At 46.0% G+C, this 144,179-nt stretch overlaps 1 protein-coding gene across 1 annotated transcript; it reads right to left on the bottom strand.

The window, feature by feature from the left end:
- Positions 1-20,371: 20,371 nt before the first annotated feature.
- On the bottom strand, positions 20,372-89,421 carry NTF3 (neurotrophin 3). The gene is made up of 2 exons (XM_037068329.1): positions 89,177-89,421; positions 20,372-21,481 (listed from the first exon to the last, which is right to left on the bottom strand). Exons 1-2 carry the CDS (start codon positions 89,192-89,194, stop codon positions 20,687-20,689), a joined length of 813 nt encoding a protein of 270 aa, XP_036924224.1. The 5' UTR covers positions 89,195-89,421; the 3' UTR covers positions 20,372-20,686.
- Positions 89,422-144,179: the final 54,758 nt, after the last annotated feature.

Consider the following 144,179-nt stretch of genomic DNA (forward strand, 5'->3'; position numbering starts at 1 on the left):
GTTTCCTCATTGGTAAGATGGAAATGACTAGAGTGCCCCTTAGGCGGGGAGGCGGGAAGGCATGATTTGAAGAAGGAAAAACAAACGCTTGTTTGTTCTGTTTTAATAGAGAAGCCGTGGGATTGAATTCACACCTTCTGAATTCTAAGAGTCATGTTTGAGCTATACTATAGACTTGCACATTCACTTAATGATTTCTTTACAAAGTGAAACATTTAGAAATATTAGGAAAATTAATGTGAACCAGCCATTTGCTCTGCAAACACTTAGTGCGCCATTAGGAAGAGCAAGGGACCATTCAAAGTGCCAGGTATATGGTGGCTCACAAGACAGCCGAGACCTCAGTGCTCAGCCCTCACATTCAGCAACCTACGTAATATGATATAGGATGGCGGTCAGCAGGGTGAAAGGATGGAGAATGAAGGACATTGCGGAGGAGGGTGGAGTGGTGGTGATGGTGGGTATTCCGGCTCTGGTGGTTATTTTAGCTCTGGTGGTCAAGCAAGTTCTTTCTGCAGTTAGGATTTGGGTAGAGATTGAAATGTCATGAGGACGTGATCCAGGAGAAGATCCAGGTCAGAAGGGTCACAGGCCGAGGGAATAGCAAGTGCAAAGGCCCCGAGGTAGGAACGTTTGGTGGATTTAAAGAAAAGCAATATCACCCATTTAACTTGAGCAGCGTTAGCAAGGGAGAAACCGTGGGGAGACGTGACTCAAGAGGTGGCGAGGGCCAGGTCATTGGAGGCCTGCTGGGCCGTAATGACAGGTTTGGATGCTAGTGGAAGTATGACAGAAAGCCTCTGGAGGGTGGTGAGCTGAGGAGTAATCTAACCCGACTCAGGTTTGAACCAGATATTTCTGCCCACTGGTTACAAAAGAATGTAGGGGAGAAGGATGGAAGCAGGAAGAGCAGTTATGAGATTTCTGCAAAAGGCCAGAGGAGAGGTGTGGGTCACGAGAGCTAGGATGAGGGGGTGGAGGTTGTAAGAATCGCTTGGATTCTGTATATATGGTCACGGTAGAGTTAGAGAAATTGCAAAGGATCAGATATAGTTAAAATAATAGGTTTCATCTATAAATATAGAGAGTTTTGTTTCATTTCTAACTGGTGCCCCTCTCCTTATTTGTGGCCTGAGCAATGAGGTCCACGGAGGTGATCCACAGTGGAGGATAAAGCTGTGGGAGACAGGTGTGGGGAGAGGGTTGGAGACCGGTTTGCCTTTGAATGTCCATAGTACTTGCCAAGAAAAACTCACTTTGAGTGAAATTTGAAGAACTGTGACCTCATAAGTAATATACATACCTTTTAAACTATTGATCATTGATTATTCTGGCTTTATCTCCAGACTTGGAGAAGAAAGAACTGAATTGGAACCTAATCGTACATTGGCATATGGTCCTGGTACTTTTCTGCCTCTTTGGGATTATGAGCTAGTAAGTTCCTCGAGGGCAGGGGCTCCACCTTACTTAGCTTTGCCACCTCCTGGGTTTAGCCCAGTGCCTGCCTGCTTTACTACAGACTTCCGACAAGTGTTAACTGGACGCACGAGGGAAACGGAATGCTTGCCCAAGAAAGCAGAGTCAGTTCTCAGTGCAGTGATGGGCATGGACTTACGTGCCTTAGAGATCCTGCTTCCTACTGAGTGCCAGCAACATCACGGAGGCCCTACTGCAGCACCCCCTGGGCCTGTACGCCCACGGGGATCCCTTCCCAACCACAAAAGTGCCGGTACCCGCACTGGACTCCCACTTCGCCCGAGAGCTCACGCCACTGAGCTGCAGGTGGAGTGTGTGCTCCTCCACACGATGTGTGTAATCTGTTCTGTTGTTCAAAGGGCTGATTTGGGGGATCACAATGTCAGATGCCAGGGCTGGCCCGAGTAGCTGTGCTTTATGCCACCCAGTGTTTAAGGGACCCTGAACAAACATAATTACATCCTGTAGGCAGTTACCTGTGTGCCCTGATGTATACCTACAGAGGGGAAGTTGTATTTTTAAGAATTAAATTAAGCACTGTGCAGGCAGAAAGTGCAGGCCAAGTGCAAGGCTGCTCCAGAGCACAAACCAGGGGCAGCTGAGATGCCACTGAGGCGGTGGGAGGGAGAGCCAGAGAGTGTCATTGCTAATGCTACAGAGCAAACCGCCCTAACACAACCACTTACCATTGCCCACGAGTCTGGGGGTCAGTCGCATGGCTCCACCGATCTGAGCCAAGCTTGACCGATGTTAGCTGGGCAGTGATGACTGGTCTTCTGGTCTTGGCTGGGGCTCGCGTGTGTGTCTGGTGTGCAGTTGGCTGTTGGTTAGTCTAGAACAGCCGCGGCTGGGCTGGCTGGCAGTGTCCCATGCGCCGCATCCTCCAACAGGCCAGCCTAGACCTACCTTTATGGCAACTACAGGGCTCCAAGAAGGAGAATGGAATGGTGCAAGGCCTTCTGAAACCCGGGCTCCAAATGTACACACTGATAATTTTAGTGCGTCCTTTGGACCAAAACAGCCAAGGAGCCAGTCTAAATTTTGGGAGGAGGAAGGAAGGCTCCACCTCTTGATGAGAGGAGTGTGAACTCACAGGGCAAAGCACTCAGACTCAGGGTAGGGCGGAGAGCTGGGGCTGTTTTCACACCCAGTCTACCCTGGGGAGCAACTCAGCTTCTCCTGTCCTGTCCAGTGAGGTCCTTATGATATGTTGCAGCGGTACATTACAAAAGAAGGACAGTCCTGGGGACAAGCAGGCAGGGGTCTGGGCTCTGGAAGGAAACTCTGCTTCCTGTAATTACCGGGTCACAAGGCCTCTCAGCACAGGGGCAGCCCCCCTTTCTGGATGGGCGGTGTATGGGCTTCGGAAGCTCAAAGCCTTCCAGATGAACCCTGGACCTCAACCAGCAGCATCTCCCCCCTTCACAGAAAACGGAGGCCCAGAGAAGGGCAGTGACTTGATCAAGGTCCAACAGCTACTACTGGCTGCAGGAGAATCTGGAGATGTTTGGAGGAACGAAGAGTGTCTTTCTTCTTGATTTTTAAAATGTAAAATCACAACCTCTTCCCAAGTGAGGGAGGAGGTCCAACTCATTCGATCATAGCAGGATAGGGATGGACGGAGTGCCCAGGGCGGCCAGGGAAGGCGTCCTCAGGGAAATGACCTCTAAAGTTGCCATCTGAAAGACAAGAAGGAGATGGCCAAGCGGAAATCCAAGGAAAGAGCATTCCAGGTGGACAGGCCAGCTAGGGCAAAAACCTCCGTAAGGAAACACAGGAGGGGGAGGTCCTGTCTGCTGCAGAGCCTCACCTGTCTCCTCTGACACAAAGCAGGTTTTGCTCTCCAAACAGAATTTTTAAAAAATTTCCTATTGGTACAGACTCTGCTAGAATTAGGTTAGAAACCATTTGCTTGGCTGACAGGGGAATAAACACATAGCCCTTGTGTCTCGATGGCCTTTAGCGGAGCCAGCGCCCTGGTGTGTGGGGCAAGAATGATTTGAGCCCTGGAACCGCATCCGATTTCTCCCCAACCCCAGTAACAAGATCTCAGATGCTTGACAAGCGGGCCTTCTCCCCGCTTCCCGAGCCGGTCCTGCCTCCTGGAATTCTTGGGCAGAACAGCTGCACTGGGGGCTCAGTTTTCAATGAAACAATAAAATACTCCTGCGTTTCCCTAAGAGGATGGCATTTATGACTGGGGTGGGCCAGCTTCCCTGCACAGACAGCCCCTCCCCGATTCCCAGGCTCACTAGCCCAGACGCTCACATGTCCCACAGCTTGTCCTTAAGCCTCTGGGAACAGCAGCATGGGTGCCTCAGAGGTCCTGGCCCAGAGGACGCTGGGGAGGGGGTGGGAAAGACCCACATATCCAGTGAACAGAAGGACCTTTGCCAAGAAGTACAAAACGCACTTGCATGTCCCAGGTCAACCACCAGGGCGCCCTACCTGGCACCGCACCTTCTCCCAGAAACCTGCCACCCGCACACACACACAGCTGCTTGGGGAGACTGTCTGCTCCAGGACAGGAAAGCCCTCCCTGGCTCTGAGAGGAGAGCCGGTGTGGCCCACATGCCTCCAGCACCCCTCCCCAACTCCCTGGTTCTGCCCTGGGCTCGTCTTTAATGGAGCAAGAAGTCTTTGACTTGCGTAAATTTCCCTTGTGCTCAGTGTGCAGGTTGGGACACTGTGCACTGATCTCCAGGATTTCCTTCCAAGTGCCAGACTGGAACTTCCATGCCCAGGGGGCGAAACCTTCCAAGCTTCCACGTGGGGCACAGCACGCCAGCTAACATTTCAGTGTCAGCCCGTCCCGCTCTGCCCCAGGCACAGAGTTAGGGCAGTTATTTTACACATTTCATTGAGTTTTGTCTTTATGGCATTTTAAAAAGAAGACAGTGGGGAGCAGGGCTAGAAAGCATGAGTCTCATAAACATAAACATAAACATAAACATAAACATAAACATAATACAGATGAGGTCAGTGTCGTGAGCATGCCCAAGGAGAGCAAAGGCACCACCAGCGGCCGCTCACCAGAACTCAGCGGACTGAGGGCTGCAATGGAGACCAGACACATTTCTGCCCTTGGCCCTTTACCCAGAATGCCCTCCCTGGACTGCCACGTGGTTCACTCCCTCACCAACTTTCCAAGTCAGCGCTCGAAGCTCGGCATAGCGGTGGGGCTCCCCTGACACTTCTGCTTCCAGGCGCAACCCCCACTACCCCCTTCACCTGCATCCTTGGTCCTCCTGACTCTGTTCTGCTTTGTCTCCCCCTCTCCCCATAGTGCTCATCACCATCTCCCAGACTGCCTGGTGTTCTTTATTGTCTGTCTCCCGGCATTGTGAGGCCATCAACTCCATGGCAGATATATCCCAAAACGCCTAGACTGGTAGGGAGGATGCCATCTTGTTTTTCAACATTAATATTACCATCAGTGAATGCTGAATTGTAAAAAAAATAAATTAAGAAATATGTTCAAAATATGGGTAGTACATGACAAAAATTGCTCCCAAAAGGTGAGAAACAGCAATTATGATATTGCTATTTCTTTTAGATCCCTGGGAAAACACCCCTATGCCATGTGAGCCTATGATTGTGCTTTTTAAATATTTTATTTTACCACACAATTTTGGAAACATACTATGCATGACAGACAGTAGGGGCTGGCTCTTGAACAAGCTAATCCCAGAGTTAGAGCAGATTCAGGTTCAAGGCAGGAGAGTGAAATCGGGAAAGGCCATGGGGAGAAGCAGCATGACCTGCACTGCTCATGGTTGATGTTCAGCACACACTAGGTCAGGTCTGACAGCAGGCCTTCGTCGGAGTCTGGCCTGGGAGCTGCAGCCTGAGCCTGCCAGGGAGCCTTACCAGGTGCTTGCTGGTTGGCCTCTGCGGCAGGAACAGCCACCTGTGCCCTCAGCCTGGAAGGAGCTGAAGCCCGAGTCTCCCCAGCAGGGCCCCTCTCCCTGCCCCCCTGTCATCTCATAGAAAATGAGAGACAAGACACAGAGGAGCAGAGGGTGCCGCTTCGGATTCCATTGGAGCCTTGAGGAAAGGGGATCAGAGGATCCCCCAGAGCAAGCGCAGGACCTGTGTGCCCCAGCAGCTTCCCCGATGCCCCAGATTATCCCCTTATAACATTAACTGTCCTGCAGTGAGCCCTTGTGACGGATTCAGTCCTGTGCTAAGTGCTTCACCTGCGGTGCAACTCACTGCTCACTGTAACCTCTGTACTCTGTCCGTAGGGGCACTTCCTTCCATGAGAAAAGGCGGGGTCAGAGGGGTGACTTTGCCCCGGGTAAGGTTAGCATGCTAGTATAGTTCATGGCAGGGTCCCACTCTCTGGCTGCAGACCCCACATTCTGAACCACTGTGAGGGCCACACAGGAGACAGGCCACACTGGGACCCTGCGAGTCCTCTCACCTACCTCTGGCAATTCTTTGACCCCAAAGGAATGCAGAGGTTCAGTGTGGAATGGATAACAAAACACAACGCTTTAAGACTGCTGAAAAAGAAAAACATAAACCTTACACACAAAACCAGAGAAAATCTTATTTGGGTATACCGGATGAATAGAGTAGGCAATGCCCTCAAAGGCGAATTTATTTTGGGTTCAGAAAATTGTTTCTCTTTCTTGACACACAAACACAGACAATGTGCGTAATTTCCTCCGAACTTCACAGACCTTAGCTGCAGCCTGAGACTGTGGGTCTGAGGATGTGCGCTGCGGCTGGCGCGAGGGTGGAGGCTGGAAGTGTGTGTTCATTTAGTTCCGAGCCCCAGCCTCCAACCTTGACCAGGGCTGGTTCACTGGGCAGCTAACGCAGCTTCAGCTTCAGCTCCCCCACCTGCTCCGGCCCCTTCCACAGGCTGCGAGGGGCCCTAGCAACATATTCTTACATAATGTGGTTTTTAAAATTTTGTGAAAGTAAGATTTAAAGTTATTTTGATATAAAAAATTATAACCAAAAAATCTCAGATCATACTAAAGTATAAATTCATCGAGAGAGAGAGATAAATTTCCAATAGAAATGATACATTTCCAATAGAAGTAATGAATAGGCTCTTGGATTGTTACATAATCCAATTAAAGTAAAGGGATGAATTATATGTTCACGTTGGAAGAATAACGTCCCTTTTTTTTGCTGATTCAACATAAACTGTTATAATGGATAAAGATAACATAACCTACAAGTGTGAATGATGATGACGGATTAGTTAATGAGAGCTGGCAATTCCAAGAGCATTTAAGATTAATCACTGCATTAAAACAGATGAAAATGTCCTGACTTTTTTCAGCTGATATTTAAAAGAAACTTCCCAGAGGTTTTCCTAAATTTGATAACAATTCTGAAAACATACTTGACATTACCAAGATTAAGTGAACCTGAAAAAACTTTACTGAAACATCAATGCTAAAAAACAAAACTTGATTCATTCTGTTACAAGAGAAACTAAATAATCTTCTTATTCTTTCTATAGAAAAAATATAATCTTATTATCAGACATGAAGAATATGCAGACCAAAAATATGGGAAATAAAGTATTGTAGAGGTGTGCCAGGCAGTAAATTAAAGTATTAGTATTAGGTTTTGTACATTTTCTGGTTGTTTATGGTGCCTGTCAGCTTTTAACGTTTATAATTTGTTGTGATTTATTTTTCTTAAGTACCTGTTTAAGTTTGCTAGGGCCGCCCTGACTGAGCGCTGTAGGCTGGCGGTTTGAGCAACAGGACTTTGCCATCTCAGTCCTGGAGGCTGGAAGTCTGAGAGCAGAGTGTTGGCTGGGGTGGCTTCTTCGAAGGGCTGTGAGGAACAAACCCTGCCCCAGGCTTCGAGCGTGACTTGTAGATGGCTGTCTGCTCCCTGTGCCTCCCCACAGTTGGTCCTCCGATGTCCCCCCGTGTATCTGTATCCAAACCTCGTCTTCTTATGAGGACACCAGTCAGATTGAATTCAGAACCACCGTAATGACCTCATTGGCACTTAATCACCTCTTTAAGGACCCTGTCTACAAACAGTCACAACTTGAGGCACTGGGCATTAGGACTTCAACACTTGAATGCAGGGGCACAATTCAGCCCCTAGTGGTACCCTTTCTTGTATTGTGTTTTTAAAGAGGGTTTCAGGTTTTTTTATCTTTAAGTTTTAAGCACCAAAAATCTGGACCTAAGCCTACAGGTATCTTCTCTGTTCTTCAGAAGCACCTCTTCTGAAGTTCATAACCAGCAGCACACAGGATGTCTTTCCAACTTGACAAGCATTATTGAGGAACTACTGTGTGCCACGCACAGCTGGCACTGGGGCTCGACAAGGATGGCCACAGGTGCTTCTCCGATAACCGGGAGGGGGAAGGGGAGTGCTTGGAGGGGAAGCCCCGGTCCTCTGGAGCCCAGAGCAGATGCGAGGTGGGCTCTGAGGGTGTGCTGGTTTGGAAGTCACGTGGGGCCCTGAGTGTAGAGCTCTGTGCTTGGCATTTCATGTTTTGCTGTCACCATTTTGAAATTCTTAACTACTTACGGAACAAGCGACCTGTGTCTGCCTTTTGCGCCAGAGCCCCAGCATTCTGTAGCCAGTCCCAGGGAGGGGAGAAGAGACGCAGCTTCTGGTTATGGTCAGGGTAACGCTAATGGCTGACTAGGGCTTGCTCTTCAGGAAAAGCGGAGGATAAATGCTCCAGGAGGGAACGTGTCTCGTGTGTTGAGACACGTGGACAAGAGTCAGGGAGCATGGAGTGTGTCATCTAGAGCTCTGTCCCCCCACATGAGTTGGATGACACAAATTCCACACGGAGAACATGTTGAGGGTTGATTTCTGAAGCCGGAGCCCGTGGGCCTGAGCGCCAGCACCACGCTCACCAACCGTGACTGCGGCTGAGTTACCGACTGCACCTGGGCTCTAGCATCCCCGTCTGTCAAAGAGCCAAGAAGGTGTGCACGGGCCACCCCTCATCTGGCACCGCTTCCAAGTCAGAGCAGGAGAGACTGTTGCGTGTGATGAAGGCTGTTGCCAGGGGAGGAGGAGGAAGGGTGGGGGTGGGCACGGGCGAGGCAGGCCTGAGAAACCGGGAGCGGACCAGTGGGGCCATTCTCAGTGTCGGTGAGAGGGGAGAATAGCCGCACTGCCAGCAACTCCAAATGCCCGGCCAGGAAGCGTGGACTCCAGTCAGTGGAGACCCCCAAAAGCATCTGGGTGGGACCTAATGAAAGTGGTATTTGATGAAAATTCCTGGGAATGTTCTCAATCAGCTCCTCCCAAACACCAGATCGGGAAAGGAAAAGCCACCTCTACTGCAGGGATTCTTCGGGATGAGAGGGTCCCTGCCTTGTGAGTTCAGCAATGCAAAGGAATTGATGGGGTAGCAGGAAGCCTGTGCTCCTAAAGCCACCAGAACTGTGCTCTGTCTTCCTACCCACCCCAAGGAACTGTAGCCTTGCTGACCCTGGGGTGAAAAGGGACATGTGGGTCAGTAGCCTGGAACAGGGCCTGTGAGTTCAAGAGGCCGGGCTCAGCTGCAACACCCACCCCGAGGAGGCTGGTTCCAGTGGGCTGGTAGACACACTAACACGAAGCAGGGTTTGTGTCAAAAGTTCGGGAAGAAGTTTGACAGGATAAGGGGGAGGGGAAGCAACGTGGACAGTTGCTTATCCCAGGACTGAGATCTAGCATCTAGCCTTCCAGCTGTAGGAGACCAAAAGGGGCAGTGACCAGAGCTGACTCTCCCACCAAGCCAAGGAGACCAGGGAATGCACAGAGTGAGGCTGAGTGATGGGTCAAACTCAGATGAGGAGACGAAGTGGCCCCACCACAGCCTGACTCTTGCGTCTACCTTCTCCAAACCTGGCTTGCCTTCTGCCAGGATGCCCCCACCCCCAGGGTTTTCCCTTTAACATGACTTTGAGCACATCCATCCTCCAGAGAGAAGTCAATAGATCATGCTGGTCTACTGCATGGGGGCTGATAGATGGCTGGCCACCTCTGCTCATCTGACTCTAGGCAGGCCCAGGACTGCACAGATACAATAGAGCAGGAATAGCAACTGGTCTAGAGGGTGAAGCTCAGAGCCCTTTTATCCAAGATAAAGACACTTGGGTAACCTAGCTCTTGAAGGGCATCTCCTAGTTAACTCCCATAGGACACAGGCTCCCCCTTTCCTGCAGGATGAAGTCCAGGCTCCAAGGTCCAGGTCATGGAGGCCCATTGTGCCTGGTCCTTGCTGACCTCACTCTTATGTCCCAATATCATAAACCTATGTGTTGGCTGCAGGCAAAGAATCCCTTTCGTGTGCCCTACTGACAGTCTGTCATGAAAGCTCTTGGAACATTGAACAATGCATCACAGTTGTCTGGAGAGGTCGACCCGCACTGCGTCACAGTTGTCTGGGTCTCTCTCTCCAGGAGATTATGCTGTGGTCTGTGGTCTGACACAGAGGCAGCGCAGAGGGAGGAGGGAGTGGATGTGGCCCAGAGACCCTTGACTCATCTGAGTCACGCAGAGGGACCAGGGTCCTAGAGTTCACATCCACTGCTCTCGATGGCCACACCGGGCTCTTGGTCATCTACACTGCATCTCTCTTACCTCTCGATCAGTCAAAAGGACCAGGACGGGGCAGTGCCAAACCCAGGAGTAGAGGCAGGCCTGAGTCCTGGGGAAGCCACTCTCTGCTAGAGCACAAGGAAGAGGAAGGGCAGAGGTACAATGAAACCCACGGGAACTAGGAATGCTCTGCTGGTCCTGTCCTAATGGCAATGTGATTTTGGAGCCTGGGGTGTTTTTATAAGAGTATTAGAAAGCTACCAGGTTTGGTGAAGACTTAAAAGTGAAAAGCACTAGACAAACTGACCTGGGCTACAGGGTGAGGCATTTGGGCAAGAAAAAGAAGCACGTCCCTGTACGTGAGGGTGGCAATGAGGAGCAGAATACTGGGTGTCTGTGCAGGGCAGCCTGCTGAGCAGCTAGGTTTCCTTCTTGGGGGCCTGCAGGCACTGGTCCTATCTCTCAGGTGGGTGAGTCAATGTTACTGAGAGCTTCCTGGATGCCAAGCGTGCTGCCAGACGGCTCTGGGTTTGCCTTCCCTCCAGACAACATCCCTGTGAAGTAAGCAGAGTGGACAGCAGGCTGGAAGAAGGTACAGCTGGACCCATTGTTAAAATACAAAATGACTACAGTACCAGTTGGGAATAACTGCTGTTCCAAGGCCCCCAAGGGATCTCCCACTGCCCTTGCCCTTCCCTGGGGTCTGCAGGAATTCCCTGTTCTCCGACACGCAAAGAAAGCCCAGGGGAGGCCCTGGGACCCTGCTCTAGCCTAGTGATCCACAGTGTGGCCTGTGCCAGCTACAGAACATTTCGCTGTCACCTGAGAAGTAGGTCTTATCATCATCTCCATATTATAGGAAACTTGAGACTGAATGAAATCATGGAAATTGCCCGAGGTCACATGGAAATCTCACATGAATGGTGAGTTTAGGGGTCCAGCCTACAGCTCCTGGACTTGGGTCACCAACCAGAAGGACAGTCCCTGGAGGGTCTGACAAATGCAGACTTAACATTCCATGTGCAGAATTCCAGGTCTGAGACACCAGAAGCACTTGTTGGCAGGGCAGATGCTGGGCTGATATCAGGTGGCCCAGCTGAAGTGTCTAAACCTCTCAAGTCTTACAATACTGTAGTTTGGTCAAGAAGGTGCCTATTAAGGCAGTCCCAGCTCTGCCCTACAAGGTCAAGGCTGTAGGACCTTCACTGGCTTACTGGGTTGGGGTTGCAAGCGGTTCTAACAGCCTTTTCTGTGGCTTCTCAGAGGCCATGCAGGTTGCCTTTCCTGTATCCTCTCAAAGTTCTCACCCCTGCTATTCATTCTTAAGGTAGGATGGGTGGCTTGTAATTAGGAATATTTTCATAGCTGCTTTCCAGGAAGGAAAACTGGGGGCTGCGGAGTACAAATGACTACAGTCCCAAGAAAAGTTATGATGATGGGACCCCAGGCGAAGTCTTCTTGAAGCATTCCTTAGATTACAATTCCCTTGGGCACCAGAATCAGAAACAGCTCCCTACCCTCTCCTGCCATCCCTGGCTGGAGACCTGCCAGCAGGAGCCAGAGGTGCAGGAATTCAGAGGGAGTGGCCCTGCCCACCACCTGCCCCCCAAGCCAGGCCTTTCTGCATCTGGAGGGGGACCAGAGGGTGCACCCTGACAGCAGGAGGGAGTGACTGAGTCTTGTTGCTCTGGAATGGAACAGGTCTGACAGGATAAAAGTTCTTCAGAGGGAGGGAAGGTTGAAGAAAACCCGATGGGGAAAAGCAGCACTGTGCATAATGCCTGTCTCTGTTACAGGGAAAATGGGTGCCTGAGGTCTTGGATACGAAGCTTCACCTAGAGCTGAAGAATGATGAGATGACTCANAGATTACAATTCCCTTGGGCACCAGAATCAGAAACAGCTCCCTACCCTCTCCTGCCATCCCTGGCTGGAGACCTGCCGGCAGGAGCCAGAGGTGCAGGAATTCAGAGGGAGTGGCCCTGCCCACCGCCTGCCCCCCAAGCCAGGCCTTTCTGCATCTGGAGGGGGACCAGAGGGTGCACCCTGACAGCAGGAGGGAGTGACTGAGTCTTGTTGCTCTGGAATGGAACAGGTCTGACAGGATAAAAGTTCTTCAGAGGGAGGGAAGGTTGAAGAAAACCCGATGGGGAAAAGCAGCACTGTGCATAATGCCTGTCTCTGTTACAGGGAAAATGGGTGCCTGAGGTCTCGGATACGAAGCTTCACCCGGAGCTGAAGAATGATGAGATGACTCATACACTGGGTCTTGGTCACACTTCGACTGCCAAAACTTGACTTTTGACATTTGGTTAAAGAGCCTATGCTTTAATTAGGGCCATTGTATGCTCAGATGTATGAAAAAGTGTGTGGCTTCCCTTGGGCATACTGACGTTTCATGTCTTGAATTTCGTGGCAGCAAGCATTTTAATCACTGGGAAGATACAGTAAATAACACCACCCTCACCCCACCCCAGCTGCTCGCTATTCATTCGCTAACCTTTTACTGTTTTGTATTTCTTTTTAGTGGTTACCACTACCTGAAATTATCTTAAAGATGTATTTTCTTACTTATTTTTCTGTCACACCCTCTAGATGGGAAGCTCCACTAAAGGTATGAGGCTCCCTTGCCCATTTGTCATACTAATCCCAGCCTGGGAAGAGAGCTGGCGCACAGTGGGGCTCTACAGGAACCTGCTGAGTGAATGCGTGTTCGGATGGAGAACCACTGCTCACGAATCCTGACGTTCTTAATCTGAGAAGGGTAAACATAGCCCTGGTTCACTACTTTGTGTTTTGTTTCCATTTGCTCACATTTAAAAGTCGTTTTCTTCCCTTTTGAGTCTTCTTCCCAACAATTAACCAAGGGAAAAATGGAGTCTTAAATCTTTGGACTGAAAAGAACATTATTTTTCTATATTGTGGAGCTTCTTGCCTCCAAAACATATTCCTTTAACTGATGATAGGCATACAGTTTGGACTAAACCAACATGACAGCTGCTCAAGGAGATCACAGCCAAATGGAACAGCAAAGCCAACAAGGTATTACCCATATAACCATATAGCTATCGTTGCAGTTGTGTTGTGCAATAAGAAATAAAATGACAGATGTTACGAGAGTTTACAAAGGTGAGAAGCCTAGACCCTAATGAACTCAGGAGGAGGTGTTAGGAGAGTTCTCTCCAAGGAAAAGGAATTGACAAATTGGGATCTGAAGACTGAGCAGGAGTGAGTGAGAAGGGAGTTCGAGGACAAAGGAAGAGCATTCAAGGCAGAAGGAGTGACATGTTTAACTTCTGGGGCAGAAGGTTCTGTGGGTCCTTCCAGAATTTTCCTAAGAGAAAGGAATCTTTTATTTTCCTGATTGACCTAGAGGCTTTCAAAGAGCGAAGTTAACAACTGAGAAAGGGCCTCACCCTGAAAACAGAATCTCAGTAAATCCTTTTTTGATGAGAATCTTCAGATTTCGGCTTCCCAACATGTGACATTTTCCCTTAAAATGGAATGTGAATTGTCTCTGACAGCATCTGACCACTAAGGCACGCCTCTACGGAGTGACATGGGTCTGAAGAAGCCCTGGGCCTCGGCATATACATTTCCTTCTCTCGGTTCATCTTCAAGTGCTTTGTCCAGTGTCCAAAGTGCTGAAGAGTCGTGGGAGGAATAGGTCTTCTGCAGCGGAAGCCTGACCACAGACCCCTGCAGAGGAGTCCAGATTCTACCTCCTGATCTGCTCACGAGCTTTCACCCATTTTGGCTTCAATGAGACCTATTTATAAACAAAAGGCTTATCTGTGCTGGATTATTTGTAAGTAATTGAGTTGTTCTTTCATAATGTCAAGCATACATCTATCTCAATCGCTAACTGCCTATTGGGTATCTCTACTTTGATGTCCCATGGACACCTCCAACTCATTATCTATCATTCCCGCCTTCAGACCCACTTGCCTTGCTGTTCTGTCAAATATGATTTAGAACAATTATGCCTTAAGAATGTTGTGGTCATCTTCCTTAATGCCTCCCTCTCTCACCTTCCACATCTACCTGTTCACCAAGTCTTGCTGATCCCATGTCAAAGCTTCTCTAATCTGACATTTCTCCCTTCTTCCACTGCCTTCCCCCTAATCTTGGCCCTCCATGGTGTTATTGAACCCTGATTGTCCAGCTAGCACCCCACCAGTCTGTCTCCAGTCCACCCATCAGTTATAATGCCACCAAAATTATCTCCTTTAAAAAATAACTGAAAAAACCCTAATTGATTCCTCATTGCTTAATAAACCAGTGACTCTCAAACTGAGCAGCAGCATCACCTGGGAACCAGTTAGAAATGTGGGTCCTCGGGCTCCTCTGAGACCTAACGAGTCAGAAACTCGGAAGCTGGGGCCCAGCAGTCAGGTGATCCTGATGCTAAAGTTGAGGGTACTCAGGTAATCAAATATGAACCTCGTAGCCTTTCACACATGGCCTTTAATTACTTGGATCCAACTTCTCTCTCTACTTTCCCACATTCATGAAACTCTTGTTATCCCCAAACATTTACTTCCCTCTATGTCAGACCCTTCACCTTCATGCATTTTTGTAGATTGTTCTTCTGTCTGAAATATCCTTCCCCTCATTCTTACACCTCCCCAAGAGCCATCCTAGAGGTCCTCTCCTCAGTGAAGTCTTCCATGATTGTGCAAAGCAACATTTCATTGCTCTTTGTCGGGAATCCCACAGCCCTCCTGTTAGCAGTCTAGTTATGGCTGCCGTATCTGTATGTTTGGCTTTCATGTAGAGAATGGATTTCTATAAATTAATTAGAGCTGTGTTAAAATAGAGCCAGCTCCTTGTGAGGAGGGGCTTGTGGAGAGGGTATGGAAATCACCGAGGCTGCTGTAAGACGCTCTATCTTAAAGTCCTGCCTTTTCTCTTCACTGCCCTTCCCAGCGGGTTAACATCTACCATGTTGAGGCCACACAGTTGAGCAGGATGTCTGATGTCTAGTAGGCATTTAACAATTTTTTTAAAAATGTACTGAGTAAATAAAAGATTTCTGTCTTGTAAGGGAAGATGAAAGGTTCTGTCCAAATTTGAAGCTCTTGTCTTAGAAGAGGCCCAAGGTTCATGACGGCAGTGCTGATCGTCATACATAAAGATAAGCTACAGCCACCCTCTCCCAGGACAGTGGTCGTGAAGTTGCTGGGGTTGCGGGGATGGAGGGTTTGGGTAGGAGGCCCAGTCCTTCTCCCCAACCTCTGAGAACCCCAGTGGCAGTGAGCTGCTGTACTGATGAGCTGAAACCTCCCTCACGGGGGACAGCTATTGGCAATCCTGCTGTATGGACACTGTAATATCTCCTGTGTGCCAAGGGCATGCCACCCTCCTCACTCCCCTCGCCCCACTGGAATTCTGCAGTCAAGGCCTCGGAAGTACTCAGCATCTTCTCCATCCTTGTCTTACTTACCCAGCTGACAGCATGTCTTTCCACAGGACACAGACCTCCAGGGCTCCTCTCTGGCAGCTCACCCTCACCCACTTTATGAGCTTGGGCAAGATACTTAACCATATGTCCTCAAGTGCACAAAATAGTTAAAACTACCAGGACGGACATGGTGCCTTACATGGAGTTTGCAGCCGGTGAATGACAACCATTACTATTATTTATTCTTTGGTCTGACTTATCTCCCACCCCTAAACCCACACTGGCTTCCACTGGCTTCCAGTGCTTTCCTACCAAATCAAAAGATCCACAAGTTTACTTCCCTCTGTTTGGGCTGGTGGAGTTGGCCTGCTGCCTTTTCTGTCTGCAAATCCTCAACTCAGACCAGCCTGTTTTCTAGCCCCAAGAATGTTCATTTTCCATATGTTCCCCAGCTGGCTACTCACTCTGCCTCCTAAGGGTTAAACTTGTATTCCGGAACATTCTCTTCAAGCATTACCTTCCCTTTAAAAACTTCAATGCATTAATGGTTAAGATATCAAAGCAACTACACACATACACGGACACAGGTGCATGCAAAGAACACACACATACACATGTGCAAACACGCACATGCCCACCCACCTCCATACACTTCCATGTGAAAAGCCATCTAACTCATTAGGCTGTTTCACAATTTCCCAATAAACTTTTATGCTTTCTTGCCCCCGAGACGTCTCTAATTGAACGGGCAAGGCCACTGCTGAACTCTGCAGCAAATCAACTCAGCCAAACTTGTCCGCTACTGGAAAAGACTTGACACCTTTGGGCTCTTGCCTTCTCTGCCTCCTTGCTCCTCCCTACTGCAGGCACATCCGCGTTTGCTTCATTAGCCTTCCATGTGTTGTAATCAAATACAGGCCCAGGACAGAAGGCAACAAATCGACGGTCCTTCAGAGAGCTTCGACCTGCTCTGTGGTTCTTCTCTTCCAGGCTGGGCTGACCTCCATCTGGAACCAACTGAAATCCCAGGGTTTGCAGTCACCACAGACGCACTTGCATTCAGGTCACTGTGAAACGCATGTGCCTTTTGAGAAGTCCACTGGCCCACTGTAACCTGAGAAGGCATACATGAGGACTTTGGATCTCCTTAGATTTGGAGGTGGGGAATTTGAGGAAAAAGGTCAGGCTGAAGAAGGTTCCAGTGAGATAATCAGTCTTCCGAGTCTGTGGCAATTCCTGGGTCTGTGGAACTGAGCATGTTCAAGGCCCTCTGGCCAGGGTTATTAGGGCTGAGGGCGGTAGGCAGTTGTCTGTTCTCCAGGTTTCAGAATATGCTCTCTGAGGCTGAGCGAGCTGGAGCTCTGTGAGGTAAAGCTGGGCCTCGCCGATGGCCTGGCATTGTTGGCTTTGCACACCCAGGGCCATGAGACCTTGAAGCCTGGGGGATGCATCTTCCTGGTGAAGCCAGACAAACCTCCAGGGAGTCATAAATGGACTACACAGATTCCATGCTCAAGTGCATGTTCAAAGGTGATAAAATACATGCAGATGGTTTCTCTAAGCCTCAATGGAGGGTTTTTGCATCAAGTAAACGAAGTAAAAAACATACATAAACACACACACCCAGGAAAGGGACCCAGCAAAGAAATCCTCGAAGACACCAACCCCCAAACCACCAGCCCGGAGAAAGCATTGTTGGACACGAGTGGGAGGGAGGCAGTGGGGGCGGGGCAGGGGGCGGGGGGGAGAATGAGAACAAGAAGAACAAAGCTATCTTGTAAATTTGCAAGGAGGAACGAAACACACACTCTCTCTCTTCAGAAGGTCAGGTAGGTTGCTAGCAGTTTTCTGAACAGAGTTAGCAATCCTCCCCTCGTGTGTAAACTGAGAAGGATTCAAGGCCCACCAGTGAGACTGGGCCACAGGCACTGAGCAGATGCTACCTGAGGGCTGCCTCCCATGGGGTAGATGCTGGCTACGCTTTCACTGTGTACCCGAGAAATTCCTACCAGAATTCCAGAATGAGGGCACCTGAAAACCCCACAAAATCTAGTCATCGTCATCAGCATCATGATGTCACACTCAGGGGTTTCCTACGTGTTGGGAACTGGGTGTTTTCATTACACTGCAGGGCCATCTCAGGAAGTAAGCACCACCTTCATTCTATAGACAAGGAAGCAGAGGCTCAGAAAGGTCAAGTAACTTGCTCAAGTTCACACAGCTCACAAATAGGGGAACCTTAGAGGTGAATAAGAGGGCAGAGGGAAGCCTCCACCAGTGGCAGACAGAGCACGGCATTCACTAAGGAGGTGGGGACTGTTCGGTCTGCAGTGGGATCTCATGATGCAGAGAGCTCCTGTCAGGACAGGTGAGTTATCCAGGAATGTCCAAGCAATAAGGGAAGATGGAGGAGAGTGTGGAGTTTCCAGGAGCTAGACACCAACCCTCCAAGGCCCTCCTATCGCAAAGATGAGTTTGATTTTCAACCTATCACAATGGCAAATGTACACACTGGATAAAAGTAAGCCTGCTATGAACCTTCAAGAAGGCTCTGTCCCAGGCCCATAAGCCTAACGTGTTGACTTAGGCAGTGTGTGAATGCCTTCTAATGCTAATGAAGTAACGGAAATGGACCCGGATACCGCTTCATTGCTCTGCGGCCCAGCATGGGGGAAGCAGAGCTGTCACAGGGCCTGAAGCCTGGAGATCCTCCCAGGAAGGTTTTCTCTCCTCCCCATGTTCATTTTCTCCTCGGAGCCGCACCTGCCCTGCAGGCATGCCATTCCAGACCCACTCTGGACACGGGGGCAAATGCCTTCCATTCGAGGCAGGGCCCAGGACTCAGTCCTGCTGTTTAGGGACTGTGGCTTTCCGGGCTGGGGTCTGGGGCCTCTGTTACCTCAGCCCATCTCCGCAGGCAGCCAGAGCCTCTAGACCAGCCCTCTACTCTTTCGAAATAGAGGTTCCAGAAGAGGAATAGAAGTTCCAGTCTGAGATCTGGGCTTGGGTCAAGCACAAGTCTTCTACTACCCTATCAGTGGGTTTGCTGTAGGCTCGTGAAACGACTCCACGCAGAGAACCATGCTTTTCATTTCTCTAGGATTTTAATGTGCATTCTGAAATGCAACATGCCACGCAGTGGGGGATAGGGAGAGACTAGTGAGGGGGAAGCGAGACTGCATCAACATTCAAACAGGGATTTAAACCTTTGCTTGCTACTTACCTGCTCAGCAGGTAAGTTAAGTTCCCAACCCCAAGTTTCCCCACCTGTTAACTGGAGATGACCGTGACTACCTCAAAGGACCTGTGAGCACTGATGGCGGATGTGTGTGGAAGTGCCTAGCACACGGAGGGCATGGAGTAAATTCCTCATTTCCTACCCTCCTCTAGGCACCTAGAATCAAGTGCAGGGGAACGATGCTCTTCACCAATCACTGCTACTTGCTGAGCCCGTTTCAAAGACTCATGGCACATAGAGGACACACCTCCCACTGCGTGTTTTAGCGAGGTCCTGGAGCACGGGCTGATCCGGACAGAGAGAGCCCACCTGCGCCTTGAAGGCAGGGCAGTCCAGGGAAGGCCCAGGACAGGATGGCAGGGCAGGGATGGTGGCTTCCGCAGTGGGATGGGGGCACCCTGCATCCGTGGCAAGATGGGAGATGAGAATCCTTAGGTTCCAACCTCGAGAGCTTGGGGGACCACTAGTGTCCTCCTCAGGCCTGCCATGGCAGGACAGGTGTGGCCAGCTGCACAGGGACCCCTTGGCTGCTGTGACTCCTTCCAAGACCCAGTAGGCACTAGAGAGATTCCTTCCATTTGAAATTTTACACTGCAAAGTGATGAATCAACCGAGAACAACAGAGACACACAGCAGCTGAGAAGGAAAAGCTTTCATGGAAGGACATTCGCTGACAGACAGCAGGCTGCCCTGCACACCGAGGAACACTTGTCAGAGAGTGGTACAGACGAAACTCAAAAGAGGGCGGAGCTAGACTGTCAAGAACCTTATACATGATTATTAAAAAATTCCAAACCTGATGCTCTCAAAATTGGCATAAATTATCTTCCTGAATTTACTTGCATTGCAGGTTAATGTGCTTAAAACTTTTGTGCTGAATAGTTGTTTGATAAAACATATTAAAAAAACACGATACAGAGACATACAATAGCTGAGAAAGAAAAGGAGGTGGGGGGGAAGGGACGGTCACTCTTGAATCCCTACCCTGTGCCAGAAGTCTACGGGGGTTATTTAGCTGAGTCTCCAGGACAGCCCCGTGAGGGAGGCAGAATCCCATCTGTCTTTCTGACCCTGGGTGACGCGGGCTCAGGGCGGCTTCCCAGCCATGCTCCAAGTCACAAGGGAGTAGCTGGAATTTGAACCCAGGCCTGACGGCAAAGTGGGAGCTGTTTCTAATTCCTCCTGCAGCTCTAGGAGGCGCCGCCAGAGGAGGCGCCAAAGGCGCTCCAAACAGTAAATCCTCTCTTGCGTGTGGACTATTCACAAGCCATTTCAGTCTGCTTCTGGGTAACCATAAAATTATTCTGTTACAAATAGTTAAAAATTTTTCCCTATGTATCTAAAGGATGAAAACCACTTACAAAAACAAAACCAACACCAAAACCAAAAAAAGAAAAAAAAATCCAACCCTTCAACAACCCCAAACAACAAATGTGCTGAAAAGAAACTTCCAAAACTAAAATTGCCAGGTTCGCTGTAATTGTTCCAGGACATACCACTGGGGTGAATCATCACTCTGATTGGCCAAGCTGACAGCCGAGAAAGGAAGAGCAAGTTCTTGACAGTGAACTTGTGGCCAGAATTGAGAGTTGGGTTCAAAGCTACTGGGTATCCTTTTCTATGGAGGTGATAAGCGTTTTTAATTAATCAAACATGAAGTATACAGGGGCAGGGGGGGCAGATATTACTGTGTCTACACACAACTCTGACATCATCTGATTTTAACAAGTTTACTAAAACGACAGTCATGGCCTTGACAATCAATACTGAATGCCAAATACTGGTGTACACAGATTTTACAGAGCGGCTCCTGAGAGCTGGGTCACAGAGTAAGGTTTAACAGATGGGAGAGGCCTGAGGGAAGGCAAGCACACTGATTTTATTGAGAAAAAAGCTTATATACTGTAGGGTTGCTGAAGTTTAATAAATAAAGGTCAACTTATAATATATAAAAACAATATAAACATTTATATGCTACATGCATATCATATAATTTAAAGTAATAATTTATATATGGGGAGAGATGCCAACTCATGTTCTTCCGATCTTCCTCGACAAGGCACACACACAGGAGGTGTCTATCCGTATCCACCGCCAGCCCACGAGTTTATTGTTTTCCGACGTCAGTGCTCGAACGTAGGTTTGGGACGTTTTGCACTGCGAGTTCCAGTGTTTATCGTCAATCCCCCTGCACCCGTTTTTGACAGGCCTGGCTTCTTTACATCTCGTCTCATAAAAGTATTGTTTGACGGGGGAGTTGCCGGTTTTGATCTCCCCCAGCACCGTGACCTGGTGTCCCCGAATGTCGATGGCCGATGACTTGTCGGTCACCCACAGACTCTCGCTGTCACACACGGAGTACTCCCCTCGGTGACTCTTGTGCTCCGCGTACCTCTTCCGCCGAGATGTTCTGTTCGCCACCACGGGGTTGCCCACGTAATCCTCCATGAGGTACGAGGGAGGGGGCTCCAAGGGGGTGCTGTCACTCAACAGGACCCGGGGTGAGCTGTAGCGTCTCTGTGGCCGCAGCAGTTCTGTGTCCACTGCGATCACCGGCTGGAATTCCGACTTGGTGGGCCGGCCCTGCTCCGGCTCCCGGGGGCCCTCTCCCTCGGGCAGGGTGCTCTGGTAGTTCTCCTTAACGTCCACCATCTGCTTGGAAAGCTTGTTTTTCAAAATATCCGCCTGGATCAGCTTAATAATCAGAGAATTTAGCGAGTCTTCTGGCAAACTCCTTTGATCCATGCTGTTACCTTGGATGCCACGGAGATAAGCGAGAAATATCACATAAAACAAGATGGACATCACCTTGTTCACCTGTAAGATCTGAAAAGGAAACACAGGTGTTACTAGCAGGTGGTGGTAGCTGATGTCATTCTGGGACCAGCTACCCGAGGTCAAGTGTCCCTGTGTGGGTGAGAGAGAGCAGGGTGTCACCACCATTCTAGGTGAGCAAACAGAACTCTGACGTCCAGAGTCAGAGCTTGTCTGTCTCTGTCCTCGGCCCTGGGAACTGCTGCCTTCGTGCCACTCTCCTGAATCTCTAGGGCGCCTTTCCCTCCTAGACGTCCAAGCCTTTAGCGCAAGTCTTTCTGCTAACACCACGGCGGTGTGATGGGGAAAGAGATGTGTGCTGTGTGTGTGTGTGTGTGTGTGTGCATGCACATGTTGTATAAGCGTAAGGGAGAGGGCAAAGCACATTTTTTAAAACAAAATATACCAAAAGCATTGGTGGAGAAAATGACAGTTCAAAAGGGTTAGGCCTCTGCCTGGGACCCACGCCACGAAGGCGGAGGCAGGGTGAGGACCGCGCTCCAGCCCTTGGCCTGCGCGGTTTCCCAGACGGACGGCACCCGCTGCACCTGCACCCGATGGCTTCTTTCTCTGCAGCCTTCTGTGGGCGCGGACCACGTCCTGCCACTTCTTTAAACATCACTGGAGCCTGAAAAAACCATATCCCCCTCCCCCTTGGCAAAGTATGAAGAAATTGAACCTGAAAATTATAAATGCATCTCTATAGCCTTTTATTGGCAGCAGCAACCTTGCAAATAACTCAAGAAACAGAGCTCTACTGTCCCCAGCTGCAGCCCCCAGGGCTCTCAAAGGAATACCCTGAGGCTGGGGGTCGGGTCGGCTGCTTCTATATTTCAACATCCGAAATGGACTCATCTCTGGCTGGGCCACACCTGGTGGAGCTGTTCTCCAACCCTTGGAAATGAACGTGTGGGGCCACTACCCCCTCTGTGAGAGGGCCTGAGCTTCAGGGTGCTCTGCCAGCTCCCCAGAGAACATGTCGCCCGAGGACACCCAACCACCGCCTGGCGACCATCTTCACAAGCAGGCGGCAGAAGACGCGGCAGCAGCAGCAGCAGCGGCAGCAGCAACCAGCTGAAATTAATGAGCCGGACTTGCCCTGAACAGCAAGTTTCCTTGCAGACTATTTTTTTGTTTGTTTGGCTTGTAAATGTTTACATTACAAAATGTTTCGTGTAGTGGTCAGACTTCTAATTCTGCTATCTCCATGTTCAATGGCATTTTAACCCATCAACACTCTCATTCTCTTGCCCTAGTGGAACCTCAACCTGGGGTTGTTCCTGTCCTTGCGGAATCAGTGGGCTATTCTCAAGATACCTTCCTTGCTGGTCTCTCACTAGAGCAAAGCCCAGATTTTAAAAGCTTGGCCCTGGAAGGAGACTGTCTTGTTAGGGTGGCTGCCAAGTCATCCCAACCTGGACCCCGTGACTCACACCACCCATTCACCCAGAGGTACCCATTCTTTCATTTCCACCACTACCATCTCGCTGGCCCCCAGGGGTATAATGTTTCCTGTTTAAACCTCTAATTAAGCCTGGGCGATAAAAACCCTTCCCTCGGTTCACCTTCAGTATTTTCAGGAAAACTTGACTAAATCCGGAAGGAAAACAAAAGGAAAATAAACAAAGGTGTCGAGGGAAACAGAGAAGCTGCCCCACTTACCCAGTACCTGTGTGCGAGCCTGCCCGCGCTAACTGGTTCCCAGGACCCGTGGGCGTAGCCTCTGCTTCCGCCCTCTCATCTGAGAAACTTCTCTCTGTCCCCAAAGGCCAGCAGCGCTGCAGGCACTTTGTTCCAATTTCCGCCTCCTGGCTCCTGGCCTGTCTCTCTGATAAGAGGACCATCCTTTTTCCATGGGAACCACTTTCTGGACAACTGACTCCCTCAAGATCGAAGCTGAGCAAAGAGGTCTAGTTTTGCTTCCCGACCCTAGAGTTTGCCCTAGGAACCGTATTGTCCTAGGAAAGTTGTTCCCACAGGATAACTCATTTCTGTCTCACTCTGCACGTAAGTGGTATTTCTTTTAATTGTGCAGCACCAACAAAATTAAAGTTGGAAAACACAAATATTGCTCGAGTGACTACCCCCTCGAGTGACTACCCCCCACTTGAGCAATACCCCCTTCGCCCACCTCCCCACTCCCAAACAGAATACAATTGCAATAAAGTAATTTGAGACTGAATGTCAATCAGAAACCAAATTTTTTAAATCCCCCCGAAACCCAGTCACTATACACCCAGAATACACAGAGTACCTGCTCATAAGGAAAGAGATCAAGTATGGTCAGTGGGGGGGAGGTCCCAGGCAGAATAAGAGTCAGTGTGCGGATTTGCAAGGTCATGACAAAGGTGAGCTGCTGGGAAGAATGATGGATGATGCCAGCGGACTGGGGATGTGTCTTTATGGCTGGTGGTCTCCCTACAGAACCAAAGAGTATTAGAAGGAAAAGAGTTTTTAATCCAACTTCATTGGATAGATGAGGAAACCCTAAATTGCAGTTTAAAGAAGAGGGGGTGACACCAGGGAAAGAGAGAGGGGTAGGCCCAATCTCCCTTTTCGCCACATTACAATTGGGCTCATACACCCTACACCCCAGCCTCATTCTCTACTCAAAAGATACTTGAATATGCTTTCCAACCCATGTTCACGTGTTGTCCCCGCCCCGCCCCTGAACACTTTCATCACCTCTCCTGTTGGCATTTTACCATTCTTCACTGCCTGGTTCAAAAACGAACTTTTCCACGAGGCTCCCGGCAGCAGCAACGGTCACTCCCTTGGCCTTTCCTGCAGCATGTTCTCCAAATGGCAGTAGTGGTGGGTATGGCAACCCTCAGGGTTTTACACGGTTTACCCACTAGACTCTCTCTTCTTCGAGGCCAGGAGCCCTTTCCTTCCTGTTTGTGCCTGTGCCTCTCCCCGGTGTCCACACCACAGAGCATACAAGGCGGAGGTGGAGGCCTGGGCACAGCGAGTCGGAGTTGGAAGCGAGGATGGCTGATGGCAGAACCAGCTACACAGTGGGCGGGGCCTCATGCAAAAATCATTGTATTTTGCTGTGTATAATGTGCACTTCTTGTCCAAATTTTTGAGGGAAAAAATAAGGATGTGAATTATACATGGGTATAATGATTATGTACCAGGGATATAAACATGGGTGCATAATGTGCCCCAAAACAGGGGTGCACCTGATACGTGGCACAATACGGGATTTAGAGGCAGGGTGGCCGCAGGAAGTGCGAGTGCACTTGCGTCAACGTGCAGAGTCTCCAGGCACGTGTTCTGAGGTCCCATTGCCCTTCACTTACAAATCACGTAATCAGAGATAAAATTCTTAGGAACTGCAACGGCCACCACAGAGCACTGCACCCTGAGTTCACTGGGTCCCTTTCTGGGTATGGGACCCTGCGCCACTGTGCTGGTGGCACACCCATGAAGCCAGCCTTGGCTACAGAAACTAAGATGTTCTGTCTCAGGGAAATAGTTTGAAAGTAAGAGTAGAAATCCATCTTTTGTTCTAGAGGGATGGGCAAAGCCCACAGAGTACTGTGGTGTCAGGTTCAGAGTGGCGGACAGTTGCTATGACTTTGGCTGTAATCTGGCAGAGAGAGCCTGGGGTTGTGGAAAATGCAAAGCCCCTCAGACGGCCCGTTTTCTTCCTCCGGGCAGTGGTGACCAAGGATGGAGGGAACTAAATAGGGCAGTGGGAGAGGTCAGGGTTGTGAGGGAGAACTGTTTTATCACTGATATTGCTACAAATTGCCAGAGTACGGTGAGCATAAAAAGCCGACTGACTTTTAGTTGGTTTCATTATTGTTTCTAAATTCTCTACGGACAATACTACTGCTTGTACCCTGGTGCACTTTCCCAGCAAGCCACACCTCGGCATGCACAGCCTCTGCAGCCCCAGGGCATTTGGTGGGTCAGAACACAGGGGTTCTGACTCTTTTAGAAGGTCCTGCCCCCTTTCAGAGTCCCAACACACAAACTTGGCACAAAGAAATCAGGCCAGCACTGGTGGGGGCTGGGTGGGACAAATGGGGAAAAAAGCTAATAATATCAAAAGCAGCTCAATGCCCCCGAGAGCAGGTCCTGCCATTTCTGGATCTGCACTGTTCATTACCACCAAACCCAAACCTCCCTGGGATGCTCTGCAACCAGCAGCGAGAGCCATCGTCTGCAGACCGCTGAGTGTTGCTGCATGATTTGCAAGGCTGCGTTAAAACCCAGCAGGCTTCCCGTGGACTCTACTAGATAATCTGCTTTCAGCTTTTTCTGTAAAGAGTAAGCCCTTGAATGTGGGTTGGAGAACTCACCAAAACACAATTTGGAAGTTGCAAGCGCCCTAGATAACCCCCTCTGTTTTACAGATAAGGAAACTGCGGTCTGGCATGGTGGTGCTACACTACAGCGGAGGGCGACGGGTGCACTCGGTTCTCCTGCTCAACAGAGTCACGGGGCTGGTGCGTGGTGCAGCTTATTCTCAGGGGCGAGCGGTGAAATCTCTGTGAAAGCACTTCGCACAGCACGTGGCACAGAGGGCTGCCCTGGAAACACTGGTGGAACACAAGCCTGAATTGTCTGTGGCAGCAGAGATGCTGCGTCCCCGCCCTCCACGCGCTCACACGAAGTGCCAGGGGACTAGGTACCTGGAGAGGGGCCGTGGAAAAGGGACTGCAGCACCAGCGTGACCTGGGCACAGCATGCCAGTGAATTTCTGGATTTAGAGGGACATCTGTGCTCCTTCTCTGGTGCTCAGTGTAGTTTATAAACAACTAGCCTACTGTGTCATCACGGTCCGCATGTCTCCTCTTTGATGATGTCTTTTTCATCCATGCGAACCTGATGCCGAGCACAGGGCTGGTCTCATTTATTGAATGAGCGCCTACTACGATCCAGGTCTACCCGAAACACTGCTTACTGGACCTCAATCTGTATAGACTTCTGCCAAGTCTGGTTTGGAAGCCAATCAACTCTGCCTTCTTTTCCCAAAGAAAATACAGGCCCTGGCTCTGAAGTAGGCCAGGGTCCCTAGGCTCTTCTTGGCTGTAATTGGAAAAAGACCTGTTAAATACCTCAGTAAAACCCCCTTCCTACACTCTCCCCAGTGCCCATTTCCCCTGCAAGGAGTTTTCCAAGATCCTGACCAACTTGCATATGCTGTTTTCCTCACTTAGAAATGCTTTCCCACATATGGTGTTTTCTCAGTCCCTGGAGCAACATTCCTACAAGGTTTCACCATCCCTCAAAATACTCAAAAGAGAGCAATTTCTGATTCCTCCTTTTTGGCTCCGTTTGCAACACACACAGAGGGTTGCGGGTATTTGAGAAGCAGATGAAGTGGAAAAGGAAGCTGGGGTGAAGAATGGCACAGGATCTGAGCCCGGAGTAGGCACCAGGTCTGCCCTGACCACGTGCGGAGAGTTGGGGCCTATATCTGCCGAGTTCCGATTTCCCTTTCCCGACACTCCCTGGCTCCTTCTGACCACACACCAAAGACCTCGCTTGTGCATACACGTGAAGTAAATTTCTAGCCTGGCCAGAGTGGAAGCACCACAAACAAAAGTGCTATGTGCCACATAGTGACGTACATCCAATCTTTAACCTTGATAACAACTCCTCTGAGACAGGTACTTCCATCTCTGATTTTGGATGGGGAAACTGAGGCGCGTGTTGGTTTAATAACTGGCTAACAAGCAGGAGAGCCACGGTCTGATCAGAGTCTGGCTTTGGAGCTGACACTCTTAACGATTATACTGTCTCTCTGTCTGTCCCTGCTCCCAAACATTCCAGAGAGTTTATTTCCAGAGGAAGCTCAAGTTCCAAGCCTGGAGCCAGGACAGCTGCCACCAGCAGGTTGAGCGTCTCTCCAAGAAGCCTCAGCTCTAAGCAGAGTTTCCAGGGATTTGAGGCCACCAACTCCCCATATTCCCTATGAAAACATCGGCCAAGAAATCAAGGAACAAAATTCAGTTACTCCTGGCCCTTCCTGGGCCTGATGCTCTCCAAGGTGAGCCCCTCTGCAGGTTGCCCGTCCCTGCAGAGGCCGTGTGTTGTAGTGGACAAAGACTGTACCTTCTCCAGCTCTGGGTTTGGTTGGCATCAGTGCTGAAAATCAGGGTGACATACAAAGATGACATAAAGACTCTAGCTTTCCTCAGGGAGCAGGTATGAGATAAAATGTGGCAACGCTTTTAAATTTGCCAAGCTTTTAATGTGCAAATTCGAGACATTTCTTGGTTTCTGGTACAGCCATGTCCTCTGGAGGCAAAGGCGTCCCCCGGCTGGGGTTAACAAGGACACCGTCCAGCTGTATCCAGACGGGCCCGCTTCTTTGGAGAATTTCTGCAGCTATGACATGGTCTCTGACGAATGCTAAGGGCTCAAAAGACCACATCCTGCCAGATAACCCTAACGTCTTGTTCAGGGAGTGGAAAAGGAGAGAGGTGGGAAAATGATAGATTCTAAAGTAGAATGACAAAAAGGAAAGGAATGCAGTGGAAATATTAAACTGAGGCCATATAAAAGACTGGCTAAGCTTGCTCCCCGTATCTTAATTGCAAAATTAATTCAAATTGGCTTTGTTCAAACACAGCTCCTGAGGTCTAAAAATTAGTCAGTGGGGCCCCGTGAAGACATCCTGACCCGGGAGAAGGTAGGGGGTGGGGAGAGACAGGTCCTAGTGGAGCCTCCCCCGGGGATTGGTCTGGTTTGGGTTAACCTCTTTATTAATGATCCGAAGCAGGAGAGAGGAAAAAGTGGCAGGTTAATTAAAATGCACGGATGACGCTCAGAGGGAAGGTGCTATGAACATCGGTGAGGACAGAACAATTACTCCCCAGCACCCAAGGGGCTTGGCAACCCGGAAATAGCATGATGAGATTCAAACTGGAAACACGAAGGTTAACTCACTGGGGACCAGATGAATCCAAAACCAACAAGGGAGGGAAGGGCTCGTAAAGGGATGAAGGCAAGGAGTGACTTGGAATTGTTACACTGAGTGAGTGGGAAATGAACTCACATGGATAAGGCCATGTGGGTTTCCCCTATAGCACACCATTCTCTTCTAAAACCCACCTCACTCATTCTCAACACACCTTTGGAGTGGCGGCAACTATCACATTCCCTCTCTTAGGAAACACACACAAAATATGTAGATAAACTGAGCTTTAGAGAAGGCACAAAATGGAGAAAGCAACATCAGAGAGCAAGTCAACACTGCCACCAGACGATGTGATGAGCACGCTCTAAATTCCCCCAGCCAAGAGGGCTGGCTGATCTAGAGGGCCGCCTCTCCGTGCTGCTTTGGGTGAGACCTCACTTGAGAACCCCCGGCCCCGGGGCAGGTCTGCGTCTACATAGAGTCAGTACAGGACAGAACAGAGGCACAGAGGCAAATGCCCAGCCTGTTCTTTAAAAATCCCTCATTCTGCATAGTTCCTCTGTTAAAACTCTTAACTCGGGGTTCTGAAACTGACTGACATACTTGGCCCAGGATCTGGAAGAAGACAGACAAGGTCTTCGGTTTTCAGGAAAAGCATATTCCAGAATGAAACAAAATGAGAGAGTCTCAGAAGGACAACTTGTCTCCCTCAGTAAGGAACTTCTAAGTTGGTCTTAGAGGCCAATAGATGGAGAATGGAGACCCCTGGATGGACAAGGAACCTATATTCCAAAACGAGCCCGATGCCCTGAGATGGAAGCTGAAAGCTGTGAGTTTTCTTTGCACGGCTGTCAGGGAGGAATCTTACGTTGTTCAAAGCATACCCTCCTCTGGCCCCAGGGCAGGGAAAGACGGAAGGTATGGCACACATCAAAACACTGTACACCAGCAGCTCCAAGAGGGAGGGAGTGCAGTAAGTGCTCGGGCTAAGGAACTCTCTGGTGTGGTCCCATCTTGGCAAAGAGATCTGAAAGGGGCTTGGTATGCTGGTCCGAGCCCCAGGGAACCCAGGTTTACTTTAACCTTCCCACACTACAAAGGCGCATTTCATGGCCAGAGGGTGGACAAGGAAGGATCTGCAGAGAAAATTCGGGTCAGTCTAGCTCCTGGCCACAGGGCATTTATCTAGTAAACAGTTTTCTTTGTTCTGGGCACTAATACACATGCCCCACTGGGCATAAAGGTGTGCATGCATGGGCTTGTGTGTGAGCTCACACGCACCCACACCACGCGCATGCCACATAGCGTACTGCATAGCTGCCGTGGATGAGGATGGGTTAGTCAGGCTAGTCCCAAATTAGCATATCATTTAATATTCTGACACATTTTGGTTTTGGTTTTATTTTCTGCATCTGGGTTAACTCCATTTTCCAAGTGTGAAAATACACAGGGAAGGCGGTTGCTTTGATTACATAGACAGTTCGGGGACCACCTTGCGTTAAACTCAGAGAGTAACTGCTCCAAGTCAACCTTTTTGTTCTTAACTTATGGCTCATGGTTGAGGTGGGTTTATGAGCCATGCATATGCATTACCTGCAACGTGCTATATAGCTGTTAGTTAATATTATTACAAGGGAGGGGCTGCTGAGAACTGATCTCTAATGATTATAATAAATGATGATGATGATGATGATGATGATGATGATGAGAAAGTATCATTCTTGTCCACCCAGCCAAGACTGAGTCTCAAATGGCAAAGTAGAGAAGGTGGCTTTATCTTGAGAGATGGAAGCTGAGGGAAATCCCAAAGCATGACTTCCCTTCACACTCTGGCTGCCTCTTCCAAACCTAGACCACAGCTGGCTTGGCAACACCCGAACCTCTGACTGTGTCTCAGCCAGAGCAGCAACAGCAAGGCCGGGATCAACCCAAACCATAACAGTCTGGCCCCAGGAGGACTTGGCCGCAGTAAGTGTGGGCAGATGGCAGCCTTTCTCCTTCAGTCTTGACAATCAGTTCCGTGGCACATACAGCCTATGCCTCCCCCTCACACCTCCTCCTGGCCCCACAGCCAACCTCCTTTCAGGAGGATGCGGGACTGGCAACAGGTTCGTGGCTGTCTCTGGTCTGAATCCCTTCTCCAGGAAACCGCCAAGGACAAGGCGTCCTTGCACACTGGGGGCGTCTCCCCTCTGCTCACCTCGGCTGCCATCATTCAGCAGAACACCCTGACAGACAGGGAAACCGAGACGAGAGAGGTGGCTGTGTGGTGACTTCCTGAGCCTCTTCTCACCCAGTTACGAAGCGATGCTGGGATGTGCAAACAGAAAGAAAACCCATCTCCCACTGAAACTGGAGTGAGTGGTAGGCACTTCATAAATGTTATGACTCCAATCCCAAACAGTCTACTGAGTCTCTTTCTGGGCAGCTGAGCGAGACTAAAAACCAACCCAAAGCTTGTCCTCTGAAAGCAGTTTTGGCACCAATACCCTGAACCCAAAGCTGCCTTTAATCACAGGCACAGTCATAATAATCGCTAGCATTTGCTGAGCCGCGCCATATGCTCGGGACTTTGCAGGACAGTTCACATGGATTATCTCGATTAATCCTCATAGATATGATTATTATTCCCACTTTGCTGCCGAGGAAACTGAGGCTCAGAGGGATTAAGTCCTTTTGTCTGAGACCACACATCGATTGAGAGGCAGAGCCAGAATGCCAACCCCTGTGTGTGCGACCGCACAGAACTTAACTTTTAACCGATACTGGGTAACACCTCCCAATCCACTCGAGAGGCTAAGGCACCTGCTACTGGCTTGCAGTGAATCAGACAGCGAGCACCACACTGGTGTGTTAATGGTCCTTTCCCTTTTTTGAGAAAGAGACATCCAAGACAGGCTCTCTGAAAGGCAGAGGACTTTCACCATCTGAGGCTGGCATCACCAAGTTATAGCAGCTGAAAAGCCTATTCCTGCAACATGGGGCTAATGGGCTCATTTACCTGTGCTTCAGTTTCCCCAACTGGAAACTACTCCTTCCCTATTTCCTTATCTGATGGTAAAGAAGACCAATCACCCAGGGATTCTTTGTGAAAATTGCTGGAATTTGGAAGGTGAGGCACATTTCTGAATCTTTGGTTTTCCACCATCTTAGTATATTTGCAGTTGACAAGGAGAAATAAAGCAACACTGACTCCTGGCACACGGCTCACTCTGCTCTAGAGCTGAAGACCAGCTCACGGGGCAGCTCTGAGCAGCTCTGTGGCTGTGGGAGAACTACGGCCCGTCTCGGGGTCTCGGTCCCTAACATAATTTCTCCTCAGGGGTGCTGCTGGTATTTAGGGAAGGACGACTCTTTGTTGTCAGGTTTTGTCCCCCACACATGAAGCCCTGGCCCCAACCTAAGTAACAATCATGTCCCCAGTCATGGTGACAGCTTCAAAAAGCACTCATACTTTTCCAAACACCATCTGAGGTGGCCTTACCCCTCCTGGTTAAGAATCACCTAACATAACACCGGTGGACGAAAGCAGTTGTTCTTAGCCACTTTTGGATCATTGACCCTTTTTAGAATGTAATAAAAGCTAAAAAAAACCTTTATCCTACAAAAAAATCTATGTGCATAGAAGAGAAAAAATTGCAAAGTAATTTCAAGGCAATTCACAGATTCCATAAAGCTTAACCCAGAGAACCACAGATCCTAGATGGAGAACTCTTTTTTTTTATCCTTTTAAACATTTACTGAGATATCCGCTCAATAACATGGATTAGGGGATACAAATGCTAGTCCTGAAATTACAATGGTTAGCAAAACAAATTTTTTAATTTTAATTATTGTTCAAGTAGTTTTCTGTCTTTTACTCCCATCCCAGCCCACCCTTCTTGAACTAAAAAGTTTCAAAGGTTCTTTCTAGCCACAGTACTCTATGCTTCACAACTGTCAGACCTGAGTCATTTCTTCACTAGATCACACGATCCTTACCATTGGTCTCATTTTCTGGTCCTCCCTGTTTCTCTGCATCCCTTTCAAGCTATGGAGCCAGACAATGTCATCCTAATCTACCAGGATTATCACATAATAGGAAATATTTGATGAGAAGGTAACCTGCCCAAAAGGAAACAATAAACTAGTGGAAGAGCCAGAACTAGAACCCAGCCCTCCAGAGGTCCAGCCCTGGACTACTCATCAGGACGCAGCACAGAGCAATATATTTAACAACAGAAGGACAGAAATCTGCCCATGAGGCTCCACTGCCATCAGGGCTTTCTCAGGGAGGGATAGGGTCCCATGTGAGACTAACCAACATGGCGTGTTTAACACCACATGTGAGAGGGCTGGAGCCCTGGCAGCCTCACCCAGCCTAAGAGGTAGCCCATGAAGGCAGCATCCTTCCTTCCTTCCTCTTATAAATATTTGTGTGGCATCAGGGCTATTACCTAGTGACATCCACATTTCTCGAGTGCTTTGGGACTTCATGCATTTTCCTTTTCATCTCTCATCCCGCCATGACTCTGGATGACTTTACCTCCAACCTGGTGGCTTTGCCATCCCTCTGGTCTCCTTGTTCTGCACCATCCTCAAAACCAGTGTGCCCCATTATCTCCATTATCTTTGAAACGTCCCTGTTTCTGAGGAGCCAGCCGCCACTACGGTTCTAGGGACGAGGAGCACTGGGCTTGGTTGCATAGTCTCTCATGAGAAGGAGCTGGAGGTGGGAGGGCTGCAGAGCAGGCACAGGACACTGGCCGGGGAGACACCCCTGGAAGCTCGAGAGAGGAGGCTGCAGCACAAACAGAGGCTCACTTGCTACATCAGAGAGCGAAAGTGGGTAAATCCATCACTCCACAATAGGGTCTAGCCAGAACATACACTGGGGCCAGATACTGTGCACAAGGACGTTGCTAATTGAAAACATGGCTGCTGATTTTTGACTTTCCTCCCATCTAGCGGTGGTGTCCATGTGCCCTTTCCTTGTGTCTGGGAGCCTTGTGGCTGTTCTGACCACAGTGTGGTGGAAGTAGGAGGGCTAGGCCGTTCTTGGAGCCCTGAGCCTCCATGCGAGTCATCTGACGGTCCTGAGGCCACCAGGCTGGAGGGGCTCCCCTGATGCTCTTCCAGCCAGCCCCACCCAGGTGCTAGTCTTGCACGTGAAGCTGGCCTGAGTGATCTGAACCAGCTCCTCAGCCAACTGAATAGCACCAGGCAGCCTCTGTCAACGCCACGCAGCACAGGAGACTCCCCCACCCCAGGTCCACCCAAGCCCCCGATGCACAAAATCATGACAAACAATGTAAATGGTTGTTGCTTTACACCACTAGTTTGGGATGGTTTGTTCTGCAGCAAGAGATAAGCAAACACCCAGAGCTGCAAATACTCCACAGGATCAGAAGTGTCATCTTTCAGGAATGGTCTGGGTCGCTTCCTGGATGAAGGATGTAATGTGGATCTCCAGGATAACTACTGGGACCTACTAGCTACCTGAGGCTGGAACTCTGAAGATCAGCAATGTCAATGACCGTGGGTGGCTCTACCTGAGGTGCTGCCATCCCAGTGGGTCTGACTGCAAAGTGGCAACCAGAGGTGTGAAGCTACCCTCCTTCAGGGTGAGTGTGAGTGTGTGTGTGTGTGAGAAGGGGGGGCAGGGTGGGGAGGAGGAAGGAGCAAGAGAGAGAGGCAGACAAGGGTTTCTTGAATAAGGGGTTTCGGCTGAGTCAAAGGCCCCTGAACAGGTGGCTTTTTTACCTGGCTAGGGAAACACAGGGGTAGGGAGAGAGAATGCCCCCTACCAAGCCACTACTACTGTAGCCTAGAGGGTGTCTACACTTAGATTCGTGTTGGAAACTGCTCTGCCTGCCACCATCCCACAGCTAGTTAAATCCTTTCATTAGGTTACATTTTCTCCCCACCCACTGGGGGAACAAACAAGACGGTGCTGCAGACGTGGCAGGCAGCCGAGGACCCCGTGCTATGAGGAAGCACAAAGAAATGAACACTCTGTTTCAAAAAGAGCTCCCTGAGCGACTCGGGGGTCCACGAAACAGACCATGATGGTATCGGTCATGTGTACCTTGTCCCCAGGGTGGCTGGTGCAATGCCCAGCAGCACTGCCATCGAAGGTGGGTGGGAGGAGGAATTCCAACCAATACACGTGCTGCTGGGAAACAGGCTGGGCTGTGTGTGTGTGTGTGTGTGTGTGTATTTCTCTATGTATGTCTGTGTGTGTGTATATGTGTGCCCTTAAGTAAGTGCATGCATGTGTATCTGTGTTGTTTGTTGGGAGAGGGAGGTGAGAAGGGGAGAAAACCCAAGGGTTAAGAGGGATCCCAAGACTAGTGCTCTCCCCTCAGCTTTCCCATTCAGCCACCGTGAGACCTTCCCTCCTCCCAAACACTAGTTTGCTCTTCTGCAAAGTGAGGGAGTCAGAGTAGATCATCCTGCGATCATTCCAGTGCTAGCTGTCTGCCTGCCCACAGGAGGTGTGAACAAGCTCTGGGCTGGATGCTTTCTCTCGGTCCCCTTGGACACAGAAAGTGAGAGATGGCTCTGGGGGTCCTCCTCATGCCCCCACCCAACACACACACACACACACACACACACACACACACACACACACCCTGTCAGCTCTGCAAATTTACAGAGTAAGGCATAAGGCTCTGGTGGCCTTCTCGGGTCCCTACGAATTGGAAACAAGTAAGGACAGGCAGGGGAGAAGCCCGGGAGATAGAAAGAGAAATTCTGGGTCAAGTTTGCATTTCTCATTATTTCTCCAACCCTTCTCAAATTCCTTTTGTTTAGAAACCTCCTTGGGTTTCTGAAGCCTACCCCTCCCCCATCCCACCCCTGAAAAACTCTAGGAGCTCCTCCAGCCTGTAACCCTTCTGGATAACACGTTCCATATGTCGGTCACTCTGCATGAAATGTTTGCACTCACTTTTCTGGTCACCTCCTCCGTGGTCTCCCCACACTGCCTCTCCCTAGAAGAGCCTACCAAGCGCCTCTCAGGCCCTCTATTCAAGAAGCCTGAGGTTGGCTCCGGTTGGAGCACCCTGTGCTTTCCCCAACCCCAGGTCAGTTCCCAGTTAGGATTCCTGCAGGTTTGCTCCCCGAGTGCCCAGAGCACTTGCCTTTTGCTCCAGCCCACCCGCCGCCACGACAGCTGTGGGGACCCTCCTTTAAGCACTGGGGCTAATTGAGCAGTGCTCTGACGGGGCTGGCCACGTTATTTGCTTAGCGTGTGTGCTTTTATAGCAGGCAACACAGCATTCTATTGTCTTCCTTCCCCACCCCAGCTTCCCCTCCTCCCCCATGGCTACCCACCACAATAAATAAAGGCTGAAGAGATTTTTCCAGTGTAACTTCCAATGTTCCTTTGGGGTTGCAAACAGATCTTTCAGCCCTCCTCGCTTGACCCCTACCTCATGTACCTCCCCTATGCACCCTGCCCCCTCTGATACAGCATTTGGCTACTGCACTTGACTCTTGGGGGGAAAAAAGAAAAAAGAAAAAAAAGAAAAAAGAAGCTGCAATGCACAGCTTCACACCGGTCTTGATGGGTTTCTACAGCTCCGGAGGGGTTGAGTTGGGTGGGCTGAAGATGACCTCAAATTGGTCAAGGGAGCCGGAGAACTGCATGCAGCTTTTCTTCCTCAAAAGCATCATTGTATTGGAGGGCTACAGGCCCCTATGGGTGCTCTGTAGAGCCACCAGAAGCCATCTTGAAACAGGAAATGAGGCAACCTTCTAACCTAACAAGTGCAGGCAGGAACAAGTGAGGAAAACGGGGGCTGGACTGAAGGCTCAAGGCTTTCCAAAACAGACACATGGGTCTCGGGCAGAGAAACACATCTGGAGACGTGGCATAATCATCAATTCTTAAAGGAAGGAAGGATGGTACATTGAGCACCAACTATATGCCAAGGACTGCAATTTAAAACTTAATCATCCTGTCCCTAGCTTTTCTGGTGGGTATAGAGTTAGGAAAATTATAAAGAGAGGGTACTGCTATTTTAAAGCTGAGAAATTTAGGGCATAAAGTTGGTGAGTGATAGGCTCACAGTTGTCAGTCATAGTTTGCGGTAAAGTTAAAACCTGACTCCCAATCCTATTTGTATCATAAGAGATAATCCTCTCTCTATTATCAAAGTCCTAAGTCCAGAGTCCAGACTATGTGCCTGTGATCTCTTATCAGGAAGTAGAGATCCTCCATCTATCTGTGAAGTTTGGGAGGTCCCTTATAGTACAAAATGCAGACAGTATTTTCCCCCCAGGCTCACCATTTCTTGGATGCACCGATTTATACAAAGGGAATAATTTCTAAAGCTAGGCCACCTCCATTGCAAGAGCATCCCATCCAGGGAGGTGGATGGGGCCTTTCACTGGCTCAAGTTCTACACCTACTTCTTTTTAAGCGTCCCCTACTCCTGTCTTCCCCCAGTATTGGCGCCATTCAGTCTAAAGATTTATTGTATTCTGGAGATCAAACAACAGGTTAAGCTAAAGTGTGTGTTCAAAGCAATCTCAACAATACCTGTATTATTAAAATGATAATAGTGAAGGAAAATATGTTGATGATGTGTTTGGGTGATGCATGGTGGCTAATGAGACAGCTGAACTAATGTAATTGGGGAGATCTGACTTCAAAAGCTTCGATTATGCTTGAAGGGCTTGGCAAGGAGCCCTGCAATTTGGTGCTAATGAGTGGATTAACATGGAGGATAAGGGGGAACCCGCAAATGTGCAGGAATGTGTCCTGACACTGTGCTGGGCACGCAGTAGAGGGGCCAACAAGGACCTGATGAATTGAAGCGGAAAAAGGTAGGAGACCTCAGGACAAGCAGTCATTTTTGGCCAACAGACCAGCTCTTCTGCCACTGGACCAATGTGCCAGGCATTGGAGCCACCGATTTCAGGGAGCTCTGTTCCAGTTTGCTGGAGAGGATGCTGCAGTGAGTTGCTAGGCGTGCAGTCCGAATGACCAGGTTAACTGGATTTTACAGACAGGACTGCAAAGGAAGGTCCTTCTAGATCTGAGGTCCTGCGATTCAGGGTAGATGTTGTGAAGGCAAAATGCTCCACCACAGGGGGGTCCATGGTGCCACGGAGGTCTGCGGGGCAGAGCAACTTCCGCCCCAATGTGGGGGAGTCAGGTGGTAGAGGGGACAGGATTGTTGCTGACTGAGCAAACTAAGGGGTCTGGAAACATACTGGGCTTGGTTCAGAAGGTGGAACTTTGATTCTGTAACATGATACATTTTATTTCCTCTTGCTGGTATTAATAATGGAGTTGTCTAATGCCACCCTAACAAAATTTATGAAGCAATGACTCACCCGAGAAAAGGAAGAAGTAATGATCTCAGTTTGTATGCTACTTATGCTTGTGAAAAGGTTGGGTACAAATCAAATTTTTGTGAATTGATTTATGTTTTAAAACACTAGGAGGGTTTGCAATATCAATCTTACTGTAAATTCCTGCAGAAAGCAGTAAATAATAAGTCTTGAATTTAAAAAATTATATATTGACTAGTTTTAGTTTAAAGCAAAGGACACCTTTAAATGCAGAGCAACTTGGCTGTAAACACATTACAATTCCACAGTGAGCACAAATCCTTTGAGATTGAAGTCTTTACCAAGGGAAAAAGATTTATTCTTTAATTAGCTCTTCAACTGTCTGGGTACCTTGTTAAAATGCATGATTCTCTATGACATTCTTCAGGAAGCTAGAAACCTAGAAGAAGGAAAGAGGCCAGAGAATTTCCCTGCAGGAAGTTCCCATTTTTCTGCTCCTATGCCCTAAACATGTCAACCTAAGTTCCCATGAAAGTCCTCTTAAAAATCCCAATAAGGAAAGGAACGGAAGGAAGACAGGGCAAGCAGAAGTCATGAACTCTGTACTTAGTGAAGGCTCAAGAATAATTATAGTATCAGTGACAATGACAGCTACGTCACTGAGCCTTTACTCCATGTCAGGAGCGGTACTAGAGAATTGTGTAATCACAATCCGATTTATTTCTATTGCATGCCCATGAGGCAGGTCTTACAGTTCATGATCCCTTATCTGAAACCCTGCCCATTACTGAATGTTACCTAACGTGCCCAATAGGTCTGGGGCAGTATCCCATGATTAGACAAGTTCATATTACCACTGCAAAGATATATTCACTTGAGTGAGATAAAGAGTATGTTAACTCAGGTCATATTCTCCAGCCAAATTGATCTGCTGTCACCTTAAGAAACAACTCTGGGTTTTGAGCTTTTCAGGGTTTGGAACTGTAAAGAAGAGACTAGAGATATGTATTGTTCTCTCTATTTCATAAAAACAAACAAACAAACAAAACTAGCTCAAGAGAAGTAGCTTGTGTGAAATCACGCCACGGCCATGGTCTTGTGAAGATTAGTAGCAGAGCTGGGATTTGAACCAAGGCATGTCTGACACTGAAACCACACTGCTGAGCACCAGGCCATGCTTGTCATGTTCCCCATCCTGGGGCCTGAGGAGATGAAAACTCTCTACTGAGGTTTTCCGAGGAAGCCAAATTAAACCGTGACTGCGTACACCCCTTTCCATGTTTAAATAGTTTTTTCCTTAAATACGTTTTTCTATAGAGATTCTTTTCCTTATTATTATAAAAGCATGTTAAGGAGCATTCTACAAATACAAAAATATGTAAAGAAATCTAGCAGCTTCCACAAATATTATTACGGAATATTTGTGCCCAGGCTTTTTTTTTTTGGAAACATGCAAAGTTTTCCATGCCCTGCATAGTTGAGATTGTTTAATATACACCTTTTTGTGACTTTCTTTCTTCATCTCATCATTTAAGCATACTATATATCTTAATCCCATCATATTAAAACTCTACATAAACAAAATGTTGATGACTACCTAATATTCCATCCCAGGAATACGCCACAGTGTACTGGATGACACTGCCTTTGCATGAAAAATTAGTATTTCCAATTCTCCACTCTCATAAATAATGCTGCAGTAAATGTCTTCATGTTCAAAGCTGAGAATTGGTACAAGCTATTCCCATGGTCCCTCGCTTCAGCCACTTTTAACCCTCTGGTCACATCTGCCTTGCAGGTCCCCACCTCAGGTCAGTGCAAACATCCATTCACTGCTGGTAGCCAGCCTGCTGGGAGCGGGGAAAACAAACACGCGTGTGCACTGCATGGTGCCAGCACGCTGATGCTGTCAGGTTCAGCTCAGCCTTGCTGTTCGAAGAGCCACAGTTTGCCACCTTCATGCTTTGAGACTCACGCCAGCTCTTCCTTTCATTCCTCACAACAGCCTTTTCAAACCTGCACTTGTCTCCTAGTCTCTTAGAACACAGAAAATCTTCCCTCCTACTTCACAGAAAAAAAAAAAAGAAAGAGTCCCTTTGGTGGGCACCTGTCACTCTCTAACACCCCCTACAAATCTACTTAAATTGAAGTGACCCGATACTTTATTACCCAAGTCAGAACATAGTTGAAAGTAAAAGGGAGCGTTATTAATCACTTGGTTGGGGTCACTGCAGCACAGCAGGTCTGACTCGGGTCAACCCGGCCGTGTGGCCACCCTGAGTAAGCCATAATCTGCTCGGAGTCACTCAGTTGTCCTTGTCACACAACCCTCTCTAACAGGATCCACACGGACAGGCTGGTCCCACTCCCTTCCATTCCCTCAGAAGCCTCAGTCCTCAGGTTTCCTCTCCTCAGTATGTAATGTCTGGCTGTTGCCAACCTTAAAAAAAGAAAGAGGAAATAGTCGTCTTTAAGGGTGACTCCCTGATCCCAGCCCAACTTCATAGAAGAGCACTGCATCCATACCTCCCCACCACAGGCAGAGTTCTCTCCTTCCCCGACCACCAGCCCCAGGGCCCTCACGACGAAGCGCTCCTGGAACACCTGAGCTCCTGGAACACCTGAGCTCCTGGAACACCTGCGCTCCTGCTGTGAAATCAGACAGACCAGATGCGTTGCTGTCCTCGCATCTCCCTCCTGCTCTGTGACAGCACTCACGCGTGGCTTCGTCCAGTGGCTACCAGTGCTTACCTTCTCACTCTCTCAGTGTTGTTTCCCAAACGCTGCCTTTCTCTTCTCACCTGTGCTTATGACTGTGCCATCTCATGCACCCTGTGTGTGAGTGGATGGCATCCATACCCACATCTCCAGCACAGACCTCAACCCTAGACTCCAAGCCCACAGATCCAACTGCCTGCCGCACATCTCCACTTGAACGTCACAGAGGCATCTCAAGGGCAATATATCCAACCCTGAGGACGCCCTCTTCCCCAGACCCCGTTCCTCCTCTGGCCTTGTGTGCTCGCTCAGGAAAGGGTGCCAGCATTGATCCGAGATCACACAACAGTCCTCTTTCTTCCCTGTCCCCATATCAAACTGATCTTTAATTCCAGTTGATCCTGACTCCTCCTATTTCTCAAAATCCATCCCTCTTTTCTCTGCAGCCCATGCTATACCTCTCTGGCCTGAATTACTTCAGTGGATTCCTCGATGGTTTCTGAGACCCCAATTTTGCCCCCTGCCCAGCCTCCCTATCATTTCTTCTCCACACTCGAATGAAATGATCTTTATAACATTAAGCCTAGCAGGGTCATTCCGCAGCTGGATAAATGTCTGTTCTTTTTTAAAACCCTAAAGATAGAGCCACGATGGCTCAGCCTGGCATGAGACCCTTCATGATCTGGTTCTTGGGCGCCATGCTTAGCAGTTCTCCTCCGACACGGTGCACGCCAGCCCCAGGGAGGGCCCTCGGTTCTGCAGACACTGCAATGTGCTCTCTCACCTCTGGGAGGATTCCCCTACTACCTCCTTTGCCAAGAACACTCCCCACCACTCCCCCTACCTGGCTGATTCCCATTTATCCATCTGATAATGCCCATGCATCATCTCCCTGAGGAAGACTTCCCTTAGCAGTTACCACCTTCTTTTACAACCATCCTTTTACTTGTTATATCCTCAGAGACAGTGAGTTCTCTGTGTTAGATGTCCCCAGCACCTAAAGCGGCACCTGGCTCACCACAGGTACTCAGTAAGAAGCTCCTATAAGTAACATCACTAGATAGAAGGGATGAACCTCTTAAGAAGTGTGACCATTTATTATTTTGTCCTGGTATAATGATTATGAGTTCTCCCTTTCAAGCTCACCCTTCTCCAAAGGCCCAAAGTGTGCATAACTGTACACTTTAGAGAAGCTCATTCGGAGCCAAGAGCAATAAAGTGGGTAGGGTGAATTGGCTGAAGATGCTTATGTGAGTCTTGGCAAAGGGACTTTCGGGATGGGCTGGGTGATGGTGGATGACCTGGGTGATCTCTCATGCAAAACTGCTTGTCAGTTAACGGCACAGGAAGACTCCAGATGCCAATGAGGAAAATAAAAATTTCAATTCCAGCAGCCCTGGCTCAGTGCCCAGAAGCAGCACAGTTTCTTCTCTTTAGGAAGGAGGGCAAGAAGGAAGGCAGGTCTCAGGTTCACAGAGAAGACACCTGCACTCAGATGAGAAGGAACTCCCCATCTTAAGATGGTCTTACACCTGTCTGCACCTGAGTCTCTCGTTCCCATACCCCACCTACTAGGAGAGCATAACGCTCCGCAAGGCTTCCTGGCCCTATAGCTCTAGCACAGGACCAGGATTAGATTGGGAGTTCCTAGACGTGAATGCTCAAGACCAGAGAACCTGCAGACCGAAGCACCCAACAGGACTCATGAAGGTGGACTAGGACTGGGCCAGAGTGTCCCTTAGCCACTGCTGGGAAGTCCAGGTCCAGGCTGGGGCGGGGCCCTGGGAGGCCCTCCTATCGGCTCAGTGGTCTCATGAAGCTCTAGGTTACTGCTGGGTTTCATTGTTCCTGAGAACATGGCTCACATATCTTCATTTTTGCAGCCTCGGTGCCTAACACAGTGCCTGGCATAACATGAGTTGTACTATTATGCATACGGATGAAAAAGAATTTACTCCCAGGAGATGTAAAAGAATCTGGGAAGAACTAGGCAGGCAAAAGGTAAAGAGAAAAAAGGCTTAACCCCCCACCGTGACAAAAAGAAGGTTCAGGTTCATGTCTTTAGCAAGACCATTTGGGGAGAAGAGGCCGCTTTTGAACTAAATAAGACAGGAACTCTGCTGGAACCCCCTCCCCCAAGAATATATACAGTGTAAGTAAGCCTCAGAGAGGATACCCTGCTGGCCCAAAGAAAAAGAAGATTTGAAAAAAATTTTGAACTTACTAATAAGTTCACTGAATCACAGCTCTGAGGGAAAATTATACATTTATGTGGAAATCAGAGGTCGCTGACCCTCTAGGACAGAGAACAGAAGACCAGACCAGTTCCTGGCAAAGGTGGTCTCTCATCCTGGCAGTTCCCATTGCCATGGCTTTCTTCCTTAGCATCACCCTCCTAAGGACCCTAGGCATGGTGGGGGTGGGGGAGGGGCAGGGAAGAGATGCAAATGAGAAAAGTGACCAGAGATGGCAGTCAAGCCAGCCTTGAGAAACTACCCAGTCGCTGGCATCACTGGAAATCAGTGCCTCCCCTCCCCCATCCCAGGCTGGCTCAAATTTGAGCAATAAAAAAAACTGACCAGAAAGAACAGAGGGTAAATCACCACTAAAGGGAAAGGCGAGGTTAATGGCAGTGGTGGGGCCCAAAATGTCATAATTCTTAACATAGAAATTGCTCTGCTGTAAGCTTTCAAATTGATCATTATAGTAGCTCAATGAGATAGGAAGACCAGTAATTACTTCACTTTTAAATTTAAGAAAACTCAATCTTGGGAAGTTTAAATGATGTGGCCAATGGCAAACAGCCAGGAAGTGACAGAGCCCCATCCTCTGGCTCTCGTTCTTTCTTCCTCCTACTCATGTATATTACAGGCCTGATCACACCTGTCCTTCCTGCCATTCCGTCCTCCCACNCAGTCAAGCCAGCCTTGAGAAACTACCCAGTTGCTGGCATCACTGGAAATCAGTGCCTCCCCTCCCCCATCCCAGGCTGGCTCAAATTTGAGCAATAAAAAAAATTGACCAGAAAGAACAGAGGGCAAATCACCACTAAAGGGAAAGGCGAGGTTAATGGCAGTGGTGGGGCCCAAAATGCCATAATTCTTAACATAGAAATTGCTCTGCTGTAAGCTTTCAAATTGATCATTATAGTAGCTCAATGAGATAGGAAGACCAGTAATTACTTCACTTTTAAATTTAAGAAAACTCAATCTTGGGAAGTTTAAATGATGTGGCCAATGGCAAACAGCCAGGAAGTGACAGAGCCCCATCCTCTGGCTCTCGTTCTTTCTTCCTCCTACTCATGTATATTACAGGCCTGATCACACCTGTCCTTCCTGCCATTCCGTCCTCCCACTCTCTCTTCACCAACACAGTCCTGGAATTCTTACCCATCCCATGAAGGGTGAGAAATTTTAAACTCTTTCTTAATAACAAGTAACAAATCAATCCCCAAACTCCTTTAGAGACAAATTATGTATGGATGGCACCCTTACCAATAGCTAAATAATACCTCTAGCCAGAGGATGCCTTCTAGAGAGGATCTCAGATACCACATCTATCAACGTGAAACTGGATGAAAATGGACAGCATGCCGGCCAGGTCCCAAGACCCCAGACTGATTTTCTGTCTCATGCATAATGCGTTCCTGCATCAGACCTGCAGGGCTTATGCCACAAACTGGGGAGTTGATACCCCCATCTTCCCCGGCCTTCCAACTATCGACAAAGACAGAAAAACTTCTAGGATACCTAAATCCCACTTTGTACCTGCCACTAAAAAGCAGAAACTTGCCACCAAGAGGTGTTTCTGCATTCCACAGAGATCCAGACATTTAACCCCAGTGAACCAATTCAAATCTGTGCAGAGATCCTCCCTCTTCCAATGCTTCTCCATGCAGAGTTCTCACTGCTCGTCACCGCTTCCCACCCAGATTCCCTTCCTTGTCTCCAAGAAGAGCTCCCTAAGAGTATGGCCACAGAGGAGATTCACATAATAAACAACAAAGACTAAGGCTGACCCTTCCAAAGGCGTCTGGGAAGGGTCCACGCCCCCGTGCATCGGTGTTTCTCCCGCTGTCTACTCCGCGACTCCTTATTACAATTCCAGTCCCATTTCTTTTCATATGTTCTTAGTGAGAAGAGAGTATTGACCTGATCGTGTTTCTGTATTTTAGTGTTACTTTATAATTCTAATATATTATTGCATTATGGGTTTCCAAACTCACCTGGTGATTCTGTGGGACAGATGAGAACACTGAGGCCCACCGAGTACAGTGACATATTTAAGGCCACTCCATGGTTGGTGAACAAGGGGAAGTATGCACCCAGGTGTCCCAGCCCCTGTGAATCACTGTTTCCAGAGTCAGTGTGCTCCATGTTAAGAGCCCACAGAACAGTCTGTAAAAACCAGAGGACTTTTTAGTGCTAGAAAAGGCCTTACAGTCAGTGATGCCATGTTTCTTAATACAGACTATACTGAGAATAAACAAACTAGTGAAAGTGTCTATTATGAGATCTAGCAATAGGGGAGAAGAGAGGAAACTAGTAATGGAGGAGAGGAATTGATGGCCATTTGTGTTGCCAGAAAGAAAAGTGGGGAAAGGAAGGAGCTCAAAACAGCTGTTGACAACATGCCCTGCTTCTGTGAATACCAGCCATTGAGAAACACACATTTTGTATTTCAAACTAATAGCCTTTATCAGAAGTCATTTGGGCTACATACTCATCTTACAATTAGTATGTTATGCAGAGAAGCTTCAAGGCCACATGGCGTGCCCAGAGTATGCATTTGGACTTTGTAGGTGAGGGAAACACTAAGTCTTCTGGTGTCACAGCTCTGCTGGGCCAGTGTGGGAGGCAGAGACCCCTCCCTGGTCCCCCTTATCCAGCCACTGCACCAGGGACCCAGGAGAAGGCAGAGCACCCTCACCCAGGACTGGAGGTAAAGAGGAGGGCACAGGCCCCTGCCCTGCAGCCAAGGGAAGATGGGTGGTGGGAAGATGTATCAACAAGAACTGCAGAAATGGTTCACTCAGGTTACAGCAGGGCCCCCGGGAGAAGGTCCCAGGAACAGGGATGTCCTCGCTTCCACCTCGGCACCAAGACCTGACACAGAATTCAGGGATCAAACTCAGGGTAAGGGGGTGTTTCCCTGCGGCAAAACTTGGGTGCCCCGTACACTGCCTCCTGGAGCCTGTGGCAGTTAACCCAACTTCCTGCTCTCAGTGGAGTTCAAAAGAGCTCTTGTCCCCATACCAGAGGAGGGGAGGAGTCCCAGCCCTATGATTCCTGTTCCCCCATGAGAACCTCTACGTCAGAGGTCTCTTTTAAAATGAACTCATGATTAAGTCACAGTGCAAAAGGAAAATGGGGTTCTTCTATTGTGCTTTTTTAAAATATAGGGAGTTTCACTAAATCAAATATACAGGTAATTAAAAAAATGAATGCCATGGATCTCAAATTACCTCAAAATTAAAGGTTAAAAATGCATGGTTCAAAGATTACTTTTATATTATTTTTGTATGCAAAAGAAACACACATCCAGCCCTGGCTGGTGTAGCTCAGTGGATTGAGCGCAGGCCTGCGAACCACACGATCATGGTTCGATTCCCAGTCAGGGCACATGCCTGGGTTGCAGGCCAGTTCCTAGTGGGGGACTCATGAGAGGCAGCCATACATTGATACTTCTCTCCTTCCCTTCCCCTCTAAAGATAAATAAATAAAATCTTTTAAAAAAAAGAAAGAAACACACATCCAGTAAGATTTGTGACTTTCAAGGAAGGTTTGGCCAGTGCTTTGACATTTTGCCTTATTGGTCAGGGTTAGTTGTAGGTCAATTATAAAATTATTATTATAAAATCCTATCCAATTCTCCGTTCTTCTGTAGCCTGTAGCTCGATGATGATATTCGTGTTTCCCCGTGATCCTGTGTACTGTGCCTCCGTCACTGCATGGCAGCGAGTGTCACTGGCCCCACCAGGTGGTGCCTCCCAATGCAGCTCCATCCTTCCCCAGGAGGCTGCACCCTCCAGTCCCTCCTGTCTCCCCTGTGACGCATGTCTAAGTTCTGTCGCTGCCCCTCCGGACCCTCCCCTTCTAGCCTGTTGTTTGGGAAAGGGGCTTGATGTCATCCTTATGCGCTGACTCCTCCACACTGTGGCTATGACTGTTGTAACGTAAATTTTCAGAATTCACAAAAAATATTTCTCTCTTAAGTGCCTGGCTCTGCACATTGAAGCCACGACTTCCTGGAATTGTCTGTTATAGATTTACAAGATCTCATGCAGCAATTCAACTGATCTCTCTGTTCCAGGTGACATGTACCCTTCCTGATGAGCTGCTGAGTGTTAACGACCCAACAGGTTAGGGAGTGGGGGCTTCACTATCACTCAGAATAGCTCCTGCCTCCTGGCTACATCCTACACCCTGGCTAAACCAGGGCAGCGTAATTATCAGGCTGTTAGGATTTAGTACGGGGTGTGTATACCATGAGCTCCCACTACTAAGCTGCCATTTCCAAGTTCATATCTATAGTGTCTTCTATGGCCTTTGTGTATCATTCCCCAGGGCCACCTCATGTCTTTTCTTCCTGTTAAAAGACAGAGCTAATAACAGGGGCAGGATGAAGGCTGACTGATGAGAAAGCACAACATGGTATTGGTGAGATGCGGGGAAGCACACCGCCTGCCTCACTCTTCATTACATGGGTGAGATTTATGATGAATGATACAAGAAGTCTGCCCTCAGTTCACAACTAGTTTTTGACCCAGATTTAAATAGCTTTTCTTAAAAAAATTTTTTTAAAAGAAGCCCCCAGGGTTCTCAGATGAATCTGGTTTAGGTGATGTGCATTAAGATACTGATTTAGAGAAAGATGAAAAGAAATTACAGGCATGATAAAAAATGTACCTCTCTTACAATATATAATATACATACATTACATGTAATATATACACATATATATTCATTTAAGTGTGTATATATAAAACAGCCGGAGAGGTGGAGGACACAGAGTAAATTACACGAACAAATCAAGGCAGAGTTGATATCACTGAACAGACTGTGATTACGTTGATTGAAACCAGATTTAAAGGACCAGGGGATTTGTTTGGGAACAGAGAACAGGACCATAATATTCCCTCAGAGAGGAAATCTCATCAGAGGAAAACCATGGGGGTGGGGGGCTTGATGTGGGGAGGTGGGGAGCAGAGCAGGCGAAGTTGCTTTATGGCTGAATTTGGGAAAATGAAATGAAAAGGAGTCACCTACCTCTCCACGAGCAAGTGTACAAAAGGAATACAGCCTGGTAAATCCAGGGGACCCAGGGGATGGCGCGGCAAAGGGGAATCTGGGCAGAGAGGGAGGAGGAGAAGGGGAAAGAAAGCGAACAGGACCTGCCCGTTTATCCCTCTGCTTTTGCGGACTGGGAAATCAATTCACTCCAAATTGGTAACTGAACAGTGAAACATACCTCTTCTCTAACTGTCGGAGTTTGAGGGTGGACATTCATCACGTGCAGGTTTCAAAGAAGCAAGATTAATGGACAGGTCTAGCAGGATGCATCAAAGGAATCTTTTTAGACAACACCATTTGAGGAAAGGTAAGAGGCAGGAGTCAGAAGGATCTGGCATTTGGCCAATCCCTTAGAGAAGAAAATGCCAAATTCAGAATTCCACCCTTCTGGGCCAGTCAAAGCCACTCACAGCTGCAGGTGACCCCAGCCTGGCTGAGTGACAAGAATCTCTCAGACACAACACAAGGTCATGCTCACCTGGGGGATCTCCCGAAGTACATGCTTTAAAATGATGCCAGTGTTTAAAGTGAGGAACCCCACAAAGCAGGATTTTAATACTTGGGGGAACCTGGAGATCATCGGCTCCTCACCTTCATTTGACAGCTGCAGGAACCAAGGCCCAAGGTGCTCAGGGGAGCTGCCCACAGTCATACAGCCAGGTAATGACTGAGTAAAAATTGGGTTTTGCATACCCAATTAAATATGTTTCCACTGATTTCTTTTTTAAGTTCTAAACAATCTGTGCTGCTTTTTGATAATTTTGTAACCCTCAATTGATAATTAAATCATCGAAGACACTCAAAGGAATGTGGCCTAAGAATAGGCAAGTTAAATAGGGAGGAAAAACAAGCACCACGCTGACGACCTCGTCCTCCCAGGCACCAGGATGCCCACATTTGGGAGGTCTTTGAACACAGTGCTGATTCCCATTGCTGAGGTGATGGGAGGGAGTGAGGAAAAGGTCTGATGAAGATCTCAGAACCCAAATCCCAGGACCAGCTCTCCCCCATTTCCTTCCCAAGGCCCCCAAAAGGGAGCTTTGGAAAGTCCCCACTCTTCAAGGGTGAGAAGGAAAGCTTCTAGGGCTGGTCCACTCCTGAGGCGCGCTCTCTCCTCCTTTCCTTCCCGTGGACAAAGAGAACAAGCACAGAGAGTTCAGGTTCCCCAGCTGGGCCTAGGGAAGGCGGGCCGGCCCAGGGAAGACACTCCCAGTCCTCCCGGGAAATCCCAACCTGCGGCATTTCTTGCCTGTTCATTCTGAAGTAGAGGAATTTTCATGTTCAAGTTTGAACAGGAGATTCTACCCAGGAAGAAAAAAAAAGCAAATAACAATTCAGTGAGTAGGCAGTAGTCCCTGATTATATTTCTCTACCACATCTGAACAGATTTAGAGTTCCCGTCTCCCCTTTTCCCCTTTTCCAGGTCCCCCTCAAATGTGTATGTGTGCACACACGTCACTTCTGGAATGAATCAGTGCCTAGGAAAGTCTGCATCAAAAGGAGAATTTGTCAGAAGAATTACGAGGGAACAAGCAGTTGTCGTAAAAGACACCCCTGGGGCTGGCAGCACATTCTTCTGGCATTATCCTTGCAGGCTGGGTTTGGAACTCAACTGCACAAAAGGGGGCAGGCCCCAGTTCCATTTAGACACCAGGGGCAGCCATGAATCAGAATAGCAAGAGCTGCTTCTCCAAGGTGCATCTCTTCATAGGCCCGGGCAGAACAGAGCTGGGTCAGCCTGTCAGGAAGGACATGCTAATCGCCACATTGAGAAATAATGCTTCAGATATGTGCAATGCTTTAGTATGGACCTGTCCTGAGACAGGCTAATGGCAGTTCAGCCTGAAGGATGGAGCATGGGCCCCAGGATACCACAGGTCTCCTCCAGGCCCCATTTCTGGCTGGTGATACCTCCGAATGCTCCGCATTCTTCAGAGAGGCTGAGCCATGTATAGTACAAGGACAGTTAAGTCAGGGAACTTGCCTTTGTGTCCTGATCCTGCCACTTGAGCAACTCCTGTCATATTTCTGAGCTTCAACAGGGAGCTCAGAAGAGAAATTTCTTGTGGAAATGTTCCTTGAGTAGCCACTCTTGGTGCACAGTGCCTACTGCATAAGCATGGAAGCTGCCATGGGAGAAAGGCCAAGATTTTGCTGTAGCTGCTACTGCCAAGGTTCCCTAGATGGGGGGCCTAAGTAGGACCACAAGCCTGGGATTCAGGGCATCCAGTTTCACTAGGTGAGTTGGGCATCTGGAGGCTTTGATGCAAGAGGGTGGGCCGGGGAGTTAGACACACCCACACTCAAAGGCTGGCTCTCCAACCTCCTAGTAATCTGACTGTGAGTAAATAAAATTTTAAGAAGCCTCAGTTTTCTCAACTGTAAAATCAGGCTAATGATACCTACCTCATCAAGCAGTTGTGAAGAATAAATGAGGCATTTCCTGTGCATAATATGCATTCAATAAATGGAAGATTCTTTCATTTAGAAAAATTCCTACCTTCCACCCTAATTTTCCCACTGGTATACTTCTGGGTACCAACTCTGCTTTCCCCTGCTTCCTGTGAATTCTGTGCAGATGAAAGAACATAAATATAGGCTGTCATGGTGTTACTACCTTAGAAAGTGGATATAAAGAAACTGTCATTCTCTGCAGCAAGAATCTTCCAGACCAAAGCTGGGCCAGCCTCCCTGCTCTTGGCAACAAGCTCCAACCTGAGTTCTCTGCCACCTTGATTCAGCTCAATACCCACAGCCCACACTGGCCTCTTCCAGTTCCAGAATCCACCACACTTGGGGGAAGGGGCCATGTCTCACTTAACATGGAGTAGGGATCAGCCCTGGACTGAGGGCAGGAGATTTCCTTTGAGGCTTGGTCTTACATCTGCTACTTCTGTGAATTTGGACATACAGAGTCATCTCTCTGAGCCTCAGTTTCCACATCTGGAAAAACAGAGAATAACACCTGACCTGTCCACTCTTAGGGGCTCTTTCCAGTCTTAATTGGAAAAATGTGAGTCTTGGATAAGTACAAAAGAGAAGGAAGATAATAATGGTGACATCCTTTCACATGTGAACAACTTGCCTTTCTAATGGGGCTATAACTTGTGTCGATACTCAGCAGTGGAGAACTTACCATATCCTGACTTATCTTCTCCATCTCCATCCCTCACCCCTAGGACACAGATGTTTATAACAAGTACATAGGACAAAAAAAACCCCCAAGTATTCCATTAATTCAAATAACTACAAATAAGGTAGAGCACAGTCATTCAATTGACAGTCCTCCTGGATCAGAGCTCCCTGGATCAGAGCTCCCAGAACTGGGTGCAGCAACACAACCCTCTGGGGGCAGTTAATATTGCATAGTACAGATTCTCAGGCCTACGGAATCACCCCAGGCTTACTAAATCAACATCCGCATGGGATGGAGCCAAACAACCTCCATTTTTAAAAAATCCTCCACAGTGACTCTAGTAAGCACCAGGTCTGGAAAACATTCCATGTCTACCTGTCAGCCTCAAGACTGGCAGGACTCTATCTCAACAACCTCAGCACGACACCTGGTTCAGAAACTGGTCATAAAGCACTTGCTAAAAACAAAATAGAAACAGACTCATAGATACAGAAAACAAGTTGACGGTTGCCAGAGGGGAGGGAGATGAGGGTATGGGTAAAAAAGGTGAAGGAGGATAAGAGGTACCAACTGACAGTTATAACATAAAAAAGTTACAGGATATAATGTACAGCACAGGAAATAGAGTCGTAATATTGTATTGTATTGTAATAATTTTGTATGGGGACAGATGATTACTAGACTTATCATAGTGATCACAAAGTAAGGTATATAAATGTTGACTCATTGTGTTGTACACCTGAAACTAATACAATATTGCATGCCAACTATACTAAAAAAAGTGTTTGCTGAATTCAGCTGAAATTCCAAGTTGGTGGCCCTATAATGAAGAACATGCTGGGGCCCTCAGGAGCCAGCTGTCTACCTGTGCCTGTGCAGCAGACAGACAAAGCACAGCTAAGACCAAGCCCAAAACTGGACCCCTGACTTCTATGTGCGTGTGGGAACAGATACTACTTGTTCCTCACTCCCATCATCATCATCATCACAAAATCACAGGTATCTGACCTAGAATGGGCTAATTCAACTTCCTTATTTTACAGGCATGGACATGGAAGCAAGAGAGAGGCAGTAGCTTGGCTGAGCTGGTGCTTTGGTGGTGTGGTCTAAAGGAAAGTGACCTGAGCCAGCCGTGCAGTTATGTGGGCATTTCATAGGCTTGCCAAGATCCCACCCTGGACCCATTCTTGTGCCCATACACACCAGACTTCTGTCTCTAAAACCCAACCTCAGCAAAAGAAAGGTCCTGTCTGTTAGGCTGTGCCCCTTATGTAAAGCCATCCTCATGGCAATCAGTACCTTCAGGGCTTTTTACCTCCATGGCCTCATCCCCTTTGCCTGCAGGTCCTACTATCCTATCCTTGGCTGCCTAACCACATAGAGATGTGCTGCAAGACTGATCTCAAATACTACAATCCCTAACTCCTCCATGAAGCCTCTTGGGATCCGCCTCCTTGGAATTCCCAGGCATATTGATGATCTCTTTTGCAGATCTTCTATTTTGCCTTATCCTTTGTGTATTTCTTTATCCCTCATGACAGTTTTTAAGCTGTGTAAGGGCAGGGGTTATTTTTTAAAATATTTTATTTATTTATCTTTAGAGGGGAAGGGAAGGAGAGAGGAAGAGAAACATCAATGTATGGTTGCTTCTCCTGCATCCCCTGCTGGGAACTGGCCCCTGCCAGGAACTGGCCTGCAACCCAGGCATGTGCCCTGACTGGGAATCGAACCACGATTGTCTGGTTCACAGAGGGATTATGTTTTTTATCTGTCACTATCCCCTATATTATCTAGTGCACATCCCAGTGATGAGGATATATTTGCTTAATGAAACTGAACCTGGACCTGATGCAATTGTCTGGGTCCAGAAGAAAACATAATGCCGCTGACTAACCTTTGGTATGAAGTGACCACAGGTGAATGGAAGGAATAACAAGGCAAAGTACAAGAGGAATTTGAAACCACAGGGAATAAATATATTCAGCTTGGCTTTTTCAGCACATATCAGTAGGCCAGGAAGAGAAATAATAAAATGTACTGGATATATGCTTCCTTACTCAAGGTATTATAAAAATACCTTGCGAAAGGCATTTGAAGTTACTGACATTGCAGGATATGCAAATTTATGATATTAAGACTTCAATTTGCCCAAAGAGTGTTCTCTGAGGTTGCTGCTCTGGAAATACCACCTTCACAGTCTAGAGGCAAGGTCCAATGCCAGTCAGACATCATCTGGGAGAAGGCATTCCTGGGCATGCCCTCCCTACACACCCCTCTCCAATCTTTTCTCCTTGGAATGGGATGAACTATAGTGAAACCTCCTCCCCAAAGCCTGTCCTACCACCTCCATGTCAACACACTTCTCTATCATTGCACCAGTGGGAACACCACAAAAACAAGTTGTTGTGCAAAGATCTCTCCTCAGACCTCTGTCAGGACTTTCCTTCATCACAGTGACTCAGGCCTGGTGGGGGTGCACAACCACACATGCAATGTGTCAGGTCCTCACCCATGGGGGTTGACTCTGTCCTCCCAGGGTAATGAGGGAGCATTTTATTAGTTTGTGAAAGAGAGATTTCATAAGAGTGGAAAGAATGTGAAGTTAAAGTGAGGTAGATTTAGAGGGCCCAGCTGTTCTCCATCTGCCTTCACTGAGGACATTAAAAGAAGCAGCAAGGGTGAAAGATGTACCATCTATTGTTCCACACATTGTGGGGGGGAGAGGAAGGGCATGATGTGTCTCTGCTACTTTATGTTCATATTTGTTTATCATTGGTGCATCTTTACAACATGCATGCAATGCTCTAGGCTCCACCACATGTTACCTTCTAGATGTCATCTTACTTAATCCTTACCTCAGATCTCTGTGATAAGCACACATATTCTTAATTTAGAGAAGGAAACTGAGGTTAGATAATCATTATTAACAATTAATTATTAATAAGTAGTAGGTCAGGGATTAGAGTTCAGGTACTGTGACAAAACCTAATATTTTATTAAAGTACAAGTGGAAAGTGGGTTTCAATCTAAGTTCTGAATCCAATTGGTGTGTGTGTGTGTGTGTGTGTGTGTGTGTGTGTGTGTGTGTATAGCCACCTAGAGACTTGTATTGAGGATTAAAAAGCATTGTAAAGCTCACTGGGAACAGAACTAGTGTTATGATTGATTAATGATGTCTGCTACAGGCCTAGGAGCGATAGGGAAAGAGTGCTGTGGTTGATTAGTGATGTCTGCACTGGAGAATGGTAGTACATGCACTGAATTTATTTGTCATCCCCAAAACAAAGCATAATTCAGTGAAAGAACAGGTTACTGTATTACAAGGTTTTATCACAAATCCCATTCTCCACCATACCCTTTTAAAGTTTCTCCATACACAGACCCCTCAAACACTTCCAACATATTTTCAATTTTTCCCCAAGTTGTCCACATTTCTTTCTAGTAGCTAACCCCCCCAAATAAGTCTTAGATCAGTGTGATATATGGATGCAGACTTTCCTTCTAAGGGCTTCTTCCTGGGAGCAACCCCAGTTTCACCTTCCTTTTACCCAGAAAGGCCCTTTGGGGATAGAAAATACTCTCAAAACAGAGAGGGAGCATGTTTGACATGACCCTGGACAACCATCCCTGGAACGACCGTTACTGCCCGAGGGCTGCAGCCGACAGAGCATGAGGAACGGCGTCCAGGACAGTCGCAGCACCAGGCTTGGGAGTCAAAAAGCTGCATGTAGGCAGCTAAGAAGTCGCATTCAGGGTTTAGGCAAAACAGGACTGCCTGCTTTGAGCAGAAAACTACGGACAGCAAAGACCGTGTTTAATGGCCAATAGCCCTGCAGACTAAAAGTGATTTACTGCCTTGGGCAGCCAACCATTAAAAAATAAATAGAAGAGAAAAACGTGGAGGGAAATGTCTCTTCTTCACTGTAACTCCATTGTCTTAATCATCGAAGTCATTTGGACATTGTGCTGCAGGCAGGACTGACCGCAGCTGAGAACCTGGAGAAACCGGATCCTATCCTGAGACCCCTTTAAAGCGATTAAACTCCTATCAGGCCAGGCTGGACCCCTTGACAGCCAAGACGTCATGCTTGGAGCAGCAACCCCAGGAAATGCTCATTGGGCAAATCAGGGCCTTAAAAAATAATTACAGTTCACACATCCTGAAGCAATAATGACTTCAAAACCCCTTTCACATGTGATTTATACATAAGCACATTTCTCCCTTGAACCTTCTCCCCCATTCCCATTCTGCTTGCTCCACCCATATCCAAGTGGTTAGAAAGTCAATATTCTTAGGTCCTGCTAAGAAGTCCAGATGGAAAAACCCTGGTCTGTTTCAGGAAGAAAAGAGCTGCTAACACCACCTGCCATTAAAATTCTTATATACCCAATTGTGCATGAATGTGAGTATGTGTGTGTATTCCAAGAGATTCAAAGGAAAAAAGGGAAAAATTAATTAAGTCTACACCTCTTTGCCAAGGTTTCAAATGCTCTCTGGGGCCTGGTTTAAGGCAAAGAAATGTATTCCTAAAGGGCTGCTGATTCTGATCCACTTTATTGTAGAAAGGAGAGAATGAGGTTAAATCTGGAGTGAGGTGTTGGTGTGGACCTAACTCTCTTTTGCTGTCCCTGGGAAGGTGTCCCAGGTCTTGGGAGGAAATGTGCATCCATTATATTCCAAGCACAGGCATCTGAAGAGTTAGAAAGGAACATGTCATGATAGAAAACTCTCTCAGACGACTGGCAATGTGGTAACAAAGGAACCAAACAAAGACCAGTTCTGCTTCTGCAAGGTCCCATGGGGGAAGCTGACAGGTGGGATCAGAAAAGGGGAAAAGCAAAGGATAACCTAGTCCCTTCGGACAAATTACAATTGGAATGAGCATCTGGAATGGCTAATCAAACATCTTTTCAACGTCAGACTTCTAGATGCGAACTGAGTACACAAACTGAGCCATAGAATTAAGCAGAAAAAAGAAAAAGAATTAGAGGCCAGAGACCCCCAAAGAGAAGGCAGCTGAAGAAATGTGGCCCCTCAAAAGCTCCACTAATGAAATCTGCCCTAGGAACACAGGCCCTTCTGGGAACCAACAGCAAAGCACCTTGATAACCTAGGTCTGGAACATCAGCTGAGCTCTGGTCTTTTTCCTTATATTGCAACTGCAGGTGTAAAGACATAAAAATGAAATTCCACAGCCTGGCCATAGTCCAATATGTATGTTCCTCCCTAAAGATAATTAAAAATGAAAACAGCCCCAAAGAGGATGGAATCACTTATAAGACCTCCAGGAAATAGGCTCTTGCTGGGGTGTGAGAGTCTGTCCCCCTAGCAGGGGAGTAACAGCAATGTCTGAGAGTGAAGGACAGGCATGTCTTTAACTGGGAGACTTAGGGACAGGGACTAAGCCTGGGCTTCCTGAGGCCTTGTCTGAGATGATCCTCTACCATCAAGAACTGGTTGCCTCTAAGTAGCTTCCAAGGAATTTGACTGGGGTCAAGGAGGAAGGGTGTGGTCAGTCTCCATCCTCCGACTTCAGCCCATCTGAGACTCTAGAAGAGGAAGAAAAGACAAAGTCTAAGCACAGAAAGGAGAAAGCTAGTTTTGGGGGAGGCAAGTCAGGTGTTAACCTTGGAAGGAAGGAAAGTGCAGCAGCAATGTCCTTAAAGGAAATCAGCAAAGGTTGAGCTGCAAATTCACTACAACATCACACCTGCTTCCCCAGATCTAAGGCTAAGGCGATTGTCCACGGCATGCCATCAGCCCAGACTGAAACATGAGTTACCATCTTGTAAAAGAGAAGGGTTTAGGCATGTCCCTGTGTGTGTGTGCGTGTGTGTGTGTGTGTGTGTGTGTGTACACGCTCCCTCCTTCTGTACCACTGGCCACAGAGGAGGAAGGACCAGTTCGTCTACCTGCCAAAAATAATTTCAGAGATTGTTTTAATGGACTTTCAAAGAAGGAATAAGATCCTTGTGGGAAGAGATTAAACCATATTCAACTTTTTACCTGGCTGTGAATAAATGTTTGCCAGAGTGAATGAGGGTTAGTTACCTGTTCTGGGAATTCGTAATGCCACCCTGAGGAAGTTCTTTCCCTAATTCCAGCCCTGGTCTTTGATCCTATTCCAACTTTCTGTTGGGTAAACACTTTTTGCTCACTCACCCATTCATATAATGGCTATTTATTGACTATTTATTGTAAGTCAGGCACTGTGCTAGATGTGATTAGAAATGATGCTACGAACAAGCAGGAATATAGTTCCTGCCCTCAAGAAATCTGTAGTCTAGTAAGAAAGAGGTTGAACCAGAAATTAGAGTAAGAAATGCTGGGTGTGAGGGAAAGTACAAGGTGCTCTGGAAGCATGTGGCAGGGAGCCCTGGCCTAAGAGAGCAGATTAGAGACAGCCTCCCAAAGGAAGTGATGCTCAAGCTGACATCTGAAGGGTGGTGATGAGTCATTCAGGAGGCATGCGGGGGATGGAACAGAAAGAGACTGTTCCAGGTAGTAGGAACAAATACCTAAGTACTGGGGCTCAGAGGCAAGAAGGTACAGTGTGTATTCTGGGAAACAACAAAATCCAGTATGGCTGAAGGAAACAGAGGAAAAGAAAGAAGACAAGAGAAGAGGGGGGAAAGGAGAGAGTAAGAGAGGAAACCATTATACAATTTCAAGTAGAAAAATGACCCCATTAGCCTTCCAAGGTACAGAGCATGGCAAGAGATGACTGGGGAAGTGGCAGATCTGGACAAACTCAAGGGGTGCCTAGAGGTCAGAAATGGGAGGACCTGGAGGTCGCCCAATGTGGGGGATAAGAGAGTGGGACATGCCAAGGATGATTCCCAGGCATGTCTGTCCTTGACCAAACGCAGCAGCAGGTGGTTCCATTTACTAAGCTGGAAAATGACGGAGAATATTCACTTAGAGGTAGAGCAGGTTTGGGGCACAGAGCAGACCCCTGTTCAGTTTGGGACACACTGATGTTTAGGCACCATAAGGCATTCTGGTGGAGTATCTATAAAGCAGCTACATACGTGGGCGTGTGGTTTAAGAGAAAGTACCTGTATGCCTGGGAGTCAGCCGCATACAGAGGTAGGAGACCGCTGGAATGCTTGACACTGGCTATGGATAGTGTGTGGAGAGAGGAGAGCCTAGGTCTAGTGGAGGAAGGGGGAACGACACTGCCACAGAGGTAGGACCAAACGCAGGACAGTGCGGTGGATCAAGGGAAGAGAGGATTTCAAGAAAGACGACAACGTGGGAAAGGGTGCTCCAAGGGCAAACACGACGAGGCTGGCTCTCTTCACTGGGTTTAGTGACAAGGTGGCCATGTCCAGAGAAGGCTCTGTGGCATGTCCGTGGTGGGAGCCAGAGGTAGGGGGGGTTGAACATGGGACAGCAATTGTGGAAACCGAGTCTCCATTAAAGAAGTTTGGTTGTGAAGAGGAGAGAATCGAGGTGGGATCTGGAATAAAGTCATCTCCGAGTGGCACGAGGGACACCAGGAGCCTCTAGTTCACAGACCCCAGAACTTTCTGGCAATGACACTTATGACTGAATCACATTAATTTCTAACTTCTGACCCCGAATTCCTAAAATCCGAATATGCCATGAATTTACACAGTTCCTGTTCTCTCTGGAATTCAAAGAACTTCATAACTTCATAAGTATTTCTTTTTTGTTCTCATTCTATATCTGGGCAAAGAAGTAGCAAGATGATACTCATCTCCACTTTGCAGGTGAGCAAACCCAGGAAGAGACCCTGTGGGTGGGCGATGGAGGTAGGAGGCAGCTGCCGCCTCATCGATCTCTCCAGGATGGACAGCTGTGGGACCCTCAGCACACGTGTGCTACTAACAGATCAGTCATTCAGTGATTGGCCAACTTGGGCCCAGATCACTTGACCTGGGGCTTGTGCTGTTTCCTTGGCTATTCCAGGAAGCCTGGTAAAACTCCTGGTAAATATCAGAGCTCAGATGCAGAATCTGGTCCTTGTCATCCCATCTGCCCTGAGCTGCTGAGAGAGAATCATACACAAGCCTTCCCTGTAACAGTCTGACACTTAGCAGATTAATGCCAGAGCAAGGACCCCAGTCACTGCGCAAGGGGTGGAGGGGCTCACTGACCTCACAGCCTGGCAGAAACTCAATGAGGACCACCTCAGCCCAGAGAGGGGTCTGAAGAGCCAGTGTCAGGCTGCCTGAGGAAGCTGGGTGCATCGGTAGGGGGATCGATGAAATAACCTTGGCACGGTTCCACCTGGGGTTCCAGAGGCCAACCCCCCCCCCCGCCCCCCGTGTTCAGTACATTTCTGGGGTGAGAAAAGAAAGCTGCAGAGTTCCGGCCAACATGGAGGCATAGGTAGAAACCCTTCGCTTCCTCCCGCAACCCAAAGGAGGACAACAACCAATCTAAAACTAATAAACAACCAAAAGTGCCAGAAAATCAAACTGTATGGAACTCTGACAACCAAGGAGTTAAAGAAAAAATCAGCCAGACTGGTAAGGCGGCCCTGGCCACAGACTCAGAAAAACCATAGCGAGGTCGCTAAGAGGCAGGGCTGACTGCCGAGCTCCGCAGGGCTGCACAGGAGGGACTGACTTAAGGGGAAAACAGACTCGGAGCTGACTGTGGGCTACGGCTGGGGTTGCTGTGGTGGGAGTTACTTTCAGTCTGACGTGAGAGTCTGTTGGAAAGCGCACTGGAGACCAGCGGGCGAGCTGCACTGTTCCCTCTCTGGCCCCTCCCCCACAGGCAGGGGGGCAGTGCAACAAGGAGGGTTCCCCTTCCCAGGTGAATACCTAAGGCCCCGCCCCTTACAACTTATCGGGTGTGCCAAGACGAAGAAATATGGCCCAATGAAAGAACCTCAGTAAAACCTCAGAACTAAGTGATAAGGAGATTGCCAACCTATCTGATGAAGAATTTAAAGCCCTGGTAATCAAAATGCTCACAGAATTGATTGAGCTTGATCAACAAATGAAAGAACAAATGAAAGATACCCAAAGAGAAATAAAGCAAAANCCAGTCACTGCGCAAGGGGTGGAGGGGCTCACTGACCTCACAGCCTGGCAGAAACGCAATGAGGACCACCTCAGCCCAGAGAGGGGTCTGAAGAGCCAGTGTCAGGCTGCCTGAGGAAGCTGGGCACAGTTGGCCTGAGGTAGGGGGATCGATGAAATAACCTTGGCACGGTTCCACCTGGGGTTCAAGAGGCCAACGCCCCNCCCCCCCCCCCCCCCCCCCCCCCGTGTTCAGTACATTTCTGGGGTGAGAAAAGAAAGCTGCAGAGTTCCGGCCAACATGGAGGCATAGGTAGAAACCCTTCACTTCCTCCCGCAACCCAAAGGAGGACAACAACCAATCTAAAACTAATAAACAACCAAAAGCGCCAGAAAATCAAACTGTATGGAACTCTGACAACCAAGGAATTAAAGAAAAAATCAGCCAGACTGGTAAGGCAGCCCTGGCCACAGACTCTGAAAAACCATGGCGAGGTCGCTAAGAGGCAGGGCTGACTGCCGAGCTCAGCAGGGCTGCACAGGAGGGACTGACTTAAGGGGAAAACAGACTCGGAGCTGACTGTGGTTGGGGTTGCTGTGGTGGGAGTTACTTTCAGTCTGACGTGAGAGTCTGTTGGAAAGTGCACTGGAGACCAGCGGGCGAGCTGCACTGTTCCCTCTCTGGCCCCTCCCCCACAGGCAGGGGGGCAGTGCAACAAGGAGGGTTCCCCTTCCCAGGTGAATACCTAAGGCCCCGCCCCTTACAACTTATCGGGTGTGCCAAGACGAAGAAATATGGCCCAATGAAAGAACCTCAGTAAAACCTCAGAACTAAGTGATAAGGAGATTGCCAACCTATCTGATGAAGAATTTAAAGCCCTGGTAATCAAAATGCTCACAGAATTGATTGAGCTTGATCAACAAATGAAAGAACAAATGAAAGATACCCAAAGTGAAATAAAGCAAAATATTCAGGGAACCAACAGCGACAAGAAGGAAACCAGGATTCAAAGCAATGATTTGGAACAAAAGAAGAAATAAACATCCAACTGCATCAGAACAAAGAAATAAGAATCCAAAAAAAATGAAGAGAGGCTAAGGACTCTCTGGGTCAACCTGAAATGTTCCAAAATCCAAATTATAGGGGTGCCAGAAGAAGAGCAACAGCAAGAAACTGAAAACTTATTTGAACAAACAATGAAGGAAAACTTCCCCAGTCTGGCGAAGGAAATAGACTCCCAGGAAGTCCAGGAAGCCCAGGGAGTCCCAAAGAAGTTGAACCCAAACAGGAACACAACAAGACACATCATCATTAAGTTACCCAAGATTAAAGACAAAGAGAAGACCCTAAAAGCAGCAAGAGAGAAGGAGACAGTGACCTACAAGGGAGTTCCCATCAGGCTATCAGCTGATTTCTCAAAAGAAACCTTACAGATAAGAAGGGGCTGGAAAGAAGTATTTAAAGTCATGAAAAGTAAGGACCTACATTCAAGATTACTCTATAGGGCAAAGCTTTCATTCAGAATGGAAGGGCAGATAAAGTGCTTCCTGGATAAGGTCAAATTAAAGGAGTTCACCATCACTAAACCCTTATTACATGGAACGTTGAAGGAACTTATCTAAGAAAAAGAAGATAAAAATATAAACAAAATGACAACAAACTCGTAACTATTAACAAATGAATCTAAAAGAAAAGAAAAACAACGAAAACAAAAACTAAGCAAACAACCAGAGCAGGAACAGAATCAGAGAGATGGACATCACACAGAGGGAGTTCAGTGGGGAGAGGGAAGGGAGGAATAAGGGGGAAAATACAGGGAAGAAGAAGCATAATAAGTAGGTATAAAATAGATGGGCAGAGATAAAAATGGTATAGGAAACGGACGACTCAAAGAACTTATATGTCCAACCCATAGACAAGAGCTAAGTGGTGGGGAATGATGGAGCATGGGGCGGGGGGGGGGGGGGGCAGGGTGGAGAGGGGATAAAGGAGAAAATTGGGAAAACTGTAACAGCATAGTCAATAAAAAATACTTAAAAATAAAATAATAAGGCCCTGGCTGGTGTAGCTCAGTGGATTGAGCGTGGGCCTGTGAACCAACAACCGCGGTTCAATTCCCAGTCAGGGCACATGCCTGGGTTGCAGGCCAGTTCCCAGCAGGGGATGCATGAGAGGCAACCATACATTGATATTTCTCTCCCTCTCTCCCTTTCTTCCCCTCTAAAGATAAATAAATAAAATATTTTTAAAAAATAAAATAATAAAAAGAAAAAGAAAAAAGTCAAAAAAGAAAGCTGCAGTATATTGCAAAATTGCAAAGATAGTTTATTGTTCATTTTTTTCACTCATTGAATCAATGTTGGGCTATGTAATTCTCAAAAATGGCTGCTACTGGGCCTATTAAAGGGCATTTGGAAAGGAATGGAGGTGTTCCTGGTTGGCATGGTAACTGGAACAGTGACGTTTAATGCTTGCAGCAGCATATCCTGCACCACTCAGAACTGTCCCATTCCGTGCAAACTGACAGAATATTCCTGAAGCCCAACCACTGGCTGCAGAATTCCTAAGACACTTGAAGGAAGAAGTCATCTGTAAGCAAACAACTTGCCTGCCCTGCAAGGGGATCACACTCCTCCTATTCCTCTCCCAACCCCCACGTCACTGAAGCTCACCCAGTCTGGGGGGGGCCACTATGACCCGAAGCTTGCCAAAGTTGGTCCTGCTGTCCTACACTCTCTAAATCATCTGATTCTAACCACTGACCTTCATTCCTGACCCTTTTCCCTGGTCATTCTTCACGGACACTGTGTGTAATAAAGAGCTTTAGTAATAGGATGGGCAGAGCCAGCTTCTTGCATGGCAGTGTCCTTGTGTTAGCGGTGTGTCCTCAGACACTTGCATGGCAGTGTCTTTGAGTTAGCGGTGTGTCCTCAGTTTAACTGCTGAGTGCCCGAGCAAGACACTCACTTCTCTGAGGCACGCCTGCCCTGCCCTTCCCCTTCATCCGTAGGAACAGGATGCGGGCAGGCTAAACTGAATTTAGCAGGCATGAGCAGGGCTTGGGCTCCTTTGAATATGGGGGTTGTATGTGTGGAAGGGCAGGTGGGTACAGAGTGGGAAGAACAGGCCATCAGAGCCCTGTAAACAATAATATACACGGGGCAACTTTGAAAGGGAGCCAGAGCTGCTATGCCGGAGGAACCGCCTTGCTTGTCTTATACTGCAAACCTTGGGATATTATTAAAACAAGGCAAAATAACCTCTGGACATTGTGTCCCAAAGAAGTGTTTCCAAAGATAACAGAAAGCAGTGATCATGACTACTGGACTGATGACTGAAAATGAAAAACATCCTTTAGAATTAACATCACCATGTTACGTTATCAGCACCAATAGAAGTGCTTTCATTCCATTGATGTAATTGTCCCCTTCCCTTTCTCATAAATACCCCTTGTCTCCTAATCAGACCACTATCTGGGCTTCTGCCAGGATCAGAGCTGCCTGAATGGCTGTTCTTACTGATCTCAAATAAACACTGGTTGCCTCTCACTTGGAAGGACCTTTTAATTTTTAAGCTAACAGCTCAAAGGCTTATTTAATCTGTTAGGGCAGCACTTCAGGAGTCAAAGCTGGAGGCCAGGCCCAAGCACCCTGTCCCCATCCGGCTTATAGGCAACTTCCTCCCGCCTCCCAGCTAACACAGAGTGCGCAGCCCAGGCAGCGACGGGCTGTGTTCAAGAAGCTTGGCATAGCCTCCCAGAGCTGACAGTGATCAAAGACAGATGTGAGCAGTCAAAGAATAATGGGGATCATGAAAGGGAGTAGCAAGCTTATACGTGGAGAGAAACAGGAATCGGGAGTGAGAGGGGCGGGAGCCACTTGCAGAGGCGCAGGCAGGCACTGGCCGAGTGCTGGGTGACGCTGTGGCAGGGCAGCCCCGCTCAGAAGATGTTTCCACAGGAAGAGGGGCTATGCTCTCTGCAGCAGGCCAGGGCGGAGAGCTTTCACTGCTCGGAGCATTAGGCTCTGAGAACTCTGTTCTGGCCAGAAAGGGGATCCTAGGCAGCATCCCCCACCTCCAGATCACACCCATGGAGTAGCTAAGGTCAGGAGAAGTTATACAGACCAAAGGCACGTGCCTGGTGACAGGGTTGGGACAAAAACTCATGGCTGCAGAGCAACCTTGCACAGTCTCCCCGCTGATCTGGTGCCTCATTTGCTGTCTCTGGGATCATCCCACCCCTTCCCACTTACCTCCACCCTCTGCTCTTCCAGCACTCCCCTCTCTTCCCTACCAGTGGGCTCCCACTGCGCTACTTTCTCTAGTCAGCTCTCGGAACCTCCCGAGTGGATAAAAGAGAGAGGCAGGAGTCATGTTGGAAATAAAAAGGGTGGGACTGAGACAAGGAAGGCAAGGCGCCTTCCTCCTTGGCCATCAGTATTGCTGGGACAGACAAAGACCCCACTTGAAGGTCTTGTCCCTATTCATCCTAATGCTGCAAAGTGAAATCTACTCTTCTTGTCTGCATATTTGTACAGGGCCTGCCCTATGCCTGCCCTACACACGGTGCGTGTGTGCAGTTATGGATCCTCAGTGTCTTTCCTTCCTGTTGTGGCTTGAATTGTATCCCTCAGAAAAAGACATATTAAACCCCCAGTACCTCAGAATATGACCTTATTTGGGAATAGGATCTTTACCGAGGTAATCAAGTTAAGATGAGGTCATTAGGGTGGGCCCTAATCCAATGACTGGGGAAATTCAGACGCAGACAGACAAGCACAAGAGGAAGACCACATGCAGACATGGGGAGAATGCCATGTGAGGATGGAGGACTGGAGTGATACATCTGCAAGTCAAGGAACACCTCAAGCTACCAGAAGCTAAGAGAAAGGCCTGGGACAATTCCTTCCCTAGGACCTTCAGATAGAGCCTGGCCCTGACTTAGGACTTCTGGCCTCCTGAACGGTGAGGCAATGCACTCCTGTCTGTTTAAACAACCTAGGCTGGATTCTTTGTTATAGCAGCCCTGGGGAAAATCACATCCTTACCTACTCTTGTGCTCCTCCTAGGCGTCCTGCTACCCCCCAGGGCCTAACTGTATTTGTCCCCATCACAGAATGTAAGGTTAAAGTTTTTCCTAATATGCCACAGAGTACAATCCGAACTGTGTATAATGTGCATCAAAAGAGTTCCTGGAACTTGTCTACAAAATTCTGCACAGTTCCTTCCCATTCCCTCTAAGCAGGCACTCCAGAAAATCTTGGTGGCCATGCCACCCCTGGTGTTGCTGGGCAGAGAGGACCTTCAGCATAGATGCCTCTGGTCTGTGGTCAGCTGGAGAAAAGATCCCAAACAAGCGGGGAGCTGGAAGGGGTAGGAGGCTAGGAAAATGGGATTAGAAAGCCCTCCAACTACCCAACACATCTGTTGGGAGAACAAATACTGTGTGATGCGGATCAAAGAGATTTCTAAGTAACAGAGAGAATGTTTTACAACGCAGCACCAATAAAGCCAACTACAAAAGCTGCCAGCCAGGCTCCAATTCTTCCTAAATGGAACAAATAAACTGATAAGGTGGGAGAGACCAAGAGGAATGGGAAAGAAAGAGAAATGTGCACACGTGGGCACATTTGTGGGGATGGGGAAACCAGAGAAAAGCCCACGCTCTGTGAAACAGTGAGAGTCCCAGGGAAGGAGAGAAAAGGACAGGAAAACACTGAAAGGGAGAAGAGAGCTAGCCTGGGGACTGGAGGAAAAGTCTTGTTGTCAGTCCCATACACATTGTGGTGCTAACATCTTGCAAAGGACCTTAAAAGCCAAAACAAAAGGAGCATGTATTAATAATAATACTCTGTTATTGATTTCTCCATCTTAACATTCATTTAATAAACCACCATTTATTAAATGCTTTCTATGTGTCAAGCAGTGTTTTAAGCATTCTATTTGGATTTAATCATTTAAAATTGGCACACTCCAACAAGGTCATGAGGTTATTATCCCCATTTTACAGATGAGGAAATTGAGGGTGACAGGTATGTAAAGTTACTTACTGAAGGTCACCCCACTAGTAAGGGATGGAACTGGGATTCAGAACCAAGCTGGCCTGGCTCCTGCACCCACGTTGCTTTCCACTGCACTCTGAAATGCATGCGAGCTGAAAGGCTGGGGGTGGCATGGGGAGAAAGACAATGGGAGAACAATCCAAAACTTAGCTCAAGAAAGCACATAGGCCTGGAAGATCAAGCTAAGGAAGCAAAGGGGAGGCGTTGTTTTTCTCATCACCCACAGTGCTCTTCATTGCAGCCGCACATTGTGAGGTGGGGGAAGGTAGGGACCCTAGGAGTTGGCCAGTGGGCCATTTGCTGTCCTACCAACTCTTATTTCCCACTCAGAGTGAATAAGCCTTTCAAAAAATCACTGCCTTTCTTCAAAATGTCATCATCTTTAATCCCAGAAAGGTAACATTTAGAAATCCATTCTAATAAAATAACCAGAGATGTGTATAAAAATGTATAGAAAAGGAAGGTTAATGGCAGTGGAAAAGCAGTGGTCACAATGAAAATGTGACTCAGTAGTGAAGTGGTTAAAGTATGATGCATGATGGAATATAGTGTTAGTGTTTCATTTTATGCAAGTACAGTTAAAGACGCAGGATAATACATACAATGCAATATTAAGAGGAAAATGCCAATTAAAGATTGTTTATAAAGTATGATGAGCTCCCTTACTACAAGAAAGCAACATGGCAACTCATAAACATGCACACACAATGACAGAAGAAATAAGTTTAAGGGACATGTACTAAAATGGTAATGGGATTTCTGGTACTTGTCTTCCTCTTTATTCTTCCTAACAGTTCCCTAATTCTCTAAAATGAACATGCATTGGAACAGGTACTTATTTCATAACCAGAAAACAGTGTTGCATGTTATAACTATTTCTGGAAGGACCCCCTGAAGCCTCAGCTGCCATCTTTCGCTGTCCGTCTCATCCTCTTCCCATGGAACCACAAAGCGGGACTTTGAGTAGCCCCAACTCAGCTCTGTGGGCCTCCTTTGGCCGTCATCTTAATCTAGGAAAAGTGAAGGAGGCAAATGCTTTATGTTTCTGATTATATCAGAGAACTATGCATAAATTAATTATACCTGCCGATTTAACAGGGAACCAACAAAGGACCTTGCTCAGGAGGCTGAGGATGCCCTGTGGAGGGTCCTGTCACTTAGAGCAAGTAGTAACAGACAGCTGTGCTCTTTACTCAGTTACAGCGAGAAGGGTGAGAGGCACAGAAGAGAGTGGCAGAATGGGAGATGGGAAATTATTTATAAACAAAGAAGGAGGCAGCAGGGGTTAGGAACAGACACCAGAATAAAAACAAGAGTGATTCCAAGGTTGCTGCCACCATTTCCTAGCCATTTAACCTTGGGCACCTTGCGTGGTCATTCCACACATTTTTATTGAACACGTGCCATGTAGTATTTAGGTCCTGGAGATGCAGTGGGGAGGCAAGGATTCCAAAAAGCCCTGCCCCCATGGAATTTATAATAGAGCAAAAGAGACAATATATCTTTAAAAAGCAAGTGAAATATGTAGTTTTGCAGATGATCAAGCCTCAGCTGCCTTGTCGGCAAAACTGAAGAGTGATGATAAAACAGCTGTTTCATGGAGGAGTTGTGAGGCTTCATGAGAAGACATATATGAACATGGGTCTCCATTCAATAAATATTAACTATTACCACTGTTTTGAGATTGAAAGAGTGAAATCTACTCTTCTTGTCTGAGTGGGGACATGGGGAAATTCCAAGAAATGGTTTCAGCCATTCAGAAATTGCAGAGGCAAAGGGGATTCAACCCAAAGTGATGAAGACAAATTAACCCAACAATACTGTAGTAGGGTGTTGGGTTTCCTAATGACAAAAACAAAAGGCAAAATTTTTCTCACTTTGGGGTTTATCCAACCTCCCAAGAAATCAGGATAATCCCTGATTACTTCCACTATCATTTAATAAAGATAACTATCCTTATTAAACTATCATTTAATAAAGATAATGTCTGTCCTTTGGTTTCTCCCACTGCAGGATGGAAATCAACAAAGGGCGCAAGACCCAGGGACTTTCACCTACACCCATGCTTCTCTGGTAAAATTTCCTCCCCGGGCATCTCTCTAAAGATGGCAAAGGCCCAGAGCAAAGGCAAGGCAGTCTGCTGCTCTTCCAAGACCGCATATTTCTGGGGCCACTGGGAGTCACAGATTGGTTAAAGATTCAAACGGAGTTCTCCCAAAGCCTGGTGGAGTCAAATTACAGACCACTATGTAGATACCCACCTGGGCTTTAGGGACTAACCCCCAGCACATGAGGGTGTTTCTGACCCATGCCCCAACCACTGGCCAATGGCCAGTGATCCTCTTAGGCAGGAAGGAAAGAAATGACACTGTGGCTAGGGAGAAGGAAAAGCTTTCCAGAAGTCACGTCCTAGAGGCCTTGGATTCCAGCCTCCTGAAGAGGATAGAAGTCACCAGGGACTGGACAAAGGGCACAAAGGGATAGATGTGTGTATTTGTATGTGCATGAGCCAGCAGATACACTCACAGGAATGTTTGAAGTAACTTAATGCAGGGCTTAAGTCAGAGGGATTATCCCTGGGTTTTGCAAACCAGTAGCTTATTTTTGGCGGACCTCGGAGGGGCTAAATGATTTCTTTGCACTTGACAAAGAGTAGAGCTTGTTAGTGTTTTTCCTCTTCTCTGTAAATCCAGGTTTGGCAGAGCTCAGTAAACTTGGGAGTTAGAGTGTTAGGTTTTTCTCTGAAGCCTTTCTCCTACACTCAAGGTAAGTCCTTTTCCTGGGACAGGGATGGCAACAAGACAGCGAACATTCAGAGACACTTCTGGGAGGCCATGACCTGCAAAGCAGAATCCCATAGTGCTGAACTAAGAACAGATGAGAAGACCCCAGAATGGGTTTCCAGAAAGTTCAAAGAATACTCTTAGGTGGAAATAATGCAAACCAAAAACAGGAAAAGGGAAGAGAAGCTATGAAGGGATACAGTAGGCCTTCCCCTCCAAACCACAGTGCCCTGGGAAGTGGGGAGAAGCTGCTGAGACCCAGCTTCTGAAACCGCTCTGTATAGACTCTCTCCCTTTCAGGCATATTGGTCAACCCTGGGACAGTCTATGCTCTTCCCCACTTTGTGCCTCTGCCTGTGCCATCCAGATATACCCACCCAAATTCTCTCGCCTCGTTGGGGGAGTCTCCTCCATCACCCACCAGAAGGCTTTGGAACTTCAACTGCCCTCTGTGTGTAACATGCCCACGGCCCTCTCATTTCTATCTCAAGTTTTATTTAGTTGGGGATGTCTCTTTTCCCTGGATAAACTCTAAGTTCTTGGGGGTGAGGAATCATGAATGTTGTATCCCCCACCAGCGCAGGACACAATACCTTACCATATCAGGCCCTCAGTAGCTCATTGCTAAATGAGTGGCTTTTTTAGAACCAGAATTTATGCCCATTAAGTCACCGAGCCGAGTTCATTTCTCAAATTAGATAAATGAAGCATACTGAACATTCTATTTTTCTTCCTCTTGTGCTCCTGGTAATGGCATCGTGCACAGGCAGGCAAAGAAGCCCTTTTCAGGGGTGGGGCTTAGGAACCCGGCAAGCACAACGGTGTGCCGTCCTTCTGGGACTGTGATCACTCCTTCTTCCTTACAGCTTTCTTTCATCTCGCTCATCCATCAGCAAATCCTTCCAGCCCAGATCCCAAAGATCTGTTCTCCCATATCTCTGTTATGTTACTTCCAAAACAGATCCCAAATCTTCTAGCTTCTTTATACCCCCCGAGTGACCACCCAAGTCCAGATCACTTTCTCTCGCCCTTCTTGGCATCTGATTTGTCTCACAGCCCCCATGGCCTGTCCTCCACAAAGCAGGTGGGGGAGGGGCTTTTGAACAATGTCCCCCACGTGACAACATTCCCTGCTTCAAACCCTCTTATGGCTTTCCATTCCCTGGGGGGCAGAGAGACTTTGACTTCTCAATATATTTGGAGGGGGGCACAGGGAAATCTTGGCTTCTTGTCACACACCTCAACCCATTGTACAAATGAACTCTGTCTGTAAGACCCTACAGACCCTAAATTCTGTCTGTAAGACCCTATGGCAATTGCTCAGCCTCTCTCACTCTGTGTCCCAGCCACCCAAGACTTCCTGCCAGGTCTTGAGCAAGACGATCTAAAATACCCTCTCCTATGGTTCAGTGCATTGCTTTGTTTTATTTCCCATGATGGAGAATTTCATTCATTTATCTACCTATAATATACTTGTTTGCCTCTACATTTATGGCTGTCTCCACTGGAATATAAGCTCCATGAGGGCAAAGGGTTAACCTTTCTTGTCCACAGCTCTATCTACAGCACCTGGAACAGTGCCTAGGACATCACGGGAGCTTATTAAATATTTCTGTGTGGAAGGATCTTTCTGGTACTGATGTAGTATTACCTGCCAGCAGAGTTCTCCCTAATGTCAATTAATGCCAGAAGAAACTCTTAGAGATCAGAAACCAAAAGCCAAGACTTTACAGCACTGGCCAGTAATTAATTAGCTGCTTTTTACTAAAGTTATCTAGATGAATTTCCCATGGAACAAAAGCAGGCTTTTAAAGACAACCACAAACCTTCCCACAAAGATACATCAATGTGGAAAACAGTCTTGCCAAATTCCAGGCCCCTTGTACTGCTGTAGGTTTGCCAGGAGTTTGGTTTAGTGTAACCAACATTTTCTGAACACTGTATGAAGTCCTGGCAGATATGAAGCTAATTAAAATAGGGCCCTTACCCATGAAGAATGTACGTGTACAGACTCACTGGGGAGACAGACACACGAGCACACATAACGTAATCAGGGTAAACCAGAGATGTTTCAGGCTTTAGGAAAGGCTTCCTGCATGGGCACCTGTAAGAGTCAGCAAGGCGATCAACGTCAGGAGAGAGGTTCTACGTTTGGAAATAACGGGAAGAGAAGTATGGCTGTGAGAAACGCCATGGGGGCAGGACACCCAATCACAAAATGTGAGGCAGAACTCTCCCATTCTGTGTGTCGTGGAGGGACAAGACAAGTTCAAGGAGCGTGGTTGTGCTTGTGTGTGATGGAGGGAGTCTTTGACCACACTGGATTTTTTCAAATACACAAGTGCTAGGCACTATTGGCTGTATTCACTTCTTCTTTCCCGAAGAACAAAACTGTTCAGCAACCAAAATCCCAGCTAATGTAGGGGGGGAAAAGAGTGAAAGGCAAGATGATAGCTTGGGACCTTCTGAGGTTAACTCAAAAATTAATCTTAACAATTAGATTAAAAGGCTCCAATAAGAATAATGTCACAAATGATACTGTGTGGTTCTTACAGAAAAGCACATATAACAGCTTCACTTAAAGGAGGATGAATGGAAGCTAGACAGACACTCTGCTCCTGAGCAGAGGAGATGCCATGCCAATAGGCAGCATGGAAAAGATCTGGCTTGTGATCAGGGCTGTGCTGGACAAGCTGCTCATCCCCTTCGAGTCTCAGTTTCTGCATCTGTAAAGTGGGCAAAATCAGTCCATCTTGCCAAGTGGTTCCGGGGATTGGAAATGTGCACATAAAGCACCTAGCACAGTGCTATCCCCCTGTTGTGATCCATAGGCAAATAATAAGCCATCAAATCCTGAACATCATAAAAAATTATCACCCTAAAACTCCTCCTCCTGGATTCCAAGCTGGTTATCTAATTGCCCAGGATTTAAGGATCAGAATCTTTGCCATTTTGGATATGTCTAAGGCCTTCCTTGTTTAATCTTGTGTTCAGCTTGGAAAATGCAGGGAATTAACAGGGTACAGCTCGCACAAACTGGGAACTGCACGTGCACACTGAGGATCTGCACTTTCTGAACTGCGGAGGCGGAGCCCAGGGGGAGCTTCAGAGAGAAAAGCCCGAGATCCGTATTGGGGAAAAGACGCTGGAAGGAGTGTCTGGGCTCCCAGGGCCACACAGCACGTGTGAGGGGGACTAGAGGACGTGCCCTATGAAGCCCCACCACGCCTTCCTGAACTACATGCAGAATTCATTTCACGGCTGTCTACTCCAGTGAAGGCCCTGACTGCAAGGCTGCCCAAAGATAAAGACCAGGGAGAGTTCTGAACATTGGCCTGAAGCCCAGCAAAAACTAGTCTTGCAGAGACACATCAACCTGCCCTTTCCTTCACTGGGTGTTCCATGCGGTCTGCTTATTTGTCACTCACATCAGTCTGCATTTTGTTGACTGCTTCTCCCCTCCCTGCCACAGAAGCTCCTAAGGAGATTCTCTGCCCCACGATTTACCACAGGACTGTGAGCAACTCAGAGGACACTGACCCCTTCAGACTGCACCCGTCTAAGCTCACCTGGGCATCCCCACATGTCCCATAGCCTATCTCAGTTCCGATGTGATGTATGGATCATTTTAGCAGACAACTTGAGGGTCAGTGCTTGGTCTACAGGACCTCATTCTGAAGAGCATACCTTTGTGGGAAGGTTGGGCCTCTGAAGTTATTTACATTCTACGTGACCTGCCCCAATTCCCTCGTCTACAACTAATGAACTGGTTTGAACCTCTGACTAAAGCTGGGCCAGCCAGAACCTCTGTCTACAGAATTCCCTGGGCCCTGGGAGAGTCAGCTAGTAGACCTGGAATGACAGAGGGAGAGTGGGGCACTGACACACGGAGAGCAGAGCCACGTGATCCTGCAGACAGAATGGCCTTCAGGCTCTTTAGTCTCCCCCGAAGCCTGGTTGCAATTCCTGCCCTCGATTTCCCTAAGAGGGCACTGTAGCTGTTTCCTCCCACTTCTGGTTAATGATATTCGACGTAGTAATGTCATGATAGCAATGACTAACATTTACTGAAACTTGACTTTGTTCCAGACTCAGAGTTACATACTATGCCTTATGAGTCCTTCTAACAATGTAATGTCATCTTTTACATTTAAGGAAACTGACTGAATCTTAAAGACAATGTCAAGGTCTCCTTGGCAAGAAGAGGTGGAGATGGAATTTCAAACCAGGCTGATGCTCTCTTTTTAATCACAAAAATATACAGATAACAAAACAAGTCCCTGCTCTGTGGCAGGCACGGTGCTAAGTGACCTTGCTCTTATCACCATTATCTCCACTACAGTGATCTGCTTAAACACTTTACAGGAGCACGGCATTCTTAAGAACCTGGAAGAGAGTCCCATTGCAGGGTGGCAGAATGAGTGCCCACTGCAATCCTCCTCTTCCAGTATCAAATCACAACAAAAATATATTAAAGGTAGATTTGTATCTACGTAGGCTTGAAAACAAGAAGGGGAACTTCCAGTGGTAAAATATTGTAAGGGAACCCTTAAAAGAAGGTAAACCACAGGCAAATTCAAGAAACCACAGGCAACTTAAGACATTGCAACCAAGCACAGATGTCACATGCCAGGAACCTAGGAGAATCTGCCACAGGAGGTAAGTGGGCAATGAGAATAACTGACACCTGTCTGAGGAAAGCCAGCACGTGCAAAGAAATGGCAAAGTCCACTACCAGAAAAACTCAGAGCCAAGGAAGCCATCAAAGAGCAATCAGAAAAGGACTTTGAACACTTCATGATCTCAAAGACATGAGGTATTTCATCTGCAAAATGATAGTAGGGATGTTCCAAGGGGATTTTCATAATGGTGAGAAAATACACCAAAAGGTGGGCCCACTGCGGTAGAAAAGGTCATTGATGAGGCCTGCAACCAGCCCCATGACGGTGCTGGGAGGTTCTGTTTTGCAGGCCCGGCTGTAACTGCACAGAAAGAATTTACAAGAACAAACAGCTGGAGACAAACTCAGTGACCAGCCTCAAAGAAGGGGTGGGTGACACAGACTGACATAAACTCAACTTTCCCCTACTACACTATGGCTGCCCTGTCCACTCTCAACATTCGGTCCCCTGAGCTGACCCTCCCAAATAGGAGTGCCCCGAGCTTACATACCTCGGATGACATCATCAGAAAAAGGTAAAAGAATACATTGAGTCTTTCAAGACACAGCTGTAACATTGCTTCCCATTTCTTATGGGTGCCACATGACAGCTACCTCCCAAATGCTCAGAGTGGCAGAAGCACCCAGGTGCTGGCCGAGTCTGATGAGGAACACGTCCCCAGCTGACCTGGAGGACAACCATCTCCCAAACAGAACAACGGGCTACTAGCATTTCAACCAAACTGTTTGTACCAGCTTAAACCAGCACATGTATTTGTAAAGTTAACTTACAGCTTGCAAAACATGTCCCTATGCATGAGCTCATCCAAAAATCCACGTGAATTATGTTAAGTAGTTGAGGTTTATTACCGCAGTTTACAAAAGAAGGAACGAAGGCTCCCAGAGGTTGTGCCTATTAGTGATTGACAGAAGTGGAAATTGAGCCTGGGTCCTCTTGCTTAACTGTTAGTTCTCAGTTTCCTTCACTGTAATGAGGTTCACATTCCTTCGCCATTAGCTCTAAGGCAGAAACCGCCTGAGGAGCACTTTCTCCTTAAACTCCCCTGCACAAGGGGGGGGCGGGGGGCAGGTTATTGGAGAACCATTCTTAACTCCTCTTACAGTTAATGTTCCTCAATACTATAGTCAACTTTCTACTCAGTCCATGGTCCCTTATGAACATGTTTTTGATTAGACTTTAGAAAACAAAATAAACTGTCTACAGTCCAGATATAAATGCTTCAGCTCATCTCTTTCCCCCCTCCATAACATATTACTGTCCCTGATTTTTTAAAAAAGCCACTGCTAAAGGTGACTGAACTTGGGATAGGGGGAGGGAGGAGCAACGGGGAGAGGTGGGTGGGACGCTGGCAGCTGCACAGTGCCAAGAATGACTTGGGTCCCATCCACATGATATACGGGGGGGCGGGGGGGAGGGGAGGGGCAGCCAGAGCCCTGTGGGTTTCTGCTATCCCTGCTCTTTGCGGGGCTTGTGTCTGTCAGTGACATGCAATCCTTAAGCAGTTCCTTGTGCAAACGACGGGTTGTCCCCATCTCACTGCCACTGGTGCAGATCACGGCTGCCCCACCATCCAGCAGCCTCCCTGGGACCACCCTCCTCATATCTGCTCAGCATGGCTCACTCTACCACACTGTAGTTCCTGAACCACACTTAGGCCATGCAGCAGTCCAGAGAATCCCAAATCTAAAATGCTTCCAGGAGCACACACTTAGCAGTGGGTGTGAGGCACAGCCCAGCCTGCCGGACAGCATATGAAGGAATGTCTTTTTGTAAATGAGAAACTCAGGGATTGCAATGATTCCTCATGGTCCCCTTCACTATTCAGGTTATATGTGGTTGGAAACGTAGCTTTTACAGACCTTCCCAATTTTTTTGGAACTTTATTTTTGGCTTCCTTCTCTGACCTTCCACTCTGCAGTGCTCCTGCAAGCCCTGACCTCCAACAGGAAAATAGAAGGAGAACAACTACTTTCCGACCTGGAGTCCCTTTGGTTAAAGCAGGTCCTCAGCCTGCACCTGTTGGAAGCACCATCCAAGATGGCGCTTGGGCCAGTCTGGACTGAACTGAGAGGGAAGAGAGGTGCTCGTTTCCCACTGAGCCACCTGTGCCTGACAGCAGTAGCCCTGGTCCACGGCTAAGCCTAGGGTAGGAGCTGACTGTTATGCATATTCCCAGGGAAACGGATCCTTCAGAAACTGCAAACCATTTTGCATTCTGAATGCATTGTGGACTGTGCCCTCCAGCCTGGCATAACATCTGCCTCTGAGGGCTGTTGGAGAACTAATGAGACGCATAAAAGAACATAAAAGTACCTGCGTTCATGCCTTGGGAATGCTGGTCCATGTTCCTTCTCTCCCCTGCTCCCTACCACTTACCCTTAATACTCCCTTCAGTAGATGGGTGGGGGGCACTTCAGAATCTCCTGAGCACCTGTAACCTACCCTCCTGGTCTCCAGTTTTGGAAGCAAATGCTGGACACATAGGGAGGAGGGCTCAGCTCAAATGAGCTGAGCGCCCTTAATGAAAATGGGGAGTTCTCACAAGCACACTCAGGGTGGGACAGGTTGTCAGGACAAAGTTGCAGAGGGCAGGGATAGGGCGCAGAGGTCATACTGTAAATTAGTGGTTCTCAATCTCAGCTGCACACTGGAATCACATGATGAGCTTTAAAAAAATACAGATGCCTCTGTCCCAACCCTAGATACTCAACTTTAATTGGCTAAAGTTAAAAGACCTCAAAGTGCAAGGTGAGATCAGAACAGTAAGAACATGGGAGAATCTTTGTCGAGCAAAGGCCTTTGCCATGACACTAGGGGTTCTCTTCAGCTCCCTTTGGCTTTACCAGGGGGAGTGTGTATGTTCCCACATCCTGAGTTGTTGGATGGCACGTCAGGTGTCTGTCTGGTCACTGGCACACACATTCTCCTTAAATATGCTAAACAATGTGACTATGCAGGTAACTATATAGATTCACTACTGGCAAAAGAAGTTCTGTAGAACTGGTAATTGTTTGGAGGCTTTGAAACACATATGTGCACATGTGCGCACTGACACACACACACACAAATCTACAGGAATCATCTACAGGTGCATCTGATGTCCAGGAATCCAGCTTTCTTCCCTCAGATGCCCCAGAAACCTTAGTGCCTGTCCACATTCCACTCTGAGCCTTTGAAAACGTCTGAAATGCAAGTAGCCTCCTCTGGAGCAAGTCACTGTCAGTCTCAGACTTTCTGGGGTGCAACTCCAAAGCCCCTTTCATTTTTGATTCTAAATGAAATCCAATTGGTATGGGGATGCTAGAAGAAGCTAAAAGGATGGGAGACTGCCTCCCACTGCAAACTGCCCATTTCAGTCCCCGTTTTCTACATCTAGAGCTAATAGTCAATTTATTGGCACCCCACCCATCCTCACAGGCTGGATTACTCTCCCTAGGAGTCAGCACTGATCAGACTAATCAGAAATACATTAAGGCTTGATAGTCCCCTTCTACATTTCATTCATTTGTTCAGTCACTCATTCATCCTCCCATCAATCCAACCAACAGTCAATTTTTCATTGAACACCTGTGTTTACCAAGAGCCATCTTCCACATCGCAGCCAGAGTGAGCTTTTCAAACAAAAGCCTGAGTGTGCCCTGCCCCATGTCAACTTTAAATCTTCAGTGGCTCCCCATCACCCATGGGGTAGAGAGTAATCCCGATCCCCACTGTTGGCTCCTGCCTACTCCCCACCGCCCTGGACACCCCATGAATGTCACCATGCATCACCTACCTGGACTTCGTTTAGTTTGGTTAGTCCAAGTTTTTCTCACCTCAGAGCCTCTTTCCACCTGCCTCCTACCTGAAACTCTCTTCTCCCACCTCCTTGTACTTTCACTGATGACTACAAATCACATCGCAGGCCATCAGAACACCTCCCAGGAATTTCCTGGGGTTCGTTGGCTCCACATTCACAGCTCAGAACAGATGATCTCTCTCCACTCTGGCTGCTCTTGGAAGAATTTCCCTTTCTGTTTCTACCCCAGCCCCTTCAACTATTTCTCTTTAGACACAAGTCACAGACATCCTTGTGCCACAGGAAAGAACTTGAAAACCTGCTGGAATCCTTCTCCAATCCCCTCACATTTTCTTTTCCTTTTAGTCAAGAATCAGACCTTCTCTAATGGCTCTGTCCCGGACCATGCCTCTGTCAGTGGTCCCTCAAAGAGCCGTGGAGACTCACAGCAGACAGACGGTAACTTTATACAGCAGCCCCTAAAGGAGATGTAAACACTGACGGGGGGACTGGGACGATACATTGCCAATTCGTACAAGAGCCAAAAAGTAAAAAGGAAATGTCAAAGGATTATAGTGACAAGCTGAGGTCTCTCTACCAGTAACCCAACCCAAATTCAACTTGATTTCTAGACTTGCTAACAGACCACAATCTGAAATATCTTTCTCTCTTGTTCTCTCTCTCTCTCTTTCTCTCTCTCTTGCACACACACATACACACACAGACAAGAACAAGAAATAAACACACTGAAGATTTCCCTGGTGATCATTTAAATGCTAAGAGAGGGAGAGAAAAAATATATGAGAAAGTGTTATGAAAGCGTTTTTCCCATTTTAATCCACAACCATCAAAGTCGCCGAGACTTAAAAAACTCCATAAAAGCAATGAATGGTAAAAGAAACTCTAGTGTGAGGGAATCTTACACTTGAGCTGTGACTAACAGTACTGCGGTTTCTATCTTCGACTCAAGTTCTATACGGATATGTTTTTGGAAGGAAGGTCCAGGCAGATGTGGACAGAAGCAGCAGCCTGGCAGGACCCCTCTTGAAGATGTTTACCTCCTTGTATTTGTCTGGCACCTGAGATTCCTCTGAGGAAAGTCTCTCTCCCTCTCTCTCTCTCTCTCTCTCTCTCAAGTCTCTTATCACTGCACTCCTCTGACATTTCCCTCTTACTCCTCGGCTGTTGGATAAAATTGCTCAGGAAGAGAGGGAGAGAAAGTATAAGAATGTGTAGGGGCTTGTTAGGACAGGACCACACCTTCAGTGCCCCTCCCTGCATGGGACCCAGGTGGGTCTCAGGCCGCACTGCTCCTTGACAAGCTGGAAGCCAAGAGCCACCTCCCACTGCATGCAAGTGTGCTACCTAATGCAGGGCCAGGGGTGGGAAGATGCTGAGACAATGCAGCCCACAGCCCCGGGTCACAGTGGGGAGGACCTCAGGCCTCCTGGTCCTCAGAACCCCCCATGCAGAGCCTGTTCTGTGGCACCCCGCAGCGCCCCCAGAAGGCTCTCTCCAAACCCCGGAGTTGCTCTAACCTGCCCACCCTTGTCTTTCCCAGTCACCCCAGCCTGCAAGGACTTCTCCTTCCTCCAAACTGCCAGGGCCTCTGTGGTCCCTGCCACTCATGTGCCACTTACCAAACATATCCTGCCCCATCCTATGGCCTATTTCTTTGCAAGTCTGTCCTGACCTCCCAGTTAGAGTGCAAGGCCCACGAAGGTGTGGCCTGCCTTTTGTCTCCTGCTGCTCCGCATGGGACCTGGCATGGAGGTTCCGGAGAATCAGGAAAGACAGGCGGCTCCCTTAAAAATAACACTTTTGTTAAGTAAATAAGTAAAACATCTAACAGATGCGTTATGTTTTTTAAAGGCTCCCTTCTAAATTCCAAAAAAAATCACTAAATAAGGACCTGATGTCTATCCCATTTCTCCTGGTATCTGGACCAATTAAAAACAGAACGTGGAAAAAAAATGCCGAGGAGCTCACAAAGCAGGAGGGACTCAGAGGACAGAAGTGGACAGTAGATGGCAGTCTGTTCCTGTGTCAGAAATGGCCACAGAGACAACACGCACTGAGGTGGCAGGGAGAAGCCCCGAGAGCTTAGGCACCTCAGGCAGACCTGCCTTCCTGTCTTCGTGGGCCACAGCCCTGAGCGGGTACTTCCGAAAATCACACCTGTGAGCACACACAGCTGCACGGCCAAGCCCTCATGCCTGCCCCACACGCACCTTCCCCAAGCTCTCCCCACAAACAACTAAGGAAGGAGCACATGTCACAATGGGCTCTGAGATGTTCAGAGACTTGGTCTGACACTGGGAACTCGGGGACGAGAAAACCACCATCCTGCCAAAGTGAAGGCTGTTCACGTTGCCTGCTCCTGACCAAGAGGACTCTCTGTCACACTCACACTGAAACGCAACCCTCCAGTGGGACCACTGCACTTGACCTCCCAGGCTCACACTGCCCCTCCCTGGAGCACACTGATGTAACCCATGTGTCTCCCTCACCGAATTCTAGACCCTCAGAATCAGAGCTGCAGCATCCACCTCACAGCTTCTCCAACATCAACACAGGCCTGAGACCTAGCTACCAACAGGATGCTTACTGCATAATCTTCCAACATGTGTTTTCCAAGTGTCTAGACATCAGTTTCCCTAATTCATGTGCAATGACTCTCAATTTCCCTTTGACTAAGAGTCCAAATTTGCAGAAGAGCCAGGCAGACTAAGCCACGGTGGGGAGGGGTCTCCAACTAGAGAAAGAACAGCCTTTCCTAGTGAGTAGGCTTCATGACCTCAGGCCTGGGACAGGCCAATGGAGACACACAGAACAGGGCTCTGGACCCCTGGCAAGTGCATCACCTCTCTGACCCTCTGCACACGAGGTTCAACCCATCATGCATTCACTCCTCCAACTCATTTCCGTGGCAGACATTCTCTGAGATACTGGGGGACACAAAAGATGAAAAGACCAGATCATATTCTAGTGAGAAGATATAAATGCAAAAACACCCCTCAAAAACCGTACTTCAAGCTGCTAAGTGGTATAATATGGGGTGGCTGCCGAAGGAGCCCCAGGCTCTCGGGGGAAGGCCGGGAGGCTGCCCAGAGGAGGTACCTGTGAAACAAAGATGTGAAGGATGATTTCCATATCCTTGGTGGACACGGAGGGGAGAGTGTTTGAAACACATCACACACACAGAATGTACCCTCCAAGGCTGTCTCCAATTCAAGAGTAGATGTATATTCCTGCCACTAGTATAGTTTTGCAATCAAAGGACATTTCTGTCTACATCGAAGCCATATCCCCTATGGAATCCTCCATCCAGGTTTTTCTACTAATTCCCAATTCCGCTGAGGCAGGAAATGATGAGGCAGGAAAAACTTTAGGTATCACCAGAGCCAGTAGCCTGTAACTTGCTCAGTTAACACACGAAGAAAGTGAAACCTGGTGTGGTTCAGGGACTCCCCCAAAGCACAGTCAGTCTCTGAAAGAGTTAGGGGGGCATCTGGTCTCCTTGCTCATAGTTCAGGATCTTTCTGACTTAGCTTATTGAATTCCGCTACCCACAGATAACGTTATCACACGTAAAACTCTCCCTATGCTCCCTACTTCCAATTCAAGAGCTGCCACAAATCTGGCAAGCTTGCTCCTTCAGCGCGTTCTAAACATGCACTCATCCATATGTTCAATAACTTATCTGGCACCACATAACTTAATTTCCTCCTCCTCCTCCCCACCACGTTTCTGCATGGAAGTCCTCCAGGCCAACCGGGATACCTGGAAATCCCCGGCCTGGGCCACGGTGAGCCTCGGGGACCATCAGGATCACGGAATATGTGAGTTGTCACAACTGGCAGAGTCCTTTTGACCTTCGACTGAATCCAAGCCCCTCCTTTTCCAGAAGAGGAAACAGAAGCCCATGGAGGGAGAGTGATTTGCTCCAGGTCGCACAGCTAGTCTGAGTCCTTTGCAAAGAGTAAGCTGTGGAAAGCTGGGTGTCAGGACAGCTGGGCTCCATCCCTATCATAGGACACACTTACTGGGAATTGAGTGATATCCAGAGCTGCACTTCCCTCTTGAACCCCGTGGTAGCGGGGCCATGACCTATGAACCACCAGGAGTAAGTCTTCTAGACATGGGATGGAAATAATCCCAGACTGAGAATTTGAAACATATTCTCTAGAGGATCATTTGGAACCAGAGGGGGAGGATATTTTTAAATGCCAGGGCCTTAGATGCAGACACAGAGGGAAGGACACAGTAAATTTCAAGGACCTGGCTATCATTAAAAAATTGTAATAGGAGAGCTATGTCATCATATAAAGAAGAAATGTATCACCTGACACATAAAAAGTTATTTTAAACCAAGTTGACAGGTATTTTTAGAGAACCTACAACCTCACCAGCATTAGGTTAGTGTTTCACATTTATCTGCACATTGCAATACCATGAAGCAACAAAACAAAGTCATTCTCATTAATTCCCTTGAAGATGAGAATGAGTGGGGGGAGAAAGAACAGCCTTCGGTTGTACCCGCGGAGATGTCACACGCACCCCAAGCACCCTTCTGGCTGCTCTGCCTCCAGTACTGCCCAGAGGAGGGCATGCAGCAGGCAACTGCTCTGTTCTAACCCAGCAGAGCCTAGGGACCCCAGTCCTTAGCAGCAACCTCTGACCCTAACCTCTCAGCCAAAGAAATATATACGTACATTCACATCGGTCCCAGTGGAAACGGAGGGAATTCCCTGGCCTATCAAGGAAAGCCATTTTCCAATTTCTGAAAAGCCCTCATGGCCTCCATTCAGATTTTCTTTTACTTTGATTCTGTGTAATCCTCATCACAGGACTCAAGAATCTGGGTGGGACCTACCACCTCTTGTGGGCGTGTGGATCAAAACCAGATGTCCAGCTCCATGCTTATAGAGTTCGCAAAGAGGCAACTGTAGCTTCAATCAATACCCCCATTCTGGAAGGGCAGATTCTCTTGTCAACAGAATGGGAAGTAAAGGGGGAGGCCAACGGGCGCTAAGACAGATCTGACACATGCTTGCCAGCAGGTGGCTAGAAAACCTCAACATTTGTCTTGGAAGTGAAAATGAACTCTCCAGTAAAGTAGGTTTCCCTGTGGGGTGATAGACTTTGCAGAGGGCTATCAAACAATCTCCCATCTGGATGACACCACAGAGTGCAGAAAACAGAATCTAACTGGCAGGTGACAGGTTTGGGATGATGGCCACAGGCTTCAGGATAGAAAGCCAGACACCAACATCTAGTTGTGTAACCATAAGCATACCTCACAACATCTTAGTTTCCCGATCCGTAAATGAGATTATTTTGGGTAGTGAGATAATGAATGCCACACACTATTTGTAATCATGCCTGGCACTCCGTAAGTACTCCAGTATTAATTATTATTATCATCATCAATCATCTTAAAGGAGGGTCCTTATCTTAGAAACACTGACGCTAAGAGGTATTTACCTGGAAGCTAGATGATTAATTAGCATCAGGCCTACCAGAAAGCCAAGCCCAACCTCTTTCAGCTCTGTATACACTGTGCAGGCTAAGCCAACTTCATGAGCATTCTTGGCCAAAATGAAACATTACGGCAACCTCTTCGCATGACTTTCTGTCTTTGACTCAGCCATTCCCCAAAGATAAAAACAGGAGCTCACTTAGGGTGTGCCAAGATGCACTTCAAGCAAGACATACTGGCACTGACTGAGCAGGAGGAAAGGGCTGCTATAGAATCCCAGGGTGGTAGAGTTGGAATGGGACTTGGAGATCATCTAACGCAAGCCCTTCATTTACAGATGGGTAATCAAAGGCAAGAGGTAACATCCAAGATCAAACAACAGCTATTTGTGACAAAGCTCAACTCCAAACCTGATCCCCCACCTCCAACTCAGTAGGCTTTCTGCTGCCCCACGTGGCTTAAGATCACCCTCACCTGGCATCTCTTGAAATCAGTAAGCTACCTACAGCTCTGGCCCTGAATGAGCAAGAACCTTCATCCTTTCCTTTCAAAACTCCCTGTCTGAGCAAGTCCATAAAAGATTTGGGGCCCAACAAATGTCTTCTCTGGAGATGCTGTTAAAAAAATGAGCAACCACAACAGACCCCACCCAATTACACTTCAAAATCTGTTCTTCTCCAGCTAAGCCAGTTATAGTCAGAGGTTTGTCTGGCAACGATGCCCCAAGACACAGAAGGCCTCCGGTGGTTCACAGTTCAGATCACTTGAAAAGGACCATGGTGCTGATGAGGACAGGAGAGAGTTGATGCATTCTGACCACACTGGGGTGCATGCCTCTTGGTATTTGGGGGTAGAATAAAAGGCTGAATTATGGAAAACTATTGACAACAACAACAAATACTTTAAAGATCTTGGGCCATCTACATGTGCTTTCACAGCTTTTAAAAGGGGTCCTCTGAAAAGTTTCCTTTGTCCAGCCTTGATTTTTACAGAAATCTGTCCAGGCAAGAATGAGGTACTATCTACGCTGGCTTCATATTTCTTAAAAGTTCATATATCTTCTATCTCCCTATACACATCAGCTGAAACAAGTTGCTTCTGACTTTTTCCACAAGCTGGCCCTTCTGCGAGAACCAAAATGATGACAGTTCTATCTGAGCCAGGGACCCATACAGCTGACACCCATAACATACACTCTACAGATGCCTCCTGCTCCCAGGGCCACTCCGATGCTCACGTGTCCCACAGCACACATACGTTCCATGCTCTCCTCTCACTCTGCACACGCCTGTCCGTGCACACAGTACATCCACAGACCTTATCAGCAGCACCACACGGGGCTTAGGCTTGTCTCCAGGAGAAGATTTGGTCTTTCTCCAACAAACCTGATTTTAAATAAAACTAAATCTAAAAACCCTAGCTACGGTCATTAGTTCAACCCACTGCCAGAAACTGCCTGCCTCATTAAAGAGTAAAACAGCAGCTGGTGAGGCCTTGAAGCTGGTTGGTGGGTTTTAAAGATCTTTAGTGCTGGCCTGACTCCCCTCTCCCACTTCAGCCACCACGTGGATTCACATTCCTTCCAGTTGGGGTAGGAAACACTGCTCAGAAAAGGTCTGGAGAAGCCTGGGGCAGGAGCCGCTGCTCCATTAGTCGTCCTGAGTGGAGGGGAAGCGGAGAGGCCTGAACATCTGATACATCTGGGAGTGGAATGGCAGAGATGGGAAACGTTGTGAAATTAAACTCTGCTGGCTTGTCCTGCCTGGGGAATGTGAGACCCATCAGCAGTGACCTCTTCCAATCAACTTAATTGGCCCAATCTCGCCAAGAAAAGCAACAGAATTGGTTTAGTGCCTCATGGAAATAGCTTAGCTCCTGACTATTTATGGCCACTGAACTCAAGGATGGGAGCCTGACTCTGTGCCAGGAGCCGACAGCACGTGCTGACTTCTGGGAGGACTTGGAGGCTTTAGTGGGTTTCCGTGTCCCTCTGCTTTCATTTCTGTCTCTGGGGACAGTGGCTGTACCAACTTGCTGCACTGGGTGCAACACATTTCACATCTCTGAAGGCTCTTAGCTGCCAAGGACCCACAGTTTAGACTCCTTCACAATAATCCAGGATGGCTCCGCTTTTATTCCCATGCACCAAGGACAATTACTATTTTCTCCCTTCTCAAAGTCACATTCATCGTGGCATCATGGTCTGTGCAGTTCGTGTTAAAGTACAGGACAATGTCTGTTTCTGACAATTAATGACATGGATTTTGGGCCACCTTCCAAAGAGTTCGACAACCTTTTATTAATACCGCTTCCCATCAACTATAATCTAGGTTTGGCTGCCTCCATTTAATGGACGAGTAAGCTGAGGCAGTTAAAGAAAGTCCCACTCACCCAGCGGGTGAGCAGTAGACACGCAGAGGGCATTAAGACCATTTTACAAACAGGCACAGCGGGAAGAGGCACAGATCCTAGTTGTACAGTGGTTTGTACACAGGCCGGTGCTCACATTCGATTTGACTTCATCTCTGAGTAAAGCTTTAAACTCCTGAACACACCAAACTTTGGGAGGAAAACAAAATGAACCTTCCTCCCCGAGGCACTGCAGATGCTGCCCTTTTGCAAAAGGAGAGACAAAACAGAGAATCAGAGAAATGAGAAAACCTCCCTGAAGTCACACTGCTCCGTAGTGGCAGAGTGGGACGAAAACCAAGACATTCCTAATGCGGAGCCTTCCACCCCCACCACGCCACCCTCAGAAATATCTGCCACCAGATCTGACCAAAGGTCAAACCCTATTTTAGTGCTCCCCATACAGATGCATTCCCAGAAAAACAAAATCAAGCCTCAAAATGGCACAGCTATCATTTTATAAATTCAGAAAGGTCATGAGTCAAATAAAGTCCCCCCAGACATGTGCTCTCACACTATTAGCACTCGAGGTTCCTATCACCTGGTCCAGACCAGCAGGTGCGTGCGGTCCAAGCACACCTCCCTACCTGTTCTCTGCAGCCACCTCACCGGCTCTCTCGAGGTCTGAGCCCAACCCACTTCACGTTCCCCTCACTTCCCAGAGGCTCTAAAGCCTACAGCTCTTCTTTTATCTGTACCTTTTTTTTTTACTTAAGATGCACACCTGAGCATCCTTCCTCAGACACACCTACAAAAACATAAACCTACCCCCCCACAACACACACAGAGCTGGAATATACTTTGTTTCTATCCTCATGGCTAACTTTCTCCCAGTTACTTAACTCTGACCTCAGAGTGTGCATGGGCACGTGAACACAGTCATACACACACCAGGTTAGCTTCCCCTCATGGCTCAGAAAACATCAAGATTAGCGAACACTCCCAACCCACATCTTCTCTGATCAGTGCTTCGCCCCGCTGCGGCTCCACAGGCCAAGTTTGATTCCTGCCAGTAAGTAGGCACTTCCCACTCAAAAACTCACCCCTCAGATGTATGGGGGCCTTCATTCTGACCTGGACAGAGGCACCCCTCACCCCAGTTCCCAGCTCACACCCCCTAAAAAACCAGTCATATGCTTCAGCTCCATCCCCATCACACAAAACTGTACATCACCCTTATCTTTATGTCCTCTTTTTACAGAACCACAGCTATATTTCAGGTCAGCACCCCTTTGGCCCCCAAGATCCATAAACATCTCTAAAAACTGAATCACAGTTCTTGAAGAAACTTCAACTAGCACCGAGCTCGCTTCATTCCTCCTGGCAAAACTGCAGCAGTCAGCTGAGCTCCAAGAAGGAATGTTTCCAGGGCACTGTGCCATGGCCCAGTACCCAGCAGTGAGCTGAGCATCCAGCAGTCGCTCCATAAGTTTTCATTGATAGCCAATATCAATTGGTGACAGCGCATCCCTCTGTTAAGTAAGAAACCTACTATGCAACATAACACTACTTGCATCTCTGCTACGAGCCATGCAAAATGCATTCCTCCACTGGCTCCAATCCTATGCATGCATCCTCCCTGACCCCCACTCAGTGCCAACACACAGAGGACTCTTCCTCTTAAATGCGCATCATCCCTCATTCTAAGCCTTCTCCAATTCCCTCCTCTTGGGGGGGTAATGGGGAGGGGGAGGAGGCAAAAACCAACCCAGCATCCTTCCCTGACAAGTCTCTCCAATAATGAGAGTCTGAGGAGCGCACGTTTCCTGCCTCCCACACACCTCACTGCCATCCCAGCCAAACTTCACAACACACACTTGTAAAGTTCACACTCTGCTCTTCTCAGATCATCTTTCCCCACCTCCACACATGTCCCTTTGGTAATCCTCAGGCGCCCAACCTTCCCCACACATCCACCTTTCACTCCCACACACAGCCTAGTCGCCCTCCCACGCCACACCCACTCCCTGTGTCTGTGCAGGCATGCACACGCCATCTGTCTTCAACACACTGTACCTCTCTCCTCCTTCTCCGACACCCTTCGCAGGCACAGATTTCTCATTAGCTACACCTATGTTCCCACATGCTCTCATCTCCTGCTAGTCACACATATGCTCCTCTCAGAGAGTCCTCAGAAACACCTCCACGGAGCACAGGACAGGGTGGACTCCTGCACTATGGCCACCTCCCAAACACAACCTTAGGCAAATGTCCAAAAACCTCCTTCCCTGACCAAACAGAGCGACCAAGGATCCCGATCTAACCACCGCAGGAAAGCTATTATACAGAACCAAATCTTCCAAATCCAGCTCCAGTGCAGTCCTCACCAACACACTCCCTAATGCAACCCACCCGCCCCCAGTCTTTCTATTTTCCTCCAACACTGTTCACAGAACCCGGTTTCTTTTCATCTCACCTCACTCCCAAACCAAGGTCTCAGTGTTTGAGCCCCAAACAGAGGCTGCTAGATTTTTATCCCCTGAATTCTACTGCTCGACTCTGTGCAACATGTCAGGGAAGGGATTGCGGGCCGAAGCGGGACAGGCTGTGCGTGCTGGAGGATTTCTGAGTGCTGTGACAGTTCCCTCTGTGTTACCGTCTCCCATCCTGACATTCAGGGCACGAAGCTTAGATGTTTTCCCTGCTCTCTGTTCTGCAGAGAGGGAAAGGGTATCTCTTTATTAAGAAGCAGGTCGTCCAGCACGTTCTGTAATCGTATGAGTTGCAAACATTAGACCGCAGGAGTGACACCCACCCCCTTTTAGCCCCCGCCTCCACCGAGCTCCCGCCCCCAGCTCTTCGCACACATAAACAAGTCCACCGGCGCGCAGTCTCCGAGCTCTCCATCTCCGAGTCCAGCCCTCCGGTTGGGTCTAGGCAGCTGCCTCCACTCAGGCCCTGAACTTGCTGCCCAAACCCAGAGGTCGAGAAGAGGCGTTCAGGTTCAGGTTCAGTGTTTCCTCCACCTGGAACCCGAGCCACAGATCCAATGAGAGGGATCCGCACTAATCCGCAAAGGGTTCTCCGTTCCGTGCACGTGAAGCGCGGCTGAGGAACGCAGCTCAACTCCCCCAAAGAAGCAGCGCACCCACTGGCCCCGTAAAGCAACAAGCAGAGTCCCCTCCCCCCATCCAGCCCCTCTTCCTCCAAACTTTCAACTCCCAATCGTCCCAAATTTCATAACGATATGAACAGAGCTCTGGGGCAATGAAGCGAGTTGGACTGTTGTGGGTCCTTTCAACACCGACTTAGCTCCACCGGTCGCCGGGTGTCCCAGCCTTCCCACATCTCCGCCTCAAATTCCTAAAGCTGGTTCGGAGAAACCTCGAGGATTTCCCCAGGGATGGCCCGGTCCCCCCATGACCGCCGCTACTCAGCCGCGTCCCAGATGCCCTGGCCGCGCTCGGAGTCCAACATCTGCGCAGAGACCCAGGGTGGGGTGGCCGCTGGCCAAGACGTGCCCCAAGTGCGGGCTCGTTTCCGAAGGAAAAAAAAAAAAAGCTTTCTTTGGAGCTGGAGGGACTCCAGAGCAGGTACGTCGCGCCGGGTGAGGAGTCTCAACTCCCCAGACTTGGAAGCGACCCTCCAGGTCTGGAGCTCCGAGAGCCCTCCCCCAGCCCACGCCCCGGCAGGGGCAGCCTAGCAGTTCGGAGAACTCCAAGCGGCTAGAAACTGGGCGCGGGGGGCGTGCCGGGGAGTGGCGGCAGCCCCTCGCCTCTTCCCTGCCCTGGACCTGTCGGTCACCCCCTTTTGTTACAGGATGCGCAGGAAGACTTCTCTGCAGGAGCACACGCGTGCGTTGGGGAAGGGGTGGCAGTTCTGCTGAATCCCTTCCCTGCCCTTCCGTCGCCCCCATTTCCCCTCGCCTCCGCCCTTCGTTTCCAATCCAGGTCTCTTAAACTGATCACTTTCCCAGATATTGGGCGGTTTCTTGGGCCGCCGAGGGCCGAAAGAGTGGAGGTGGGGAGAAGTGTGTGTGCGTGCATGTGTGTGTGTGTACGGGGTGCTGTGGTAGCGCCTCGGCCGGGGCTGATCCCAGCACAAACTTCGGGGAATACGCAAGCCCGGGAAAGTGAGTGCAGCGCGATGGGGGTGGGGTGGGGTGCAGACTTAGGGCCACCGCGCTCCTCCACTTTAAAAAACCCCACGACACCCCCAAGTCACGAACCTGCCCACCCAATGTGCCCTCCTCCCCTTACCGTGGCAGAAGTAACCATGGCATCCGTGTGACTGTTTCCAGGGACATCGACATGAAGAGAAAGGTGGACGCAAACTTGGTCATTCAAAGTTCCCCCAACCCACCGCCGCCACTACCCAGCAGGGGGAAAAAGAAGAAGAAAGAAAAGGGAGCAAAGTAGTTGCTCCGGGCTCTCTCGCGGGGCCGCGCGCGGAGCTGTTCGGTAGGGAGAGGAGCCTTCAACTCTGAGTCCCGTGAACATAATCTGCGCGGTTATAACCAGCCAACCCAGCCAGATGGCTCCGCGCTCAGCGCCTTAACCCCTTGTGCGCCGCGTCGTCCGCCCCCGCGACCGACGGGTCGCGCGCCTAGCGGGCCTGCGCCCAACGTCCGCCCCTCCTCCCGACTTGGTCTGGGTGCCAGTGGGAGGACTGGGCTATTCCTTCTGGCCCCTCTTAAAGAAAAACACCAAAAACTTCCAGATGAGTTGTCTGCTTCTGTCTCCCCCATGATGTTCCTTTTAGTGATCCAAGGGAAAAAACGAAATGTTCAACTTTTTAATACATTTTACATGTTAATCTCTCCAGCCTGTCTTGTTTGTTCTTTTTCTTAAAAATTTTCTTTTTGCTCTCCCTTTTTTCTTTTTTATTTAAGATTTTTCTTTATTAGGCAGAAGGCCCTTTCTTCCCGCTTTCCTCTGGGCAGCTTGGGTCGAATGTGTAAGCTCCTCCTCCAAACCTTAGGCCCTTCCAGCTCCAGATCTCTCCCCACCCCTATCTAGCCCACCCGCCACTCCTTCCCTCACCCCACATCACGAACACGCCCAAGGACAATCGCTCCCCAGCGAACTTGCCGCCTGCTCGTGGGGACCAGTACGTGTATGGGTGGTAAAAGGATATCAAATCAGAGAGGTATTGGGGGAGAAAGGGTTGGGAGTGGGGGATGGGGTGAGGGTGGTGTGGGGGACAGGGGGTGCGTGTGTGTGCGCGCGCACGACGTGAACGGAGAGTCGGGTGGATAGGAGCCTCCCATTTCACCCAGCCTCCAATTTCTTCTGAGCCCCTCTCTCCAAACTAGGTTCGCGCCCTGCAGCTGAGCACCGCCCAGCACCCACCAGTCTGCACGAGGGGCCCATGCGGGAAGCAGAAAGACAAGACACAGATTTCTTATTTGACCTCGGAAAATTGTGACGCTCACTTCTTCACTGGTGGATTTTTCGAAGAACGGAATGGGGGGGGGGGTAAAATCTCTTATTTCGAGATAATTTTAGCTGCCCGTCAGACCCCCACGTGTTCTGACCATTCTCTCTAAATTTACCGGGTTAAGTCATCTTGCTTTCTCCCATTTACCATCGAGGGATTGGGGCAGGGGTCACTTAGGGGTCAGTGAGAAATCCAGAGCCTCAGAGCGGAATTTTGCGCTCCTGCTTCCTTCTACCCCGCTCCCCGCGTCGCGGCCTGGCGGATCTCATCTCTGAACCCCCTCCGCTTTCCTTGCCATCTCAGCCACTCCTCACTCCATCTCTTGCCAGGACCTTTTGACTCAGCGCACCGTTGGGGGAGGAAGTGAGTACGAACCCCGTTTCCTCCCTGCCCTGCCGTTCCAGGTGTCTAATAAACAGTCCACTCTCTGTTTCAGCTAGGGTCCAGGTTCAAAAGATCCAAATTTCTTTGACTTGTTTGAAAATTGGGTCACACGCCGAGAAGACTCGGCACTTTGCCTACCATATCAGACCGAATCCCACATCGAGAGAGGCTGCGGGGAGATGGGAAGGGATGAGGAGTCTGGGGCCTCGTACTAGATAGGTTGTACCTGCCTCATCATTATCCTGGCTGAGGGAGGCTGCCACATCGGAAAACGGCCAGAAGCGCCCACGGAGGCCCAGGGGCGGCACCTCCCGCGGTCCCTGCGAAGAATAGGGTCCTCCTTTAGTGCTTCCCTCGAGCCAAAATGTCCAGGTCCTCGTCCGGGCCAGATTAGGCTGCGGAGCTGTTCCCTCCACCGGGCACACAGCAACATGAAGGTTGTATTGGGCGTGCTCTGTTAGGTTTTGGTTCTCTCCCCCTGCTCTGGCCCGCCTCCTTGCCCTCCCTCCACTTCCCGCACTTGCGCCCCCCGCCCCCCCACCTCCCACCCTCAGCTCTCAAAGGGGAGATTTGGGGCCCAGTGTCAGTTCCGCAGGCCGAGTTCTAGGGTCTCTTTTTCTGGAGTTCGAGGTCCTCCAGTAACCCAGAGATGGGAAAGAAAGAGGTGGCTGGTTCCCACTTCTGTGAGGAATGGGTTAAAAACACGTGCGGGCTGAACGGCCTACAGCTTCTCGGTCAATGGCAGTCTGGAGGGAGGAGGGGAAGGGAGGGGTCAAACCTGAATTTGAAAAATCAGAAGAAAAAGAAGAGAAGGCAAGCAGTGAGTTAGAAGACCGCGATTTGTTCTGCAGATGCCGGTCACTGACTGGCTGCCTTACTTTGCGAGGACCTAGGCAGTCACAGGGAGAGTTCGTATTGTTTCCCAGCTGCAGAGGGTTTGGTCCTGAGCTGGTGGGTCTGTCTTTGCGTGCAATCAATGCGTCTTGTAATATGAGAGGTGACACCTTAATCTTGCCAAATATGTGCGGTGCCTTTGGGTGGAGGGGACTCCTGCTTAGGGAGGTGTTGAGGAAAGGAGAGAGGAAGAGTGAGAGAACCAGGCAGAAGCAGAGCGTGAAAGATCCACTTTTCTCACTTTTTTCTAAAGGCACAGCCACGAGCCCTCCCTCCCCTTTGTGGAAGACATTTTTCAGGCAGTCTCTCCGGAATAGGGACAATGCCTTTTCCTTTACTGTTCCTCTTTCTCCTTCAGAGCAAAAGATGGTCTTCTCCCCTCTAAAGACGACTAGGGATGGCCACCCAGGTCTTCCTTTTAGCTTCTGGGAGGGTGGCAAGGTAACAAGAACAGGGTGGCCCAAAAAAGAGTAGAAAGGTGTTTCTTTTTCTTTTAAGAAAGGATAAAAGATTATTGTAATAGGGAGTCCTTTTGGAACTGCGGAACATTGTGACTTGTAAGCCAATCTGATTTTCTAAATAGAGAAAGAACTTTGTGATATCAATAGTTAAAGCAAAGAACAGAATTGGGAAGTAAGCTGGTGAGTTCAGCCCACACAGACAGTCCATCCAGAATGAGGTCCTTTTTGATTAGCTAGGTAATCACCGCCCTGCAGGTGGACTCATGGCCTTGGCCCTTCATCTGTTGACTGTATTCATAGGTTTCTGAACCTTTGTTTTCTCCCTGCTGCATCTGAATGTAAGGCCTGAAAGTGGTTCGTGAGAGCAGAAACCAGATCCAGTGTTTGAAAGCCCCTTTTCAAATTCTCTCCTAAAGCAAAATTCTAGAGTTCTGCCCACCCTTATCTTTTGCAATAGCACCACTCTGTGGTTGAAACATTGAACAGAAACAAAATGGAAATGGAAGGAATTGTGCTTTTACCTTCTGAAAAACAGCATTTATCTACTTGATGTTTCAGTTAAGTGGACTGCGTATTGGGGGTGCAGTACCCACATACGGTTCGTAATTCATTGTGACATGCTGCCCCAGGAAATAAGAAAATTGGTCCAAATAGCCTCCAAGGATCCTTTGTGACTGTTATGTGGCAAAGACAAGCCTGGTTATTTCCCCTCATGATTATACAGGTAGCCTAGAATGTTTGTCCTCTCCTATTGTTTTTCTCTTTCCTGTCTTTGAGGTTGCTCAGCTGTACCCCACACCTTAGCTGAGCCTAAAACACGTGCAAGTTGCCTCCTCTGCTGCTGGAGGGAACTGTGGAGAAGTTGGGCAGAGGGGCTGCAGCCACTTCCTTTTGCCCTACCTCATCCCCCCCACCCCCAGTCACCCAGACAGCTGCTTGAGTGGATGGAGCCCGAAAGTCTATGATTCTGAAAGAATTAAAGTGAGTGCAAAGGTGTGTGCTTAGGGACTGGAAACTTAAGGGTCAGGAAAGGCTTCCTGCTACCTTGGCTCCTGGCATTCAAAAGATTCCTGGCTGCCCACCCATTACTGCACACAATTAGGTGCAGCATAACTAACCCACAGTCACACCAGTTATCACGCCAATTAGCAACTACGCCCAACCCAAACACCCTCCAGGGTCATGTGTGAGGGATTAGTCTCTTTTTTTTTCTCCAAAGTGGGTGCAGTTGTCCACAGACACTGAGTGTGACTTGTCTGTATTTATTCAGCAAGCCCAGTCTTCACTAAAAGTTGTATCATCTCAAGAAAGCACAGCTCTGCTGTTACCAAGTATTGATCTCTAAACAGCCGGGGATGCTGGAGATCACATTCTATCAGCCTCTGTGTTCCCACTCTACAATTCATAGTTGAGAAAACTGAGGTCCCAACTTCTTGATGACTTTCCCCAGGAAAACAGAAAACATGCAGAAACAGATGGGGGATCAGAACTCATTGAAAGAGTGGATTTTGAAGTCATGCAAACCTGGGCTCCCCACTGCCTTCTTCACCTCGTAGGTATGTATCTTTGGACAGGTTGCTGAACTTCTCAGAAGCCATCTGTAAACGGCAGAAACAATGCCAGCCTCACAGGAGGATTATGAGGCCTGAATAAACTCATTGATTTAAAACACTCAGCACAGTGTCTGGCACTATGGGAACTTTAACTCCCAACCTAAGGGTCCTTAATCTGAAGACACTGCCACCCCAGTGGTGAGGGAGTCTCAGCGCTTGTCCTATTTGTTATTTTTAAAATGTTAAACATTTCATTAATGTAACTGCATGGGCATGTATGCTCTCCTTTGGACAAAGGAAGAAAAGGAAGACATTAGTAGAATGAAGTAGTGGACATACGCACTTAGACTTTAAAAGCTACACTTTATCTAGCTTCCTAATGTGGATCTCAAAGAGCACAAAAGACATACCATATTTTTTGGACTACAAGATGCACTCCCCCTACCCCCAAATTTGGGAGGAATAATGGTTGTTAATGCTGCTGTTCAGTTCTGTTTACATTTATGTTGGTGAAATATTATGTTATTTATGTCATTAAATATTTTACCACATTTTTTGCTTCAATTTTTTTCCTATTTCCCTCTTCTAAAACCTAGGTGCATCTTATGGTCTGAAAAATACGGTAGTTGAAGGATTTCAAAATCTCATCCTATGCATTCTTTGTCTCTAAGGCAGAACTACCTCATCATTTAAAAGAAAATTCCACCATGTCCTTCAACTCTTAACAGATTGCCTGGTATATTATTGGTTTGTTTTTATTGCTAATTATGTTCCAGGGCTTACATTTTACAATGTAACGAATTACATTGAACAACGGTGGATCAACTCATTTTGTGAAACGGCATACATATTCATAATTATGTTTCAAGAAATTACTCATAATGACAGAGGGAAGGTATGTATTCCTACCACACAGGTGGATATAGAAATCATAATAAAGTCTCCTATTTCACCAGTCATGACATGAATTCCTAACCACCCTATAAATTAACTTTATGCTGCACCAAACTCCACTCATAAAAAATGACATTAAGGTTTCCTAGGTAACTAATGCATTTCCAAAGGGAATAAGTCTCAAGAGACAAAGAGGGCAGGGAAAGGGTGGGGGTAGGAAAGTAAAGAAAAAGAAAGAAAAACATTAGATTGGACCCATGGGACACAAACAAAATATTTCACAGGGAAGAACTCATAAAGTTTCATTACCTGGGTTTGACAAAGATACGGCACGGCCATTAATTCTATCTTTAGACAGTAAAATACCCAGGAGGCTGCCCTCACGTCACGTGTGCCAGCATTTCCCATTTCAGGTTCAGATTTACAGGTGTGGAGACGGGTCTGTCCCTTCCATGCGTCTGCTGGGCTGCGTCCACCCAGCAGCTGGCTGATTCTAGGGCCCTCCACAGTTGTGTTTATGTATAACCGAAGTTGAGATGAATGTGGAAAACCAGAGTCAATTAGGAGGTTTCAGAATTTGCAGGTGCTTTTGATCTTAGAGACTCTGAGGCCTTGGAAAAGATCTGTCAGCATCAGGAGAAGGCTGGGACCCAAGGGTTGGACCACCAGGGTCCAGGCAATCTTTTCACTGTGACTTCCAGGGAAGGGTTGGGCGCTAAACATTGAATGCTTAGGAGGAAACTGAAGATTATAGGTGGAGCTTAGGCTTCAAATTATGCTGTAAGAACACTGAGTAACCATGAAAGGCATCACCAGGGAGCTGGAGACTGTTACTTACTGCCTCAGGAGCTAGAGCAATCTCTGAACTTTTGAGTTCCTTGGTTTTACTGTGTGTAAAAGGGACTTATCCCCATTTTCTTGTATAACTGGGAATAAAAATAAGAAAAAATACACTAATGAATACACAATTGGGAGTTCATATTATCTGCCCTCCTCCACTTTCAGTAGCCCTGGAATGACTCCTGAGTGAAAACGACTGCAGGCCACAGCCAGGTGAGCTCTGTGCAGAGCACGCAGTTTCCCTGCTGAGTCCCAGGCAGCAGTGTTCCTGCCCTACCCCCACCCCCAGGGCAGACCTGTGAGTGAAGCCTGCCTTTTGCACTCTCCGTGGCCTGCTGGGAAGAGGACACAAGATGCAAGTTCATGGCTGGAAAAGCCAGCTGGAAAACCATCATTGGTGTGTTTGTTTTTTTATTTTAAAGATTTTATTTATCCATTTTAGAGGGGAAGGGAAGGAGAGAGAGAGAGAGAGGGAGAAAGAGAGAGAGAGAGAGAGAGAAATATCAATGTATGGTTGCCTCTCGTGCATCCCCTGCCGGGAACTGGGAACTGGCCTGCAACCCAGGCATGTGCCCCGACTGGGCATCAAACTGTGATCAATCCACTGAGCTACACCAGCCAGGGCCCATCACTGTTTTTATCACACAATTCCTTCCATTGGGAATTGAAATCATTTGGGGATTTTACCTCTGTCTGGGGTTTTAGGTGAGATTAAAGATTAGAATAGTCTTCTGGCCACACCCTCCATTTACTACCCCTACTGGGTAGTAAGAGGCAGGAAAAGTTTGGCAAAGTAAATGCATAGCAGTCCAAAGGTGCAGTTTTCCCAAGGATCTAAGGATAAATAGGATGGAGACCTAGGCCTCCTTACCCTCAAATAGGAGTCCTGTCTGGTCTAGCCATTCATGTAACAGTGACATATAATAATACTGCCCTCTGGGTACTCTTCTCCGACACATCTCTCTTCAGAATTTGAGGCTGGAAGGACATGGCAAAAGTCAGTTCATTCATCCTCCTGTCCTCACCTCCTGCCCCAAGACCAACCCTCAGAGACAGGACAGGTGTGAAGTATATGGAAGAAGGCAAAGAAGTTCATTCTATTACCCATATCTCCTTGAAAACATTCTTCTCTCCACTCTGGCAGTCTAGGAAAACTAAGAAAGGAGCAATAAATCACTGAGTCTTTTACTTTTACAAAGATTTTAAAAGTCTTTTACAAAGATCTTATGCCCCGAGTTCCCAGGAAACACTAAAAAAAGGTATTGACAGTTCTTGGGGGCCAAGGAAAGCTGAGTTCAAGTTGAACTAAGCTTATAGACCTCTACCATCCCAAACACACACAAACATACACAGATAGACACACCCCTGCAGCCAACCCATCTGATGGTGTGCTATATTTACCAGTCAATTCACTGATTGGCCTGCCCTTGTTCTCACACTGAGAGGAGGCTGTCCTCAGCCTCCGCCCAGAATGCAGATAGTGCTCATGCGACAAAGAGTACCCAATGCTGGCCTTAGCACTAGATTACTAGACCAGGGGGCAGAATTCATGTCTGAGCTCCCATGTGATCTTAGGTAAGTTACCTGTCCCCTTAGACATCAATTTTTCAAATCTGCAAAGTGGAGATAATAATAGCACAGACTTTAAAAACTGAGGTATAAAAAGTTTACATAATGTGTCCAAGGATACATGGGTATGAGTGGCAAAACAGGTTTGAACCTCAACTGACTGTTCCTGCTACATCATCCAACCTGGAGAGGGTGGTACTTTTACAGATGAGGAAACTGAGGCCAAGGAGGGGACAAGCAGCTTGCCTAAGATCACTCAGAGGAGCTCAGACATGAGCCAGGTCTCCTGTCTCTAGTCCATGGCTAAGACCAGCAGTAGCAGCATTGCAGTATCTGTAGTTAGCTCTCCTGGACTCAAGGTTGTCCAAGGTGGTAGAAAAGGGGAAAGAAATGGGAGGATGGAGGAGAGTAGGCCAGGTCCTTCTCTGGGCCTTTTATGTGCCTTAGTAAGAGGATGTAACTCACACCAGAACAGTGACTGGGAACATGGAGGAAGGACTGATTTCATCACATATTCATCTCCTCAGCGGGTTCCTCTGTCCAGACATACCTCTAAGACTACACGACAGCCTTGGATGAGAGGGCTCCCACCAATAGCGGGGCAAAGAAAGCCACACAGTGCCTAGTTACTAAGACATTTTTCCAAAGGGACAGGCCATGGGCTAGGTTCCAAAGATTGAAAGACCTTTAACCCAAACAACTAGTGTTTGCAGCATCCAGATACACAGAGAAAAAGTTAAGCCTCAAGTTTCTAACAAGTAATAAGTCTGTAGATGCCCATGTAGAAACTACAGATTCTTGGATTGGAACATTATGGGCAATTGATGTTTTGTTACATATGTTTCATTTGAATCCCATCCAGTCACAAATGTACATTCATGCAAATATCTCTTCCTCTGCCACAGACATAGACTTAAATGCCACTTAGAACTCAGACTCAGCCGGCAAGCCAGCACTCAAAACCTGCCTGTGAATGAGCTTTTGGGTCTGGAGCTGCTGCCAAGATAGTAATCACGAGGCATCAGATGTGTATTTCGCTGCTCCACCATGTCCAGCCTCTCTGCCTCGAACAAGGCTCAGAGAATTCCACTGGTCCTTCTCCCACTCCCTACAAAGTCTTTTGCCAAAAGTTTTCAACAAGTCCAAAAAATGAAATTAGCTCCTTTGGAGCAAATGGAAAAAAGAACATCGCAAATAATGACAGCGATTATTTTCCTACCTCAATCAATCTCCCCAAGTGATGTTATGGAAAGATTAAAAATAAAGTAAATAGAGTTAAACAGTGAAGCTGGAAATAGCCTTCTATCCACAGAAATTAATAAGCCAAAAACTGTGTCTTTTTCCCAGGGTTAGCAGAGAGTCCATGGTCAAGATGAGAATGGAGTTATAATTGGCAGGAGATTAACAGTATGAATCACCGGTCCACACTCCGTATCTCAAATTGGAAAACAGATGAGCTGTAATGTAAAATGAATGAATAAATGACGTACATTTTTTTCATAGTTGGAAAGTGCCTGGGATTCCTCTGCACAAACTCCTCATTTTACAGTAGAAGTTACAAAGGCTCCGGGAAACGAAGGGACTGGCTGGAGGTCACACAGATAACGAGGCCCATCAGTGACAGTGTGGAACCCAAACGTCTGACCCCGGAGGCTGCTCCTCCTGTACTTTCTCCACGCAACCCCCAGGGAACCGGCATATCTCCTGCTCTCCTTCTGAAAATGCTTCGCCTCCCTCCAATTCCTTCCCTACCTTTTCTGCTTTCCTCCATTTTGCTATTTACTTCAACTTATTTTACATTTGACTTTTTTATTTTGTTTGCATTGTGCACTACCGGCAAAAGAAGAAAAAATCAATTTAACATGCTGAAGGCAAGGTTTCAGTAGGAACTGGAAAAGAGTTTTAATTCATTGGAGAGTAAAGGATACGTTAAGAGTGAAGTGGATACTTTCCTATTTTTGATGACATGGGTTTGGTCCTTTCTGAAGAGGGAGGACTAGTTAAATTAATTAAATAAACCCCACTTTTCAATAACATTATAGATAACCTTTTAAGGTTCCCACCTGGCTGAATTTTTTCCCATACCATGCTTCTTGCTTTTTAAAAAATTTCCTTTCCCTTGTGTTAAAAATGGGGAAAATCTATTTTTCTGAGGGAATATTTCAATAAAAATAGAATTTTTAAGTTTTTCTTGCAATAAAGCAAAAAAAAAGCTATAGATACATAGATCGATCGATCGATCAATCAATCGATCCTAGGGTCGAATTGTTTACTCTCCTATTTACCTCTTTAGTCTTTCCTTGTAAGAGAGCTGACACCAATGTCTGTCCTTGGCATTGTGGATCTCAAGAACCTAGGGACATCCGATAAAAAAGAAATTGAAAAGACCTAGACGCGAGTTGGTCATGATGTAAATGAAAACGGGACTGTTCTGCAAGACTCCAGTGCAAATTTCAAGTCAAGACAAGAATAAAGTTCTAAAAATCAATGACCTAAAATTCCACACCTTAGAAATTTAGTAAGAGAAGAACAAAATAAACCAAAAGTAAATAGGAAGAAGAAAAAATAAAGATAAGAGAAGAAGCAAAACCAATAAAAATTAATAAAGTAAAATTTGTTATTGGAAAGATCAACAAAATTGGTTGTCTCCTAGCTAGACTGGTCTAGAAAAATGAGAGAAAAAGGCATTGCCATTATCGAGAATGGAAGAGGGATTGTCACTCAGATGTCATCGATGTAAAAGGGAAAATGGGGGACCAGCATGAGCAATTTTATGCTCATGATGAGTTTGACAACTTGAATGAAATGGAAAAATTGTTTGAGCTAACAAATGATCAAAAAGACTACCTGAATAGCCTTTTATCTATTAGAAAAATGAAATTTGTTGCCATAAACCTTACCAACAGTAAAACAATAGGAAAACATGGTTTTACTGGTAAATTCTATCTAGACATAAGTAATAGCATCAAAATTCAAACACTTCGCAAGCTGTTATATGAGGCCAGTAAAATGCTAACACAAAAGACTGACCAAGATATTATTTTTTTAAAGAAAGAGAGGAAAAAGAAGGGAAAAATGAAAGAAATAAAGAAAAAGAGAAATATAATTATAGGCCAATAATTTCATGAACATAAATGCAAAAATTTGTAACAAAATATTAACAATAGAATTCAAGAATATATATTATGACCAAGTAGGGTTTATCCCAGTAGTGAAAAAGTCAGTTAACATTTGAAAACAAATCAACATAATTCACTCTATTGATAGAAAAAAAAGAAAAATAATCAGATATTTTCAATAGATTCAGAAAAATATTTAACAATATTAAGTTCAGAACACACAGACATAGCAAAATAAGGGAACTTCGTCAATTTGATAAATAGAATCTACAAAAAAGCAGCAACTAACATAATACTTGATGATAACCTTTTCAATGCCTTTTCCTTAAGATCAGAAATAAGACAGAGGATGCAAATATCTCAGGCATCTCTCAGTAGGAAAATTGATAAGTAAGCGATTGTATATTCATATATGGAATACTCTTCAGCAGTAAATGGGAAGGAATTATGGATACACACAACAATATGGTTGAACTTCAAAAATATTATATTAAATTAAAGAAGCCTTATACAAAATCAAGTATCTTATGTGATTTCATCCTTATGAAGTTTTACAATAGGCAAAAATAATTTAATAATCTAAAATTTAATAATTTTTGTGAAAAAAATGATCATAGCTATTGCCTCTGGGATGGTGGGAGTGGAATGTGATGCAAAAGAGGCACGAGTGATGGAGACTTGGATTGCACAGTGATGTCCTGGCACCGGACAGAGTATGACGTGATAGGCATTTGGGTTGTACAGCGACATAGGAAGTGACAGAGGTTTCAGGAGTGGTAGAGGTCTGGATTCTACAGTGTCAAAATTCAGTCTATGTTCACTTAAAACTGATGCAATTTGTTTTAGTAAGTTTTGTGTCTAGAGAGAAATATCTGTAAAACAATACCAAACTTTCTAATAAAATGCATGTTAACATATTTAAAGGGAAGTGTCTTGATGTCCTTGATATATTTTTAAATACATCAAATATAAGATAGACTGATGCATGAACAAAGGAATGGACAGATGGGCAGAGAGACATAAAACAAGCCAATTGTGAAAAAAAATAAATTATAGAACCTTGTCTGTGGGTACGTCTGTTCACTATCAAATACTGTACCCGTTGTTTATGTCTGAAAATTTCCACAATAAAATGTTGAGGATAAAAAGGAAAAAAACACATTTGAAGTGCTTTTTAGAGAATGTAATTAGAGAGCTGCCATGCAGGCTGCACACACGGGAACAAGATCCCAGAGAAGGAGGCAGCACAGAGGGGTAAAATTGACCTTCACTTTCCTCCCGACGCATAGGCTTCTTTGTAAGTGGCAGCTAAGAGAAGGAAAAGCTGAGGCGAACTTTGGTCATCTTTCCAGACTTCAGAGACGAAAATCAGAGTTCAAGATTCACTGAGGAAGGAATGCCTCCTGTTTGGATCGTAGAGAGGCTAGTTCGTAGGAGGAAGGGGAAACCAAAAATAGAACCACTTGTGCAATGAAAGAAACCCAAGGTTTAATCAGCTCAAACCAAAAGAGAATGAAGATGATCTTTCCTTAGCCTAACTGCCTGACAAATGAAAGAAAATTTTTACTAGAGAAAGAATACACCAAGCTTCAATTATTTGCATAACTTCCTTTACACATGTCAGGAAGCACGTCCAAGTGATTAAGAAACAAGAGAAAAAAACATCAGACAATAGGAAGACAATCCAAGAATATCCATACATTGGAGTTGCTAGACAGACTTTTTCAAAATTATTTATAAAAATGTATAGCAACATGGAGAATATCATGAATCTATTTTAAAGAATCAATTGCTAGAACTGAAAAACTACAACAAAAATTAAGAAGGTTAAATACAACTGAAGAGAGGTTAGTGGAGAATATCCAGGTGAAAGGTCAGTGAAAAAATAACGGAAAATTTGTAAAAGAAAGAACATATGACTTACAGAGAAAAGATGTAATGCCCACATTAGTTGATGTCCCAGTTAAGAGAGGAAATAGAGAATAGTGCAGTAGCAATATTTGAAGACAATGGTCAAGAATTTTCAAAAGTTGATGAAATACATGAACCCACATATTCCAGAAGCCCAGCATACATGGAACAGGGTAAATATCGAATAGAAAGAAAACAACTCTTGGCACATCACAATAAATCTGCCGAAAACAAAGACAAAAAAGAAAAAAGGAGAAAGTAGCAGAGAAAAAAGGCTATGCCTGCAGTTGCAATAAGACTCGCAGAGAGGATGGGTCAGTGGAAGGGAGAACGACAGGGAGTAGGGTGTGAGGCCCCTTCCAAGGAATTTTTACAACAGTTGTGCTTGCTTCTGCTTCAGGTTCCTTACTTACAGTGCCCTTTCATAAAAGTGCTCAAAGTTTCATTACTGTTTTGCCAAAAATCAGTTGTACCATTGACCACAATTTCCTCTGATGTGCCAGCAAAGGTTTGGCAAAGTAATCCAGTGCCATGGAAAGAGCACTGCATCAGGAGTCAGAAGACGGAGGCTTTCAATCAGTCTACATCGTGGTTACATGCCATGCACTGCTCACTAAGCCACTTTTTCTCTCTGACATTCACTTTTCATCTGCAAGATGAGGGGGATATAGATAATCCAGATTTAGATCATCTCTAAATCCCACTCCCTCCTCAGTTCTAAAGTTTTAGAATCCTTTTTAATTTGTCGATTGGTTTCAGCTTCTGAGATGATGGATGTGTTCGGGACATGCCATGACTAGATGATGTTGCCAGGGGACCTCATGAGAGAGATATCTTTCCCATTCCTCCCCCTTCGGTCTAGGGTGAACAACTAAAGTTTTTCATTCTCAATAAATAGACAATGAGGAGGTTTTCTTCTCTGTACATATGGGGCAATAAATAAATTCCAAATCTATGTGTAGCTCTGATGGAGAAGGGGCAGAGATAAAAAGAAGATACCCAGTTACTTTTAAAATTCAAATCTTCAGATTCAAATAAACTATATATTACTATATCAAGTGAATTAGCATTTATGATCTTAGACTACTGTAATATTTGTGGTATCATGAAAAATGAACATGTTTTTATTTTCAAAACAAAAGAGAAAGAGGACTGCAGGACATTATAGGTGAAACTGGACATTCTACAATAGAACAGATTATAAAATAGATGGTTTTGAGTTCTTAGACTGGCGACAGTCTCTAGGGTCCAGGAACATTCACTGAAAACGTGCCACACACTGGGCACCAGGGCATCAGTGGGCTGAGGTCAGCCTGTAATCAGGTAGGTCCCAGAGGACATCGGCAGAGAACTGTGTCCATGTTCCACATTTTCCATCAGTGACTTGGAAAAAGAGTCCAAACTTTTCAAATGTGTGAATTACTCCGATCTTGAAAATATTTGTCAATATGATGAATGGCAGAGATAACACTGGAAAGAATGTTGAGACTTATAACAACTAGCAATATCAAACTAAAAGCTGAAGAAAAGGACACAAAGTTCAAATTCTGCATTTAGATGCAAAGGGCAATTGTGTAGGAGTGTGGAGATCTGGCTTGATGGCAGGAGCTTCAGTAGAACACAGACAGAACCAAGATTCGGATGCAACCTTAGGCTAGTCCATTTTGAGGGAGCTAATTCCAGAGAAACTGGTCAGACATGTTGGAAGTAAAGGAGAGATGGGGTTGGCTGAGGTCCTCAGGGCCAAAGTCCCTCACAACCTGTGAGTCCCAGTGCAGAATTTTATCTTTGGGATCTGGGTGCAAGGGACTTCCTTTTCCTCTCCACTGGACAGTTAATCTTGTACATGCTACAAATGTACGTGTACAAGAAGCTTATGTCTTGCACAAGAAGCATGTATAAGAAGCTCAGTGAAGCTTATGTTACAAATAAGCTTCACTGAGACATCCTTTATTTATTGAATAATTCCTTTTTAAAAGCATTTTAGCAGCAACTCAAAAGAGCTTTTGGAAGCAAGATACTTAATCCATCGGAGAATATGTCAGAGGGTATTTTCGTGCCCATAGGCTGAAGCTGGACTTTGGCAAGAAGTCACAGTCTGGAGTCTGAGAAGAATCCAGAAGGCAGAAAAAAATTTTCAAATAGGTGAGAGAGGCTAGTGGTGAAGAGCTGGGCTCTGAGGGCCAAACCCAGAGACGGGACTAAATCCCAGCTCAAGGATTTACCACCCATGTGACCTTGGGCAAGTCACTGAACTTTTCTGTACCTCCGTTTTCTTATCTGTAAAATGAAGAGGATGATGATAATAATAGCACACACCTCACAGAGGTATTATGAGTATTAAATGAGCTTATACATTTAAGCTCTTAGAAACAGTGGTGTGACCTTTGGTGTGTGTCATGCTTGATGTTTCTGAGTTTTGGTTTTCTCATCTGCTAAACAGGATAATAATGTGACCGACTTACAGAGCTTTCATGAAGCTAAATTATGACAAGGCACAAAATTCTCATCATAGTGTCTGATACCTTGTATGAGCAATGAGCTTGATTGATATTAACCAGAGGAAACCACAAAATTTATGTCAAATGCCCAACATGATGCCTGACTGCCAACAGATGCTCACTCCCTTATGTGTGTCCCTCTCTCCTCTTTTATCATGCGCCCTTGTATCCCACTATGGTGCCCAAATCTGGGACATTTCAGGTAAAGGATAGTTAATAGATGTTTGAGTGATTGACGGATTGTCAGTTCAATGTTCTTTTCTTATCATTTGGGTAAGTGGCTACTTTTAAGAAAGCTGAACTGTCGAGATACGATTAGAATAAAACATTCTCAAATTTAAATTTTGCTTTGATCCAAGAACCAATCAATGTGAGAATTCCAGGTGCCAATACAGGCCAATGCTCCATATGTTTGGCCCCAGCATCTTGACAAATCGTCGCACCATGCACACCATGGTGGGTTGTGCCTGAGTATGTCAATCACTCAGGGGTGGCTCTTCCTCTGAGGTCCCTGGGTTCATGGTTCCAATAAGGTATTTATCAGATGGTATTTTAATTCATCTGTTTGTATCTACCTGGTCCCTATCAGACAGCAAGAGACATCTCTGGACCTGGGTCATATTCATCTTCGTACCACCAGTGTCTACATTAGGCTTGTCACATACAAGGTGTTTGGCAAATGCTGAGTGAAGGAATGAAAAACTGTAAGAAAAAAATAAAATCATATGGTCCTCTTGAAACAGAAAAATGCTCTGCTCTTCCATCTACAGAAGGCAGGTTTTTTGTTCCCAGTGGTAGAGAAGCCTCATGTGACTACTGGGTGGGTTCTACCTTGGTTCACCTGTCAGAGATAAGGCCTTCAGAACTCTATCTCCAGGACTTGGCCTTGACATTAAGAATTGAACACACCAGGTGACCATGGAAGGCACACTTTTCCCCCCAAGCATACTATAATGGGAAAGAGGAACTATATCTTACTTTTCCAAGAAGTAATTTAATTATGTAACAGCTAATCAAAACTACACATAGCTTTGGGGGCCCCTGATCTCCTTCCTTCTCCCTTCAGCATGGCTTGATTTTAAGAACAGGGGAAATCAATGACATTGTGTCTGCACTATGGACTAGAACCACCCAATGGAAGGTAGATGTAAGCACCACGTCCTGGGGCAAGGGCATAAAAACCACAGAGGAGATCTGGGAATGCCCAGGAGTCTAGAGCATTGATACAATTGGTAGGAGATTCGAGGCCCTGCTGTACACTTCCACACAGCCAGCCAGGTGCATGCTCAGCTACCCCCTGAAAACCTCTCTTCCCACCCGAAGACCTAAGTGTCACTTTGGGATGACATTTAGTCCCAAGATTCTTGGACTGGTTCTCCTTTGTAATACAGGAATAAGAGAAGGTCTCCTTTTTTCCATGTCAAAACTTATTAGCATAACCTCCACCCCACATACTGCCTTCCACCTCTTAAAAATAGGACATTCCTCTTTAGTGAAATAACACGCCAGCCCCAAAGACAAATGGAGAGCAGCAAGAAAAAGAACTGGGGAGGCTGTGAATCGCTTTCTTTCTTTCCCATATAAATATAGTAAGAGAATGTTCAAATGCATAATAGTGCTTTGGGGAAAGATCTCAGCCCATTTATAGGGGAACAGTGAGGACTCTGCTTTTTACTGAGCCAACTTCTACTTGAGGGAAAGTTAATGTTGGAGCCAAGTTATACCCAGAGTGACCTTTTCCCTCTCTTCCTACTTAAACTACAACATTTCCAGATGGCTTCTGGGATTAACTTTCCCCTTTCGCCCTACCTATTATAATACACCTCTACCTATATCCTAATGCACTTGCACAATCTATAAATTCCTCCTATTTTTATTTATTAATATATATCTTAACAAGTTCACAAAGCTTTTGCTTCAAGGTGTGACTGCCTGGCTTAGTGTCTGATGGCCATCAGGTGCTCTGCACAAGTTTGTTCAATGTATAAATATATGGATCAGATTAAGCTTGTCTTTTTTATCTCCGCCCTGTACATAGACACACACACAGAGATTATGTTGGTTGACCGCCTATTGCCTGTGGCTAAAGAGAGCTGACCGGTTGAATTCATAACTCCAAAACACAGGAAAAAACAGTGAACGGAGCTGCTCCTGGAGAACCTATATGATCAAACATTGAATAATAGAGCCACAGGGACACTAAGGCCATTCATCTAGTACCAGAAGAGTCAGAATGAAAATAAGGCCCCTTGGTTGGTCCTGTTCAGTCATCATTTGTGGCTGCCTGTTTTAGAAGACTGATTCACTAGCCTTCCCAGTGATTCTGAAAGCCATCTAATGTTTTCAAAAAATTCTATGAAGATTTGGGAAAAGAGACATGTAAAAATGGAGTAGGCTAGAGAGAACAACTTTCCTTCCTGAGAGCTCTGTTGGGCAGCCTGGCTAGGGAATTTCTCTTAGCCACCTTCCCTGCACACGCACAGTGATTCTCCATTCCTTGACAGCCTATCCAGCTCAATGGACCGTCAAACTTTCACTGGCCTGACAGAGTGTCTTTGTCCAAATTTGCCTTTAAACTGAATCTCATGCTCTGGGCTGCTAATTTTTCCTCAGTCCTACCAGGACTGCCCAATATCAGCTTTCATCATGTCAATTGCCCCTATTCCAGAAAAAAATAAAATATTATCTGCCCGAAGAAATGAATGGTGGTGGGACAAGTATTGCCAGAAGGCCAATGGAGATTATTTCAAAGGAGGGGCTTTCTGAGGTCACCCACAGGGTTGCCTGCGTTTTAAGCTGCCTCTGCTTGATACATTGAGGCTATAGACAGCCTACAGAATTTATACCTGGAAGAGCTTGGTGAGAGGCCTGATGAGACTCACATCTTTAATATAGTAAACAGAACATGTCCTCTTATAGCTTTATGTAACCATAACATTTAAATATGCATAAATCTGACTATTTTGTACCAAGCGATAACTCATTTGATTCCATTTCTCAGTTTCTTAGGGTGCAGTTCTGCACTTCTCATTCAGGATGTGGAGACTAATGATTTCAACTTTGTCTTAGCCCTCCAGAGTTGAAGACAGCTCCTACTATAAAGCAAATTGGACAATGCAGCTGATGAATGAGGCAACATTAATTAATGAACCTAGAATGAATGGCTTATGGTAATTCATTCATTCAGCATACATTTACTTACAGAGCAACACAGTTTTGGTTTTCTCAAGGAGATTCCAACATCTCCCTGGAAATACACATAAGTCAAAATCCATTGTTCTTAGAAATAAGGTGCTAGAGAAGAACAAAATTTAAGCTTTCAACTTGAGGTCTTGTAGGTCAGAGCACCCCACCTGTGATGTGACAGGCGTTATTACCATCCACTTGTACTTCTTGTTTCTCTCCTACACGGGCTCAGGGAAGCCATTATTCTTGTGCAGGACTAATGCAGTGATCCTCACCATTCCTCCAAATTCGTATGTGTCCCAAGCATTAGTTGTCAAATGGATTTTTAAAAACCTAGCAGTATAGGAACATGCAAAGAGAAAGAATTTAATATTATAAAGGGGCTTCTCTCCCACTCAGGCAATTTGGGAGCCATTGATTTTGTGAAAAAGCTTAGGCTTCAGAATTAATGAGACCTGAGTTTCAATTCTTTAGTTTGATCAAAGTAGTTCACCTCTCTAAGCCTGTTTGCATCTTCCTCTATGAAATGGGGGTAATTATACCTACTTCAAAGAGTTTTGAGTGGGTGTGTTAAAAAGAGAAAATACCTAGGAGGCGCTTATCATAATATGTGGAACACAGTAGGTTTTCAATAACTCTTAAGCTCTACGTCTTCCCAGTTTTAATCCTGAGAACTGAATTAAGCTATATTCATCTCTCCTTCTGAAGATGCTTCCCTACACATGGACCTGAGGAATGGATAAGACAGAATTATGGGGGTCTTGAGTGTCTACCCTGTGGCCCAATGGCACCCTTGTCACCTCAGAGAACTTCATTGGAAGAGATTCCCATCTCAGTGCCTTCTCTCTCTAGGTTCATTCTCATTCATTCTCTCTCTCTCCCTCCCTGCTCCCCACCAAATAGGTTCTCAAAGAGCATTGCCAAATGTTCCTATCCAATTTCTAGTGCATTGAATCAATGTCAGCTGAACCTCAAGATATTTTTCAGGTTTGCTTCTATATCCTTACGTAATTAAAAATGGTTGTGGAGTTGAAAAATAAATGCACCTCCTTGCATCAAATGGTAAAAGATCCCTTAGTTCAGAAGCATTTCTCTTAAGAAAAAGCTCTAGCCAGTTCTCTATGTAGCTGAACTTCTTTACTTTAAGCAGATGCTTAATTAGAACACAAAGAAAACTCTGGGGGACTTCATAATCCAGCCAAGGGAAACTATGCAGTAACCTCAGAAATCTTTCTCAGTATCCAGCCATTTCCCAGGCTCTCCCGTGAGCCTACCTGGGTCTCTCTAATTTAATCAGCCATACAAAGGAAACAGAAGTGTTGCATTTGGCCCTGGGGAATTTTCATTATGTTGTGCTATTAGAAGGGAATACTACCTTATGGAATAATATCAGGGACAGACTCATGTAACATCAGACCTGGAAGGGTCCTTGGAGACAATCCAGTTCAACTCCAGACTTTAAAGAACAGGAAACTAAGACTCAGAAAGAGAAAGTGCTTTGCTCATACTGTAGTTGGTGACAGATCTCAGGCAACAACCCAGTATCCTAGCTCATGTTGCTGCCTTATCTTTTTGGTTCTGGCATAGAAATTCTGTGGTCTTGCAATCCAATATGCTGAGGTTTGTGTTCATTATTTATTTTTAAACATTGGTTATTCTTCTTATTACTCTTATTTCATTTACCATTGCTTGAAGGTCACATTGAAAAACAGGGTTGAATGAATGGAGTCAATGACTGTTGTGTGGCTACATGCACTGGACTGAATTGACTAGACAGTAGGTAACTATTGGCTTCATTCAGTGTCAGACAGATAGTGGTCCTTCTCCATCAGTGCCTAGGAAATCAGGCAGCCTCTTATTTCTCATCCTCAAAGGGACTCCCATGTAGTAGAGGCTCAATGTTATCTTGCTAAGAGAAAGAAATGAATAAATGAGCAATGAATGAATTGCTTCCCATCTGTTAGAGTTCTACTCTATTTGTGTTCTTGTCCTTTTTTTTTCAACAGTGTCTAGAATCACAGATTTTTAGAACTAGAAAAGAAACTTCTGGATTACCAAATCCAACTTAATCCCTTTTCAGAATGACATTCAAAGACAGCAAGTGCTTAGTCAAGAGTCACAGTGACTCAGTGTCGGGGCTGGGACTGGATCCAGCTTCTGTGATTTCTGGTTTAGGGGCTGACTGCTTCCTATCACTCGGTTCCTTCTGTCCTGGCATCCTTCTCAAGAGCATCTCCCACCTTGGCTATTAACCTGGAAAGCGTGTTTCAGGAGCTGCTTTATACGCTCATAAGATGACATACTCCAGGGTGGCACCTTCATTTAAAAAAGAGCCCAAAGAGCTGAAATAATGGCAAGTGTGCAGAGTGTGGTTGACTCCTGGTACTGAAAGGTAAACACCTGCTTTTCCCCGAGCCAGCTGAGACACACCTGTGAAGTCGGTGCACCCCCAGGGTCTCTGGGAACTGAGACAAAGGAGCATCATCATCACTCTCATGCAGAGCATATTCTCTCATATGATTTCCATACGTCTGTGCGGTGGGTAGAAGAAACACAATGACCACTCTTCAAGATGTGCAAACCGAGGCTCAGGAAGTCCAGTGAGTGGGCCAGGTTTGGAGTTACAATGACAGAGTGAGGACTCAGGTGCCTTGTGACAGATTTAGGATGAGGGATTAAGGTGGACGCATGTCTTCCAGTCTTCAGGGCTGACTGCAATGACAAAAGCCACTGCCTTCCACATCACAGTTCCTGACACCAAATTCGGGAGAGAGAATTAGGTTGAGCAAACTGTGAGCCGCAACATGATATTCTTCTGCCTAAGACTCCTGATCAGAAGCCATGTAAATAAGAGCACTTACTATAACAAGAAAACCTGGAAATAAGATAGACGTATATTTTTCCCATTTCATAATAGTCCAAGGTGAGCCGCTGAGACCAAGGTAAGCGGCAAGGCAGCTCTGTTCCATGAGATAGGAAAGGGACCAGGTTCCTGTCACAGTGTGACTCTGCTATTCCCTCAGTGTTGTCCTCCTCTGCAAGACAGAAGCCGGGTCTTGATCACATCTCCCTTCCAGATTAGGGGAAGGAGAAAGAAAAGAAGTGAGGGCAAACAATTGCCTTTAAGTGAATGACATGGAATTTCCACATGCCATTTTTTATTGGCAGGGACTTCAGTCATAAAGCTACTTATTTCTGCACAATCCTGAGAAATATAGTTTGTAACTGAGTTGGTATGTGTCCAGCTAATTCGTGTGTGTGTGTGTGTGTTGTTTGGGAGTTACAGTCAGTTCACCAGATCAGTCCAGGGAGTCTGAGGGCAGAAATTCTCAAATTGTGCCTGTCAAGAGCCATCCCTAAATCAGGGGAAAGTGATAGTGTACCCCAGGGAATCAATGCAATAGAGAAAGCAAACATAAAATTACTTTGTCTTCTGTTTTATCATAAAAGTTAATGTGAAAATTTTCTATTCCATAATATATACAAAGGGGTACCCCCAAACCCCCACAGAATTATCTCCTGGAAGGCAAACCCCTTGTAGTACAGGCTTCCCCACTAGGTGAGTGTTCAAGGAACCCGTCTGTATCAGTGGGTCAGCTGGCATTACTGCGAGAGGCTGCACTTGGCTTCGGTGATTTTTTCCTGAAGACTCTTTCAACACGTTTGCCCCCTTCATGATGGATGATTTATGAGTGCACCTGCTTGCACCATGCTGAATGTTTAGCAGTTTTTGACCTAAAATGGCATGATCCCCATGCCCCAGCCTCCCTATTCACTGGATCTTGCCCCGAGTGACTTTTTTTTTTGTTTCCTCAAATGAAAAAAGTCCTCAGACAGAAACATCTTGTGATGTGAAAGAGGTGAAACAAAAAACAGCAGAAGCACTAAAAGGCATCAAAATTAAGTTCAAAAACTTTTGAGCAGTGAAAAAAGTGTCTCAATAGGTGTATTGCACCAAATGGAGAGGACTTTCAAGGGGACTGAAGTTCAAACATGTATGAATAAATACACAATTTTTATAAATAAATTCCAGTTTCTTGAGGTCTGCCTGCATATGTGTGTATATAATATATATGTGTAATATAACATAGTGAGATTAATATTAATAATAAATTATGTCTCAAATTACTCAAAATCAAGTAAAATCGACCATCCAGGAAAAAATATCTCATTTACTCGATGGTTTCATGTACCTGCTGGCATAAAGCCAGGCATTCTCAGAGGTATGTGGGCCCACTTTCTGAGAAATATGATTGCCAGTGAATAAAAATTAAAGTAGGGATGAGCATATCTGACACCCCCCATCATATCAAGTCTCGGGAGGGATAACTTTTCCATCCCTGAAATGATGATGATACTGCCCATCCCCCAGCCTACAGTGACTGCCTTCGAAGTGCCGCATGCACATGGCATGTCATTTTACTGGTCATCAAGCAGGCATTGTCTGTCCTGACAAGGGGCGCTGTGCCTGTCTGCTCCTAAGCTGTCATGGTGTGTGAAGACCAAATTAAGCTAAGCAGTAACAGCAAAACTATGATAATACACTGTGCTCCTGGAAGTGACCCAGGACCATACCACACACACACACACACACACACACACACACACACACAAGTCTCTTGTCTGAGGAGGAAGCTGCTTCCCCAGTCCTGGGCTCATTTCACAGAAGTGTGAGTGGGAGGCCTGGCTGGGAAGTGACCTTCATTAGCTCAGAACCGGTGCTTCCTCCTCTTTCTGTCCCCACTTTGAGATTTATTTATTCATTTGCCTTGGCGCAGTTAATGGGGGCTCAGGCTGGGAATGGCGGGTGGCCAGTAGACTGCTGAGGATGGAGGGTGTTATATATTGCTTCCCGAAGGGTGACGTCTGGGGGCGGGCAGAGCTGGGGAAGGGAGGGAGGTGAAGGGGGTCCAGTGGCTGAGGTCCACTCTCATTGGACAACTAGTGACCAAGACGGATGATCTCCCCCAGGGAGCAATGAGAACATAAAGTGGCAGTATGAAAGAGGAGGGGAAAGTTAGGGTGGAAAAAGAAAAGGAATCATGGGGAATCAAGACCCAATGGCATCCACATCTCAGAATAAGGCAGGAAAACCAGGCAACAGAGGCGAAGATGAGGTGGGAGCCTGGTAGCAGTTGCTGCCTCACACCCCTAACAGCAGGCACACACCGAGGGCAGAGGCAGCTGGGTGTGATTTAAGAAAGACCTTTGTGTCTCTCCTTTGCACCTCCTATCTCCATGTTTGATGATGCATGAAGTTCATTACTTAGGTTTAGGATTTTGAGTCCCCTCTCCGGAGGCAATATTTTAAGCTGTCATCACTGTTTTACGCCACAATGTGAATGAGCTGTGTGGTGGTGGAAGTGAGGGTGGGGGCTGTTAGGAGCAAGTTAATACCAAGAAAAAGCAAATGAGGGAGTATGAGAGGAGACGCGGGGAGAAGCAGATGAGATCAAGGACCCCAGAAACAGAGTCTTCCCTATCACCCTAATCCTAGTGTCCCATGGCTGAATCTGCTGGTTCAGTGCCCTGAAGAAACACTGAGGATGCGATGCACAAAGGATGCTTGAAGGTGGTGGACCCATGGGGGAAAGGAAGGCAGGGATGGAGGGCGAGTGCAAAGATTTACAGAGATTGGTAGAAGACTGGCTCAGGGGACAAGTAAGTGCCAGAAGTAGGTTCTTTAGAGAAAAGTTGATGGAAATGAGGTTCAAAAGAAAGGTCAGTAGGTGGCAGGCAAAATGTGAAGGATCTTAAACATGCACTTTGGAGTTTGGACTTGATTTTGAAGATCACCAGACAGAACACCAGAGCTTTCTGAGCAGGGAGAAGAGAAGAGGAAGTTGAAAGGGAGGGTGAAAACTAGCACCCGGACTTTGTCTCCATGACACCCTGGAGCTTCTTCTCCACGACCTCAGAGCATGAAGGGAGGTTACCCTCTGCACTCTGCAGATGAGGAACTCAGAGGCTTTACAACTTACCCAAGAACATTCAGCTGAAAAGCTGAGATTCAAATCCAGGTTTATCTGACTCCCAAATCTGTGCCTTCCTGTGACAATGTGTTAGGTGTTTTAGTAAGACTTAAATTTTCCAATAATATTCCATGCTTTCTTAGTGAGGGCATTAGTTTCCTTGAGCTAATGTAGTGAGTGACCACAGACCCAGTGGCTTAAATCAACAGAAAATATATTCCCTTACAGTTCTGGAGGCCAGAAATCTGAAATTGAGTTTCCCTCTGAAGGCTCAGAGGAGAGTTCTTCACTGTTTCTTCCAGCTTCTGGTGGCCTCAGGAATTCCCTGTCTTGTGGTAACACTATGCCTATATCTGCTTCCATCTTCACAGGTCTGTCCCTTCATGAAGACTCTTGTTATTGGAATTAGGACCCATCCTAATCCAGAATGTTCTTGCCTTTAGATCACCCATATTACATCTATAAAGACCCTTTCCCCATGTAAGGTCACATTCACAAGTTCTGGGTAAACATATCTGCTGGGGGCCACTACTCAACCCACTCAGTGAACTTGGTAGACTATGGAAACCAGAGGCTCTGAGATATGCTTCTTCTCCTTTCACTCAGAGTCAACAGCTGTATGGTTATGGAATCCTCTAGGATTGTAGCATCATCGGTCTTGTTTTCTTCTCACAACAGCCTGGCTAAGGAATGAGAAGGAAGAGATGATGCTTAGATGGGAAAACAAGGCCCAAACTGGAGAAAGTTACCAAGTGGGTCCCACAGTCAGGCCCAAACTAGACTTCAGCAGTCTGTGGGGTGAGTAAGGAAGGGACCTTTTTCTTTACCAGTGGAAACAGGTCCTGCTTCCAGACTCTGAAACAGAGTAGTGGCATCTCTTTGCCTGACTAGCAAAACCAACTTGACCCTGTGACCTGTGCTAAGAGACCCTTAGCTAAAAAGACCTTTAGCAGATGGCTACAGTCACATGTGTGCAAGTGAACAAAAAATTTTAATAACGTGGGTCAATAAGAAAATGGCTTATTGGCTTTCAGAGAGCTAAGGGGGCTCCTCTCACCCATTGCAGGTGTTCCTGGCTGGCTGCAGCAATGGTTGTAGGCACCAATAAGGTGCCTGGGGCTCCTCCTTATTGGCCACCTCCAGGGCTCACCACCAATCTCTGCGTACAGTGATGTCTTACATTTGTGAATGGCCCCCGAAGGCCCTGAACTCCAGGCTCTGGTGCAGCCCTCCCCATGGCCACAGGGAAGGAGGTGTTTTGAAAGCCCTGAGCAGCAGTCACTGAGTGGGCCTGGTGGAGTGGACAAGAGGCACGCTTCAGTATAAATATGTCTTATGTGTCAGGAGAGGGATTTGAGTATTATTTCAGAGGCCCCTCAGTATTATATCTAAGTGAGGTGTCAAGCCAGCCCTGCACTCATAACTTGCAGGAGCTGTTGTGCCGGGACCCAGATGTCTGGCATGTGTTTGCTGGGAATGGCAGGGAGTGGAGCAGAGAAGGGGAAGTGGGGAGAGGAGAGGGGGAGGAGGAAAAGAAGGTGGATAAAAGAGATATTGGTAGGGGAGTAAGAACTGGAGAAAGGCAGGGGAAGAAAAATAAAAGGAAGGGAAAGAAGAATTAACAGAGAGGAAAAGTTATTGGTTCCTGTGTGACTCCTGACAAAAGGACAGCCTTTGATCACCACGGTCCACTGACAGGATGCTCTTTGAAGCCTTGAGCACTGAAAAATGTAGGATGTTCCCAGCCATGCCATTCCCATAACAATAACAATGGTAAGTAAATTGATAAGTTCTGTCTTTTTAATGATGATTTTTTAAATAGCAAATACGACCTCATAAAATTTTAAAATAACAAATATAACCTTCTTCCAAAAAATATGTTTTTGATGACCCTCCTTTATTAATGCTGCAAGCACAGGCTTATCGGGTGGAGCACACCAAAAAGATAAGCATCTGTAAAAGGAAGGTGACATCATCCGTGAGAGTCCTTATATTTATTTCTTAGTTCAATGTACTAAACTATTTTATATGTACTATATTACTGGATTTGATGAGTAAAGCAGGTTTTTACTTTTAACTGGAAAAGCATATAGCTAAAGGAGAACAACTCCTTCAGGCTCACCCTCCAACTACTTATATTTGTCCAGAGTGTTTAATAATGATACGCATGTGAGTGGTCTGTGCAACATGAAGAACGTTCCACTTCAAAGCTGTCCAAAAATGGAAGGCCCAGCTTCAGGAAGAAGTGAGCAGCTCATTGATAAGGAGTATTATGGTTTCAACTGTGTCCCCCTCCCACCTAAATATAGGTCCACTTCCTAATCCCCAGTCCCCGTGGACATGCCTTACTTGGAGATGGTGTCTTTGCAGATGTAACCGAGTTAGGGATCTTGAGATGAGATCATCTTGGGTTTAAGGAGGGTTCTAAATCCAGTGACTGGTGCCCTCGTAAGAGAAAGGAGAGGGAGCTTTGAGACACAGACACAGGGAAGAAAGCAGAGACTGGAATGGTGCTGCCACAAGCCAAGGAATACCAAGAGCCACCAGAGTTGGAAGAGTCCAGGAAGAGTCCAGTCCTTTCTCTCTAGAGCCCTCAGAGGGAGACTAGACTTGCTTGCAGACACCTTGATTTCAGACTTCTGGCCTCCAGAACTGTGAGAGAATAAATTCCTGTTGTTTTAAGCTACCAAGTCTGTGGTGATTTCTTGTGGCAGCCACTGGATATGAACACAGAGAGGTTCAGGCAGGGATACATGCCCCTTCAGTAATGATGTCTCCAAAGGAATCTGAAAAATCAGAAAAGCAGGTCATTTGGCCAGGTGATTTTTAAGGTTCTTTCTAATCCTCAGACTTTATAACTCAGAGCATTTTTACTCAATGGCATTCTGTTGAATATGATAGTTTAATATTTTAACTTTTATATTTATGTAATTTTATATAAATATTTAATATATAATTTCATATTTTATCTGTAATGACTATATACTATGCCATAAAATGACTGTGTCAATTTCCTGACCCCTCTCTTACTATTGATGCAAATCATTCTCATATTTTTTACTATGATACATAGTGCTGCTCCACATCTCACTACTCATGCAGCCATCTTTGTTCTGATGTCCTACAGCAGTGGTTCTCGACCAGGACTGACGCTATCCTCCTAGAGACATTGCACAGTGTCTGGAGACTTTGACTGTCATAAGCTGTTGGAGTGGGTTGCTACTTGCATTTAGCGGGCAGAGGCCAGGGATGCTGTTAAGTACCCTACGATGTGCAGGTCATCTTTCTACAACAAATACTACCCAGTCCAAAATGTCAATAGTGATGAGAATGAAAAAGCAGGCCTTAGGATAAAATCTTGGAAGTGGAGTCAATAGGTTCTTGTGTTTGATTCTAGACATGAGTCGGAGAGGTATAAGCAGGCAGAGGTTCAGAGAGGTAGAGAGACCTGGCCCAGTGGATGCATGGCTGGCTAGTGGCAGAGCCAGGGCCACGACCTTGGTTCAGACTTCAGTCCAGTACTGTCATCATCCTGGCCCAGCTGTCTCTCCTCCGTGGTCTAAAAACAAAAACACTCAAGAAGTGGTCACAGGACCAAGAGCCACTGAAAAATAAACACACCTGAGCCTTTGGCGCTGAGATGCTCTTGTTGTATTTGGGGAAATGAAGTTTACTCCTCTAACCAGAAAACCAACTTCCACTGTGTTAGGAAGATTTTCCCCAACACTGCAGTCCACACTGCCCTGTCACATCCCCAATGCCTCCCACTGCCTGCCCTGCTCATGAAAGCACTTTAATATGTCCTGGCACATGGTAGGCCCTTCATAGATGCTTAGAAGATTCCTGAATGTTATCAGTTCAACAGCTTTCTGTGAACAACCAAGGTATGCAATTACTGGTCTGCAAAGGTGGCTGTGGGAAAATCCGAGTTCATTAAAACTTGGGATGGTGGCAGGTCCTCTACATTCTCCTCCTCCATCTCCTGAGACTCAGGGACTGTTCCCCATCAGTCCAGGAGGAGCCCATTCCATTAGGACTTTCAGAGCACAGTGCAGCGGTGGGCTACCTCCGTGTCATCTGGGGGCGGGGAGCTCGTTAGATGACTACTTTATGGGTTTAAAATCCATCCCCTCCCTGAAGCCCAGAGCCATGTTTCCATGTAGATAGTTGAAAAGAGGCTCCCTCCCCCAACATGGTCATAGAAGGAGCTTTGGGTGTTCGAGAAAATTGACTTGGGCAAAGGACTATTCCTTGTCAGCCAATGTGATGAAACTGTAATAAAGCACAGGGCAGGGAAGGGGCAGACACTCCTTTAGCATAATAAGGTAAGGATTACTACCTCCCAAGAAATAAAGTAAAGGGAATACAAATTTCTCATGAACACCAGACAAGAGTTTTCAGAATGACATTAACCTCATGATGCGCTGGTTTCAGATCCTTTATAGTTAAAACAGGCACCGTCTAGGGAAAAGCCTTTTTGCTCTCATTCCTCTTCCTCTGTCCATGAGCTAGTCTAGAACTCCCTCTCTATCCCATGGCTTCTCATCCCCTGGAAACCAGAGCATGGTCTTCCTTTTTACCAAAGCCATCCAGGTGGAGTATCAAAAAATGTCATTGGGTTTCAGTGGATGTTTCAGGCGTAAGAAGGCTGAACAAAAGGGGGTCTTCTTACTCTCCTGGGAAGAAGGCACATTCTGAGCAAGGGGAGAGTGACCAGATCCTCCTAGTAGGGAGCTGCTTCATGGGGACCCAGAGTGGGTTCAGGTAGAAAATGGTAAGAAAGAGAAGAAGAGGGGCAGTGCCCACCACACCCATCCTTACGGTCATCTAACAGCTATAAACCACACCCTCTTTGTGGATGATTGAGTGGCAAGAAGACTTTTCCCTCAGACTGGAAGAAGGTAAATAAAATTCCCCTTAATTAGTGTCACTCACTGTGGGATAATGAACAAGGGTCCTCTACGTAAGTTATATTCATATTTAAAAGACTGAGAACCAAAGGGGTCTATTAACAACATCATGGTAAAATAGCATGATATCAGCCCAGGACACCAAGCACTGTGCTCTTTCCCACATCTGACTGTCTCTGTGACCCTGTGAGGAGAAAGACAACCCACCTGTGTGGTCTCTGGGGCCAAGCAGGAGATACACCTGTCCACAGAGCCACAGGGTTGGGTGTGATGTCCTATTTTGTGCACCACATAGAGTTAATGAATGCCAACATGTGATTCGTAGCACTTAACTTCTCCCCTCCATGTTACAGTGAAATTGAGAAGGACTTGGCTCTCATACAAAGCCCCTGGAGAGTCTTTAAAAGGCATTGATCATTGCAACGGGGCACATTACCTCCCTGAAGGGCAGTTTGGTTGCAGGGAGCAGTGTAAGCATGCAAAGTGTGCTGCAAACAGAAAGTCCTATTGTCTGCTACACAGTGGATCAAGTGCAATGCACACCTGTTGTAAGATACTTTATATTTTTAAAGGAGCAAAATATCTTTCCTGCAGCAAAATAAATTGTTCATAATCTCCTTCTTATCCATCAAAGTTCAATGAAAGCTTCACGTCTTTCTTTCTGTTTTATTTTTCAAGAAGGGAACATACTGGCATAGTCCTTATATTCCTTTCCTTCTTGTCCCTTTGCCAATTTTTGTCAAAATAGGAGAGGCTGGAAGGTGGATGTGGAGGAGGCAGTGACCATAGTGATGAGAGGATGGACTACAAGTAATAGTCAAGCATTTAACACATATATTTATTCATGCCCTCAGCAACTAAAAGTATTGTGTATAGCCCAATATATATTTACTGAGCAAGCACCCATCATATTGGTACTCTGAAGGACAAGCAAGATCCATAAGACAGGTCTAGTTAAAAACTAAAGTGTATACCTTAATTACCCGAATACAAAGAGAAAATGCATTGTTGTAAGATATGCATGTAAAATAATATAAGATTTTAGAGGGAACTTTCAGTTCAAGACATCATGGTAGGTTTTGTGGAGTCTTGAGATGACATTGTTGTTGGGCCTAAAGTATACACTGGATTCAGGCAAAGGATAGTGGGAAATAGTAGGGATTACTGGAAAATGGACCTGCATGAACAAGACAGCAGCAGGGAGTTATAGGTTAAATACTGATGATGGTAAATTATATAGTGATTATATGGTAAATTATATAGTAGATAAAGGGTATGACGAGAAGCAGTGGAAATTATGTTTGGAAAATTAGGTAGGCATAGATTAGACCATATTTGGGGGGTCATGATGGTTGCATAGGAGTAGAGTATGATGAGAGTGGTAATTCACCCACACTCATGGACAGCTGAATGGAATTGAAGCAGGGAGAACCTATAAGGCTATTGCAGTGGCCCAGAAGAAGGACCTCAGCTGTACCAATGAGATGGAATGGAGAGGACAGTTTGGCTAGACGTTAAATTGCAGATATTGAATTGGTAGGACTTATAATTTTTATCAAGCCAAGAAAAAAGGTGAAGTTCAAGGTGATTTGCAAGCTTCTAGGTTATAAAATAAAAATCATGATGATCAATTAAGAGAAATAGGATACCAAATGAAAGTATCTGATTTTGGAGGAGAGCTCAGAAATTCCATTTTGGAAACATTGAATGTGTCAGTCCATTAGTACATCTAGATGGAGATGTGTAGCAGCTCTTTTTTTTTAACAATGCAAGACTGGAGTTTCAAAACTAAGAGTCTTCAGGATAGAGGTTATGATTAGAGCAGTGAAACTGGCCAAGACTGTCAAAAACAAGTCTAGAAAAAGAAGAATGGAGTAGAGAAGAGAGAAGAGGTGAGGTCAGATCTTTGGATAAACTGTGGTTTAGAAGGCATGGGTAAAAGTTAAAAAGAACAGAAATTGGAGAAGGAGGAAGAGGTAGAAAAAGAGAAGGATGAGGAATAGTGACCGAGAGGAGTAATTTGAGCACCTAGAGACAGAAAGAGCATTACAGTGTGCTGGAAACTGAATCAGTAAAGATTAGGTTTACCGTGTAAATGTAAAACCAAAATAACTGTGGTTGAAAATTTTAGGGATTAGTTTTTCTCTCATATAGAAGAAATCGGAGATAAACAGTGAATGGTTTGGCATATCTGTACAATGTTATCATCAGGACTGTGGCTCATTCCGTGTTTCTGTTCCATGATTTTTCAGATATGGCTTCTCTGTTAAAGTTGGCCTCATGGTCCAAAATGGCTGCTGGAGCTCCCAATATCATGTTCACGGGACAGTTAGTGGAAGAAGGGGGAAGGGCAAAAACCGCTGGCATCACTGCACTACTTTTAAGATGTTCTCTTTAAAGTCTTATAAGACCCATAGTATTGGCTGCAGCTAGCAACGAGGTTGGGAAATGTACTGTGTCACTGCCCAGAATAAAATCAAAGTCTATTACTAGTAATTAAAAGAGAAACATATCAGATAAACAATCAGTGGGCTTCTTTACCATAGAAGTCAAAGGTAGAAAGCATTTTGTAAAAGAAAGTTAGTAGCAATGGTTTAAAAGTGGCCACCAAAACACACTTCAGCAACACCTGGAAACTTGTTGAAGTTCCTACTATGTCAGACATGACACAGTACGAGAAGTAAGGCAGGTGTCTGCTCTGAAGGAGTGCACATGCACTCTAAGGAGAGGAGCTGGTACGTGCCATTGAGAGTTTTGGGGGTAGACCTGGGTGCAAGCCTATGTGGGTCACAAAAATCCAGTCTTCCTGGAAAAGAGAGGTCCAGGATTTCACTCTTTCAATTGGCCCCTGTTCTAGATTTGAAGTTTCTCAAGGATGGGATAAATTCATCTCTGTATTACAGAAATTTCCCTCCCTCCTATCGCTAACCAGTAGGCCCAGCAGACCTTGAGAGTTGACAGTTCTGCTGCTGCTGAAGCCAGTTTAGTCACAGATAGTAATGTCTTGAATTTCCAAAACCTCCTGCTGTTGTGTGATTTGCAGAGTCATGTTAGTATCCAAGGGTCAACCCTGAACCACAACTAGTATTTTGGTTAGCAGTGTGTGTGTGTGTGTGTGTGTGTGTAAAAGCATCTGGAAAACATTAAGAAAGTAAAAACCCCAATTCCATCATGCTGAAACACCACATTGTTATTAAACCCGGATACCCCATAAAAAGTTTTCTTTGACTCGGAAAGGAAATACTTGTCCCTACACCTGTTGTTGGCTGTTACCAAGTGACTTCCTATGGTCTTTGCTCTATTGCATTTCTCCCCTTTCTTTTAACATTTTCTTCCTGAAGGTTATTTATTTTGAATTCCTATCAAGCACTGCTTATCCACAAAACACAGTGAGACATTCTCATGGAGATGCCCAAGATAAATAATTGGCCCTGTATCTTCTATTCCCATTATAAAAATGTCTGCCTAGGAAGCTGTATTTTAATTCAATTCACCACACTATTAGGGGTGTTGTCACCCTATAGAAGACCTACAGGATGACAACACTGTGCTGTGTGTGTGGCAGAAACGAACATAGCCTGACTGCAATACAGACTTAAATTGGACAGGTAAGACAGAAACAGCTGAAGGATTTTGTATCTTAGGCTAAAGATACAAAATAGTTCCCTCTGAACTATTTGCCCTAACCAGCCACACAATTATGGACAAATCAAGCCCCTTTTTTGGAACTCAGTCTCTCCTTCTGTAAAATGGGTAAGGTTGAATGAGAAGCCTTTTGTAACAGGTGATAAGGAGGAAGGTGATAAGCAGTTAAAGCAGTTTAGTGGCAGGTCAGAAGGGTTTCTAGAAAAAAATAATCTGTATTGTAGAATGGGTGGAGTTGAGAAAGTACTGGGTCCAGAGAGTTCACCTAAGAAGTTACTTCACTAGGCCAGGCTGCTTCCTGCTGGCACCCTGGCACCCAACCTCTGGACCTGAAACAAGAGACAATGTCTCACTGTCCCCCTCACTGTCGTCCCCTCCCTCCACTGCTCAGAATTTCAAGTTAGGTGTCCGGAAATATGCTTTATACTCTTTACTACTTTTTACTATTACTGTAGCAATTATTAGATCTGCCTGTAGATTGTGTTATTTTATGTATTATTTTTTAAAAGCACATTTATCATTGTATTATAAATGACTATTATTTTGACAACTGTATCTCGATTAAACTAGTACCCTTTTTGATTCCATGTATTTTTTCCTCATGGCCATGGCAGAACTCCTAGAGCAGGAGTTGGGGGAAATCCTGGGAAGACTGTGATTCTATTGAGAAAAACTCTTTAACACATATTTGGTTATTAAAAAAGATAAAGCTCAGCTCCTATTTTGAAATGGAAAAAAATGGTGACAATGAGGAACTCATCTGCCGAGCATGAGCAAGAGGAAGGGTTGTCCAGAGAAGCAGAAATTATCATATCGTCAAGGGTCTTTGCTTCCCCTGGGGTTTTGTTGGGGTCCAGGGCTGGGGCACGTGGGGGCTGAGAAAGGGGCGGTGCGAATCGACGTCACAGCCTGGTAAGGGCATGGCTGACGTGCTTGAGCAGTTGTGGTCATTGCTACCAATGTTAGGTTTCCCTTTCCTGTGCTTTAACTCTCTCATGCTCTCATCCACCCACAGGCATGTTTGTTACAGCCCAGAGTCAGTTCTTACTGACTGAAGGGCAAAGCAGTGAGAGGAAGGGGCAGTAGCCTAGAGAAGCAATACTGCACTGCTGATGGATGGCCAGAGACAGCCTGGTCAGAGGTGGCCTGAACGGCAGACATTCTGGCCTTGCCATTCCTGAGGAATTCCAGAAACCCTAGGTAAGAAGACCTGACAAAGACTAGGTTCCTATAGACATGCAGCCTGGGCGCTTGGCTGTGTTACCATACTGCACTGACTCTACAATGCCAGGGTACCGTGAGATGCAGTATAGCTTTATGCACCAGTGAGAACAAAAAACACTGCAATTACAGTTTTGAGACACCATCAACTGTTCGATGGGTCCTGATTCCAGACACATTAATAACCAAATCAATGTGCCTCTCAGAATTGAAGAAATACAGTAAATATTTCATTAAGGGGTGACTCCACCCACCCACGATTGGCAAGTTCGGGGATACTCATGTTTTCTATAGTAATCTTGGATGCCTTGCTTTTCTCTTCTGTGTGAGCTCACTGCAAACCAGGGCTGTACCCTAGCCATCACTGCTTCCCCAGCATTAAGCATAATGTCTCTCTCATGGTAAATACTCCAAAAATATTTGTTGTATGAATAACCAACTGGTTGAAGTTACTGATGAAAGCAAGAGTTCGTGAAAGGTATGGTTCTTTGGCCCCTATCAAGGTGAGACGGAAGTGAAGGAAGACAGCCAGCTCAGTAGCAAGGATTCTTTCATCCCTGACATTTTTAGATTTTTTAGCTCATGGTGATAATAAAAAGCAGATCAACTTTTAAGTCATTGTACTGCCCACAATGTATCCCCTTTGTTTGCACCCAGGCCAGAACACTCCCTCCAGGTCTTTGTGTGTCTCATGCCAATGAGTGAAGGAGGAAGCTCCAATTCACACCGAATCAAATGAGAATAAATGTGACCCGCTGTCTCTGGTGGCTGACATACACTGTCATGGCTTCCTTTTATTTGAGATTTTGCCCTGACACCCTGCAGATCTTGAAGAGCACTGAATGCAGACCGAAACAACTAACCCAACAATCAGACCGCTCTTATAAGGTATTTCCATCATGTTCCAGATGCTGCCCTCGCATCTCACTGTGACTGAATCAGCACTGCCAATCCCACAAGGAATGATTCCCCGGGGGAGCCTCGGAGCATTTGCTTAATGACTTTTGAGAGAACCTATGCTTTGGGCACCACAGATTGGGCAAAGAGAATGCCCTCCTCACAGGGCTGCTACCCCTGTAAGCTCTGCCTTCCAGCCCTGCATCCTGGGGGCTGGCCCAGCAAGCTTGGTGAAGGGGAGATGGAGACAGAGAGACAGGGAGGTGCTGACTGCAGCCAGGTGGCTTGTTGGGATGACTTGTGAGGCCTGGGGCAGCCCTGTGTTTATGAGTCACTGCAGCTAAGTTTAGTGCTGGCTTCAGTGGCAGAACAGATGGGCAGTCCGAGCAAAGACATTCTGCTGGCATCCAGCCCAGCATGGCCCTGTCCAATTGGTCAGCTTTAGGGCTGACCCAGAGCAGCCAGGCCTGAGCTGACACAGACACATGCATGGCACAGTGCTCCCAGGTCCCAGGAATGGCAGGCAGAGGACAAATCCCTGAGTGCCCATCATTCCTTCTCCCCTCATTCATTGAGAAACTCTTATGGAGCACTGGTTATATAAAAGTCAATACAGCAAGCTCCTCCCTCAATGACCTTACAATCTAAATGGAAGATAGACCATAACTACATAATTATATCAACATGATGCAAATAGATAGAAAATGGACAGGAAATAACAACAATTGAAACTTAGACTTGAGGATTCTCTAAAACCTATCATTTGATTTGCTTCAAATGGTAATCGTGTGAGGTTGTGTTATTATCCCCAAGTTTCGGATCAATGCACTGAGAAGTAAATTGCCCAGTGTCACAGAGAAATAGATTGAGGGACCTGGGAGTCCAGGAAACCTTCTCAATTGCTAATTAAAAAGCCCCTTCCTACCGTTCTGCTGTGAAGTACATGATATCCACTGGCTTGGTTAGGAGAGAGAGTGGTGGGAGAGTCTCTGTCCACAGGACTGACAGTTTAATAATCTCGGCATTTGCTGGCTGCCTCATTCTTTCAGCCTCCACTCCAACTTTCACGCCAAGTCTTCCACTACAACTTTCATTGGCTCCCCCAAAACACTACTGTCCCTTTTCCTTCCTGGGCATGAATGTACTTTATCCACTTTACATTGTTTCTTCTTCAGGAATATTTAACTTCCTTCCTAGAAGTGACTTTGGTATGAAATATCAGGGCCTGTGTCCTGGAAAAGGAGAATGGGCCAGTTGGTGGGAAGGGGTTGATGGGATGTTTATGGAGGTGCTAGGAGAGTTCTATGATATTACTTGAAGCCTTCTCTGAACCCTTTAGCGCCTTCCCCATATCTCTCAGGGTATGGTTAGAGCTTACCATAGTGACACCCATTTCACCTACATCCCGGAACCTCAGGCCCACATGAGATTTCTTCAGGGAAACTCCCTCTTCCCCCAGGCAGGGAAAGCCCAGGATAAATCACCTGCGGAGCAGGCCTCTTTCAAATCTGTTTTATGCTTTCTCGGGGAAGAATGGAGCTCTTGTTCTGGGATCTGTTATGATCCTCTTACTTCCTGGGTTTTCAAGCCTGGATTCAAACATGCTCCCTCATTTCCTTTTAGATACAGCTCTTGTTCACTTCTAAATTCTAGCTTTCAACACAAAACATAAAAGTGTCCATAAGAGAAACTCTGGCCATTCTTCTGATCAGGAGAATCCTTCTGGATGTAGGGTTTGAACAGGATTTCTTTGGGATGTAGCAGAGAGAGGGCTGAAGGGGCGGGGGGTTGTGTGGTTGAGATGGTGCTGGGGTGGGGTGAGAATGCCATTGTGGTTTATTGATAGTAGGCAGAATGACAGTCTTGTTTCATCATATAATGAGTGTTTTCAAGGCACTGAGCCAAGACCAGCCATAAAGCTGTCGAGGAAAACATCTCTGTGAAATATTCCGGAGCTCACAGGGCAGATGCCCACAGAGGCAGCACATATCGCCTGATTCACTTCTCCAGGCGGCCATAAAGCATGTGATCTGGAGGAGGTGGATGTGGTGGGCTTCTTACAGCTAGTGAGTGACTGAGCCAGGACTGGGACCTAGGTCTATTAAACCTCAAGTTCACGTCTTCTCACAGACCCAGAGTATAGACATGCAAGGTGATAGTCATTCTGCTTCTAGCTCTACTACCAATTACGTTTGTGATCTGGGTTATGTTTCTTATCCTCTCTGGGTTTCTGTTTCTTCCTTTGAAAGGCATGGCTTTGGGGAAGCTGACCTCTAGCTCCCTAAAGGCAAGGGCTATATCCCTAGGGTTTCGAATGCTGCCTGGTAGTAGGAACACCATGAATACCTACGGAATGAGTGCATCAATGTTCTATGATTCTATGAATGTCCATTCTCATATTAGCTCTGATCTCCATTTGTTTACAAGTGATCATCCACACTGTCCATTTCATAGGGTGAGTCTTTAAAAGAAACCGTTTCTAGTTCATTCTATTAGCGTGGTGCCTATTCCAACAGGTTTGTGACAAAAGAGGCTTGACTTCCTCTACAACAGAGATGACATGGTGGTAGTGGGTGTGTGGGAACTTTGGGTGTTAGAATTCTGTCCACTTGAACAATAGTCCTTTTCCATTCTTTCTCTTAAGCTTTAGGTCATTGGTTTGTATCATATCAATGTGTACTTTTTAAATCTATAGTTGTTTTAAGCACATAAAAATGTACACAATTCATGAGGAAGTGTGTGTGTGATATTCTTCAGCATACAGGACCTATATTATTTTTGCTTTCTCAACATTTGTTTCTTTGGGTAACACTCTCCCCTCATTCTCACATTATATACCATGAGTAGGGCTGACCTACCTGCTTCTGGAGTGTGATTCAGCCCCAGATAATTACAGCTTTCAGCTCTCCTGGACACAGGGCTTTGTTTGGTGATGGGCACATGATCCAATCAGATCTAAGGAAGCTCTGTTCTGGGGTTTTTGATGGAACCACTGAGACGAAGGCTTCATCTTTCTGCCAGACATAGAACTGTGTGGATGTAAGCCTGTACTATCTGTAAAACTCCCACCATGGGGGAGGACTTGCCTGAGAATTGAGCCTATACAGAAGAAAGCAGAGCTGAGAGACAGAGAAAGACATTGCTTGAGTACCAAAGCCAACTGGGACTGAAGCCAAACCTCCCCCAGGTTTTAGTTGTGTGAGCCAATAAGTTCATACTTTTAGTCAAGCCAGCTTGGGTTGGGTTTATTGTCACTTGCAACTAAGTGACAAAATTCCACTAAACTGTGAAGATCTGAGTAATCAGAACTGGTGTTTTCTCTTATTGTCAAGTCTAAGTTGTGTGAATGCCTGGCCCTGGTTTTGTCTCCTCCAGCCTGGGTGTTCAAGCACAGCCTCTTTCACAAAGCCTCAGATGAGGATGGGATGGGACAGGGGAAGGGAGTGAGTACCTGGGGACTGGGATGCTGGGTGGAACCTAGGCTCCGATGATCTGATCCACAAATGGCTCCTATAATTTTTACCGAGTTTTATGACTGTACTAGGTTCCACAGAAGATTCAAATAAATGAAGTATTCAAGTCTTTCAATTTAGGGGAAATTTCCCCCATCATATGTGTCACCTTTTCATGGCTTCTTTGTTGAATTGTCTAATTCAGGAAAATCAATTACATGAGCCATCCACATGTTGAACTGTTCTTCTACCCCTCCATGTTTATTATATTGTAATTGATTATCTCACATTATATTTTTCTTCTGCATTTGCAAATATTATCTTGAGTCTTTTTTCTGTGTTAATACTTTGATTTTCAACTATAACAGTCCCTTTCCTCACTGTTTCTTATTTATTTATTGATCTGTAATGGCATTGCTTTTACCTCAAAAAATCTTCCTTATACCTGCAAACATCTTATTTAATTGTTTTATCTGGTCTTTAAGCTATTTTTAAAAATTGGGTTCAATTTCTATTAAATTTCTCCAGAGTGTGGCAGGTAAACACTTTGGTTTTCTTCCTTTAATTATGTTTCTTCCATGAGGAGATGTTTCCCCCTGAATTTTGCCTAGTTCTGGTTGTTGTAGTTTGCACACAGTGCCTGATGTGAGCGATTTTTCCAGACCTTCTAGTTGTTCTGACGGCTGTAGGTGAGTTTTGCTCTCTGTGGCTTCCCTGCTTATCAGAGTCCAAGAGGATGCCAGTTGCATTTATCCACTTCCCTGTATGAGGGTCTGATGGCTTGGAGGGAGAGTCAGCTGGGGCTATGCCTATTTGTTCAGTGTCCTGTACTAGAATTCACTCCCCTCCTGCAGGGTGTGTATCCTTCTGAATAGATTCTCCCACATTCAGGGGGGATCCTAGGACCTTAGCATCCAACAGAGAGGGCCAGCCTATGTTTATTCCCTCTTTCACCCAATTCTCTTCAATAGTCCTATGTATTCCCACCCAGCCAGAGCAGGTTGGGTCTGTTTGCCTGTTTGGCTGCTGTTAGTAAATGTTTGTTGACTTTTAACATATTTTCCCCTAGGTCTAAGTGAAGAGACATCCCCAGAGGCGGGATAGCATCATCCAAAGAATAAAGGCTCTGCAACCTGTCAGACTAGTCATGGGACCCTGGGTCTCTGGGAGATCCAGTCTATTCTTCAGTCACGAGAACAGTCTTTTCACTTTGTGGTGTGGACCAGGGATGGTGTACGCAAAATGCCTCTCCCATGATACATGCTCCAAATGATGACTGTTTGGGGGGAGGGGAAATGAGGGACTGTACCTCCTCTTCATTTTGTCTCTAGTGCTTGGGCACTAAGGAACTTAGTCTATTTTGTTGAATTGTGTATAATATGGTGCCTGGAGAGGCAGTTATATCAGCAGTTATACTATACTGCTGATAGAGTTAGCATCCATTAAATATTTGCTGAATATTGACAATGGATATTGACAGTGGGTGTCAATATTTGTTGAAAGCAAATGAATAAAGAAGTCTCCTTTTAAAAATATCTTAAAAGAAAATGAGCTTGATCCATTATAAGCAAAATATAGATAAACCTCAAAGGATGACTTCTTAACACTGAGCAATGACCAAGTATAAAAGAGAGCTGAAGGAGAGACTGCAAGCTTTTTGGGGGGCGTTGAGAAGTAGGGAAGGTGGATCTGGAGGTTGGGGGAGAAATAAATTAACTTTTAATCTCATATAGTTTTTGGACTCTAAAAATTCATTGATGAGAATCTTTGATATTAAAGAACTACAGAGAGCTGAATGTTTTCAAAAGCTATTTGTGTCATATATTGAAATAGGCAGAGGATTTTAGGAGAGTAAATTAAAACAAGCAAACCACCACTTAACCCAGAGCAAGACAACCCAGTCAAAATCCCATGCTTCAGTTTTCAGACCCTGTTTACAGTGGGAGTTCTGTGTACTCAGCTAGTTCATTTGGTCAGAGTTGAGGTACAACCCTAAAAGGTGGAGTTGTGAATATGGAAACCCAGAAAAGCTTGTTACTTGTGAAATACAACGCTGCTATCTTTGTTCCCACACTAATGTTGAACCTTACTGAATACCCAGTTCAGAAAATCCTAGCATGGGTCAAGGAGTGAACTGTATTACTGCTGTGAATGAAAGGGTGTTCGGGGGGTGTGTTTCAGGACTGGGCAAGGCAGAAAGAGCCCACATTACTGACCCCTAATCTAGCAGTTGTTGACAATCCTGCACTGCCTCCTCTAGCCAATACTCCTCAATTCAGCACTAAATTGTTCTCAAATGGTTTTTCACATTCGTTTCTTTCCCTTTGAAAGCAGAAAGTTATACTCTTTGAATGTCTCAGGTGCAAAATTGCTCAGTGCAAAAAAGAAGGGCTTCCTGATTGCCGTGGGTTGACAGAATTTCCTTTATGATGTGTGGGCACCAGCCTGACTTCAACCTACCATGTATCTCAGTATCAGATGCCAGACAGTCCAGCATGCAAATCAGTCATGAGAGGGAGCTGACTTAGCCCCTAGAAATTTCTGGTATTTATGACTTTTTATTTTTGTCCTTAGTAGGGAGAAAACTCAGAGAGCTGAGCGCATTTGGGTTGTCAACAGAGAGCTAGGCGGAATGGGGCCAAAAGCAGCAGTTAGAAGTGCGGAGGGATTTGGGTAGACATGCTGTGTGGCTGCCACTGTGAAAGTGGAACAGAAATACCACATGTGTGCACATTCATGTCCATGAGGTTGCACACAAGAATGTGTTCAAGGACCTGTGCTGGTAACTCCTAGAAAGACAGTAAAATGTAGAAAGAAAAAAAATGAGGTATATTTTTATAATAGATCATATTTGAAAAGGAAAAACATGATGATATTACTCTTTGGATATTCTTCTTTTTTTACTGTTAGAAAGTCTTTTCTGCATGTCCCTGGGAAAACAGGGGCAGATCAATGTTGAGACAGGAGGCCATCAAGTAAAGAAGCCATCTCTGCCTCCCTGACACCAACCACTATCCCTCCAACCTCAGGACTCAAAGGCCATTACATGAATGCTTGGCCTAATAGGGCACCAAGCTGTGGCCATGGAAATATTAGCCAGACACTGTCGTACCTCAGATGGCAGGATGGATGGGATTGGACCATTTAATAAACAAGCAGGGAAAACATGATTCCTGAAGAGGACCATGATTTGGGTGCCACACAGTGATCCTAAAAGTAACCTACATCCTTGAAAAGATGTAAAAATGACATATATTTAACTTTTGTTATTTGATCACCCCCTTTTCAGCATATCTCTTTCTCAGCAGTCCAGGCTCAGAAGAATAGCAACACTGTAGACAGGCAACTGACATATCACTTAGTACTGGGAATCTGTGTGGACATGTGAGTGCATGCATGTATGTGAGAGCAGGACAAACAAATATGGAGAATGAATAAAGAAGAAATCTCTCCAATAGATTTTGGAGAGTATTATTAATGATGACTTATTGCCTACTTCCTTCTTGGGCTTCTGTGACTACCAAATCACACTCTCTCATTCTTAAGATTTTGTGATCACATCTGAATTTCTTTCTCAGAGAAAGAAGAGATAGAGGTTTAGGTTCAGGCCAGATTTCATTATTTTATAATTGGTCTAGACAAAAGGAAGTTTTTAAACTGGGCTTCAAATAATGAGGCAAATTTATGAAATGCTCCTTGAATCTATCACCAGATACTTTTAAGAGAGAATTAATCATGGACCCTGGAGAAAAGGGCTGCTGAAGGGGAAGTTTGAGGGAGGGGCTCAGGGCTGAGCTTTTCAGAAGGAAAGCAAGAAAGAGGATGGATAACAGAGGTGAGGGGGTGCATTACCTCACCCCTCAGTCCTGACTCTGTTCTACTTTCTGGAAGGAACGGGCCAGTCTCTCTCACCCTGAACACAATGGCCCTATTAATCCTCCTAAATCACTGCTCTTCTCATCATCCTCCTTCTAAAGAGCCAAAGGTGGCTCCCTATTACCTGCTAAATCAAATCGGGCTTCTCGCTTAGATTTCAGAATTCAGTCCTTCCCAGCCTGTCCGGCTAGATCTCCCACAGCTTCCCATTGCCACCTCTCTCCCAGCGGCCTAGACTCCTCACTGTTTCCTGCACAGATGGAGCCCGTCCTACCTCTGTGCTTTGCTTGAGCTGTTCTTCCTAATGGAAATAATGTGCTACTTCCCTCTTCTCAGTCTCCCTCTCTGACCTTTAGGGCCTATGTCCAGCCCTACCTTCTCTATAAATATAGCTCCCTCTGACTACTCTAGTCCCTTCTGATGTCTTCTCTGAATCTAGTGATGTGCTGGTAGATGTTTAACAACAGACTCTCTAGGGGGTGAGGGTGAGGAATAAGTACATTCATATACATATGAGTTCATTATAAATTTTAGTAACATAAAAATGTGACATATATATATGTATGATATATATATATGACATATGAGGTCTGTCCAGAAAGAGTCCAACCATTGTTAATATAATGATAACCATTGGCATGACACCCATGTAACCTGGCAGCCAAGGAGAGTGGACTGGAATGCACATGGGTAAACAATGAGGACTTCAGTGTACTGGTCAGTGGGGGCAGTGGATGCCACTGAGTGAGCATGTGTGTGGCTGTCTCATTCAAGATGACTGAGCAAGTAGAGCAACAAATCTGCATCAAATTTTGCATTAAGCTTGAACATTCTTCCATGGAAACTATTCAAATGATTCAGAAGGCTTTTGGGGACGATGCAATGATTGCAGCACAAATAGAAGTGTGGCACAGACACTTCAAAGGTGGTCGAGAATCTTTTGAAAGTGATCCACATTCTGGAAGGCCTGCAACAAGCAGAACACCTGAGAAGGTTGAATGTGTAAAGGCTGCAATCCACAAAGATCGGAGACCCAGGTGACTCAGTTCCCCTATAGCCCAGACTTGGTTCCCTGTAACTCCTGGCTTCTCCCAAAACTAAAATGACCTTTTAAAAGCGAAGAAATTTTAGATCATCGATGAGATTCAGGAAAATATGATATGGGGCAGCTGACGGCAATTCCAACAAAAGACTTTGCAGAGGGTTTTGAACAGTGGAAGAGATGCTGGGAGAACTGGGTGAGGTCCTAAGGTGCCTACTTTGAAGGGGACCAAGGCATTATTGTCCTGTGTACAGTGTTTCTTTTTTATTAAATATTTTATTTATTTATCTTTAGAGGGGAAAGGAAGGAGAGAGGAAGGAAACATCAATGTATGGTTGCTTCTCGTGCATCCCCTGCAGGGAACTGGCCCCTGCAGGAAACTGGCCTGCAACCCAAGCATGTGCCCTGACTGGGTACAGTGTTTCTTATATCTTGTATCTTCTTCAATAAATGCCTCTATTTTTCATATTATGCGGCTGGATACTTTCTGGACAGACCTTGGAGATGATTATATATGTATGTGTGTGTACGTGTAATGAAATATTATTCAGCAATAAAGAAAAATGAAATTTGTCATTTGTGACAACATGGACGGACCTCGAAGGAATTGTGCTAAGTGAAATAAGTGAGACAAAAAGACAAATACTGTATTATTTTACTTATATGTAGAATCTAAAAACAAATAGAAACAGACACATAGTCATACAGAACAAGCTGATGACTGCCAAAGGGGAGTGGGTAGGGGATAGGAATTTTTTAAATGATGGATGGACAAAAAGAAAAAGATGTAACTTATTCCCATGCAAGTTCTTCAACCCTAGATTAAGAAGCTCTTGAATAACTTCCAGTAATACCTGACAAACCATGCAGCAAATTCTAACTGAGAAATTCATAATGATTATGTATAGTACATAATCTACAAATAATAATAAAATACACAATATTTTATTGTAAGTTCCATGTAGCCGGTTGATTTTCACAAAATGCTTTCACTGTTGTTTGTCAAATTCTTGTATCTGTGGCCAGCCTGCGATTGCAATTGACAAACAAGTGCTGTTCATGAATGATGGTTGACACTTTAATTAATAAAATGAAAGTGAAACAACAATGACATATGTTACAATTTCACTTGCTTCTCAATGACATGAGAGACTCTTTGCTGAAACAGATAATACTTTCCAAATACTCAGAGCTTGTATACGTGCGCTATTCACAATGTCATGATTAGAGACACGCCTAATTTAATTTGTAATTATTAACATTTTCTTCATCACTGTCAAGTCTAGACAATCAACAAAACAATAAACCAAGCCCTGATTTGTATCATTTACCAATTTCTGTGGTGTAAATAGTCCCTCCATGGCCACTTTCAAGCTAGTGATGTGACGTTACTGCAGTTGGAAGATGTGCAACAGCACACTCCCAACTCTATACAGGATTTCTGTCGTGCAGGTACGATAGACACAAGGAATCTCAAGTGCACAGGTAATAGGAAAATGCTGTAACGATATTAGAAAATGATGACTTTTGAGTATCTACAACCTTTGTTTTTAATATATTTAATTGTATGTTTATGTAGTATAATTTTTAATTTTAAAATCCTGAAAATTTAAGAATCAGATCTCACAAGCCAGTTCAAGTTGTCAGTCCAAGCTGATTTTCTCACACCACTATCTGACTTATATTTAGAAAATTACTAAGTGCCAGGAACCATGTGAGACACTAAGGATAAAGATATGGGTAACTGCATCCTAGTCCTCAAGGATCTCACAATCAGGTGGGGACTACAGATGTGATGCCAGGTAATGACAACAGATCTTGCTATAATGGAGGCATGAGTGGAGGACTAAGGATTCTGGAGGCCCAGGGAGAGGAGGCCATCAACTCATGGTGGTCATCAGGAAGGCCATGCAGAGGGGATGATCTTAAATAGAATCCAGAAAGATGATGAGAAACGCGTCAGGTCACGGAAGTCTAAGCATGAAGGAGAAGCACGTGCACAAAGACTTGTGTTCTTGCAACACCTTGCAATTTTGCATGGCTGGTGATGGGGTGTGGTGGGGAATGGCCAGAGATAAGAATATGTGGGGAGGCTAGATGATTACGAAACACTCAGAACCATTACCACACACGTCAATGTTTAATCCCCATTTTTCCCGGGTGTACATACGCAAAATGTTTGCTTCTTATGAAACTAAATCTTAATTTTCAACTATGTAGTACTGACCCATTTTTCTTTCCTGCTGGCTGTGCAGAGAGTCAGAAGAACTTTTTGGATTATTGGTACATTGGTACGTGGAACATTTATTTCTTCCTGAATGCTTAATTCCTTCAGTCTCTTTCATTCCAAACAATGGAACACAAGACTTTAGTTTCCCCTTATTAGACAGGCCCAGGTGTCCAAAAGCTTAAAAGAATCTTAAAAATCAGATATTTTTTCAGAGGCATACAACAGGCCAGTAGCAGAGCTGAATGGAAGGTCCAGTTTTTCTGTCCAGGCATCTGCCCACTACACCTGTGATTCTACCTTAATTTCAAATCTTAGCCACATGTTATTCACCCTCTTGGGTGATTCTGTAGTTTCCTGTGACATGGTGACATGGTGATATAGAAAACATTTGAAATGTGAAAGGATATTACGTGATTCAGAGAATTGGGTTAGTTGGCCTAAAAAGTTGAGCTAGCTTGAGCAGGGAGCACATAAAATATCTGAAAAACAGCCAAAACCTTATTAGAAATACTTGGAAACCAAAGCCTTTGAACACAGAACTGTATAAGGAAGATTTTAGAAAATTGTTTTGCTTTGTGTGTATTCAATATATTCAATTAATGAGAGCTTGGTTTCCAAACACACAGAAGAGATTTTTCATCAAAAAAAGAAGCTTTTATTGAGTTTCTAATTTCTAGTTTTTGCCTGTCACTTGATATAAAACATTTGGTTATCAAGATTTTTTAAAGCCACATGGGAGAGTAGATAAAATTGCTTTCTCTTCTAAAGTGTGATGGAGACATGTTGGTGAAGGCCTATGCAGTGCAGTCTCCTTGGTGACAATGCAACAAGTCAGTGAGGGTTGAAAAGACAGAACACTTGAAATGGCAGGTGAGCACACTCACTTTCCTGGCAGGAAAGCCTGAAGAATCCAACTGGGAAGGAACTCTTATCTCCAGAGTGAGCTGTGGAAGGAATCGAGAAAGAAGAAAGCTGTGGAAACACTGGAGAAAAGCCACCAAAAGCTGTGTCTACATGTGTCAGGATTACCTGGACAGGACAAGTGATAAGACATGATTTATTTGCTGTGGGAAATACCCGCTCAGCATCAACTGGACATGCAGAAAGCCTACCTCAGGTAGTCCTTCCCATTTACCTTAACGACTACAAGCGATCCAGTTTGGTTTACCAACCAACCACTCAGTACTATACCTAACGTCTCTTCGTGGTCAAGAAGAGGAGTAAAGGAAAAATGAAGTGGTTTGGATTCCAGCTCTGGCTCCACCCTGGGAAGACAGATGGTTGTCAAATCCACCCACAACTTGGCCCTCGATGGTTGAGACAGTTCCTAATCCTGGATCTGCTCTCCTGGCATCCCAGGTATGCCTTGGTTACAGTGATTATTACAGTAGCTTTCCAATTACTGATCTCTTGCTCCACTGAACTACAAGTACCTTGGTTTTAGTCATTATCTGCTACCCATTATTTCCAAAAACAAGCTTATATATGAAAGATTTGATAAATACGATATCAATAAAAATGTATGTATTTATTTATTTATTTCTTACCCTCACCTGAGGACATGCTTATTGATTTTAAAGAAGGAAAAAGAAGAAAGAGAGAAAAGGAGGGAAACATCAATTTGCAAGAGAAACATCGATTGGTTGCCTCTCGTACATGCCCGGACTGGGGACTGAACTCACAACCTAGGCATATGCCCTCACCAGGTAACTAACTTCTGACCTTTTAGTTTACAGGATAGGGCTCCAACCAACTCAGTCACACGGGCCAGGGCAAGGATGAATATATTTTAAAATAACAGTTAGGTGATACTAGGCAAATTGTTTTTTTTCAGTGGGACTCAGTTTCTCTATTTTTATGATGGAATGTTGGTATATAGTCCCTTCCAATTGTCATATTCCATGCTTTGCTTGTGTGACTCTTCTCTCTCCTACTTTATAATATAACTTCACAGGGTTCAAAATCATGTCTTAAGCTTCTGAAGAAAGGTTTTTTAATGCTGACAGCTACTAGGAGTCTGAAGGCTAAATCCTGGCCAGATATGCCCTCTGCTTTTGTTAACTCAGGTCAGAAAAAAAAGTGTAGGTAACAGAGGACAAAAGGCAGTGTCTTTTTTGAGTTTTTAAAAAATTAATAGATGTTTTAGCAGTTTTAGGTTTAGAGAAAAATTGAGCACAGAGTGCAGAGAATTCTTATATATCTCCCCCCTGACTAATAACCCTGCAGGTTCCCCTATCATCGTTAACATCTTGCACTACTGTGGTACACCTGTTACACTGATGAGCCCTTATTGGCATATTATTATTACCTGAAGTCAGTAGTTTAGGTTCAGGTTCACTCTCTGTGTTGTGCATTCTATTATGCACAATAGGACAACACAGTCTATTCTGTGTTGTATCAGTCTATTGATACAACAATAGATCAATCTATTATGACATGTAACCACTGTTACCGTATCATACAAAATAGCATAACTGCTCTAAAACCCCCCTGTGCTCCATCTAGTCATCTCCCCCACCTTTTCCCTTCTGTCTTGAAACCACTGACCTTTTTAGTATCTCTATAGTTTTGCCTTTTCAAGAATGTCATAGTTGAAATCATACAGTAAGTAGCCTTTCATAGCGGCTTCTTTCACTACTAATTAGTAATAAATGCATTTAAGTTTCCTCCATGCCTTTTCATGGCTTTATAGCTCACTCCTCTCTATCACTGAATAATATTCCATTGTCTGGATATACTGCAGATTCAATATGTATTCACCTACTGAAGAACATCATGGTTGCTTCCAACTTTTGGCACTTATGAATAAAGCTGCTATAAGCATTCATGTGTAGGTTTTTGTGTGGACCTTAGTTCTTTTGTGTGGACCTAATTTGGGCAACTGCCAAGGAACATGATCACTGAATCATATGGCAAGAGTCTGTTTAATTTTGTAAAAAACTGCCACTGTCTTCCAAGCAGTCCTACCATTTTACATTCAGCAATGGAAGAAAGTTTCTGTTGCTCTACATCCTTAGAAGCATTTTATCTCCCTCTGCAACTCTCCTATGTTCACTATTTTAATGAACAGAACCACCATCCATTCCAACACTCAAGCCAGACACATTTCATGTCCTCCTCTCTCCTTCATCACCCAAAAGAATCAGTCACTAAGTTCTGCTGATTCTTGCACTGATACTGCTCTAAGATTCATTCCTTTTTTTATCCTTTCTGCCTCTATCCATGAAACAGCCTCCCTTTGGTCTGTCCCTGCTCTGTACTGCAGGCAGCTGTCTTCTGAAATTCTGTGCTGCCTCATCAGTAAAACAAACAAAAACTTTGAAGTTTTCTCCTTGCTTTCTGGTTAAAGCCCCAGCTTTCCTAGATGGCCTGCAAGGTCCTTAGGAACCTTGCTCTGCTAACCACCCCTCACCTCCTTCACTGTTTTGCTCCCTCTCCTACGAACTCCCTGCAAGCTGGCTATAGTATTTGTAGTATTTGCAAAGCTGTTGCAAACAGCATTTGCATATGCTGTTCCACTTCCTTGAACTCTTCCCTAGGTTTTCTGTCTGGAGCATTCCTACTCAATTTCAAGTCTCAAGTGAAACATCACTTCCCTCGGCCATTGGGCGAGTAAGGACTCCCTTCTCTGGGTCCCCACTGAGCCCATGGTCTGGCTGAGTTATGCCCTCTCCTCACTGACCAATATTTATTTGTGTATGGATCTGTCTTCCCCTCCCACTCCCATATCTGTGAATTTCATTATCCTTTAAACCTAGTCCACTTACAGAAGTTTAACGAACTGAATTCTAAAAAGGGCAACTTGGGGAGTGAAACAGGGCTAACTGTGCTTCACATAGGCCCTAATCACTTTAGAGAATGCAGAACCTCTCAACCACCACTGGCTGGTTTTACCACATAGGCCTGAAAAATGACAGAACAGGATGAGATGGTGAAGGTTGTGCATAGCCTCTGGCCACACATATTTTCCCCTTCTAACAATTTTGAATAGGTTCAGAGATAGAAAAGACCAAGGTTATGCTAACTACCACTCTTGTACTGATGGAGGAGGAAAAAGTGTAAAATGTGAGACATGCAATTAGTTAGATGGCTGCAGAAAACCCATAAAAATTACTCATTGTCACGGAAGGATTTATTCTGGCTCATGAAAATTATCCTGCTTCAGAGAACAGGTTTGCAAGTAATTGCAACAATTCTGCCTGAATCTCCACATACTCTGAGCCTGGCCCTTTAGGCAATCTCTTGCAGGTGCCTTTGTGTGCACATGGGCAGGGAGAAGGAGGAGCAGGTGGCAGCTCTTAAGTGGCACCAGCCATTCATGTCCTGGGACTCACTGTTTTTCCTGCTCATCAGTAAAACTTCTCATGTGTAGTCAGTTATTTTTCTATCTCTTTCACAGAAAGCATTTTGAAAACCTTGGAAATTATGTCCCACTCCCCACTGGATTACCTAAGAAACGTGCTCTGAATGTGACTGTGACTTGCCTGTGGCCACTCAGCCTGACAGAACAAGCCTCACTCAAACTCTGAGGCTGTCCCACAGGCTGGGTTGGTCGTTTCTTACAAAACTCCTCCCAGCTCTTTTAATTATCCCAGGAAGGATCCTTGGCTACCTATTTTGTAAGCTTCCTTATTACATGTTTTTTTAGCTGCTTGAAAGAGATCTTACTAAGTCAAACAGATCAGAGTTGCAATCCCAGCTCTACTACTTGTTGGCACATGACCCCAGAAGCCCTTGAGATGATTCTAGAGAGCACATCTGGGAACGTTCTTCTGTGAGAAGAACAGCACATGGTTCCCCTTCGGCAGTGATGGGTGGACATAACTTGGTATAAAAGTTGCCTTGTGACTGGACGAAAGGCTTCCTCTGATAGATTCCACACATATGACTCCAGAACAGGAATGAGGGTCCCAGGGTGGGAGAAGGCCTGGGACACAGTCTCCCTAATCTCTTTCAGAACAACCCACAGTTTTGGCCTAGCCTTCCCCCAGAGCGTCTGATCTGGGGCTCCCAGAATCCTGCTCTGCAGAGGTATCATCACACTTCTTTAGGCCTCCAGCGACTTCTAAAAAGGCTAGACATGTGGAGACACAGTGACCTGGTGAAGATGGGGTGGCTGGGCACCAAGAGCGGGAAGAAAGGAGTAGTGGAGGAGGCTGGGTTCTAAGGTCAGGCTGGGGGCTAAGTCTCTGCATTCTTTTCTCCGTTCTGAGGCAGACTTGTTTCTCTGAGAGGTTGGTGTGAAAAAAAAATGAGTAATTACAATCATTCTTAAACTCTCCTGATTAAACTTCCTTAAGATACAGAAACATCTACCTATCATTTTTATAAAAATCTAATATAGTGCTTATGAAATGCCTAGCACTGTAGTAAGACTTCAAAAACATCCACTCAGTCCTTGAAACCATCCTTGGAGGTTGGTGTACCATTATCCCCATTGTACAGAACAGGAAAAAGAGGCGTAAATACATTAAGTAGCTTGCCCTAGATCACACAGCTCCTAAGTGTCAGAGCGAGGATTTGAACCCCGCAGACTGGCTTTTAGTTTGTGCCCTTACACCTACTTTTTGAAAAACAAAGCAAAAAACTATGCTGTGCTGCCTCCCAGTCTTAGAAATGGACCCTCCTAACGCTCACGACTGTAATCGCCGCTCTTCTGCCTTCCACACCCAGGCTTCATCCTATGTCTTGTCATCACATGGAACCTCTCGTCTCGTTTTTATTTTTTTAATGGAGAGATTTATTTTTAGAGAAAATAAATTATTGTGAAGCCTCAACAGAGAGAATTCTTTCAACTCTAAAATTCTACACTTTCATTATCTTGATACGTTTAGGAACACCGTAGTCAGAAAAAAAATCACCCAAAAGAAATTTAATCTAACTCAGCTGCTGTATCTTAAAAAAAAATCTTAAAATAAGAATGTACAAGACTATTGTTTTTAGTTCAGTTTAATGTTTATCCTTTACCTAAAATCTCAACAGCCATCCTGACTATTAGTTTTATAGTTGTAAGGACAAGGTCTCCATCTTTTCATTCAAAATGTATGTGGCAGTCAGGGTCCCTGCAGCCTCCTTACAGGCCTGTTTCAGTCACCCTCCTTGCTCTATAACTGCAGTGCCTCTCTTAATTGCTCATTCCCTTTAGTTAAGGCTTCAACAGGCTTCATTCTCTCCCATTCTAAAAACAGAAGTAAAATAAATCTCCCTTTGACTCTCGGTAACCTTGCACCTACAGGTCTTGCTCCTTCTCACACAAACTTCTTGAAAGATTAGTGTATGTTTTCCTTTTTTAATTTCTCATTAATCCAACTTTGGGGAGGGGTCCCCCTATCCTTTTATTTGCTCTCTTGTGTTTTGCTTGATTTTGTTTTACAGATAAGAAAAGATACAAAAGAGTAAAGAAACAGGACCTACCTGCTTAAGTAGCAAAAACATATTTGAATTAAATCATTCTTGCAGTCTATTTAAATGTTTAAAAAATTAAAATTTGTGAAGCAGACCTAATTCTTTCAAAATCCACTTTCTCTATCAAAGTGCATTAGTTTCCTAGGGCTGCCGTAGCAAGTTACCCATAACCTTGGCAGCTTAACCCAGCAGGAATGTATGCCGTCCCAGCTGCGGAGGGCAGAAGACTAGAATCAGGGATTGGCAGGGCTGTGCTCCCACTGGAGGCCCTAGGGTGGAACTGGTCCCTCACCTCTCTTCCTACTCCTGGCGGTGGCGGGCGGGCTCTGACGGCATCTGCATTATTCCAATCTCTGCCTCTGTCTTCACATGACATTTTCCTCCGTGTTTTCTCCTTTTGTGTCTTTCAGAAGGACCCTTATTACTGGGTTTTAGGCCCACCTGGGTAATCCTGGATGATCTCATCACAGGACCCTTAACTTACTTGTATCTTCGGATACTTTTTACATGTAAGGTAAAATTCAAAGGATGTGGGCTCTAGTAGGTGTACAATGCTGCCTTAGCCTTCACTTCCTGCTTGAACAGAGCCTCGTGATGTCAGCCAGAGGTGAGAGATTAGGGCCTTCTCGGATCTTTCCTGGGTATGTACAGCCCTGTGCACAGGTGACCTTCTAAATTCCTAGGAATATGTTAGTGTTTATCAATGTCCCCTATGAGCACTTCATCCCTCAGTTTTTCTTTTACGTTTTTTGATAAATCTCTTATTTGTCTTATCTGATCTTGCCCCTTCCCCCATGCATCTGTGATGTTAAACAACTGCCATTTATTTGTTTATTTTTAACCAACACCCTGGGGATAGGGCTGTTAGATCCGAATCAGGTAAAGTGAAGACAAGTTCTGGGGGTGGGGCTTTTCTAGGAAGCTTCCAGACAGATCAAATAGTGGCAGTTGTCTGGGGATGGGGCTTTGGGGGAAGCTCCAACCCCATTCTAGCCGTGGCTGCTAGGCTGCTCCTCTCCACCGCTACCACGACTGGGAAACTGTTGATTTTTAACATGACTATGGAACTGAGGCAAGGGGGATGAAAATAGGGCAAATTTAAATACGATAGGTCTCACTGTTCTTACAGAGATTCTGCCATTTTCCTTAAATAAATACTTCTTGGGTTAATTTGGTTAATTTCTAGAGTTGTAAAAATTTTATTCTGACAATTTTTAAAATGCTTTCCTTACTTTTATGGAGGGGCTTACATTTTCAGAGGTCCTCATTCCACTATTCCAGAAGTGTTTTCTAAACTCATCTCTTATTAATTGCAAAAGATTAAGATGAGTCATGTTATCTTCCCATTAAGATATCCACAGATGCCTGCTGGCAACTGACTCCCCCATCAAATTTAACATTTTCCAAACCAGCTTCTTTTTTTTCCTGTTTGACTCTCTTTGATACAATGGCGAAACACCCCCTTTATTTTCATTCTTCATAGTGATGCACTGTATGCCACATACATTTTCTTGAAAACTGAAGGTGCAATGTGACTTAAATGAAGAATGTCTCCTTAAATCAATACTCCATAGGATGGAGACATGCAATTCCTGCTAAGCATTTTCATAGTCGTTACTACCATTCTAAGACACAGGTAGTAAGACAAGATTGTTGTCTTAATCTTAACACCTATGGAACCAGCATGAGTAATAAGAAACAAAACAAAAACTAAATTTTTACAACTATTTTTAGGTGGTGGCATTCTCTTGCTTATCTCTGTCTGGCCTCTTGATCAAGTTACATTCTTAGCTACAGGTCCCTTGTTTGTAGCATATTATAATGATTATAATAATAAACTCTAAGTTGTAGTGATGAACTAATTACAAAGTGTGTGTTAAAAAGATTTATAAATTAAATACAATAAAAAGCTTTATTATTCAACATGAAACTGATTATCAACTCTACCTTAAGTGTTTGGAAGTATTAGAGCCCATTAAAACATGAAATATTCAATGATTTGTCCAAGATTTAGCAGAGATGAGTGACAAACTTAGAATATTAGAAGGCTACTCACAGGCTCTACAAGGCAACTCACTTAACACACTCTAGTCTCAGCTCTCTTACTCATTTCACCGGAACACCAACCCCTCCCCCAATGCTGACGTTTTTATTTTCTTTGTTCTTTACAAGTGTGGGTGATGGAGGCCAAATGTAGATCATCTACGCAGCCCAGTAGCTACCGTTTGCAATGGGTCTGCACCAGACCTAGAAAAGACATTGCCAGCTCTCATCAGTCTCTTGTGAACTGTCCACCCGCTGGAAACAAAGCGGGATGTGGAATTGCATGAGAGAGGAGGTTCAGTGGGGGAGTGTATCTTCTGCTGGGGCAGGGTCCCTGTGTCAAATGGGGCTCCTTCTGGGAATTCAGTTCTACAGAACCACAGGTATGCACAAACGGGGAAAAAAGAAATCAATGAATGCCTGGTCTGTGTTTGGGCTTGTGGAAATGGATTGCATTTCCTTTCTTTTTGTCTATTCATAGATTCTCAGACCACTAATTCCTTTAATCAATAGCAAAGATTTGTACCAGGTGTCTAAGAGATGCCAGCATTTGCTTGTTGGGTTAATGCCACTTAATCTCTCCTGCAGAGCCTGCTCAGGGACTCAAGGTAGAACCCACTGCGGGGCTGGCTTCTTCATAGTGTTTAGGAAGAATAGGACCAGGGCTTGAGTGGCAACCTCTGTTTTGCCAGTCATTACTTATTTGGATAGCACTTTATAGTTTAAAACTATTTTCTTATTCACATTCCAAGAGCCAGACAGGATAAAGTTTACTGTATTTCAGGAAAGAAAAAATGCTGCCAATTAAAATATTGTAT

This window comes from Sturnira hondurensis, unplaced genomic scaffold (genome assembly GCF_014824575.4).
Source record: "Sturnira hondurensis isolate 20B ecotype Veracruz unplaced genomic scaffold, ASM1482457v3 Scaffold0017436, whole genome shotgun sequence".
In the NCBI taxonomy this organism is placed as follows: domain Eukaryota; kingdom Metazoa; phylum Chordata; class Mammalia; order Chiroptera; family Phyllostomidae; genus Sturnira; species Sturnira hondurensis.